Raw genomic sequence first — 144,179 nt, 5'->3', positions numbered from 1 at the left:
TTTAACTATTTTTGCAATAAAAGTACTTTGTGTGCATAATAATTTTAAATATAATAAGCATCTACATCCTATTAATGGAGCAAAAATTTGATCTAAAACCTTTTTTTGAGCAAGGAATTTAAGGGGATATACTCCTACTGATTTTAATCATTCCTTAAATTTTATTTCAGTCTAATAAATAATTGAAAAAATAATAATAATGAATTATAGTTTTGAAATTCAGTTCTGGCAAAGAAAAAAAAAAGCTATTTGTCAATTAACTGTGATAAACGTGAACTATTCTGCAGCTGCATTTTTTTTTTTTTCCCCTTCAGTGGCAAGGACTTTCTTTTAAAACATATACACTTTTTGTTACTGCATATACTTTAAGTTTGATGAGTACTTAAGTTTTTATTATGGTAGCATCAGAGAAAGATAACCTGAAAAAAAATCATCAGTTTAAATTAATAGTAAAATGTTTATCAAAAGAGACAAAAATAAAATTTAATAAGATCCTCTCCCCAAATTCTTTGGATTCTTAAAAATAAACAATATTTAGATAAAATTTAACATGACTATATACTCAAAAGGGAGTCAATCATGGAATAACATCTTGGTCATGTCTTGCTGAAATAGTTTTCTGTAGTTAGGCAAGTAAGATAAAATAGAAAATCTACATGTTTTCACCACCATGATTGATATGCATTTATCAGAAACAAAATTAATCAATAATCCAAGAATAGCTATTAACCATTTCTTCTTTAAAAAAAAAACCTTAATAACTCATATGATTTCAACTTTTGTCCATCCAGGACTACTGGTGTAGCTGCCAAGATTTTTCAGCATTTTTTTTTTTTAATTCAGAGAATTTAATTTACTATCTCATTCTTTCAGATATATTTAAATAATACAAATATGTTTTTAAAAATTTGATTTCTGAACATTTTAATTTAAATCAAAGTTTCAATATTTTTGTTTGAAATTATGAATTATAAATATTAATAATTTTATATTTTTATAAAAATCTGATAAGATATATTATGTTGTCATACCAAAATGTTAGTGTTTTTATAGAAAAATTATAAGAGATTTCTTATATCATATTCATTTTATTTATTTTAAGCAATAAATATTTTGATATTTTTACTTGACATTTTTCGAAGCTAAATGAAAGAAAAAGTGTACTGAAATGTAAAACTGGATGAGAATAATAAATTAGAAGAATTATAAACAATTTTGAAATTTTTATTACAGATATCAGAACTACAAAATGCATCTGATTACTCTTTACAAAATATAAGATGAATACTGCACTAAGTTATAAACATTTTTCAAATATATCAAAATCACAGAACAAATTTTGAAATTATAAAGTAAATTATTATGAGTATAATTTAATGTAGAATTTACAAAAGTTTTACAATGTATAGGTAGAAAAGATAAAAATCAAAGTAAGAAAAAAAAAAAGATTAATTCTCTAAAATATCTTAAAATCACGCAACATAAATATAATTGCCATTGTATACAAATTATAAAAATTAAAAAGCATACCAAATTCTGAATCTTCTGGGCTAATTAATAATACAAAAACTCAAACAATATAATTGAAGAGATTTTGAGGAAAAAAATTGCAGAATAGTAATAGAACTCTAGATTGACAAGATAGAAAATTCAAAATAAAGTTTACAACCAAATATACATAAAATATAACATATATTGTGCCATTATTGAAAATCAATGCCATTTTTCATGAAGTAATCAGTAATACAAAAATTCAAACAACAATATAATGAAAATTTTAAATTATATACGTTTAAAAAAATTGCAAAATATAGAGGGTTAAAGCAATACATGAGTGACTTGATAGAGAATCTAAAATAATGTAAAATTTATAAATGAATTTTAAATCAGATATGCAAGATTATTATATTCCTTATGAAACCTTATCACCATATTCCTAGTGTTATAATTGAAAAAAATATATATTGCTTTTGGATATGCACTAATCAGAAATATATAAAAATTAAATAATAATGAAAGTGATATATGTAATTGTGAAAGTATGTTATTAATAAAGCATATATTGATAAATAGTACAAAACAATAAAGAATTTTATATGGCTGAAGCAACATAAACAGTTTTAATATAAAGCTTTATATATATATATATAGTCGGATAATATATATGATTCAGTAGGAGAAAATGATAATAAATAAAATAGTATAAACTTTTATTTTTAATAATTGCAGTTTCAAAAATTTGATAAAATTAATCACTCAAATGATTAAAATTTTAATTTAAATCACTGCATAGAATACTTCAATTAAAATTATTTATATGCCTATCTATACATATATATGCATAATTCTAGATAATGACACATTTAAAGTGTTAAACAAAAATCTAATTCAAAGCAAAAATATTACAGAATTAATAAAACAAATAGCCTAAAAGTATTTGCATACAATAATAAACTTTAAATAATATTATATCTGATCCAGGGTGCGTAGTGTGAAATGGATGCAAAAATTAAGCACCTTAGCGAAATATTATCGATTAGAGCTGCCTGGTGGATATTTCTCCCGAAAAATTTTTCTAAGTCCGTTAACATTACATGATCGTTCTCTCGCTATCCGCTTCTGTATTCTTCTACCAGGTCATCAATGCCAATGCTATCCACCTCTATCTCAATGCCAATGCTATCCACCTCTATCCCCATAATCTTAGCCAGAATCGAAATCTTATGGATTGAAACTCCATATGCCTTCAAAGTTGTGTTCGACAATGCTATTGATCAAAACTTTTTCCATGTAGATATAAAGGTTCCCTTCAAACAAACACTCAATACAGACTGATAAAGTCAATCCAGCGTGTGATATCACTGTGTATTCTCGTCACTTGCTCTGCAAAATATTGCTTGTTAAGCAATTACATTAAGCATTTTACATTTTGTTTTACTCGTTATCAAGGTTTTTGTTAAAAGAGGTTTGAGTGTAGTTTCAAAGCTGAAACTATAAAAATAAATAAGGTCTTTGTTTTTCCTATTTGTGACTTGCAGAAAATTTGTAAAAATAAACAAAAGATAAAGATAGCAGAATTGGATAAATTACTAAATCTGATTATTTATTTTTCCTCAATTTCAAACCATATTTTAAACTTCATATTATTCTGATGGCATTGCAGTTTTGAATTTTTACCTACAAATTGTTGAATTCATCTACTGGCTTAAACATCTGAAATATTGTTACTCCTGATTTCAACTTGGCAATTTTTAGAATTCCAGATAGTGTTACAAAAATCATCCTATAATCCAACTAACTGGATAACGGGAAATGATGCTTTATTCCATGAATATTCTAGAAAACATAAAGCATAGGTTATAAAAAATATTACAAAAATGCATTCAAAGAACAGCACTTGTAGAATTTAGCACAAGCAGATAGTAAATAACTAATTAAATAACAGTAATAACACACTAAACAACTTATCAGCATGCTGTACGGGGGAGGGGGAAAAAAAACTCTTGAGAGATTAACTAGAGATTGAGCTCTATGGGTTTATGAAGTTTTCCAACAGAGCATGATATCACATTAAATCCTCCAGATCTTGGTCCTTAAGAAGGATAGGACCATAATCCTTTCATTTCTACTTTACTTTTCATTTTTGTTGCCAAGGTCAGAGATTTATTGGTTTGCCATCCATTAAGAATCTCTCTAAAACTCTTTTATCACAAGGCTAATATAACATGGAAAGGGTATTATAAATCCCTAACAGTAGATTTTTAATTTGATTATGCTCTTTCAAAATACTTAATTATTCTAAATAGATAGTGAGTATGGATAAGTAGGATACCGAATATGTATTCAAGCAAAGGCAATAAAATCGTGCATCTTCTTGAACTTGCAGATAATAAACTCCTCAAATGAAATGTGAGCAATGTATTGTGTTTACTTTGTAAAGATATTTATCACAAATTACACTACATTATAAACCAAGTGAATTTATAATTTGGTAAAACAGTTTCTATTTCAATTGAAGGGAAAAGATAAAAGCCCATATGCATTTAGATAAGGTGATTTGTTCACTTTAAAGTAGTTGTAAAAATTTGAAGCAATATTTGAATTATGAAATGATGATTATAGAATGCTTCTTATTCCTACTCCTTCACCAAGAGAATTCTGAAGAGTTCATTAATGAAGCAGTTTACACTTTTGAATCCTCGTTAATTGTAATGGAATGATTTTTTAAAATTTATTGTTGAATTTATTGGTTTATGAGAGTATCTTCTTTATCAACTGTAACAGTTGGTTATTTATTTAAAATGAAAGGGACAAAAAATATTTTCATCTGTTCCTATGTGTAATTTGTACATGGTTAATCCTTTTTAAAACCATGGGAAAAATAATAGTTACCAAATTCATCAGTTCATTAATACCACCAGTAAGACTTCTGATTAACACTGTATCTCTTAATAAGTTGAGAACCCCCTCCCCAAAAAAAAGAAATAGAGATAAATATTGTGGCCACATTAATGTAGTCTTAAAAATAAAATAGTTATTACTGTTAAACTGTAATGTGCCAATATCTAACATTATTACTGATTGAATATAAATGAGGTAGGCCTCTGTATTTAATCTCCTTTCCTTTGCATTGTGTCAAATATTGATATATCAGGAATGAATTAACCAAATACTGAGCAACTTTACTTTTGAAGCATGATTGTTAGATCAGAATATGGCCAAATTTATAAAATTGATTTAAACACATATTTCCCCCTTATTTTTCATTAGAAATAAGATGTCTTTCTTGGAAACAAATGTGATTAGATTGACATGTGTACAATACTCTCATATTAAATTAAAGAGAAAATTAAATTAAAATTAAAGAGAAAAAATGTTAAAATATTTTCATAAACAGTTTTGCAAAAAAGAAATTCTGTTCGTACCAACACAAAATGAAATAATCAAAGGTATATTCAAATCGTATTTAAAAAAAAAGTTCCATATTTTAATCTTATTATTATAAATGAATCTATTTCTTATTCATAATAACTGATTAATATTTAAAAAATTAAATTCCATTAATATAAATAAAATTGTTTTCAGATTCATACTAAATGTCTATGTTTATATGATAGCCAAGAATCATCAAAATTTCAAAAATGCTCTATTTTTAGTTTTGATGACATTTAGTTAATTTATAGACTCAATATGCTGCATATCTAAATATTGATTTTGATTAGGGATCTTTTCTCTTTATCTTACATTTAAAATTTTAAAAAACACATGTTGCATAATTGTGTATATAATTAATTCTGTCAATACCAAAATTACATGCAAAACGTTTTTTAAGCAAGCTGTTAAAAATTATTTTCCTTCTTTCCTCCTTCTGAAAAAAAAAAAAGAAAAGTAATATTTTTTATCTTCATCTAGAGGTTTTCATTGAAGAATTCAGTCAAGAATAATAACAAAGAAGGTGGTTTTTATATGCTGTGTAGAAACACAAGCTCTTACTAGAGACATTCTCACAATTATAGCCTGAGGAAAGAGAACATAAACATTTAAAGACGAAATAGTAAGCTTTGAATTGGAGAGTTCTCTTGGCTGCATATCTCAAATGAGTGACAATGCAAAATGACCTGAATCATCAAAACACCAACTGTTCAGTTCTCTTGTAATATTATGCATCTTTTTTCCTAAAAGGGTGATTTATTAAATATAGGGTTCTTATGTACTTCAAGCTGATTATGTACTTCAAGTACTTTATCTATTTTATATTATAACAAATTTTAGGTAAAGGCTGAGTTTTTCTGTTGAATTTTTAATTAAAATAGCATAAGAAATAATGAAGTATTATTATTTCTTGGCAGAATTCTCTGTACAGAAAATTTGTACTCAAATGAATGATCAAATTAAACACTCAGTTTTGGAACAGTACAGTTGTGAATAACATATTTGAAGAAAGTGACCAATTTTTTAATGTTAATTTATAGGCAAAGTACCAGTTGAACCATACATGTTAAAAAGATCCTATCCTTATTTCATTCATAATGTTGCATCAACCCTATCATTGGCAATTTCAGTTTATTTCCTCTTCTTATGGCAATGCCATAAGAAGGAAGGCCCAATTTTCATTGGTTCAATAAATTGGTTGAGCTCCTCTTGATAGAGCTGCATTGTTAAGAAAGTAATTTTTATCATGTAATGACTTGTAACTCTTTTTAAAATTTAATATTTTACATGTTGAAAGCCCTACTTTTAGAGATCTGTTTTGATCTCTTGTATAGAAATAATTTATTCAACTCCTCTTTCTTTGGAAAACAAAACATTCTTAATAATAACAAAGTTTTTCTTTCAAAATAACTCAGTTAAATAATTGAAAATAAATATGCCTCTTAAAGGCTACATAATGAATTATTCAGAATAACCCATGTAATATTTAAAGATATGGTCCGGATGATATCAATGGTATCATGATTTTATTCTTGAAATTATCAAATTTCCAGGTGAACACTTGAGCCATGAAAATCTGATGGAATTCAATTTGTATGCACAGAAAACTTTCATCATGAAAAAAAGTAAAAGATTTAAGCCTTTCAGCATTTCTATTGGGACTTAAACATATTCAGAAAAAAATATGACTTTTCCCGGCTTGCATGATCCTATGTGTTTGTGTTATGGAAGTTCAGTAATAATTTAGACATCAAAGTCTGATGTTACAAATATGTTTTTCTTACAAAAGCATGCAGGTAGAATTTACAAATTATTCTATCTTTTATTAAGGCAAACAAAAGTTGATTTACAACAGGTAAAATATTTGTTTAAATTTATGCTAAATTAATTATTATAAGGGAAAAAAATATGGGTAAAATGCATATATTTATGAAAACATTTATAAAAATTACAGAATTTTTGAAAGAATACATTCTGAGAGATTTCAAAAATTAAGAACCTTTGCAAGCCTTTACCCATTCAAACCTGATGGGACTCCTAATTACAAAAATTATTTATGTTACATTATAGGAGCTACAAAGGAAATAGGCCTGAAAAAGTTAATTTAACATTTCATTTATATAATATTATCATCAATAAAATATTATAATGGAAATAAACAAGATGTAGAATTTCATTTTTAAGGATAAATAACACTTTGTTTTATAACGATTTCTGTGATTTTTTAATGAAAATCTTGTGCAATAAAATTTGACAATACTTTTTGTATTCATTGTTTTTCTTCTTTTTTTGGATATGGTTTTACCAGTAAGAGTTACTTTCACATATTGTATTAATTTTGTTTGCTCCTAATGAAATTTACCTTTACAACATAAGTAAAAAATTGCATTCCTCCCTCCTTTTCTTGGTAGGTTCCTTTTTTTTTTTTTTTTTTTTTTTTTACATTTTGAGATTTGATTTTAATTAAAGCAACAACTGTGAGAAATTGTTATACAAGGTAAGAATGCTATGTACCTCCTTTTCTTGTAAAAAGGATCTTGTATGCAATTGTTACTGAAATGATGTCTTTGCGAAAAAAATTGATTAGGGTTGACATTAGAAACACGTAAACAATATTCAAAGTTCAGATTGTGTATCTGGTAGTGTTCATAATAAACTAAACTTTGTATTGTGTATCTAAGTATAATATATGTGCACTTGCTAAAAATATACGCAACCATTTTTTCAAAACCAGCTTTGGGAAGAAAAGGATCGGTTTACTTTCTAAAAATAAAGAGCAGGAAATCAAGTTAAATTATCTGTCGCCTTTTGAAATACTGAATTTCTCTAATACTTTCTGATATTTTTACTAATGTTTTTTAATAAATAATCAGATAGAATTCAATTATTTTCAGTGGCATTGTTTTAGTGAGAATTTCATGTGCATCCATTTAATCATTTTAACTGGAAAAATAATAAGAAAGTCCTTTAATAGATAAATATATCAATAACTTATAAATCCATTTAATTGGGTGTAGTTTTATCATAGTTACTTTTCTTATTTAAATAAATGGCAGTTGTCCTTTTTTCATTATGCATTTTGGTAAAAATGATATTTTTTAATCAGAACAAAGATTTGCTAGAAAGAATGAAAGAAAAACTCAATTATTTTCAGTATAATTGTTTTAGTAAGAAGTTTATGTGCATTCATTTACAGTGATTTTAGCTGAAAAAACAATCAATTTTTAAAAATTCTTTCTTGTATAATTATATTAATAACTGATAGTAAATCCATTTAATTGCATGTAGTTTTATTTTAGTTACTTTTCTTATGAAATAAATAATTCTGTTTCCATTATATATTCGTGTAAAAGTTATATTTTTAAATCAAAACAAAGATTTTCTATTTTTAAATCCATTTTATTATGAAATAAGTAACTCATGAATTTAGAAAGAAAAAAAAATGTCTTGTTTACTTTATTATAACTTCTAAATGCCATTTACTGATTAAGTGTTAATTCAATTTACTACCAAGAAGTTTATAGAGTAGTCAAAGAGAAAAGTTGCTTATTTGTTGTTGGAAAATCGAAGTATAAAAAAAGATTTTTGTGAATATATTGTCAAGAAAAATCCCTCCCCCTTTTATGTCTTCTTTATTATTATTTCTTTTACAATATATCATTCCCACCTATATATTCTTGTAAAAATGTGTCTGTAACAGTGAATTCCACTCTTCAAAGTTTATTCTGTTATTTTAGACTTGCTTGTGTTTTAAATTATATTTGATTATACTCTTTCAATAAATTCTATGAAAAAAAGTTCTTGTAGCAGCTCTACTTTATATTTGACACTTTATATCTTACTGTTAAAATAACTTGTTTTTGTGTGCCTGTACTACCCTTAAAGTTTCTTCTATGGTTTTAGAATCACCTGTATAAGTAGCTAATATTTGTACAAAGAAAAAAAAAAGAAAATTTTCTGAAATCTTATCTAGATAGTACACAGTATTCTATCAGAAATTTGAAAGAAAAAATAAAAGTTCTTCAAAGAAATTCAAAATCAAAAAATTCACCATATTAAAAATAGAATAAAAAAGTAGGTAATGGAAGAAATTACTTTAAAAGATTAGAATGCATGCATGAATGCCATGTCAAGGAATAAGTTCATCAACACACACTCATACAAAAAAATGCATTTCAGCATTGTCACTGCAAGTTTAATAGGATAAAATGACGCCAATGTTTAATTTTATCAATAACTTTTTCAATGTTTCTGATAATTTTTTAATGTCATGTCATGTAGTCATGTTGTAGTTCAATGTCATGTAGAAGAGCATCTATTATATCTTTAATAGATGCTTTGTTCTTACAGGAGATAAAAGTATTCAAATTATATTTTCATTGTGCTTTCTTTCCTTATATTCAAATTATATTTCTTTCCTTATTTCAAAGGTTGGTAGTTGCATTTTTCTTATTCCCAATTTGCTAATTATAGAGTATTAAAAAAATGTTTCCTGCTAATGTCAACATTTTAATATTTAATAAAAGCAGGATCTAATTATATGTATAAACATATGACAAAAATTTGTTTCCTGCTAAAAAATTTATTATTTTTAGGGCTTTAATATAGTTCAGAAGATGGCATGGGTGAATTGGTGAAAGTCAGAAGCAGCATTAAATGAAAATATATAGATGAGTTTTTGCAGCACCCTCTTAAAATGCAAAAGATATCAATAGCATAACTTTTTGATATTAGCATGCCAACTACTGTGTTGTTACTATCCAAATATAATATTTAAAATATTTATCTAATTCCATACAATTAAAATAATTACTCATTGCTATTGCATAACTTTAAGGTACACAACACATCAATTAAAATATCAACACTTTTTAAAAAAAAACTTAGAGAAACAGATAAATCAAAGCTAAACTTCATTTTCATGAATAATTATTACTGCCTATCTATGTAGTCATTTTTCAGTATCTAAACTGAAGAACATAGTTATTTATTAAAAAGAAAATTGTTGTTCCATATACTTAAAAAAAAAGATTGAAAATTTATTTTATTCCTAAACTAGATAGCTGCTATCTTCAGAATGAAACTGCTGCATGAAGACAACAAAAATTATTTTTTATCTTTGATTCAAATGCTTCAACAATGCATATTAGCATGAAATCCAAATTATATTGTTAAAATGTTGGTAGAAAAAAAATGAAATTAAATTTTTGGAATATGTTGCATTATTCATGAAAATTGCATTAATTCATGGATTATCTATTTGGTAGTTTCAGGGATACAATTTTTGACTTATCTACAAATTGAGCTACTAAGATTTATATACTGATATATCTTAATAGAGGAATGTATATCCATGAATTCAGATAGCACCTGTGATGCAAATCTTTTGTATTCTGATTGAATGATCTTCCATACAATGACAGTTACATTACTTGTGTTTCTTGGTACAGATTCACATACTCATTTTTAAAACTTTACCCTCTATTATAATTCTAACATTACATTTAACTTTTATAATTTATTAATTAAGAATTACTTCTAATTATTTTGTTTTTATAACCTATTAAATGCTCATGAATTCTTTGGGTTTTTTTTCTTTAATGAGACTGATGTTTTACCTTAATGAAAAGTAAATACATGTTTGGTTCAGTACATCTAGTATATTTCTACAAAATTTCCAACCAAACCAAAGTTTGTTCATGCTAATATTCTAAATAATTTTGCTGGGAAAATACATGTTATATTTTGTCTTTAAAAATGAATGTTGAAAATATGAATCAATATAATTATCTTAGCATGTTATTCGCGTGTTATAACATCTTAGCATGTTATTCGCTAATTCTTCCTCCAGAGAACTAAGATAACATAATTTTAAAAAAAAGGTATTATTCTCTGTTTTTCAAATGTACCTGCTAATATTTAACAAAATTTTATAATACAGTAATAATCTATAATTTTTATTTTTAAAAAAACCAATGGTAATTTTCATGCATATAAAATTGCAGAACTATAAGATAAAAGTTCAAACAGAATTTATGCTTATTATTAGAAATAATGATTCATAAAAGATAAATAAATGTCTCACTCAATGCACAAATGCAATTTGAAAAAAAATATGTGAACATAAGATTTTAATTTTAAAGACCTTTTCCAGTATCTGAAATAATTCATGTTTACAGACGATGATATCAAATAAACATTAAAATTATTTAAAATTCATGTACTTTAGTTTTTTTTAACAAATTTATATATTTTCTTATAAGTCAGTCGACATATCATATGTAATTGTAAATATAAAAATAAATACAATTAAAGTAAATACCAGATTTGCTAACAATGCTGAATTTGAACAAGTAATTTTATATTTTAGTTTAATTTTAAACCAAAAATAAACATATTCTGCTTTGCAGGAAAAAAATAATTAAGCATGTATTTGCAATCTCTTAAATAATTTTAATGATTAAAATAAACAAACCTAACTAAATAACTTGTATTCACTTTTATTACTCTTTGGAACTATAATAGTATATACTTTCAAATTATGACATGCTATATATTATTAAAACGACACTACATGGCAATTATTATATGAATTTAGGAGACATTTTTTTTATTATCATGCTTTATTCTAAAAAAATGAAATAAAAGCAGTCATTAATGGCTCTCTTATTTTGTTTTTATTCATATTTAACAGCAATATTACAAGGGAACACATTAAAAAGGCATATGAATTCCTGAAGCATAAATTTAAAACATATTTTATGAATAAGAATATTAAACATTAATGAAATTGTTCAGTCCGTAATATATATAATCTTTAGCTTAAAACAAACTTTTAACTTGGGGTAGGGTTGTTGTTGTTTTTTAACTTGAAAACACACAAAAGAATACAATTAATATCCATATACATAAAAATTAGTAATCTGCATCTGTTACAGTAAATTACTAGGCAGTTTAAAAATTACAGAAGTGATGGATATATAAATTTTTAAACAGGAATGCTAAATTGAAAATTTAAAAGAAAAATAGCTTATAAAGTCAAATTATAACATTAAAAGACATATTTTTAAACACTGCATGACAATGATATAGTAAAGAATTTTCAATACATTAAAATATATTTCAACATTTTAATGTATTGAACAATGGAAACAATGTATTAAATAATGGAAAAGCTCAGACTTATCAAGAATATTTCCACAGGAGAAAGATCTTATATCTTAGTTGAAAATTTCTCAGTTTGTCCAAAAAAAAAAGTTAAAATGGCTATTACTTAATAGTTCTGCACTCATTTTCCCTTCGTGGCAGTTAGATATTTGTGAAAAAGCACATGCATTTTGCTTAAATTAAAAGGAATCTTTAATCTCGGGGAAAGCATAATTTTTTCCTGGTTTGATCTTTGCAGTTTATTATTATTTTCTTGTATCTTTGCCTAAAAATTTTATAATTTAATCTTTGCTCATAAAATTTCTCAGCTTATACATGATATTGACTGTTATTCACTTATCTCCAACGACTACCAGATGTTGCCTTTGAGGGTTTATTTTCATCTGCCTTAGCTTTAGAAGCAACTGTAGATTTAGAAGCAACAGAAGGCTCTTTTTTTTCGGTTTGTTTCCTAGTGGCATCTGTTCTTTGTGTAGCAATAGTTAAGCTATTTTTTGCATCACATTTCTTGGCTCCATATCTTTCTTTGGTATCTTTAGCATGATAATTTTTGGGTTGTATGAGTGGCAATCCTTGGCTGGCAGCTGATGAATTCTCTCCAGGAACAAATTTCCTAGTTTTTGAAAGATTACAGATATGGGGTAACAGTTTGCCACTTGTTGGGTCAGTGGCCCTAACAGAAGTTGTCCAATCAGCTTCTATACTTTTTTTAGTAGGGGATGAAACTAAAGTTTTTTTCGGATAAATATTATCAGTATCTTCTGGCATTTTTAACATATCAATATCCACACCTGTAATTTCACTTATTAATTTAAAAAATGCAAAACGTTTGGGTTCAAGTACACGGAATCTAATTGGTTCCTGATGACTACTAAGTGACTTTTCTGAGATAGTAGTCCCTTTAACTCCAGAAAGAGGATCATATACTTTTTTTTCTGTTTTGGTCTTAACAGATGCTCCAGTTTTTAATCCTCGGCTATCAGCTTTAGAGGAAATAAAAGATTCTATGTTCTTACCAGCAGCTTCTAATCTTTTTCTAGTAACGGATGAAATAAATCTCTTTTCTGGAGAATTTTTGGAATTTTTGGAATTTCTGCCTGCTAAATATGCTTCAGCCCACCCCTTAAATTTAGGATATACGAATGCCGGAGGGTTTAATGGTGTCACAAAACTAGGGGTTTGTTTAGCATTCCTTTTAACTCCAGATGGAGTGAAAGTTTTAGAAGAAATAAAAGGTTCTGTTTTCATTCCAACAGCTTTCATTCTTTTTCTAGTAGCAGGTGAAATGAATCTCTCTCTTCGATAATATTTACTGTCACTACCTAACCCTGCTGCAACCTGTTCATTCACATTAACTGCAGGAAATTTAATTGGTTCCTGATGACTAATAAGAGGTTTTATTGAGATAGCAAACTCTTCAACTTCAGAAGGAGGAGGAATAGATATGTTTTTTTCTGTTTTGGTCTTAACATGTGCTTCAGTTTTTAATTCTTGGCTGCCAGCATTAGAGGAAGTAAAATGTTCTGTTATCATCCTAGGAGCTTCTATTGTTTTTCTAATAACGGATGAATTGATTCTCTCTCTTGGACAAATTTTTCTTCCTAGCCTTGCTGCAACCCACTCCTTCTTGTCTAATACAATAAATTTAGATTTTTCCTGATGACCTACAGATGACTTTTTTGAGATAGTACTCTCTTTAACTCTGTTTAACTCTCTTTCATTTTCTGTTCCAGCTTCTAATTCACAGGTTTTAACATATACATTTCTTTCTGCATCCTGATGGTTAGCAGGGGTCACTGACAGATTAGTTATTTTAGCTTTGGGAGAGGCAACAGGTATTCTAGTTTTAAATTTTTTGACAGCTTTAAAGGAAGCAAAATATTCTTTTATCTTCCCAATAGCTTCCATTCTTTTTTTAGTAGTGGATAAAATGACTTTCTTTCTTGAATAATATTTAGAATATCCCCAATCTGGTCCTAACTTTGCTGCAAGTTTCTCACAAACATGTTTTACCGCTGGTTTAGATGGTTCCTTTTTACGACTACGTAGTGTTTCTGTAATAGTAATACTTTTAATTGCGCATGCATCCTGATGACTAGCAGATGGTATCACTTTGATAGTAGTTATTTTAACTGTAGAAGCAAAAATTACTGTTTTTTCTGTTTTGATCCAATGAGTTCCTTGAACTGATGCTTTTTTTTCTGCATCCTGTTTAATAGTAGATCTTGTTTCTGAGGAAGTAGTCACCTTAAATCCAAAACGGCCAACAGATAATCCCTTTTCTTTTTGGATTTTAACAGTTTGTCTAGTTTTTAATCCTTGACTTTCAATTGACATATTTTTTCCTACATCAACTTTCTCAGTTTGTTGCGATTTGACACACATTATTCCCTGAGTCTTGGCACATGATGTTGGTAAAAATTTAATTTCATTATTTTTAAATCCAGAAACATCTTTAGCTTCAGAGGAAATAGAAGACACCTTGTCTATTCTCTTTTTAGCAGTTCCTGACTTTTGTCCTACAGTTGATGAATTATCTCTTGAATCACGTTTTACAATTTTTTTCGTAACTCCAAACTTTTCAGTAATATGCTCATTCTCATTTATTATATTCAAAATGAATGGTTGTTGGTGGCCAGAAGTTGATACTTTTGAGAAAGAAGTAACAGTTTGCTTAGATTTAGAAAGAGCTCCTCCTTTTTCTTTACTTCCAATGTAAGTAAAAGATGATTGTTTTCCTGTTTTCATCTTAACAGTTTCTCCAGTTTTCAATTCTGGTTTTCCAACTGATGAACTTTTTTCTGCATCAGCTTGCTCCGTCCGTAAAAGACAACGTTTATTATGCAGCTGTTTTACATTTGCCTTACTTTGAGTCCTGGCACAAGCTGTTGGTAAAATATTAATCTCTTTTGTTTCAGATTTGGAAGCATCTTTAGATACAAAGGAAACAGATGACACTTTTTTGTCTATTTTCACGGTAGCAGGTTTTGATCTTCGTCTAATAGCTGATGATTTTTTTTTTGAATCACATTTCTTAGTTCCCTGATTGGCTCCAAACTTTTTAACAATCTCTTTTTTCCAGTCTATTGCACTTACCTTAAATCGCTCCTGAAGACTGGGAAGAATAAGTGGCATTTGTGAGAAAAAAAGCTCATTTATACGCAGCATTTTAGCATAATCAGAGGAAACAACAGGCATATTAGTTTCCATTTCAGTATTTGTAGTTTCAAACCTTTGTTGACAATTTAATGAATTATTTTTTGTATCAGGTTTTTGCGAGAAAGTGTTCAAATTTGGGTCAGATTTAAAAACAATTTCAGCAGAAGATAAACTTTCATTAGTTTGTAAAGCAGATTCTTCATTTAATTCTTGAGAAGCTGATAATTCCGTATACACTTTTTCCATTTGTATAAGAGTAACAGGGGTGCTAGGAGGTTTAGGAAATTCTTCTTTGAATTTTCTCGTTTTACCTGGCTCTTTTAGAATAATAGAAGCATTTTGTTGAGGTTTAGAAGTATCTTTGGTACGACAGGAAATAGAAGATTTTTTTTTCCGTGGTTTGATCTTCCCAATTTTAACACGTTTCAATCCTTGGATATCAGTAGACGAATTATTCTTTGCAACAAATTTCCTTGTTTTTGAAGGATGACTGATTATAGGTAACTGCTTCATTTTTGTTTGTCTCTGAAGGTTAACAGGTGATCTTTGAGAGATATTAGCCACATTTTGCTTAGATTTAGAAGCACCTTGAACCCCAGTGGCACTAATAGTTTTTGCATTTTTCCATCCTTGTCTAACAGATAAATTACTTTTTGCATTATATTTTTTAGTTTTTAAAGGATTGCTACGGTTAGGCAATTGTTTTGCATTTCTTTGAATCTGACGATTCAAAGAAATGTAATTCACATTTTTGTTAGATTTAGAAACAAATTTAGCTCTAACAGAAGACCGAGGCAATTTCTGACCAGTTCTTTTGTCAGGTTTATCATTTGATTCTTCAGAACCTATTATTTTTTTAAACTCTGAATCTAAATTACTAATAATAGATACCACAAATTCTTTTTGATTACGGCCTTCTTTAACAGCATGTGAATAATTAGACTTTAAAAGAGCAGGTGTAGATTTTTTTTTAAATCTCTCAAAGTTATTAATTTGTGTTTCTAACTCATCATTAATAATGTTTTCCTCGTAATTGAATCTACCAACACAAAATGAGCTCTTAAAAGCTTTGAAGAATTCAAAAAAAGATATATGTACTTCATGTTTTTGTCCTGGTTTTTCAAAGCTTTTGAAAGAGGCTTGAACAACATCAAATGGAAAATCAGGCCATATCAATAGCAGTAAACTGTGATATCCTTTAACAGTCCTTTTAATATCATTATAGAGTAATGCTTTATAAATATCCCACATTCTTTTTAAAACACATAGACGGTTATACAGAGTTGCATTGATAAATGAATACTTACGAAATAAAACATGCGTTCCTTTTTTAACATTGTTAAAATATTCCTTAAGAAATTCTCTTGGTGTGATCTTATTTTCCTCATTATTTGCATTGAAGGATATCATTTGAGCTATAGCATCATCTAGATAAACATAAATTTTATATTTTTCTAAATAAGCCCTGCCTTCAAGCGCTTCAAAACCTACTTCATCATCTACACTATCAAAATCTGAGGATTCAGAAATTGTGGAATCTTTAAAAGTTGTATAACTATCTACATTATTTTTGCATTTTTCAAAATAATACTTATTTTTACATGCTGATGCAGCTAATTCTTGATCTGAGCTATAAAAGTCTGTGGTTTCAATCTCCAACATTTTCTTATATTTAAGAAAATCAGATTTAGTGATTTTCGAAAATTCATTATAAATTTCATAACAATATTTTAAAGTATCCTCATCTATTTCATCCATTGGATGTAGTTTGTGCAAGCTAAAAGTATCACTGTTATCATCACTTACACCATCATCTTCTGATAAGGTAGAAATATCACCATCATATTCTACGCTCTCATTATCTGCTTCAGACAAGCTAGAAATATCACTGTCATCATCTGTCTTAAGTAAAGCAGAAATATCCATACTATCATCCTTCATTTTAAACAAAGTAGAAGTTTCTATATTATCTTTATCCATGTTATTATCTACAGTTTTAAACAAGATAGAAATTTCTCATAAAAATAAGATGTTCAAACACTGCACAGTAAAATAACTGCAACAGACATAAAAAGAAACCTCTGGAAAATTAAAAATTGGATGGATATTTTTTCATATTTAAATTTACAAAATAATCCTTATTTTAAATTTCAAGCTCACTAATCCCAAATATTGCCAACAACTTTATGTACAATATTCTTGTTAATTGCTCTTATCTGCTTTTACCACTAAAGTAATAGTGATATCTTTTCAAGTTTATTTACTAATTATCACACTAGATGCTCTATGATATGTTGTCATAAGAATCTTAGATAAGAAAATATATAGCAAAACATATTTAATAAGTTAGAATATATTCTGATTGAAAAAGAAATCATATTATTTTTAAACTTCCACAATCCCATAAAATATATATGAAATCTGGAAAAAATTTTTATTCTTGAAAATTTTTTAAGGAGGTTGTGACCTCCCATCTCTTGTTCTGCATAAAAACAAATAAAATTTACTCTATATGTGGAAAGATAAACAAAATAGGAAGAAAGCTTTTTATAAAATGCATTACATTGTGTTTATTTCAAATCCTACATATATATGTGCTGATATCATTCTATTCAAAATTTATTTAATTTAAATATCATACAATAGGGATTTTAAAATTTTATTAATTTTAAAATCATATGCAGTCATAGTGGCTAACACAGTGAATAAAACTTCCACTAGCAGCCTTGCCTATATGGTTGCACTACTATTACATACAGGGAAGAGATACCTCTCCCCCTAGTTTTAACACTGAAGAAATAAATTCTACTAGGTATGTTAAAATTTACTACTATTATAAATTGCAAGCATAGCTTTAAAAACTATACAATTGATAGACATAAAATATTTAAACAGAAATGAAAGCGAAAACTACACGGAAAATTAACTAACCTAGCTAAATAGCATAAAAAGAGGTATCTTTATTGGAGTTAGTTTAATTTCATATGAAATGTACTTTCTCAATTTAATTTTGAAACCATAGCATTGGTTAATTTATATAGATAGTATGTATAGCTGTTTTCATTATGCAACGATCATGTAAATTGATTCCATTAACAATGACATTGATAGAGTAGGAAACTATTTCAATAGAAATTTTAAGATTGTTTTCATGCTTATATAGTTATTTCAAAAATATTTTAACACTTCTCAGCATTAATTCATCTCAGGCTTGCCATGAAGATTTCTTTGGAATGCAACAGCAGATTTTGATCTATGTCTACTTGATAAATTATTTTCAGCATCAAGTTTTTCAGTTTGTAAAAGAGTGAGACTATTAGACAATTGTTTTCTACTTAGTCGCCCCTGAAGACTAGCAGATGATGTTCGTGAGAAAGTACTGACATTTTGTTCAGATTTAGAAGCATCTTTAGAGCCAGAAGAAGAACGTGATAATTTTCCTCCAGTTCCTTCTACAGGTTCATCACTTGAAAATGAATTTGATTCTTTCAAACCTAATATTCTCTTAAATTCTGTACTCTGGACCAAATTGCTATTAACTGACCACAATGATGCTTGATCACTTCCACTTTCTTCTAGAGAATGCATAAAATCGGCTTCTGAAATACTTGATGTGGTTTTTTCTCCTTGCTTGGCAATTCTAACAAATTCACTAATTTTTACTTCTAACTGACGATTAATAATGCTTGCTTCATAATCAAATGCACCAACACAAAATGAGCTTTTTAAAACTCTAATAAATTCAGTGAAAGATGCACCCACTTCTTTTTGCTCCTGTGTTTCAAAGCTTTTGAAAGAAGCCTGCACAACATCAAATGGGAAAATTAGGCCACACCAACTGAAGCAAACAGTGATATTCTTTAGCATTTAGTCTATCATCCCTGTATAATAATGGTTTATAAATTTGCATTACTGCTTTCATAACACAAAGACGGTTATACAGTGTTGCACTTATAAAGGAATATTCACGAAATAAAATGCAAGTTCCTTGATGAACACTGCAAAAATATTCCTTCAGAAATTTGGTTGGTTTGATTTTATTTGCTTGATTCTCTATATGCAAAGACATCATTTGTGCTACAGCATCGTCTAGATAAATCAGTAAATTGTGTTTTTCTAAATAATTTGTATTTTCAACACATTCTAAGGCAACTCTTGTATCCTCCATGTTATAAATTTTACACAGCATTCAAATTTCTCAAAATAGAGAAAAATACAATATGCAGAAGAAAAAAATTTGCAAGATTCAAAATAATGCTGTGTAATAGAATATTTTTCCTATTCCTATGCACTACCCAATTAAACACTTTTATGATAACTTATTCTATAAGAAACTTGGAAAGAGGAAAAGTGAAAACTAAAATTTTTTTAAAAAGATTAGACTTTAAAACAAATTGAAAATTAAAAATAGCGAGGTAATTTTTCACAATTATGTTATTGAAACGAGTAAATTATTAAAAAATTCGAGCAATTGAGTTAGTTACTAAATGAAATTTGTACTTGCTTTTCAGCCGTTTTATATCTGCTTAACTTAAAAATTCTAACTCACCGTTCGTATCGAAAGAGTTGGCTGATTTGTATGCTTTGAAACGCAGGTTCAGCTACTTTTTCTTTAAATCTTTCGCGGTTTTGTTTTTTCTGTTTAACTAGATTACACCTTTCGTTTCTAAAATGTGTATTATTATTTCATCTAATTGCCCGTTTAACATTTGGAATAAATATGAATTCCATGCAAATTTTGTATACAATTAAGACATTTATGACTAATTTAATTTTTGCTTGCAAGCTAAAAATACGATAATTCGAATCGCGTATAGCATATGTGCACAAAGGTGGCTAGGCTTATCCAAAAATTGCAGTCAAAGGAAGGAATGAGGGTTTTTTTTCGGCGTGTGCTCCTGAACGGATTCTTAGCTTGTGCCGGGTTAACAAAAATCAAAACTCGAATATCACAAAAATGCAGTCAAAATATCGCGTAAGAAAGCTATCAACAATACATTTGTCCAAACCTTTGATTGATTGATTGAACGAGGGCGATTGTCATCCCAGCGTTCAACAGTATCTCCAATTAATAAATGTCAAAAGATTTCAAGTGTTGAAGGAAAATTATGCAGAGACAGTTTATCTGCAAATGCTTTGCTCGTGAGTTGTTAAAAAAATTATAGGTTGAAAGAAAGTTGAGGCCCAATTTCGACCAAAGGCAACGTCTGATGCTTGAGTATTTTCGGCAGTGCAGTAAGATATGATCCAGATTATTCAAAGAGTGGCATGTTTCGCAATCTGGTTGATTCGACAGGTTAAAACGATGTAGAAGTCCAGGTGTAATGAGTGTTTTGGTAGAAATTCTAGCGCAAATGATATCTTCTCTTCTATTAGTTGTCCATTTAGCAATATTTTTTATGTCTGGAATTTCTCAAAGAATTTAATAATATTTGCTCTGTCTATAACTGCCTGATGTTTTTCTTTTTGAGATTTGTTTGATGCGTGATGTGATATCTTCCGATGTGATCCATTCAATGCATGGGCTGATTTCTGTTACTGATTTTGCGATCAAGTCCACTTTTTCATTCCATAATATTGTCGAATGCCATGGGATCCATAGAAAAGTAATATGTTGATTACTCTGAGATTTTTTCACAATTTTGCCCACAATTTTATGAATGATGGATGGGGATTTATATGAAATTTTTTCAATTGCTGTAAGAACTGAAAGACTAAAGACTACATTTAAGAAGAAGTAAAGGTTTCTCAGGAACGGAAAGATAGTCCAGAGCCTGGTAAATTGCAGAGCTTTAGCTGTAAAAATTGAGTTGATGTTGTGGGTACGAAACGCAAATTGAGACAGATCCGAAATGTCGGCGATTGAAGTTAAGTTTTGCGATTTCGATGCATCAGTTACGATTATGAAACATTGTTTGAAGTCCTTTTGTAGCGTTTCTTGAAAACTGCCATTAATAGCTGAGTGTGGGAGAGATTTGTTTTGAAAAGGATATTTTGAAATAATAATATTGCATTTTTCTCTTGGAAGTTGTTGAAAATGTTGATCAGAAATAATGCGATTCCAATTAATGTTTAGATCAGAAAATTTTTTGTCCTGTTCAATAAGAGCAAGATTGAAATGTTCTAAATCTAATTTGTAGATGGCGGAGAAGGAACTGATAGAAATCTGCTTAATGAGAAATTGTAAGGATAAACGTTTGATTTTTTTCACTGAGAATTTCCTGATTGGAGATGTGAAGGAGAGCTTTATTTGGTGTCCACTGTGGAACGCCAAGTGCAATGCGAAGTGCTTTGGTTTGAATAATATTACATGCTTTCATGTGAGTTTCTGGAAATGTGTTGATAATTTGACTGGCGTAAAAAAATAAGCTGCAAATGCTATTGTCTGTGATTGTGATTAAATCTTTTGTTCTTGAGCCATAATGTTTCTATGCAAAAACCTTTAATGCATTGATTTTTTTAAAGCTTTATTTTAGATTTTATTGAAGATCGATCCGTTTTGATTTCTTTTTGAAAAAGGAATTCCGAGGAATATAATTGAGTTTTCCATTGGATGTTCGTTCCTGCTAGTGAGATATTTGGGTGGGTAAAATTAATTTTATTTGAAAGATCGGCTATGTAACTTTTCTCTGCATTAACTGAAAGTTTCCAATACGTACACCATTGATGTACGTTTTCCATTGTTTTTTGTAATTTCTTAGTAATAAGTTCTATAGACTGGTGTGAGCAAAAAATAAATATGTCGTCCGCAAAAATCAAACAGTCAACTTCATTTTCAAGAGTTTCAAAAAAATCCGATATAAAAATTGCCCATAAGATTGGCGAGAGGACACTACCTTGTGCCAGTCCTTTGTTTGTAATTCTAAGGTCAGAGAGTGTTTCTCTCCATCGCACTTGGAACGTACGGTGACTAAGGAATTGATACAACCAAGCGCCTGTCATCCCGCTGATGCCCAATTCCAAGCATTTATATATCAACTCGTCAATATAAACCGAATCATAAGCTTTTGCGATGTCGAGACTAATACCAATGAAATGTTTTTTTTTTCCCCTCTTTGCTTTTGAAATGCAGTAATATAATGAGCATGTGGCTGCCTTATTGTCCTTGTATGGTAAAAAACCAAATTGTTTAGGATGAAGTTTTATGTTCTTTGTAAGATAATCAGTAATTCTCTTACATAAGATACGTTCAAAGAGTTTGGAAAAAACAGAAGTTAGAGCTATTGGCCTATATGATGTTATCTGAAGCTTGTCTTTACTTGGTTTTGGAATGGGAATAATAATTGCATGTTTCCATGTTTTGGGAACATATGTTGTGTTAAAAATCTGTTGAAATAATTGAAGGATGTAATAATTTGCATGTTTGTTAAGTTTTTTGAAAAAAGATGCGGGAATATTGTCTGGACCTGGGGTTGTTGTTTTTGATTTTTTAATTTCGAATTGTAATTCTTCGATTTGTAGTGCTCCGTTTAATTCGCTTTCCTGATTGTCCGTAAATTGGATTGGTAATGGTTCGTGAGAACTCTCCCAACGGTTTCTTATCAGAATCCGGTCTTACATAAAACGTCCAAACCTTATTGGCAGATATCACCGGACGGAAACAAATACGAAGCGTTTATATCAGAAGCTCGGAATTAGTGCATCCTAACGCTGATTGGATGATTCATATGACTTCACTAGAATCTTGGCAACCATAGACGGTTGGTAAGCTATCCGTACTGGCTTAGAAAGAAGGTAGTAATTGGCCATTTCTCTCCTTGCCGTGTATGTATCTAATGTAAAAGGGATTACACGTGCAACAAATGTGATGCTCAATTCCATATTAAAAAAAAAAAAAAATTAAATGCCCCCTTTCAAAAGCAATCTGCTATCACTGAAAAACGATCTAAAAACGTTTCGTGTATTTAGTGCGAGAAGAAATTTTCTTTAAAAAACACGGTTGCCCAAACACCTAGTTATAACATTCATAATGACAGTCACTTGCCAGTTCAGTACCAAAAACCAAATTGCATTGAAAGATATTTCGCAATTAAGATTACATTTGTGGTACCCACCTCTGTAAAAACTGTGTTAAAAAAAAAAAAAATTCCTTTCAAAAGAAGAGCGAAAGGAAATTTTGACCACTCATATTTTTAAACTTGTATGCCTCTTGAAGGGAATAAATTTAATTGCTAATTTTTTTAAATGTATAAAAATGAATTATTTATTATGTAAATAAAGTATTTGCAAAGTATTCTCTTTATTTTTTAAATTTGATATTTTGTAACATTGTCTTCACAATTTGGTTTTTAAATAAAGGGAACACTTTTGTATCCTTTGACTTATTTAATTTCTATTTTTAAAAGTAAATGTTAAATATTTTTCTTATGCTTATTCAGTGACAAATAACTACCCTAAACTTGTTAATCGCAAATTTATGAAATTAACAAAATCAAAATTGTATAGTTATGAATTAATCTTTTTTAATTTCTTATATACAAAGAAAAATATTGCAATCATTATAAAAAAGCAACTTTTTTGAGATTTTGGTGAATATCCATGCTTTACACTTTCCGGTATCTAGAAAACACATATTTGGAATTATGTCTGTTTGTAAACATAATGGAGTCCATTCATGTGACGTAAAAGTCACATGTCATGAACTTATGCGCATGGCATTTACGTTTACATCCGCAACGCTTTCGTCGATGAGTCTGTCATTAACGTTTTCCGCCAAGTATGAAGCGGATTTTTTGTTTACCTTTGAAGTTATACTTTTGAGTCACTTTCTTTCATCTTATTATATGTTAAAAGATGAAATACTGGTGTTCTGTTGGATGCTGTAATGCGAAACAAAAGAGTGATTGTCTTGATAAAATGTTTTTTAGTTTCCTTTCCACAATCTTGATTTGAAATTGAATTACGGTTTCACGCCTTCTTCGAAGTTGGTGATATTCTCCGATAATTTTGAAGAATTCATTCAGTGTGTGTCCCTTTACTAAATATAGGGAATTGAAACTCAAAGCTCTTCCCATAATTTTTTTTAAAAACCCTTCGAAGAAAAAGAAATTGGAAGGCGATTTTCCATCAAAAACAAGTGGGGACAATCAAGCAAAATCGTGAGTGCATTTCTAATTTACTTTATTGACATTTGATGAAATTTCTGATAATTTTGTATATGCTTAAAAGGTGTTAAAATGTTTGCATGGATATTGTATTTTACCTGCAAAATCATATCTAAATTTAATTAATGTAAGAAAACGAACTCCTGTTGCAAAAAAATCACTCCTAATTTAAAATTAACAACTGATATAATGCTAATCTTGGGTGGAAGTGAATAAATTTCTTAAAGGTTTATTTAATAAGTGAATCCTTTACTAATTACTGAAAATCCAATTTTCTTATTGACTGTTTCAGCATTTATAATTGATGATAATTTGATAAATTGAATGTTATATTATATATATATATATATATATATATATATATATATATATATATATATATATATATATATATATATATATATATATATATATATATATATATATATATATATATATATATATATATACTTTTATGCTTTTACAGAGTTTTATTATTCAAAATCGACTTGTTAATGAAATAGAAGGGGAAAAAAAAAGAGCGAAACATTTATCTAGCAATGAATTTGGGAATAAAAATTACCTAATAAATGCTGATATGGAAATTGAGTTTTAATGAAAAGACTATTTATTAAAACAGAAATCACTGTGGTGCACCATGGTATAACATGATATTATGATAACCGTCAATTTCAGTTTAAATATAATAAACTATTGACATTTCATTTTTAACAATAGAAAAGATGTTTGATATAAATTCACTTTGAATCCATCACAAATCTGCAAAAGTAATTAGAAATAATGCTTTCTGCAGCCATCCATTTTGCTCTTTTGTTATTAGACATGATTACCCAGCAATAACTGAATAACATGAATTACTAAAAGATTAAGAAAACTTAAAGGTTCATAATAAAAAAATAAAACCTCATAATGCATTTTATTATAATGCCAAAAATTAACAATCAAATGCAAAAATTATTTGACGTTAATTAATGGTTTTTGAAAGTTACATAACATGCAAGTAATAAAAAATTCAGAAGTGACATTATATAAATATGTATAATGGGAGAGCCCCTGCAAAATATTTGTACATTTAAATTCTTGAAATAGCTCTTTCTACTGTAACCATTAGATTAAATATCTTGCAGTTATCGATTCTTTCAGTATTATTAAACTGAATGCAGTCCTTTAAAAATTTAGAATATTTCTATCCTATTTTGTATATCCTATTTCTTTCAATTTATATCCTATTTATTTATCCTAATTTGGAAGCCTAATACATCCGCCAGATTGCTTTTAACAAAAACTTCCTTGTCAGATATGCTATCACAGTATAATGTTGAAATGAAGCTGATGGCTCTTGAAGGCATTACGACTATCATATCTTTCAAAGTATTTGTTTTCTTATAAAAATTTAAAGTCATTTGCTGTTCTACTGGATTACTAAGTTTCTATATAGGAAATTCAGTGCAATCAATAATGACTCTGGAGTCTTTATTTTCAGAACCAAACTGTTTCATCACGGTTTAAATAAATAATGACTTTGGAGGAAATATAGGCAATAATTTCAACTTTTCATAAAAAACTGTTACAAAATTAAAATTCCTTGAAACAGCAGAATCTGAAATTTCAAACAAAATAGATAAAAATTCATTCGACATTCCAGTCCTTAATTTTGAAAAGAACATAACATATAAATCAGTTAGATGCTTCGACAAATTTAATTTTTGAAGATCTGCTTCAGAATTCAAGAAAAAGAACATATACAGAGAAAAACCTTTCTTTAGCGAAATCTGTCAATGCCCTCATTTTCATATCAATAACAATATTTTCTGGAATGAATCTCGTTCTTTCTTACAGAATCCTGAAGTTCTTGTAGCTCATTTTACAAATTGCTGATCCTGTCGATTATTTCAGAAAAAGTAATAGTCCGGGAAGAAGCAGACTACATTCCATTGAAATCAGAATTCATATAATTTTGCTTAGTAACCAATTCTCTTGTACTTATATACTTATCTAAATGACATGTGTTTTCAAAACTTAAATATATATATATATTTCTTATATATAGAATTCAATTTATGAAATTAAGAGCACTGTAAATAAAATACATCAATTATATATATATTATAACAGTCGATAAGAAAATTGGATTTTCAGTAGTTAGTAAAGGATTCACTTATTAAATAAATATTTAAGAAATTTATTGACTTCCACCTAAGTTTAGCATTATAGCAGTTGTTATTTTTGCAACAGGAGTTTGTTTACTTACAATAATTAAATATAGATGAGATTTTGTAGAAAAATGTAACGTAATATTCATGTAATCATTTAAAAAAATTCTAAGCGTATTCAAAATTATCAGAAATTTTATCAAATGTGAATAAAGTAAATTAGAAATGCAATCACGATTTTGTTCGATTGTTTTTGACGGCATATCGCATACTCTTTCTTTTTCTTCGAAGAGTCTTTCTAAAAAGTTACTGGAACAGCTATATTTAATAAATGGACACACACTGAATGAATTCTTCAAAATGATCGTGGCATATCACTGACTTCGAAGGCTTGAAAAAATCTATACCAAAGCTATCAACCCAATTTATGATTGTTGAAAGGAAAATAAGAAAGCATTTTATCATGACAATTACTCTTGCGTTTCGTATTAAAGCATCCATCAGCACACTAGTATTTTCTCTTTTAACACATAATAAGAGGAAAGAAAAATTACTCAAGATTATAACTTCAAAGGTAAGCAAAAAATCCGCTTCATACTTGACGGAGAACGTTAATGGCAGACTGATCTACGAAAGCGGTGCGGATGAAACTTAAATGCCATGCGCAGAAGTTCATGGCATGTGACTTTTACATCATATGAATTGACCCCATTGATAAATACTGTGATACAAAAATTTTAGTTTTTTTTCGTTAAGACATTTATTATTTTTATTTTTTTATATTTTAGTACAAGTTGAACTTGATTGTCAACAGAGTAGGATGGGCAACGGTTGTTAATCCCTTGTCATAAGTTATTATATTATCTAACTTTGAATAAAATGTCACCATAAACCCAATAAAAGCTAATGCTTAATATCCAAAAATAGAAAATACAAACGAGATGAAAGTAATTCATTTAATAGCTATGAAATTTTTCAAGGAGAAAAAAAAACCAGCTATAAACTACTCAGCTCTTATAGAAATAATAATAATAACAATAAAAAGAAATAATTATATCGAGGCAACGGAAAGAGAATGTCCTCGATTCCTTTGCACTACCAGAGTGAACGGCAATCATTCGTTCCTCGGACCAAAAGCTTTTGTGAGGTTAAGGGAGTTAGAGCAGAAAAGACATGTTGCTTTATTTTATCGGGAAAGCCAATGAATATTATTTATGTACCATAATAATCACGTGATGGAATAAAGCAATAACAGCTGATCAGCGAGTTTGGAGTCGATTTCGCCATTCAAACGTCCCATTTGTTACTCCTGAGCGATGGGTAGTCAGTCCCAAGCTGCACTCCCGCATCTGCAAGTTAGAATGTTTGACAGACAGGATTGCATTGTTACTTGTGTTCTATCGCAACACTTTACCCAATGCGTTAGAGCCAAATACTTTTTTTTTTAATCATGAGTCAACAATTTAGCTTAAAACATTTGTTCAGCATTCTTTTATCTTAAGAATGATTATTTAATTTATATTCCTTGTTTGAAAATTTAATCATGAAATGAAGTACACAATACCGTTTCATGTTTTATAAACTGTAGAATATTTCAACGCATTGGCGAAAAATGAGAATATTCATACTAATCTTGGAAGTGGAAAGTTTCTGGCTTCATATTTTTCTACTGAGTTTTTGTTGTCAGTAGAAACATTCCTGTTAGTTTAACATTCAAAAGTAAAATTCATTAAATTTTAAATTAGCAAAAATTTTAGCAGCAGTTAAAAAAAAAAAAAAAAAAAAAAAAAAAAACGATTTTTAAAATCCCGTAAGCAAGCCGAATGAGTTTTAATTGTATTTTACTTTCCTCGAATGGCAACATTAAAGTTTGTTCTTCTTTCAAATGAAAATAAATAGAGCTTATAAAAGTTCAATGGAATTTTCAAAGTATTTTTCAATGAAATCTTGACAGAATGACACTGCCACTTCATGTGGCATGTTCTACTGGAAAACGAAATGCTGTCAAGAAAATAATTGAATCTGTCCCTTTACATAACTTAGAAACTAAAGATGAAACGGGAAAAACTCCTTTGATGTTGAGTGTTATGCACAATCAAATAGAATGTGCTACTCTTTTGCTAAAAGCTGGTGTTCATGTAGACAATTCCGACTGTTCTGGACAAACGGGGCTTCATATAGCTACGAATAAAGTATGATGTTTTGGAATAATATAAGCAGTTTTTATAAAAAACGTTATTTATCTTGTAATATAAAAGAATTTCGTCAAATTGAATGAGGAAGTTACTTTATTTGCTTGAATTAAGTGAAGTATTCACATCATAAGTGAAGGTTAATTTCAAGGGAATTAAAATATTTGTTCTGTTTGCTTAATTTTAATTTTCAAGGAATAATTTATTTTATTAGTCCTTTGGTAATTGCATAATTTTGGTTACCTCTTTGGATGCTGTTGTGTTTGATTATTCTGAGCAGTCTTTAAAAAAAATTTTTTTTGCAGTATTTTTCTATAATCTCTACATTGCTATTATGAAAGGAAACAAATTTTCAACCAAAGAAGTTGTAACAATTATTTGTTATATGCATGTATTTATATAATTATTTGTATTATTATGAACAGTTATTTGTGTTATATTTATATTACAAAAAATTTGGAAATGACGTTGATTTTAATCTTTTTCGGGAAGCATTTTCCATATCATAAAGTTTCTTAAAATTAATTAAATGCATCATTTGTATAAATATAATGTATTCTGATTAATTTTTGTTGATTATTTTGTGCTTTTATGACCTTTTCCAAACATGTCTTACAACTTTAAATATATACTATTAATTAATTTATTGCTTTTAAGTTTTTGCGGATGCATATAATTTGTAAATTTAAACATATACAGAATACAACTTTCTAAAGTGTGAGTTAATTTCATCTTATCAATATTATAAGTGTGTAGTAAGATACACAGAAGATTTGAAAATTGATTAACTTTGCTCCTTGATAAGACATTTTAAACTGTATTCTACTTTCATAAATCTATAGGTAAAATTATACTTTAGTGTGCCCATTCTTATACCAATGATGCCAAGTCGCCAAAAAAGATGTCGAACCAAATTAACAATTCTGTGAACAGTTACAGTTGCCACTTGCAGCATTAAATTTATGTTCTTTACTGATAAGTATTGTTTTATCCGAGAAGAATTTTTTTTAACCCTTAGAGTTACTATCGTTGTTTATCTTTACAATTTCGGAATATAGTACTTTTGCAAACTGACTGCACCAGTCTGTTGTGTAGAAAAAATATTGAAAGCATGTGATGCCTTCAGCATTTTAAGAAGGCACTGGGAAGAAATGTTTAACTTAAAAAAACATCCTATGGCTTCGCTAGCAGTGGATGTAGGAACTAATAGCTTCACTAGGACATTTAACATAAGGACTATGTGGATGACAGCGATATTGACATGACAGAAACAGTACATAATCAACAGAAAAGAAAGAACAATGGAAGGAGCAATCAAACCATTCTCTATACAAAATTTCAAACAAGCATCCTTTCCCAACTTCAACTCGTAAAAAAATATATTCCACTTAACTTTCATCCATTCTGCAGGTTCAAAATACTTCCCACTATCCTATACACCAGACAATCATTCTTGAACAATTTGTGACATAACGAATTATCAAGGGAACTGTCAGAGCAGAAAAAGAATTACGAAAAGTGCAAGGAATTCCATTGCCAAAGATTTTTAAAGTAATAATTCAGACGATTTAGAAAAATGCATGTTGGTAGTTGAGAATTGCAAAAGAATAAATATTTTCTGTGTGTATTCACATTAAAAATAACAAAGTGTCTTATTAGCAATAAAAAAAACTTTTAATTATAATATAGAACTAAATTAAAATCTTAAATTGAAAATAATAAAAGAAGATATCGATTAAACATTTCACATAAAATAGTTGTAATTCGTGTATAATTCAACCACCGTAAAAAGCAGTGAACAAAGCAGCATTAAGGTTACTAGAAGTTCCTTTTGTTGGGTTACCAAAATTGGTGCCAAACTCAGGGGCACATTCAAGTACAATTAAATCAATCTATGTATAATCTTTAAATTGTCACATTATATGTTAATGCACAATTGTCTCTATTTTTAGAAATAATTGAAATTTATTTGTTATAGTTATAAGTTATTTGATTTTTTTTATTAACTGCTAAATCCTCAAATAAGTTTTGAAATTTTATTTTAACTTACTAAATAAAAACTATAAATTTGATTTTAAATAGATTGATGCATTAAATATAATAATAGTAATTAAATATGATAAAAACTCAACATGATACAGCTTAATGAAGAGGAGTTTGTAATTCATTGTTTTATTCCATCAAGTTTTTACAAGAAGTTTGTAATTAATACAATTTATCTGTCCAAACATTTCACGTGATTTAGAAAGCTTTGTTTTTAAATGCATTGATAAAACTGTTATTATAAAGATTTCCTATTTTCATGTATATTGTTAAAAAACAAACTGAATTATGAAATTTTTAAAAGATTAAAATTCTCAGCATCATTTTAATTTTTGAAGATTTCTTAACATGTAGATGAACTGCCATAATGAGTTACATATATTCTCATTTGACTCAAGTGCCGGTGGGTGTGTTGAAATGTTCTAAAAAATAATCAAGACTCTCTTTAATATATTGCTGACAAGGCCGGCCATAGAAATTGCGTGTGGGGTCATTTCAGTAGTTTGAGAAGAAAAAGTGAAAGAAAAAATAAAATGGATTATAAGTATAGAGGAACTTTGGTAAAATGACTTAATTCTTGATATTGAAGAAGAATTTGTTCAAGAACCAGATGCTTAAACAAGGGGGAAAAAATGATTATAAATCTCAAGATGAAACTCCTCTAAATCCAAACAGAAGATTCAAGCAAAGCTTCTATTTTTATATTCTAGGTATCATAATCAATTCTTTGCAGCAATGCTTTGGGCAACTAAATTCTATAAATGAAAAAATTGGATTTTTTTTTCTGCCAATGAACAATAAAGTAAAACAGCATTAAATTTTAAACGTGTAAAAAGACCTTCACTTTGCTTAAAATAATGATGATCATAATGATGTACATGGTTTTTAACTTCACCAAGAAATACTAATTATACTAGCTCTACTATCTGACAAAGTGACCTATCAGTTGAATTTATTTCAGTATGACCATGTTTGATGAAAATTTACCAAATCTTTTGGTGGTACTGAAAGGATTTTTCTGTCTTTTTTGCTAGAGGGACCTTTTAAGCTGAAACCATCGAAAGTTATTTATGGTCTACCATTGTTCCAGAAGCAACTAGTTGATTCAGCAATCATTTCATATGAATGAAATCATTTGCTGAATACTGAAACTGAGGAGATAATGAAAGATTTTGCAGAAAGAAAGGCAAAAAAAAAAAAAAAAAAAGAATTTGGGATACTATTTTAAAATGAAGTTTTGTATATTTAAAATAAAATGTTGAATATATTATTTCAGTTTCAAAAAAGTCATTGTATAATCTTAAACATATGTGGAGTTTAAAAATTCTTTACATAATAATATTCAATCATATTTGCAGATGAGAGATTATTTCTAAGTAAAAGATTTATTTGCAATTAAAAGTGATGGTCTGAGTAAAAGGTTATTTGTCATTTAGAATATTTGCATTATAGAATTTTATAAAATATATTATTTGTCTGTGTGGCACAATTTTGTTTGTTTCCTTGTCTGATTGATAAAATTTCTTTGGGCTGTCACTAAATAGGTAACTTATATTGTAAAACAGTGATTCTTATCTTTTGTTTGATCATATAGCTTTTGATTAGTCTTTTTAAATTTGAATACCCTAATTAAGAAATTTTTATTAATTACATTAAGGACTATGGGTAGTTTAAGACTGAAATGACTTTAATAAGCTTAATATTTGTAAAATTTATTTTTGATTTAAATTCTAATTCCATTTTTTTGTAATAGTTTAATTCATTATCCTAGCAAATGAAGACAACATTAAAATTTTGCATTAGTTTTTGATGAAATCAGACAATAACTTTTTATGATAATTAACTGTTTTAATGGGTGAATATTTAAATGTAGTCTTTGAGCTTGTTTCAAGGAGCTGAGTTTTATAAAATTAGATTCTAATGAAAACAAATAAAATCACGTTTAGAGATGGTCAAGTAATATATGATACTTGTTCTGCATATGTGAGAATGGTCTTTCTTTTTTCTGTTCATGAAAAATATGAACTATTTTATTGCTTAAAAATATTTGCTCAAACTTATATAACTTTTATTCTTCTCTAGAATTTAGGAAAAGAAAGTTTTATAACTTTTTAATTTATTTTATGCTTTGTATTTTCTGCCATTATCTGTATTTCTTTCATGTATCCCTAATTGATTCATTAAGTACCCCAAGTAATAAATATACTACGAGTTGAGATTCTCTACTCTAAATTAATTTTGCTTTTAAAATAAGTTTATTTGAAACAGCTAAACAGTTTTGTTTATTAAAAGTTTCTGAAATAAATCAATTATGCAAAAAGATCAAACTTGATTGGGGAATATCTTTCTCGTATCATCTATTGCAGGTTTATATTAATATTGCTTTCTGTTTTATATAAAAGTTTGAAGTATTTAGGATTTTTAAAAAAAAATCTAAGATAGTGATGAATGATTTTAAGATTTAAATTTATTATAGTCCTATAGTATATTTATATTAACGGTTTATTTTATTTAAATATGGTAATGTAACATTTTGCTTAAAAGTATTTGCCACATAATGATCCATAGGCTTGCAGCATTCCTTGTAGTTGTTTAATTTTTTTTTGACTTTTTTTCTATTATGTTTTGACATTTTCATTGATTCTGTTGATCTCATGTAGTTAAAAATAATCCATTAATAGCATGCTGTAACTCAGTTTGATTTAAAAAACTATTTTCATTCTATAAAATCTCATTTCACATAAAAAAAACGTGCTCAGAGCTGCTTTTCATCGTAGTTCAAAATTGCTTGATAAGTAGTTAGTATCCATCTCCATATGGCATATAAATAGGAAAAATGCAACATTATTAAGGGCTTAGTTTATCCTTATGATAAGGAAATTCGGAATTTAGTACTTTTCCACTCTCTTCTTTTCTGTCCTCCTTTTCTTTAACGTTTTCTATGCAATTTGCTCATTTTATTAACTAATTTTCTTTAATATTAATAGAATTTATTTTCTTATTTTGTATTATTAAAATATTTTCTTTATTTTGATATCCCTATTTATTGATATAAATCAGTTTTACAGATAAAAATCATTGTTCTTCAGATAAAACATATTTTGGAGTGCATATTTAAATCAATATTCCAACATTAACTGGGCACTAAGATTAAATAAGTATTAAAACAGATTCATTAAATGTTGGAAAATATTTATATCTGACATTGAATATAAATATTTTGATTTAAAAGAAAAGCAATTTTTTAATGTTTTACAGCACAATTTTTTTCCAAGTTGATAAAATACTATTCTAATTCTGTTTTTTTTTTTTTTTTTCCCTGTTAGGTTAGGAAAATCTTGCATTACCTCTATGTAATATTTTAATATCAGTAATACCTTATTATATTTTCAATTTTTTTTGTAGGAGTAATATTTCAATCATTGTAATATAAGCAAAATTAAAAATTTATTTTGAATACATAGGAAGAGGGTTTCTGAAGCATATATATGTCTGAAGTATATGTTCCATTGTATAGAAATTGTATTGTTTACTGCTAAATTAAGTTTCAAAATTATGTGATTTTCTGTTTCATATGTGTTACATAAATCTGAAATATATGTATACTTGATAATTCTATTTTTAAATTTTTTTAAAATTTTAAATATACTGGACCTATCTTAAAATAATTTTATTTTGGTATAATGTTGATGAATAATATTCCACTCGTGCAATTTTTTTAGAAAATTCTGAAATTTCATTTAAAATTGAAAAATTATTAAATGTGGTCATTTTATTTTTTATTTTAAAAAAATAGGGTTTCCATCGATGTGTAAAGTTACTGCTATCATATAATGCATCTAGTCAACAAAAAGACTTCTTTGGGGTGACACCTTTACATTTAGCAGCAATTCATGCAAATCCAAAGTGTCTGCTTGCCATATTAAAGGAAATTAAGCCAGGTGCAATAGATATTCAAGACAGCTGTAAAGTAGGTAACTCATAGTTATTTTTAATTGAAATAATTACTATAATTGTGACATAATAAATCCATAGTTCTTTCATTTGTTTCATTTATATAAACCTTTTTGTGCTTTTCAGTTTAAAATTTGTTAATATGCATTAATGATATTGAGTTGCTTTTCAATTTTCATATTAATGAATTAATCTTGTTACAGAAAACCCCACTGCATTGGTGTACAGCTTATGCAAGCTTTGAAAATACTAAAATTTTGCTAATGAAAGTAAGAATAATCTGGTTGTTATACTATGTATAATTACAAAACTTTTTTTTTTTAATATTTGATGTTTATTTTTTTTACCCTACACTGGATTTTAAAGAATTGCTTTTGCTTTTATATTAATATACAATTTTGTGTTTGGCAGTTTATTTATTTTTTGCCTCAATGAACAGAAATTGTCGGTTTAATTTTGACTCTTGCATTAGTTTGAAATCAGTCAATAGATCATTATCATCACATTATTTAATCACATATTGAATGAAATTGGTATGTTGATATTACCCATTAGAAAGGCAAATGTTTTTAGGATTTATTCAGGATTGTATCCCTTTGGCAACTATTGGTTATCTTATTAGCAGTAGAAATTTTGCTAATTTAATGTAATTTAAAGTTTTACAAGTTGATTAAGATAATTATTATTGTATTTTATATGAGTAATTTTGAATTAAATAATTTCAGATTTATATTTCTGCAACAAACTAAGCTAAATATTCAAACCAATGACTAAGTACTATGAACTAAGTTAAGTTTAGATAAAAAAATGAATTTTCAAATGCACCAGTGCATTTCTAGAGAGAAACTCAATTGCAGTTAGTGTTTAAATAATCAATCCTACTTAACATTCCTAAAGTTAAACTGGACAAATAGGTAACCTTCAGACATATCAGTTAATATTTCAATTATTGTATATTGCTAAATTAAATTCATTGTTTACAGAACAGAAAATAAATACAAGTATCTGATGCCACTTCTCAACTATTGCATTGTAACTTTTTGTTACTTTATGAGAACCATTTAAAAGGAATTTTAACATCAATAAAAGTCAGGATAAGAACTAAGTAAAATTTTATTTTAAAAAAGTTATAATTCATAGATCTCGATTTTATTTTAAGAATAGTATTTAAGATATTAAGATAAGTATTTAAAAGAGTAATTTTATATTACAAGAAATATTTAAAACATAAAGTCAGGAAAATTTTATGAATTGAACAATTTGGAAAGCACTCATATTGCAGAAAACTGATTTAAATGTTTTTGATTTAATGTAATATCCTATTTAAGTTGAAAGTTTGATTTGATATTCTATTCAGAATAGGATTAACATTTCATAAAATGAAAAAACATTTCATAAAATGAAAAAAAAAAAAGTTTTACATTCAATTTAATAATATTCAGAAAGAGGACTTTTTTCATTTTAGAATGTATAAAATTTTTTCACAAGCTATAAATTATTCAGAAATAATTGTAACAACAGCAACATTTCACATAAACTAATTAATAAAAATTTTGGTTAAAAAAACTTTTCCATAATAACTTGTGAATATTAAATTAAGATACCTTCTAAAAGTCCCAAATACTGTTATGTTATTTCTTTGCTATCTTTTTACTTGTGCTTCATGGAGAATAAGAAACAGTGTATCCGTAAACATAGCCTGTGATGCTTGTAAAGATTTGTTAAAATAACATCATATATCATCATATAAATACATAAACTAATATTGTTGACAAAATGTTTCCTTTTATATTTTTAGATAGTTTAAAATTCCTGCTTGTTCTGCAATTCTTGTGGAAAATACTATCCAAAAAATGTGAGAATTCTGCTCTATTTTTAAATTATGGAAACTTCAGTTAAACTTTAAAAAAGGAGGGGGAGGTGTTCTAAGATGTACATTTTTTAGCATTCAAAGCTTACTTGTGACAAATTTTAAATCTAGCTCAAATGATCACTTTGGTAGAATACCAATAGACAGTCATTAACTTTTATTATTATTGTCAAATACTAAAAAATAAACTGTCTTCATAATGCTAGTTTCATTTTCCCCCTTGTTTTTCAGTTTTTGTTACTATTGCAAAATCCTGATAATGACCTTTCTAACAATAAATTAAATCTTTTGATTATTTCTTTATTCTGATTTAGATGTCTTTAGAAGTTATAATTTTGACGCAGAATTATGATTTTCCTAAAACTTTTGGACATGCACTCTGAACTGCGAAGTATTTGATTTCTGAACAATACTTACTACTGAAATTTGATATAAGTATAATGTTATTGTTGGAAGAATGTATCTATTCAAATGAATTTCATAAAAATTATGACATGAATCCTTTTATATTGTAAAAACTTCTTGTTTGAAAAGGTATTATCATTCAGCAAATACCCTTTTTCTCCTTTCTCATATATAAAATATACAAAGAGAAAGTATTGCAATGATCAAAAATTCAAACTAGAAATATGAGGAATTTCAGGCTCAATTTTTTTCCAGACCTCTCTGAGTTTGAAAAGTACATTGTAAAAATAAAATAATGTCTAGCTATCATTCTGTCTGTCTGTGAACTAGATAACTCAAGAATGCATGAAACTAGAGCGATAAAATTTCATATATAGTCTAAGCACTAAATTTGTAGTTTTCCTTCAAAATTTGCACGAAATTCATCGGAAAGAAGTCTGTTTTCCGTCTCTCCATAAAAATAGGAATGTGATAATTCAAAGATGCGAAAATCTATATGGCTTGCATTTGATATATAGATTTATTTTGAGAATTGTAGATGTGTATTAAATTTTGAACCAAATCTGTCAAATGTTCTATGTATTCGAAATTGAAACGTGTAACATAGGTAAATAAAATTTAATATGTGGTCTTGTGGCCAAAATTGTAGATTTGTCAAATTTCGGATCCATTCAGTGGAAAGAAAGATGTCCAAAATGTCTGAGTTTTCATCATCATAATATGAAAACGAGCATCCATACTGTGTCTCTTCACGCAGAAATCGATGGTAGGGGCACTCAAGCTTGTAGACTGCTTTGACCTTTGACAGTTTATTGCCTGTTTCCCTACACTATCCTAACCCCACTATATGTTAAGGGAATGCAGAGAACGCTACATGGTGATTAGAAAAAAAAAGTGCTAGATTATTTTAAGTTCATGAAAATGTCGGAATGAAAACTGCTGGTTTAGAAATATGGGTTTTGAAAAGCGCATTATTAAGAAACAATAGCAAGAATATTGAAAAAATTTTAAATTTTGCTTCCATTTTTCTTTTTTTGGGAAGAAAATATTTTCTTTTCAGCCATCTATTTATTTTTTAAAATAACTTCTATTTTTATGTGTTACTTGGTTTGCTAAATCCATATTTCCTTTTCACACATTTTTATAATTCAACAGCTCTAAAATAGACATTTTAACTCTGAATTAATTTACCTGCAAATGTTTGCTGTTATTAAAATAGAAAAAAAATCATATAATGCATTGTCTGGAAATTAATACATTGTTCTGTAACATTACGTTATTTACTCACAATGTCACATCAAATCCAAAATTTTTATTGTCTGATATTCTTATTATTTTAAACTGAATATTATGACTTAAAATTATTTACATTTCAGTTATTTATACTATAAATATGTGATAATTCTTCAAGATTTACTCAAGCGGAGAAAATCTTGGTGGATATGCAATTAAATAAAGTGCTATTTTATTAATTTAAAACGTTTTATATCAGCTGAACTATTAGAAATTAAATATTAGTTAATTTCTTATTTTGTTTCCATATTTAAAGCCCATATTTAATTTTATGGCTGGTCTTTTTTAAAAAAAATTTGTATGCTTACTTTTTAAATCATCTAACTTTTTAAATAAAGGAACTCTCATGCTATTAACTTTATTTGTATCACTGTTACAGGATGCTAACATTTGTATACCTGATGAAGAAGGCAAAACACCATTGCACTGGGCTGCCACAAATTCGAGTGACAATGCTTTGGAATGTATAAAAATTTTATTGGTAAATATGACTGTTCTTGTATCTTTTTTTCTGTTTCATGGATGTATTTATTATATAATTTTTTCTTTATTAAAATGCTGAAAATTTTTTTTTGAAATCTTATTGGAAAATAAAGCTATGAAAAATTATGAGATATATTTGAATTTTTCATATAACATATATATCATATGAATTTTACACAAGTTTATGCATTATTTTAGATTTAATAATGATCATTTGTTTAAAATTTTAATGATAAAATTGTACTTGATTGTTGCTGCATAATATGTTTCTACTCTTTGCATTTATTCTTGCTTACTAACAATAATAATTTTTTTAGGTACATTATATTTTCAATGAATTTTAGCTTATGTTAATATAATTAATAATACTAAAATTGCAACTATACCATGATTAGTAAATTTGAAGATGTTTATCAATAACATTATTGTTTATTTTATAAATTTTTCCCTTCTCAGCAAAGTAGTCTCTTCACTTTTTTTTTTATCATTAAAATTTTTTTGTGAAGTAAAGAATGCTGCTTTATAGTTTCGATTCTATTTTATAAGTTCATCTCTTATTTTTAGTCTATTCATATGTATGAACGAAATACAGATGTTTTGCTATTAAGTAATAATGATCCTATTTAGTCCTTTGTTTTCAATAATTGACTTTCCATTGCCTCAAACAGCACTTTTTCAGAACTTTTGTTTTAGTATTTTGATATGAATTCATAAGTTTTATTTAAAGAGATGGATCATTTTTTCATCGCAATGGAAGAATCTAAGAGAAAATAATTAATATTTTATTTTTTAAATATAAAAGATTTAGCAAGTTATTTTTTGCATTTGATTTTGCTCATTTGCTCATTAAATTAATCATTCAATCTGTTTAGACTGTGAGAAGATTAATCATAATTGTTGCTCCCAGATCTTCACACTAAATATAATTCAGTGGCTATTCCTTCCTGTTATATAAAATTTTTTTCATATGCCCTATACATTTAAGAATTTCAGGTTTATCAAAATATATAACTATTTGGAGTATACAGGGCATCTGAAATACCTTGACATCAGCTTTTAGTCTGTAAATATTGATATCAAATTAGAAATTAATTTTGTGTTAAATTACGAATTTGGATAAAGAAATGCATAATTTTCTGAAATCAACTAAAAATGTAATGTCTGTAAATATTGATATCAAATTAGAAATTGTGTGTTAAATTATGAATTTTTGTAAAGAAATGCATAATTTTCTGAAATCAACTAAAAATTGCAGTGTTACATTTCGAGAAATACAAAATATCTTCACAAGAAGAAAAAAAAATCTAGTAAGGAAAGTAGTTCCCATTGGATTGTATATCGCACCAAAACATTTCAAGGAATGTATTTAGCCAAAGGTATTAAAGATTAATCATAAATTGCAATGAATTATTTTTTGCGTAAATGTAAATGACACATGACAAAGATGCATGCAAATATAAATATTTGTATTTAATCTTCGGTTTGATTTGTGAAATTGTCAGAAATATGCTTTTTGTAAAAGATCTAAACTTTTTACATGATTAATTGCAAATTTATTGTGGAAAATGGATATGAAATGTGTGCTTATGAAAATATGTGCCTGCATATAGGAATGGTGCTATTTGTACAAAGTTTAATTGTTAACAGCGTTATTATTTCTGCAAAAATCAATTTATTCATTGTTTGTAATTGGCGTGTAAAGTAAACCAAAGAGCCAACTTTATTAAAATTGCTCCTCTCTATATTTTCTTTTTTTGAAATCTCCTAATAATGTTCTAAGAACTCTTAAATATTTAAACTACAACTTATTCTTTCAAACTGAAAGCCATTTGTAAAAAAGAAAAGAGAAAGTTCAGCATATATCATGTTAAATATTGTGTGCACAACAGTCCTGATCGAATATATTAATCAGATGTCCTTTACTACTAAGAAGATATTTCATTTTTTAATATTTTTAAGAAAATATTTTAAGAATTAATATGAAAAACACTGAGAAAGAAACAATGTATACACTTAATCCTTTGTAAAAGCAAAAAGGTAAGAAAAGTATAACAGGTCATAATTGCTATAAAATAAACCTTTTTTTAAACAGGAAATTAGTTAACTAAAATCGAAATTATAAAAATTGAGGCCAACTAATTAACACTAATAAATCAATCTTTTTTCTTTTTAAAGTACAAAGGAATATATGTTGTAGTATTAAAGATATGTGTTTTTAAAAAAATGAGCAAAATTAAAAATAGATGAAGAACCTATATAGGATTTGTACAGTGACTTGCTGAAAGCTACTTCAAATTGTTCAAATCAATTCTATTACATGTTACTTCAAATTGTTTAGAGGAAGGTCAACAATTTTTACAGCCATTAAACATTCAATATTAACATTTCAAAGAAGCTTCTTTCTTTCTTCAATAATTGGGTTCTTTCAGCAATTCTAAGTCTTACAAAGAATCTTCTTTGCATTATCGTAAAGAAATTCTTTGATCCTCGGATTTCTGAATATTTCTATCATATAAAAAGATGACATGAATGAAAATATTTTATTATAAAGGGTTATTTGTTAATCTTTCTGTAAATTAGATTAATAAAAAGATACTGCACTTTGTGCATTTTAAGCTTAATATGATTACTTTCATAAAGTGGGAAAATATCTTTGATTAGAAATTTTGCCATTCTATACATAGACTATTTCTTTATTTTCGCAGCATCGGAATGATAAAATTAAATTCTTTAAGCATTCTCTATATACGAAGATGTCAGCTTTTGTTTTTTGGCAGTTGTGCATTTTAAATAAATTTATAAGGAATTGTCCAAATTAAAAGCACAAAGAATTGCTTTTTCACTAAGACTTTTTGAAGGAAAGATTTGCATGCCTTTATCATTTTAGATTTTTGAGATTCACTTTACTCTTTTGACACAGCTCCACAGTGGTCATGTCTTTTAAATCTATTTTTAGATTTAATTGCTGACATTACTTCTTTAATTTAAAATTATAGCTATAGAGTCTACACATGAGTGTAATTGCCATTCAAGACATATCATTAAGAAAAAAAATTTCTGGAATGAACTAGAGGTGCATTATTTTGTAAGAATAAGTTTGAAGATAAATCAGTAAAACAGAATTTTTAGAAAAGGTGTCTTAACTCACATCAGAATTTATTATTACTTGTGAATTTCTTTGAAGTTAATTATTGTTTAAATGTGGAAATTTTCTGTTTGTTTTTTAATACTGCACCATTAATCCAACAATATCAGCTTAAAATTTCCATACATCAAAAAACAGATTAATTTGTGGTTTTTATCAGTGGTAACTTGTCAAATATTTCATTTGACTTTTTTTTTTTTTTTTTGCAGTATTTTTACTCCAAAAAGGAAATAAGGGTATCAAACTACTTTTTTTGCCATGCTGTAATTATGCTCGTAACCTTACTAAATATAGAGAGTAATTTACTCATTTTGTATATAGGGACTGCATAAAAATTAGAATTTTTTATTTATAAATTTTTCTTGTAATTTTTGATTCTATAATTTCTGCACCTTTATTTTTAAAGCACCTTTGTAATTTAAGATTTCTTTTTATTCATGGCCCAGTATTAATTTCTTAACTCTGAGAGATAGACATGTACTTCCTATCAAAAAGTACTGTAAATGATGTAAAGAGTTGCATTTTATGTTACTTCAATGAATAAATGCGATGATGATAAAAGTAAGAAGTTTAGATTTTATACATTTCCCTAGTCCTATTAATCATATATAATTAATCATTCTTGACTCTTTAACATTGTAGGGGGGCATTCTTTTCAAATCAAAACTGATCCAAATATAAAGCTTTGAATGCCACTATTTTTGATATTTTTGGCCGACTCGAGGAAGATATTAAAAGCTTTGTATCACAATCAGATTTTATTGCAGAAAAAGGCAAGATTTTCAAATCTGCCAAAAAGTATTTTTCAAAATATGACTAATAAGGTGGAGAACTCTATAAAGATTTACATTTCATGATTTCTCTGCTGTATATATTTATTTAATAAAATAGCATTAATTTTAAGGCACTTTGACTGTTGGAAGTGCTCTGTGTGATGAAAGGTATTCTGGTACGTTCGGATTTACATATTTTACCGCATTTCCCCATAAAAGTTGGACAAACTGTCATTGAACTTCGACTGTATAAAAAATATACTTAAATTTATGTTTTTCTGTGAAGATTCGGCCACGAAGGCATTTAAGATCGGTCCAGAAATTCATGAAGAAAAGGGTTTTGACTCACCCATTTCTCAGAATGTATTGAAGCTTTCAATAAGTACATGCATTTTTAAATGTAAAAAAAAAAGCATGTGTATTTGAGAAAATATAAAGATTTTTTTTTTCCTTCAAAAAAATTTCGAATGTTCCGTCAATTTGTTTGCCTTATAAAACACAGTTTACAAGCAAATTATAAAAAACTTATTTAATATGTGACAAAGTATTACCAAAGCATTATATTAAAATTTAAACGGAAATCTTTAAATATTTGAGTAAATATGAATATTTTTAGTAAATAAATTTTTCCTGTGCCAAAGCGAAATATAGCATATTTTCCCTTAGATAATATCAAGGCCAAATATCTAGGGCAATTTCTATAAAAATTCCAATTACCATTAAAATTCATAAAGATATCTGCATTACAGCTAATTGAATTTCTGTTATTCAGAGACAGATGAGGGGTTTTCCATTAATTTAAATTCTTTAATTCAGTATATTTTGAATAAACAAATGGTTATACTGAAATTTATAAAAGATCAGAAACATACTAATTACTCCTTCATATTTATGCATTAAGAACATATTATAAATTGCAGTAAATTAGGCATCATCGATAACAAAATATCTTATTATGTTATTCATTATTATTTGTACGAAAATTAAAACTTCAAATATTATGTAACTTAATATATAAAACAGTTAAAAGCAGGAATTCATCATTCTTTCAAAAGGAAATTGGAAAGCTCTGTCACTGATGCGAGACATTGTGGTCTGGCTTGAATATGATGATCCATTTAATCTGTTAGGTATTTTATTTAACTGCGATCCAGACTCAGTGTAGACCAGTCAGATTCTTCAAAACCTCTTTGGAACTTCGAATTCACATGCCTCAAGTTCATCACATGTAAATCACAATGCCTCATGTCAGTGGTAGGGCTTTTCTTCTTTTTTGTGAAAGAATGGCATCTAATTCCCGCAAAAAGCATTTTAAGAATTCTTGTGTGTAGTCTTCATTGAGTAGAAGCTACTATTGCATTCAGGGCCGGTCATCTGGGAGGTGCGGCGGGTGCTATGCACCCAGGCCCCACGACTGAGGGGGGCCCCACCGTGATTAAGAATTAAAATATTGTTCTGAACAATAATAGCGTTTATACGTACTGAAAGTGGGTGGCTGGGTGCCGTTATTAGGCAATGATCGCAGTGATACCTATAAAAAAAGGAGGGGGTGGGAGTTGATTTATCAATAAAGAAAACCCTTCAGATGTTAAGACAGAGTGGCGCGACTTCTGGGCGCTAGCGGCGACCAGAATGAGGCTGGGTTCAAATGGACTTATCGGCTATTGCTTTTTTCTGCATCTAATGTAATATTTCTTATGCGTGCAAGCATGTATGTTTTTTATATTAAGTTGCTCAAACAAAAAGTAAAACGAAGATAAATTAAACGATCAACTCCTAGCAATGCACATTGCATTCCTGTTTCACCGGCCATGAACGGAATGAAAAGAATCAAGGAAGAAGTTTAAATGTAGCAGTCGGCGGATTTAGATATATCCGAAGTTCATAGTGTATATTATAGTCTTGTGCAAGTGTGCAAAATATTGTTAATATAAGGTAAGTAGATTTGCAATCACTTACCTCACATATTAGGTAATAGCTTATAATATAGCATATAATAATTTGATAATTCATTCTATAAACTGTTTAATACTGTTAGATATAACCATGTCCACGCCAAGAAAATATCCCTCTGGGTGTCAAAAAAAAAAAAAAAAAAAAAAAAAAAAGAATTATCAGAAAAGAAAAAAGAAAATCTAAACTTCAAGAAGTCACAAGTAGATCTGTTTTCTTGGCTACGAAATAATTCTGGCAAAGAAATTGCTTCAACTTCAGAAATTACAATTCAAACTTCAACTGGGGAAGAAAATTCCGCGCTAAGTACATAGTCTAGCAATGAAAATGTTGAAACGGTGAAATTTGTTGAAGAATCGTGTGTTTATACAAATGTTACCGAATCGGAAAATAATGACGAAAATGACAATAACAAATATGATCAAGAAAGTATAAATGATCCTAGTTTATGGCCAAGTATTATAACTGATAAAATTAGAATGTTTTGTATTAAAATCGGACCTGTGCAACACAAAGGAGTGTTTGCTAAAAATGCAGAAGGTAGATCATTTTCCACTGCATACTACTTTGAAATAATGTCAAATGGTGAAATTCAACTTTGCAGCTGGTTAATTTATTCAAAGACGCAAGACTCCTAATTTTAATTTTGCTGTATTCTGTTTTCCAAAAGAAGAGGAAATGACCAAACTACACGATTTATAGGTGGCTATAATAACTGGAGAAAGCTGTCAAATGTAATCCAAAATCATGAACGCTCTAGTTGTCATATTAATTCGTTTATTGCTTGGAAAGAATTATTAAAAATACTAAATTTATGTTCGACTATTGATAAAACGAATCAATTTAATATAAGTGAAGAAACGGCATGACTCAAATTACTATTTCAAAAAATTGTAGATGTGATTCTATTTTTAGTGTGTAATAATTTTCCACTTCGAGGAACCCACGAAATAATAGGTAAGCCTAATAATGGAATTTTTTTAAAGTTTAATCGAATTATTAAGTAAATACGATCCTGTGCTAATGGATCATATAAACAAAACACATTCTAAAAATAGAATTGTGCATCATTTAGCTCATAGGTCACAAGAACAAATTATTTCTGCGTTAAGAAATGAAGTCCTTTAAACACGATATAAAAGCAGCCACGTACTATAGTATCCAAATGGATTGTACTCCTAATATTTCCCATTAGGAACAAACTTCAATCATTATTAGATATTTAAATTTTGAAGAGAAAAGGTTTAACTATAAATGAGTCATTTATAGGGTTTATTGAAGTAACTGATCTGATTGGTGAAGGACTTGCAAAAACTCTATTAGAAAGATTAAGCGAACTTTATTTAGATATTATGAATTGTAGAGAGCAAGCATACGACAACGGTAGTTACATTAAAGGGAAATATAAAGGTGTACAGTCTAGAATACTTTCTGGAAACCCGCATACAATTTATGTGCCTTGCCTATCACATTTCTTTAATTTATTAATTTGTGATGCCACTTCCAGTAGTATATATTGTAAAAAGACTTTGGGATATTGCAACGCTTATATTGCTTATTTTCCGCATCTACAAAAAGATGGAAAATTCTACAAAAGTATTGAAACATTTCTCTTAAACCATCATGTGACACTCGTTGGAAAGCCAAAATAGATTTGGTTAAATCTGTGTATACACAGTTTGAACAAACTTGTAATGCTCTAGAAGAATTTATTGATGTAAATAACGATAATACAGCAGTATCCTAAGTTAAAAATTTATTAGATGCAATACAAGAAATGCCATTTATTTTATGTTTAAATAGTATGGTTTGCAATATTGCCCAAAATTAAAAGTATCAATAAATTATTTCAAACAAAAATAATTGTTCTTGACTCGGCTTTCAATTTAGTCAATAAAATTAAAACTGAAATCTAAAATTTAAGAACAAAATTTAACACATTTTTAGACGATGCAAAAGTACTAGCACCTAATTTGAACATTTCAGAACATTTTCCTGTAAAACAGATTCGAAAAAAGAAAAGATTGTATTCCGAATTAGCAGAAGGCGAAGTTATAAAAAACCCAGTAGAGGAATTGAGGTGTTATTTTTTTAACACTGTAATTGATAGTATTATTGTACAGATAGAAGATAGATTTAAAAGTATACCAAATATTATTTCTGATTTCAAATTTGTTACTGATATAAATATTTTAGAAAAACATGAATTAGTGAAATGTTCCAAAAACTTTGTGAAGTTTTATAACTGAGATGTAGATGAAAACCTAATCCAGGAAATTTGTTTCCTACGGGATTTGATTTTGAATGAAAGAGATGTAAATAACGCACAAGACATACTGCAATACACACTAAATAATAATTATAACGAGGTATTTCTAAATGGATGAACTGTGTTAAAACTTTTCTTTACATTGCCAGTTACTATAGCAAATACTTAGCGCTCTTTCAGTAAATTAAAATTAATAAAGAATTATCTTCGGTCAAGCATACGTGTTCAGAACGCTTAAATGCACTTGCTATATTAAGCATCGAAAAAGAAATTGTAAAAAATTGTAATTTTTCTGAAGTAATTGATGTATTAGCAAAACCAAAATCACACATTAAATAGACATGCATTAATAATATGTGTTCGTGTTTTTTTTTTTTTTTTTTACCTTCACAAAAAAAAAAAAAAAAAAAAAAAAAAAAAATAGTGTCCCAAATGGCTTCTTGCACCCGGGCCCCTTCATAGAGCAGGCCGGCTTTGCTCTTAAACCATCATATGACATTCGTTGGGAAACCAAAATAGATTCTGTTAAAGCAGCGTATACGCAGTTTGAACAAGCTTGTAATGCCTTAGAAGAATTTATTGATGTAAGTAACAGTAATACAGCAGTATCTGAAGCTAGAAGTTTATTGTATGCAATACAAGAAATGCCATTTATTTCATGTTTAATAGAATGGTTTGCAATATTATCCAAAAGTAACACTATCAATAAACTATTTTAATCAAAAATAATTGTTTTTGACTCCGCTTTCAATTTAGACAATAAAATTAAAACTGAAATCTAAAATGTAAGAACAAAATTTAACACATTTTTAGACGAAGCAAAAGTGCTAGAACGTAATTTGAACATTTCAGAACATTTTCCTGTTAAACGAATTCGAATGAATGAAAGAGATGTAAATAATGCACAAGACATATTGCAATGCATACTAAATAATATAATGTTAAAACTTTTCTTTACGTTGCCAGTTACTTTAGCGAATGTTGAGTGCTTTTTCTGCAAATTAAAATTAATAAAGAATTATCTTCGGTCAAGCATACGTGTTCAGAATGCTTAAATGCACTTGCTGTATTAAGCACCGAAAAAGAAATTGCAAAAAATTGTACTTTTTCTGAAGTAATTAATTGCGAAAACAAAATCACGCATTAAATAAACATGCATTAATGATATATGTTGATGTTTTTTTTTTTTACTTCACAAAAAATTATTGCCCCAAATGGCTTCTTGCACCCGGGCCCCTTCATAGAGAAGGCCGGCTCTGATTGCATCAAAATATGTGACTCCCTCATATTATAGAAATTAACAAATCTGCTGAATAAGCAAACCCTAAAGATGTCCAGTGGCGTTTAATTATATTGTAAATTAAGTTATAAAGTGTTAAAAATTCAGTTCATGTGCAAATTATAGTGACAACATAATAAAATTATTTTAATTTACAATGCCTTTTTACTGTATTTTATTATTTAATTATTAACTATTTTTTTATTATTAACTTAATTTATGGAATGGGAGGAGGTAATTAATATATTTCTAACTTTTTATTGAATTTAGTGCAACTATTCATAAATTCAAGTTATGAGAATATCAATTTTTGGAAAATCTTTCGTTATATTTGGATTCTCATAAGAGCAACTGAAATTCAGCTCTCTGAAATGCCAAGATCTTTCTGAATTTTGATGATATTTATCTGGAATTTTTATATAATTTGCTCAGTATATATGACTTGAAAATTATGAAAGGAAAAATATGCTGTATTTCGTGCCTGCCCAGTTTATATACTCAAAACATTTAGATTTCCTCAAATATTTACAAAATTCCCTTCAATTTTTATTGCAATTTTTTGATTATATTTTGTCAAATATTCTGTAAGTCATATGATTTGTTGGAAAGCTGTATTTTATAAGGCAAAGAAGCTGAGGAGAAATTTTCGGAATTAAAAAAACAAAAAATCTCTCTTTTACAGAAATGCGTGTAAATATTGCCCATAGCAATTGAAACCATTATTGTAAATTTCAATTCATATTTGTTTTCTTGGAAGAGGACAAGATAAAATTCTTTGTTTAAAATAGTTCCTCCAACCTCTTTGGTGAAATTCAGAAAATTCCATTAATCAGAATATAAGTGGGATGACTAAAGCGAAACTGAAGAAGTCATGCTGTCATACATTAGGTGTGTTCTTGTTAAAATAATTCAATCCAAAGTGAGACGACATAAACATTTAATATTTACATTTAAAACATTTTAATATATCGATCGTAGATTAACAGAGGTAACGCTAATGCGTATTTCAAATTTTTCGAACGCACGTAAATCAACAAAGCAGAGTTGAGTTTTCACACAACTAAGTTCAATAACAAATTGTTTTAAGTTGCGCTTGAGTTATTTTTGCTTCTTCGTTACACCACATAAGAATTAATTTCGGTTTACGATTATAGTAGATGACCTGGATATGTTTTGGATAAATATTTAAGGAATTTTGCCAAGGTCAGTATATTTCAGACACTTCTTACATTGATGCAATTTTGAAACTTGTTCACATTGTTGGAATTTTAATTTTTATGTTGTTTGAGCCAGAGTTCATGCTTTATTTATTTATTTTAGGAAAAAGAGAATAGTCTTATAAATTGGCAGGATTATGGTGGTAGATCTGCTCTTCATTTAGCAGTTGCTACTGGAAGTACAGATGTTGTTCGTTTTTTGGTTTGTAAAAATATTCTTATCTATGGTAATAAAGGGCAGTATGTGTTGACATTTTTAGAGATCAATCCAAGATGGAGATAAATATTCATTGCTTTATTTTTCCTTTTATTTTTAAAGATTGCATGCTTTTTTTAGAATTTTTTTTTTTGGAGCTTGGGTTATATATAGCAATAAGCAACAGTAATACAAATACAAATGCAATTAATTATTGGTGAAATCACAAAGTATTCATGAAAGTAAAAGAAGGCTTGAGACAGCATTATGACTACTTGTTTTTACCTCCAATTTCTATTGCATAATATAATTTGGGATTTAGATAATTGTTTGGAAGCAAGTTTAATTATTTAAGCAATTATACATATATATAGTGCGCACGCGCTCACTATATATATGTATAATTTCGAAATTTGCGTGTGTGTAAAAACATATTTTTGGTCAGTTTCGTGGTCGAATAGAGAAGACAGTTTTGTAATTTTAAAACTTCGCTTTATTCCTTCCCTGGAGGGATAATTTATGTACAAGAAGCGAGGACGAATTTACGACCGTTCACAAGAGCAGAAGAGCGTGAAATATTTATCCCCAGTGATTATATACTGTGAGATTCTGATAGGGATTTTTTTTAACACGTGACGATTTAAGAAAGGGAATTATTGGCATCTTTTAAAAGAATTTGCGTAGTTTGACAGATTTTTATCCTTCAATCGGAGTGTGGGAATTTTCTGATTTCAGCACTTTTACAGAGCTTGTGTAGCATTAATTATATAAAGAAAGTGGAATGGGATCAGGAAATAAGAGAACGTTTTAGAATTAAGTTAATATGGGTTAAATTAAGATAAAAATTAAGGAAATTAATTAGGGTGTAATTAAATTAAGAGATATCATTACATACACATATCTCTTAATCTAATTTAAATTCTGATTAATTTCCTAATTTTTATCTTAATTGGGCCCATATCAACTTCATACTAAATGTTCTCTTATTTCCTGATCCAGTTCCTATTTTTTTATTTAATTAATGCTATACGCGCTCTATAAAAATGCTTACTTCTGCCTTTCCTCGCGCTCTGAGTGAAGGATTAAAAATTCCTAATGCTTAGCATATTCTCTTAAAGATATCTAAATTTCCCTATCCTAAAATTTTTCCCTGTTAAAGAAATTTCTATAAAAATCTCATTGTGAAAATCATTAAAAGGAGAATTTTGCTCTTGTGTCGCGATGTAGACTGAAGTATCTCATCGCTTCTTCCATATACATAATACGCCTCCCAGGATAGAATAAATTGAAGTTAAAAATTCAGAAGTGTCTTCTATTCGGCTATGCAACTGTTTAAAAAAATATGTTTATATGCACTAGTCGCCTGAGGTGACTAACTGGATCGTCAAGAATATTGGTTATATATGTTTCAGATAAATCTTTTAGATATTACTTCATGTCCATGATTTCACCAAATTGTTTGTATTTAAGACTTGCTATTTTAATTGTTATATTCTGTGTATTGTGTCATAAACCTTTCTAAAGAGGACAATCCCTTATAATGTACTAATGTTGCTATAAACGTAAATATCTGCTTCGTCTCTCTACCAAATTTCGCAGTATTTTAACTTTTAACTTTGTCTTGTAAACTATGCAGTTGTTAAACAGAATCCTTCTTTTTTTAGCTTTCAACAATGCAAGAAAATCATGCGAATAAATAGTTGATGAAACAATAAAAGTTTTTGAATTTCTAAGCAACAATGTAATTTGTTGTTGGAAATGATAAAAAAAGTGTATTTTTTAGAAAATTGCTGAAATTCAGTAAATATTCTCATGGCTACTTAATTGGTATTATTAAAAAGAAAATTTTTTATACTGTGAAATGGCGTAAAATTCATTTTTGTGCAGTGATATTTTTGGAAGTTATCGCGGAAAAATGCAGAAATTCAGTTTAATTTTTAATAAAATTTCAAAAAAAAAAAAAAATCATTTCGAGGTGGTTATTCCCATCCTTCAAGGTATACATGTGCCAAATTTGGTAGCTGTAGGTCTGAGCCGGAACGCGCACAAACACATTTTTATTATTGGTATAGATGTATATTGAGAGAGATGCATTGTATAACCAATAATTTAAAATCTTTTTTATATTTGTATATGGAGAACAATATTTCAGCTTTTTAATATTTTTTGCATTAATTTTACTACAAATTTAAGTTTTTCTATGTTTTATAGTTAATTAAAAAGATATTTTGATATTATAAATTCAATCAATAAATTGTGCATACTTTCGCCATTTCTATTACAACTACCAGCTGTATTTGTCATGAAGCTTATGTTTAAAGCAGCTACTTCAGCCACTGCAGTTCGAGCTATATATCATGAATGAAAAGTCATGATCACAATTTTGACTTATTGTTTGACGTAATTTTTTGAAAACAAATTTTTCCATTCAAGTTTTTGATGCTGCTGAACTCTGAATACTTTCTGGTTGGGAAAGCATTCAAAATAAAATATTACTAATGTTTTTCTCTAATATATAAATATGTCATGGTCAAATTTGTTGCTATAAGTAAGAAAATAAAGTTGAAATTATTTTTAAATATGCATTTTTTTGACTCACTCTACAATCACATTGTGTTAAATGCTATTTTTAAAATGTCAGTTTTAACTTAGTTTTAATATTTAGTTTGCATCTGAATTCTTACGGTAGTGATGATTTTGAGGTATGTTTTAAAGAAATATTTTGCTGAATTTTAAAAAATCATTTGCCATGAATTATATTGCATATCTGCATGTTAATTTTTCCCCTTATGTTTAAAACTTTCTTTCATTCATATTTGTTTTATATTTAAAATCAGGTTTCTAGAGATGATTGCAATATTGATATTCTTGATAATAGTTTTTGCACTCCATTGCACTGGGCTGCTGGAAAAGGTAATTTTTAGATTTGCTACATGTATTTTCCATACATTATTTATGAAATTACAGATTGCTTCCCTACATGATGAATATTTCAAATATTTAATGAAGCATTTTTTTTCTGAATTGCGTTGTAATTTTTTAACTACAAAGTACTATATGTTCATGTAAGCTTGTTTAAAGTTTGAACTATGAATTTCTGATTATAAGTCAAATTTCATATCTTAATATAAAGCTGCTACACCACCAGGAAAAACAGGGAATTTAAAAATCGTCTGAAAAAACCGGGAAAATGCAGGAAAATTTGGAAATTTTCATAAAAGCAGGAAAAAAAACCGGGAATTTTAAGTTTCTTAGTTATTTTTTCGCAACCAAAAAATGCCGATCTCTAAAGACTGCATGAATAAAAGATTGTAGTCATAGCTTCCAAAAACGAAACAATATCATTCGCGATTCTTTAATGCCGAAACTCACACCTTTTCTCTCTCCCTTTTTTTTTTGTGTATAGATCATACTAGTTTCGATTTGCAAGACATTGCTCTTTTGCCATGAGATTCCCGAATTGCAGCTAATAAGCATGCGCAAGACATCTGTAACTGCGTGAACGAAGAGAATATATTTCTCTGGCGGGATTAGCAGCATTCAATCTACGAAAGCATTGCGGTAGTGTTTTGTCTACCATACTTGAGTTTATTGAATGGTTTATTATATGAGAAACTGTAAGCTTATTCATAGTAGATTAGAGAATATTTTTATATCAAAGAGCTGTTCAAACTTCGTATGTAATACGAATTGGACGGATAAAAAAAAATTAATCCTGATTTTGCTGAATGGGTTGCATAAAATCAATTTACTGCGTACTTCTCGCTTTGTAAGAACATAATAAGTCTAAATAATATGGGAAAACAGGCACTTACTAATCAGGCCAAAAGAGAAAATCATACAAGATTGTGTGCTAGTTCAAAAGAGTCATCATTGATGCTGCACTTAGTATCTAAAAGGAATGACACATCGGATTCGAAAACGTTAGATATCATGTCCGAAAATAAACTTATTTCGAACTTTTTAGTTCAAGGACGATAATTTAAAGCTGAATTTTTATGGGCATTAAAACTTATTGTATCACATTCGTCCTTTAATTCATTCAATGATATATCATAAATATTTTCACATATATTCACTGAAAGTGAAATAGCTGTAAAATTTACGTTAGGATTTACAAAAATATTATACCTTATTTGTTACGGATCAGTTCATTAGCTCCATGAAACTGATGGCTGAAAATGCTGTAGAAGTTGCAAAAATTAATACCCAAATGTTTGAATTAGCAAAAATGAGTAAATAAGAAAATAATCTTGCTTTGTAAAGTTTTTTATTAAGTAATCGTTATACGATATGGATCATGATAACAAAAATGTTTTGTGCTTCATTTCACCCGAGTCCTTAATTTTATGTGACTTTCAATTAAAGAGCATGAAAGGTAATATATCCCCCCCCCCTCGCTTAATATATAAATTTTGTCTTCCTAAATTCTAGATAATAAATAAGGATAAATTGTTTTTTTCTTCTTTCTGTATGTAAATAGAAACCTTCTTTTAATATACTATTATTTTGAATAATGTTAAATTGTTGTTTCCTTTCCTTGCTTTTTTAACTCCTTCCTCCACATTCCATTATGACTAGCACTTGAGTGTTATTCGCGCATTTTCTCTTATCTTGAATACATGTACAGGGAAAAAAAAACAGAGAATTTCTTTTTCCAGATTTTAGTTGCAACACTGTAATAATCAGTTTTCTTAAAGGGAAGCAGAATACACAAATTTTCACAATAAAGAAAATTGCTGTAACATACAAAAGAATGCATCTTTTTCCTTTTAATGTTAGTTATTTTAAAATAAATTTAAGTTTTTTAGGATAGATTTCTTCAAATGTTGTTTTGTTATGAAGCATTTAACTAGTGTGATTTTCAGAAAATTTATTTATTATTGTTTTAAGACCTACTTTTTGATATTGGAATGTATTTGCTATTATGATATTTGTTTAACAGGTTTTTATGATAAAGTTGATATTCTTTTGAGTGGAAGAGCATGCTGCACAAGTGCAGATGATAATGGTGCAACTGCACTACATTATGCAGCATACAGTAATCATGCAGTAAGTGAAATTCATTTACCTAATTAGAATGATTTTAAAGCATTATTTTACAGTTTATTAATATTACTTTTTTTTAAAAATCATTGAAAAAATTCAGAAAATTCTTATAGAATAATTTTATGTGAAACTGCTAAATAATTTCTTTACTGTAACATATTTAATAATTTTTAATCATGATATGCATTTTTATTTCTTTCCCATAAGGAATACTATAGCAACAATTTTTTTTCCTTCAAAGATTAAATTCCTTAAAAGAATTCTCTGATATACTACTTTGAATAGGAATTTTTAATGCTTTTTTAATGTATAAATGCATATAGAAATCACAGAAGTTATAAGGAAGCAATAAATTTATATGAGAGCCGATAAAAAATGGATATTATAATACTGTTGGTTGAAATTTTGTTTCCATCTTGATTTGATAGAGAATGCCATGAATTTTTCATTGTGAAGTTTTGTTCTTAATGTGTTTTTATTTTAAGGTTAAAGATGCAACTGTCGTAATTATGCATAAAATGATTAAAATAAATTATGGTAAAAATATTAAGCGATGCGTAGTTTTTTTCAATTTCAACAAGAATTTTATTTCTTATCATTCACTGTAATGTCTCTTCAATTAATTTTTTTTCAGAAAACAGTGGAAGTTTTTGTATCGAGAAATTATGTATGTGTTGATGCTGAAGATAATAATGGACGAAATGCACTTATATGGAGTGCAGCTCAAAATGCGGATGATGTTGTCAATATTATGGCTCTCAATGGAGTAAATTTGCTGTTTGCCGACAAGAATGGGATTACTGGTATTTAATTCTATGCTCATTTGAAAAAAATCACATGAATTTCTACAAATGAATTTTGATTATGAAAGATTAGAAATTTGCAATAAATGAAATTTGTTATAATGCTTATTTAGTATTATTTTTTCTTATATGTTTATTTAGTCGTTATTGAAAGGATTAATGTCTTAGCAAAGATATTATATTAAATAAGCAAATTGGTGAGACATTTGGTGTTATGAGATTAACTAATGATGTTTGACAAGAAGTAAAAATGCACAAATTAGCATAACGTGCAAAAATGCACGTTTCACAAATTAGCAATTTTAAAACTGATTCAGATGAAATCTGTTTTATATTTTAATTAATGTTGTTTTTAATTAACCTAGAGAGATGTAATAATTTTTGTTATTTTTTCATTAAATCACTGTAAGACTTTATCTATTTTCTTTATATGTGCATTTGTCATTACTAAGTTTTGATTTTTATTTGCATATTCGTTGATTATAATATAAAAGCATTATTTCCCATAGCACTACATGCAGCAGCCCTTCAAGGCCATGAAGCAACAACTGAAATATTGTTAAACTTACAAGTTCCTGCTGACCTTAAAGATAAATTTGGAATGACTCCTTTGCTGCGAGCATGTGAATTTGGCCGTTCGAAAACAGCTATGCTATTAATTAACCATGGAGCTAATATTTATGAAAGAGACACAAAAAAAAGATCGACTCTACATTGGTACTTTCCGTTTGTAAATTTTTTGATTTAGTGTTTTATAGTGTATAGAAAATAAAAAATTTCGAAATAAAGATGTTTAAGAAGAAAAATCATGAAATCTGCATAATTTCTTTATTTAAAACTCGAATTTAAGCACTTTATTGGCGTCATTTATTGTGAAACTGTACCTATTTGAAATATTTATTTCTTTACATAATAAAAACATTTGCATGCTGGTTTGTTTCAATTTGTCTTAGAAGCTGCTAGTCTAAATTTAATGAAAACTTACATGACTGAGTTTCAGAATATTTCATAAGCAAACATGAAGATGCACTTATTCTTTGCTTGTAGATGCTTAATTTCATAACTGTTTAATTTCATAATTTTGAAATCTTATTTCTTTTTTAAGGTGTGCATTAGGTGGTCATGCATATTTATGCCAGATACTACTACTTAAGGGTGTTGAGTGCAATTGTGTAGATGTCTTTGGGTAAAACTTTTCATTTGTTTTTTGAGTTTTATTATCATTTTAAAATAATGTAATACATTATCATAAATGATTGTATAGGTTTTTTTTTAGTATGTTTTCGTTAATCTCTACCATGGAGAAAAGTTATGTTATTCAAATTGAAAATGAATATTATTGTTAGATGTAATTTAGTTAATTTTTCTCTAAGTACTAAAAACCTGTTCTAGAAATAAAGAATAATATCTAAATGTCCTTTCTTATACTATTTTTTTTTCTCTCTCTCTACCCTTCTGTTCCTTTAATTCATGTTTTGAAAAATATATTTCGGAAGCAGTTGACTTTATTTTGAACTATAAGTGCTGTTAAAAAGCAACAATGAGCCACTTTAATATTTTAGAAAGGAATTGTACCTGCATAAAGATATAATCTAATCTTTAAATCAGAAATATCTAAAATAGCATTGAATATTTATTGGAACCATACATGAATTTAAAACTTTACTGTATATTTTATTAAATATTAAATTATCTTAAAAAATGCTGTTGTGCGAATATATGCGAATTTTACTTAGGATAATTGTTTCTTGAATTCACATTTTAAACGAATCTGTAACAATCTTGTTGCAAACACCGCCATTTAAATAGCTCATATGGTTAGGCTCTTCCTGTACATATTTTTAGATTACATTGAATGGTATTTATATTACTATAAGGGTTAAGTTTTTCTTTAAAGAAACAAATATAAAAATTTGAAATTATTGTGGATTATATTGACCAATATAATTTGCATTACCTCATTCATGCCAGACATGCTTAATTTTTTCCATTATCTCTTTCAAATGCTTTAGAAAAATGCATTTCATAGACATGATGAAGTCAGCGTTCATAGGAATTAAATTTTTGTTATAAAAATGCAGAAATGATATGACTTTCTTTCTTTTTAAATTGGGAAATCGAATTTTAGTGTTATATGTTTCAGTATCTGTATAATCAAGTATTGTATGTGCAGTCGAAATATGTCTCGATATTACAGTTGCGATGTTTTAAATTTATGTATTGTGGTACCTTTTTTTTTATAGTTCAAATAGTCATCATGGTTAAAATTCTAACTTATAAATGATTATTGTACTGATAATGTTCCTTTAAGTAATAAGAAACCAAATATCCAGAGTTGAACTTTACATGGTTTGTTTTTCATTTAAGAAATCATTTATGTAAGGTTGTGATGAAGAAACTACAACCTACTTAGAGAATGTCCGGCTTACCGCCTATTGCAAAATTATAGTATAATAATTTTAAAAAATAGCATGCTCAGTACAACCCAGTGTGAGTTTAGATGTATGGAATTTTTAAAAATGTCATCGCATTAATGTTAAAGAAATTTGAAATTGATTTTTTGGTCCTTATTGAGTTCTGTAATAGATTATATATTTGCTTGCCAACTTTTTTAGGCCTAGTCTTAAAAACGTTTGCACATCTCTAGTCTAAGGAAGTGAATAAGATTTTATTTTTATGGTGATTCAAACTTAGTATCGATTTCTCATTTATTCAGTAATTATTGAGACAATAGATAGATGCGAAATATGTGATTCTTGTTCCTGCAATTTTGATATGTACTGAAGTCTATTCTACAATGATATTGAAGCTTTATTTATATGAAAACAGATATGAAATGCATAAGACTTGGGAAAAATCATTATCGGTCCTTTAAAATGGATAGATTTGTGAGAATTTAAAAAGTCAGTAGTTCACGAAAAGTAATAACAATATTTGATATCTTTCAAAAATTTTATTTGTCTTTTTTACCTATGAATATGGTTTAGAACATTTTATGTATTGTAAGAATTCTTATTATAAAGATCATAGGTTTGATTTATCTCCTGTTCATGAATTTGTACTATTCATTTTATCTTTTAACAAATTTTGCTAAAATTATATGAATTATCAATCAAATGGAGATAAACTGTAGTTTTGTTGACGATGAACTTTAGAATGCCAAATTCGGATTTAGTAGTAGTCGATTTAGTAAGGATTACTCCTCCCACTATTCTACTAATCAGTTCTTTTAATTAATGGCAAGATAGGAAAGTTACAGCATTGTTTCTAAGATTGAAATGTAAATAAAAAGAAAGCCTTTTGAAATTAGTTCTCTGTGTGAAAATAATAGATATTTCCGATAATAATTTCCTGTTAAAAATAGACTTATTCACATAATTTTAATCTTATTCAATAATAAAATAGCTTCGAAATAATTTTTTTTCTCACTGTGTATAAGTATTAGACCGAGCTGCAAAAATAAGAAATAATATTTTTCAAAATGGCAAGCATTTAAATTATACTTAAAAGCAAAGCTGCGAATATGCTGCATGTGGTTTTTCTCCGTCCTGTTGTGACTGAATGCTACATATTTCTTTTACAACAGCTAACAGAATGATTATAAATACCAAATTAAACGTGATGATCAGCATTCAGATCTTAAATCTTTATTTGCAGATGATGAAAAGATGAACCTCTTTTTAATTATGCATTTTGATTTTTAAACTCGCTTTCGGAGAGTTCACAGAAGTTAAGTAAAAGAAATAACTGCCCAATCAGAAGGAAAAAAAAAGGGGGGGGAGGCTTAGGTTTTCACCCGTCACATTTCAGTTTGATGTCATTAATGCTCCAGTTCGTTAAAAGTTATAGATACTCTCCTTTATGTGTGTTTCGTGCATAAATATATTTGTTGACTTCAGTACATCACTTGGAAGATTCGAACCAAAGCGGGGAGGGGGAGAAGACAAGAAAAAGAAAAAAAAGAAACGATGTGGAGTTTTTGACGATAGGATTGAAGTTCAAGCATAGTTTCAATTATTTAAATCATTTGTAGGAATGAGTAACTGAATGTAATCAGAAATCTTATAATCCTGCTTTATTAATTTATTTTAATGTTAAGCAATTTGCTTTTAATATCCTATACTTCAGATCATGAGAATTGATATTCGGAGTCCTTTGTAAAAGTATTAGAAACCTTTTTAGAGGTGCAGATAAGATAAGAAAAAGGTGTGTTATTTCTTTTGATTGACTTTTCATTGATCAATACATCCCTTGAAGAGAAAATGTTTCATTTTTTAGAAATCTGCTTATAAAATATTGAGCGATAGAAAATAGCTTATAAAAGTAGGGGAATATTTAATGAGATTTCGACAGTTTCACTGACATGTATTTTGTTCAGTGATGAAGAAAATTAAGAATTTTCCTGTAATGGACAAATGCTAAAAGTCATATTCTTCTCAAAACCTGTTGGAATCTCATGTTTAATTCTCATGTGAATTTATCTGGAAAATTGACTGTACTGAGGAATGATAAGATATTTTAATTTGGAAAAGAAAAATGTCCATGTAAATCCATGAATATCTTACTTTTAACTATTTAACTCTAAGCTTTGTTTAATATTTTTGTAAAGTATTAAAGCACAAGCGATTTAAAAGAAAAAATACATGTAAGTGGAAAAGAACATGACATAAAAAAAAAATAGAAAATGTGAGTTATATATGTGAAAATCTTCATATATATCATGATCCAAACTAATTTAAAGGAGCAGCAACTGTTTTTCTTAAAATGATATACAATTTTCTATCCATTTAAAAGAAAAACTAGTTTGAATTTTATAATTTAAAAATATATCTAAATGCATAAAATATTTTAGAGAGTCAAATGTCATTGTCGATCGATTTATATTATGTCAAATGATAAGGGCCAAGCTGGGATTATATTAAATAGTATCTTCTGTATTTTAAATTTCTTGAATTCAATTTAAAATCTTATTTCTTTAACTATCTTCATTAATAAGAGAGTATTTTCTTAATGTATTATAAAAATATTTTGTAAATTGTTAAACTAGAACCTTTATTAATAATATATCTGCTATAAAACATATTAAATTCCTCCTTAGAATGACACCTCTACATTATGCTTGTATGCGAAATGGCCATTTGAATTGTGTGTCTATACTTTTGGAAGCTAGAGCTAATCCTAACATTGTTGATATAGAGGTACATTTTTGATATTCTTTTTGATGTTAGATGACGATATTTAATGCCTGAAGGCAACTATGTTATGAATTTAAATTTAATATTATTTTTATTGATTTTGAATAGAGAAGAGAATTTGATAAATTGAATAAAAATATTTTCTTTTCTCCTCAAAATATCTAGATATATGAAGTGTGAAAGAAATAAGACAAAATTGAAAGCATTTTACTTAAAATTACGAACTTTTAATTACTTTTATAAAAATTACTCAGATTTTGCATGCTTATTAAAGGAGAATAGGACCCTTGCGGTGATTTTTTTTTCAGCCATAATAACTCAAAATTATTTTCTCCAGTTAATATATCTTCAGTCTAAATTGGAAAGAAGGAAAAAATGTTTGTAAAGTGTAAATGCTATTTTTTGAATAAAATACTACTACAGTTTCTCTGAAATTTCAAAAACACTGAATAATAGCAATATTGAACATTTTCTGCAATATAATGCATTGTATAATTTTACGGAATATATAATTCTTTGAAGTACTTATGAGAATTAGTAAGAAAATATATTTTATCTTGAAATATTCCAAAATAAATTGCAAAATAAACTCTCAATCGAGTGTTTATTTAGATTTTCATATCTTAAATTAGTTTTTAATTATTTAGTATGTTTTTTGAATTCTTTGCCGATGTACATAAAGGGAACTTTCATTCAACCTTTTTCTCATATTATTTAAGTAAATCAAAATAAATAATTTAATCTGTAAAGTGATTAATTTATTATATTTATCCTTTTTTATTTCTAAAAATAACTAAAATTAGCTTGACAGAATGGATTGAAATAGTGAAGATCATCTCTGATTTTCCCCATTCGATATTCCTTCTACTGAGAACTTAGTTCATTGGAAGAAAAGTCTAATGAGAGTAAATTTGTAATCAAGCAAAGTTCTTAGCTTTCTTTTAACCTTATTTGTTCGTGTGCCTTCTAATTCTGTGATATTACTACCATTTTTAAAAAGAAAGAGAATATGGTTCCCATTATTTTTTATCATTTGTCAGTCTTTCAGTTTTATTACACACTTTTTCAGTTTATTGGTGACTGATAATTAGAAACAGGACAATAATAATATCAATAATGTCTTGGGATTTTTTTCTCTTATGAAAAGTTTAAATGAATGAATATGTATTGGAATTTGAATTTTGTGATTAGTCCATTCATTACTTTTTATGGCAGTTTCTAGCTAAGGAAACTAGTTGCTGGGTACTTTTGTAAGACGTTTACAGCCACTTTCAAAAAGTTGTGCCACATTTAAATTATTATTGAGTATTTGACAGGAAAGGGTTTTCAGAAAGTTGTTTCTTTTATTGATATTTTCCATTTTTGCAAGGAAAAACAATATTGTCTGCTGTTTGTCTCATTGTAGAAAATGAGTGAACAAGGAAAATAAAATATTAATGCCTGGATGAGATCATAGTGCTGGATTGCATTTGATCATTTTGTGTTTGTAAAATCCTATTCTTTATGATTTTAAATGAAAAAACTTCTGATGAAACTTCTGAAAAAGCTTCTTCAATGCATTTTCATAACTCAAAAAGTAAAACAGTGTTATAAAAATTTCTATTTATTTTAAATTTTATAGCAACATAGGCATGTAAGAATATGTGATGTAATTTTAAATTAATTGGATTGGTATAAAATATTTAGAAATGAAAGATATTATATTATTAGCTTTTATGCTAATTCTTTGTTCAGGATTAACCGTACTTTTTTATTTCTTATTTATTAAACTGTATCAACAATAAATATGCTTAAAGAAAGCAGAGAAGAGGAGAAAAATCGGACACTAATTTTATAATTAGAGGAAGTATATTTTTTCTTATCTAAAAGATTAATGTAGAATTAGGAATATATTTTTGTACCTTTAAAATACCGAAATGTTATAAATATAATGATCTAAAAGTTAATTTAAAAATCTCTGATATGTTTTGAAGTCGATACAAGTTAACTAGAAAATACCTAATTAAAAATTTCTATTTTTAGGGAAAAACACCTATTCATTGGGCAGTGTTAAGTGATAATAAAGGTGTTGTCAAATTGTTGTGTGAATATGATGCCGATGTTAATGCAATGACCCTGAATCAGAATTGCTGGTATCAGTCTTGTATATTTTACATATAAAATTTTCTGATCATGAAACTGAAATCAATTTAAAGATTTGACTAAGTTTTCTGATGTATGTGAATTTTAATGTCTTTAAATTTTATAATTACACATTATGTTTTATATTTATTTTAGATATTAAATTTGGATAAATTTTGTGTTTGAATTTTATTATTAAAACTGGAGATTGATTTTTTCATACTGTTTTTGATTAATTTATTTTATAGTCATCTGCATGCTTAATTTATATTTTTTTTTAGATTATCAAATAGAGAAGACGTTGTTTACACCTTTTTGGACAATTTTTCATAAAATTTTTGTGTTTTAAATGTTGTGTTTAACTGCCGTTATTCTTTACAATAATCCTATTTCTTAATTTTTAAAATAATAATGTTATTTCTAAAATTAATATTGTAGTCTTTTCCGCTCATCTTAATAGCATTCCATATTTCATTAATAACTTTAGGTTTATGATTACAGGGTGGTCAGCCGATCTGAAAAAAGGGAAAACCATTAATGGCCAGGGAATTCCAGGAGATAGGGAAAAAGGGCAATTTATTCTAAAACTGGGATTAAAAAAAAGATTTTGCTAATTATAATTGTAGTTGATAATCAGCTGATCTTATTTCTTAAGTAGAATGGAACATCATTGGCAACCAGTGAGTGTCAGTCATTTACTGAAATCAGAAATGTAGGCCATCGGCATTTCTGTGCACACGCCTGACGACGGGATATGTACATTTATATTTTCGAGGGACCGGAATTCTCTTGTTTAGGGTCGTTAGCGCCATAAAGTGCCTTCAATTCTGAAATACACGCTTGTAGTGTATGATGGATTCTGCTTCTGCTGACTGATTTTGAAACCATTTTGTTCGTTATTTGTCTTATATCCTATGTTATACACTTTATTTTGTTTAAAAAAATTAACTTTAAGCGATTTCTTATATAATTTATATTACCATGATAATCCAATATTACTATAATTTGTTTCATTGTTTTTAGATCGAATCGCTATTGAGGCTCAGATTAGCATTCATGGTCTTAGTCAAAATAATTAAGAAACAATAAAGGTTGTTATATTAACATTCGGATTTTCAGTGGAGAAGAATGGGAAAAAATTAATTACCATAATCAATTTATTGTTTAGATAATAATTTCCTCGAAACTTTTTTCCTGAACGTCAAGTTGTGAAAGAAATTTTTACGACATAATTAAGGAAAATAGTTTTGTGAATTCACAATAATGCTATGATTTCCAGCTTTAATAGTCCTTTTGTAGTTTAATTTTTTTTTGGGGGGGGGGATTTTTCATGTACAAAGTATACAACGAAAATGCATTGTGATCGTCAAAATTTTTTCCAAATTTTGACGAATTATTATTTCTGAGTCCAGAAAACACCTTCATAACCTCTCTAAGTCTGAGAAACATATTTTTGGGAATTATATCAGTCTACCTGTGAACAGTTATCTCAAACACGCTTTACGATCGATGGATGAAATTTTGCTTATGGTCTTTCCACCAAATTTGTAGATTTCTATTAAATTTGGCTTATGTGAGTAAGGGATTGATCAAACTTGTTTCTTCTTCATATGTCAAATCTGTTGTACTATGAGTTGCGAAAGTATGAATTTCATGTTGATAATATCTAAAGTTATTTTAATTACATGCAAAGTATTTCCCAACATTATTGTCCAGGACTAATGTTTTGTAAATAAATATGTTAGATACTAGAATTAATTTATTTTTACTGAATTAGAAAGTATCGGCACATATCTTCTAGCATATTGTATTTGTTGATTAATTTGTTTGAAAAAATTGAGTAAATGGTTACAAAAATAATGCTTATCAGAAATCTAGTGATTGAAAATGATTTTTTTTAAACATTAATTTTTTTATCTTTTATTGATTTTCGTAAGAAAGAGTGAGATACTATTTTTTGCACACTATTAAGAATAGTTGTTCAATACATAGGCAAAAAAAAAAAAAAAAAAAAAAATCATTCTGAAGATTTTAGAGACTTCCAAAAAAGTCAGAGCAATTTTTTTTTGTTTTTGTTTATAAAACCAGAAAATAACAGGAAAAGTCAGGGGAAATCAAACACTAGAAATGGCCACCCTGGAGTTCCATCCTTGTTTTCAGTTGTATAAATGTGAAAAAAAAAATTCTTCTGTGCTGCTATTGGTGATTTAGTAGGTATGTGAATTAAAAATCTTGAGTTGACACTTGCATCTTATTTCATTCCCCCATGAAATTAATAATGAAGTTCGAAATATGATTTCTTGTTTCATCTTGGAATTCTATATCTTGATGAATGTATAGGTGACGAGATTATATTTCTTCCTTAAATGTTGACAATAAAATATTTTTATAATATGAGTAATTGATTTTTAGAATTTTTTCATCTCTGCTTATTTTTAATTTTTTTAATGTGTCCAAAACTGCAACAAATATGAACGCTTCACTAAATATGTTAGATTTTTTGAACCAAGTTTACAAAATTTTCTTTTTTATTTCAATAAATAAATAAATTTTATATCGTAATCGCATAAATTACCTACACTGTATCGAAAGTTACAGCATTTTTTTTCCGTTTTTAAACAGGTAAACACTTCTACAGAATTCTGCATCAGGGTATATATTTGGTTATATGTTTAAGCAAAAATCGACAAAAAAACTTTTTTTTTCACTTCATGTAATTTTTATTATTTTATTTACAGTTGCTATTCCTTTTTATCCCCGTTATCTTATATGCATTGATTTGTAAGCTGGAAAATATTTCAACTTTCGAGAAAAATTTAACTCATTTTAATTTTTTCATTCGATTTTTATACAAAATGCATGTTTAAACTCAATAATGATTTTCTGTTTAAGATCATGTTTGGTATTACATTAAAAATATTAAATATAATATGACCAACCTCTATATTACTTATTCATTGTAAATAAGGATTTTCTTCTCATCTATGTGTTTTCCGAAAAAATAAACCTATGTCATATAATCATATGATATAGGTAATAAGTCTGTTATGCCCCATTTGAATTATATAAGTTGTAGGCAGCAGTATTGGATAATTCATAAACTAAATGTATGTAATAAATTATTTCTGTTTTTGTTTCATGATCTTGTAGTTTCTTACTGACTAACTAGCAGCATTTATTTTATTAAAGTTATCTAATAACCTGTTCATATACTTATTGGAAAGATTTTATAAAGTATGATTACTTTTCTTCTTTGATATAGTCAGGAAAATTAAATAAACTCTGAAGATATATATTCAACTTATTCATAAGTAAATGTCTACTTTTTTTATAATTAGTGAATTATATATCCTTTTTAATATCAATTTTTTTATGCCGACAGTAAATTTTTCTCTTTAGAATTTAGAATAATTTGTGCCTGTTTTATTTAGGAGATCTCCATTAAATCTAGCTGTTATAAATGAGAATATGGAAATGGTTAAATTACTGAGACATTATGGTGCCCTCAGTATAAAAGAAATTGAAGAAATTGCCGCCTTTAAAATTCAGGTAAGTGCTTGACATCATGAATGTTGTTTTTTTTTCTCTTAATAATGAAAATAATTTTATGAATGTTTTGAAACAAATTAAAGGGAGGAAAGCATTGGTTTTTTGTTAAAAAAAATATTTGCTTACATTTTTTTTTTTTTATCTTACAGTTTTATCTTAATTTTCAGATGAGCTTACAAATTACAATACGTAACGTATGTTTAAAAAAATGTAAAAAAGAATATAAGTGTTATTACAAGAGATATTATTGCAAATTAGATTGTGCAATGTCTTTGTGATTCGATTAATAAATGTAGGAAGGCAGCCGGAACATGACGGTGTAAATCTTTCATTCTTGACCAATAGAATATTCTAAAGTTCACAATAGCAATAAATAACTTTATCTAAGTTCTGTTTTTGATTATTTGCATTTATATTTATTTAAAAAAAAACAGTATCCAATTCAATGAAGGTAATTCTATTGTGTCACAGGAACTTACAGTCATCCGAGCGAAGTTTCATCTTGATTTTTCTCTTACCTCAGTTTGGCATTCACATTCAGGCAACATCTTCAAATATCCATGCCATGTCGTTAAATTTTTATTTTTCTGTGTCTGTATTTTTTCTGCTTCATGACTTCCTATGATCTTCGTATGCACCTACAGAAAGATTGTTCTAGTCGCATTTACCATATTTGTCATTACTATTTCTAGGAAACCATATTGCCATCTGCTTGGGCAATCCATGTTCTTGAGGGAAAATAATAAGACAATAATAATAAGAAGAAGACAATTACATTGCTAACCTGCTTGAACGAGATTACTTATCGTTATAGATGTATAGATAATTGTATATAATACAGAACCTCCCACTCTCAACTATCAAATAATGCTATCTAATTTAACCTAATTTCAGCTTCATTTATATTTTTTGTGTTCACAGTTTCTGCTTTAGTGTACGTTCAAGTTGTGATTAGTATTTTGCAGAGCCGGCCTTCTCTATGAAGGGGCACGAGTGCAAGAAACCATTGGAATCCTAAATGTTTTGCAAAGTAAATAATAATAATAAATAAATATAAATACTGTTACAAATCTGTAATTTTGCTACCCGGCACGAATAGTGTCATCGTGGGAAAAACCGTTAAAACCGTTGTAAGATCTGTCCTGTGCGTGCTGAGTTTGGCGACTAAATGGATAATACTGGAAAGTTCGAGAACTTTCACGATCCATCCACTAAGAACCGAGATACGCCCTGATAGGTCTGGGAGATTCTATCCCCGCCTCCCGGAACTATAAAAAAAGCAAGAACTCAAGACCAGGGGATTTTAGAAGATTAGACATCAAGCAAGCTGCTGATCTAGCGATTAAATGCGTTATGCTGACTGCTGCGTTATTACGACTGATTGGCGGTATTTGTAGAAAAATGTTTTTGTAACATTTGGTGTCAGAAGTGGGATAGGTGGATTTTCTTGTGTATGCCTTGTACCAGAGGAATGGATGAAGAATTCGCAGAGCTACTTGCCATGATGGCAGAGATGAAGAAAGGACAAGAGGAAATGAAAGCCGGATATGAAGAAATGAAGAGTGAATTAAAGAAAGAAATTTCGTCGTGGAAGGAAATCTTAGAAGTTTAATATAATAAAACCGAAGACGTCCAAGATATCACAGAAGAAATTGAAGGAAGCAGCGAGAGCCAAGTGGAAGAAGAAAAGATTGAAGATTGAATGGAGACAGGTGTCACCGAAAAGGAGCTTAGCCATCCGGAGGATGAACCGAAGTTCAATAAGGAGATGCTCGAACAGGGAGACTGTCAAATAATGGCATAGCTGAAACAGGCTTCTCCGAATGAGTCCAATGAAGTGGAATCGAAGGAGCAAACACTTGGGGATGGAGAAGATGAACTCTGTTTGGACGGGTCTGTTAGTGGCGACCCGTGCTCGATGCCTATGGATATAGGAGTTAATGCAACCCTGTTTGGATTGGATTCGTCCCAGAGGTTAGAGGGACAATTTCTTTGCTTGAAGTCTCTTGATGTCTCCTTGCGTAGTGATACAGATGAAGTCTACGTGGCTGGAATCGCTATCCTTGTTGTCACGGCCTCGATTTCCTCCAAGAATTCGGCTTTGCTGTGGATTCTCCAAGGAGTGTCATGCAAGTAGGGGCCGAGGAATCTCCTGTACATCCGGTAAAGTTACGTCGTCGCAGAGGAATCTTTCCTGTAAAAGCAGATGTCCTCTTCAAAAGATCCTGCGTGGAGAGCTGCGTACAATTCTCGAGTGTCGACAATGAGCCGGGAATAGTTGGAAATACTCCTGTGAAAGCTTTGTCGACGAGGGCGAATACCTGGCTTTCAAGTGGACTTCGGAAGGCACTGTTGGACAATCCTGATATTCGGTTGGCTCGATGGAGGAAGTTCAAAGTGACCAACCGACCATCCTGGCTAGAGTTAGTTTCGGAGAGTCCTGTTGCAATACCATGTTTGGCTCCATGGGACATCCTGCATTTTAAGGAGCGGAATCAAGTCTGGGTGTACAATCCGAAACGAGGAAGAGGTCCGAGTTAAAAGCATTGAGAAGGTATGGATGGATCTTTAGTCGCCGCCAAATTAGTAAATGATGTCATCTTCGAAAGTGCGGAAGTCGCCTAAAGCATCAACATCATCACATCATTCGGAAGCCTACGCCAGCTGTTGTATTGAAGTGGGATTGCCGGGACGTCAGTCTTTGAAGAGGGGAGCAATGTTACAAATCTGTAATTTTGTTACCCGCCACGAATAGTATCATCGTGGGAAAAACCGTTAAAACCTTTGTAAGATCTGTCCTGTGCGTGCTGAGCTTGGCGACCATTTGGCGACAAATTTGACGAGTTTGGCGACTAAATGGATAATACTGGAAAGTTCGAGAACTTTCACGATCCATCCACTAAGAATCGATATACACCCAGATACGCCCTGATTGGTCTGGAAGATTCTAGCCCCGCCTCCCGGAACTATAAAAAAAGCAAGCACTCAAGACCAGTGGATTTTGGAAGACTAGACAGCAAGCAAGCTGCTGATCTAGCGATTAAATATGTTGCGTTATTACGACTGATTGGCGGTATTTGTAGAAATTTTTTTTGTAATAATACGAATACATATTACCATTGCATGTTTATTTAATGCGTGATTTTGTTTTTGTTATTAAATACTTCAGGAAAATTACATTTTTTAAAAAATTTACTTTTCGATTCTTAATATAGCAAGTGTTTTAAGCATTATGGACACATGCTTGAGTGATGACAATACTTTATTAATTTTAATTTGCTGAAAAAGTGCTCAGCATTTATTATATATAATAAATGGCAATGCCAAGAAAAGCTGTAACGCAGTTAATACATTCAGAAATAAATCCTTATAATTATTAATTAGTATACGTTTGTTGCAATATGTGTTGAGCGTTATTTATATCCCTTTCATTCAAAATCAAATCCTGTTAGGAAAACAATTATTTGGATTATGTTTTCATCTGCATCAGTATTCTAAAATGTTACAAATTTTTTGGAACATTTTTCTAATTCATGTTTTTCTAAAGTTTTTATATCAGTGATTAATTTCAAATACTTTTAAATCTATCTTCTATTTGTTCATTAACAGTTTCAGTTACAGATTTAAAAATAATATCTAAATTCCTCAACCGAGTTTTCTATAATTTCATCTTCTGCTGTTTCGAAATATAATTTTTCTCTTTTTTTCGAATTCGTTTTTCAGAAAACTGTTCTGAATGATTCAAATTTCATGCTATCGCTTTTGCTTCATCTAAAAATGAGTTAAATTTTGTTCTTAAATTTTGGATTTCAGTTTTAATTTTATTGATTAAATTAAAAGCCCAGTCGAGAACAATTGTTTTTACTTGAAATAATTTACTGATAGTGCTAATTTTTGGTTATATTGTAAACCATACTATTAAACATAAAATAAATGTCATTTCTTGTATTGAATCCAATAGACTTTTAGCTTCGGATACCGCTATATTATTGTTATTTGCATCTATAAATTCTTCTAGGGCATTACAAGTTCCTTCAAACTGTATATATATACTGCTTTAACCATATCTATTTTGGCTTCCTAAAGAGTGTCGCATAATGGTTTAAGAGTAATATTTAAATGCTTTTGTAAATTTCCCATCTTTTTGTAGATGGAGAAAATAAGCAATATAAGAGTTACAATATCCTAAAAAAAATCTTACAATATATACTGCTGGAAGCGGCATCACAAATTAATAAATTAAAAGAGTGTCATAGGCAAGGCACATAAATTGCATAAGGGTTTAGAGCACTTAATCTAGATGATATACCTTTATATTTCCTTTTCATGTTACTACCGTTGTCGTACGTCTGTCCACTACATTCCATAATATCTAAATTAAGCTCACTAAATATTTCCAACAGAAGTCCTTCTCTAGTCCCATCAATAAACCCTATAAATGACTCATTTATACTTATTTTCTCTTCAAAATTTACATACCCAATGAAGACTGAAGTTTATTTTTTAAAGGAAATATCAGAAATAGAATCTATTTGATTATTGTAATACGTGGATACTTTTGTACCATCTTTAATTTTGTTTAAAACTTCATTTCCTAAAGCAGGAAAAATTTGTTCTTGTGACTTATGTGTTAAATCATGCACAATTCTATTTTGGAATTTTTTATTCTGTTTATATGATCTGTAAGTACAGAGTCCTATTTACTTAATAATTGGATTAAACTTAAAAAAATTTCATTATTAGGTCTTCCTATTATTTCATGGTTTTCTTGATGTTGAAGATGCATACTAAAAATAAAATCACATCTACAATTCTTTGAAATAGTAATTTAAGTCGTTTCCTCATTTATATTAACTTGATTTGCTTTATCTATAGTCGAAAATAAATGCAATCGGTTCAGTAATTCTTTCCAATCAATAAATTAATTGACTAATAGAACGCTCATGATCTTGAATTACAGTTGATAACTTTCACCAAGTTGTTATAGATATCTATAAATTGTGTAGATTTGTTCATTTCCTCTGGAAAATAATGTTCAGCAAAAACAGAATACCGAATCTTGCATTTTTGAATAAATCAACCAGTTGCGAAGTTACATTTCACTATTTGGCATTTTTTTTTTAAAAAAAGTAGTAGTGGAAAATGATCTACCTTCAGCATTCTTAGCAAAAACTCCTTTGTTTTCTCCTCCTGTTGTACAGGTCTGTTTTTAATACACATTTTAAACTTATCAGTTATAATGCTTGGTAATAACCTGAATCACTTATGTGCACTTGATCACATTTTTTTGTTGTTGTTATTATTGCCGTTTTTATCGTTATTTTCTGATTCAATCATATTTGTATACATATATGGTTCTTCAAAGATTTTCACATTTTCTATGCTTTCCTTGCAAGATTGTGTGGAACTTTCTTCGCCTGATAAGGCTTCAATTGTAACTTCTGAAGTCGAAGGAATTTTATTGCCGGAATTATTTCGTTGACAAGCAAACAGATATACTTATGACTTTTTGAAATTTAGCATTTCCGCTTTTTTTTTTTTCTCAGCTAATATTCTTTTTTGAAACCGAGTCTCGACACTCAGAAGGATACTTTCTTCGCATGCACATGATTAGATCTAACAATATTAACCATTTTACAGTAAGGATTATCAAAGTAACATATGCAATTTAATCTAGTAGGTGAGGCAAATGACCATACTTTTTTTTATAATGTTGCACACTTGCACTAAACTGTAATATATCTGTAAATTTCGTATATTTCAAAGCCCGTCGATTTTTCCCAGTTAAATTTCTTCCTCTCTTCTTTCATCCCGCTATTACCATCCAGAACATTATTTTAGTTCGTTATTATGTTATGGTCCCCTGAATCGCGGAGCCCCGGTGCATGGCGTCCGCCGCACCCCCCAGATAGCCGGCCTTGGTATTTGGTCTCCTGTAAGTTCAAAGATTTTGTTGCCTTCAATACCTGAAAATAATTCTATTTTTTCTTTTATGTTTTAATACATTATTTTAAAACAGTTTCTTTTATCCCAATTAGGTTTGGTATTTTTGCAAAAGTGGTAAATCTCGCACACGCAAGGAAAAACATTTCTGTAAATATGGAAATGCAGAAAAGAGGTATTTTTGATTGCTAAATTTATTTTCATATTGCAGTAGTAATATTTATATAGTGTCTATTGCTGCAGAATACCTGGTAGATTTATTATATTGTTTGATATTTTTAATTTCTACTATTTTATTTTCTTAATATATATAAATAGTTTTATGTACAATATATCTTAATATTTCCAACCAATGAAATTTAATTTTATTTCACTTGATAAATAGGCTGAAAAAATTCTATGTCTTATACAGTCTACACTATACTCAGTCATATTTAATTGTATTGTATTGCTAGCTATGCTAAACAGAAAAAATTGCATATTCAAGGAAATTAGGTTATTTTTAAGGTATTTTCAATAAATCTGGACATTCTGAATTTGAATAATTTTTTTAAAAAAAATATTAAAAGAAATTACACTCTTTTTTCAAAATCAGTTATTCAGCAATTATAAATATTTGTTGGGAAAGAACTAAAATTATATTAGGCATGTTCCTTTGACTTATAGAACTATTTTTAAAAGATAGAAAAGACATGGGTGTGTAGCGTCATGAAAATTGCTTAAATTTGTGAATAATTTTTAAGTGCCTTAAAAGTACTTAATTTTGAAAAATACTTAATTTTCCCAAGAAGTAGAAATAAAACTTTTTTTGCTTCCCCATACGTTGTATACCATAAATTGGGTACATAGTTGTAAAGGTTTATTTAACGGATGTATCATGGAAGACAAACCTACACAAAGGAAGAATTCGGAAAAGTAATCCAGGGGGACCAACACATGTTAAGATAACGCTTAATGGCCTTTTCTTCCCGCCCCCTCTTAAAGCGTGTGCGTTTATGGAAATACTAGAATGGTTTTCTCGAAGGGGCAATATGAAATACTTGGTATTGGGACTCTTCCGTTCCGGACATTTCCGTACGGGTCATAAACCTCCAATAAATCATTCATAACTCCTTGAAAAAAGGGGTTAGGGAGTGATTCGTCTAGATTTGCTAAAAACATATTAGCTTTTGGCAAGAATAATGTTGGTGAAAAAATGTATAGATATTTTAACTAAACTTTGGTACTTAAACATAAGGAAAAAGGCATGTCTATCTACCAGATTAATAGATAATCAAAATTTGGAGTTTAAGAATAATTTGTTCAGGAAATCAGTTGAAAATTTCAGCAACCATTAATCTCGACGAAACAATTGGCATCCAAAGGCGGCAAGCTTAAAATATAGGTTTGGAAATCATATCAACTCTCTGAATCATTCATTCACAATCAAAGTATACCAAATATAGTTCAGAAATGAAAATCAATAATCTGTAAGAAGAAATCTAAAATAGTGAAATTATTTTCTAAAAAACTACACCTGAACTTAACTATTACAGACATTCTACTTGTTTTAAGATAATTGGGACATTTAGATATTAATTTATATATTATTAATTAGTTGAAATGTATGACAGAATTTAACAGCTGATAATTTTTTTATTTTTTGAAATGAAATATATCCAAAGCTTTAGGATTTCTAATAATCGAATAAATAATTCATATGTATATAAAATAAATCACTTAACAAACCTAATATAGTAATAAAAATACACCAAATCACATAATTAAAAATCTATTATTCATGTTTATATATGAAAACTTTATCTTTTCATTTATAAATTAAATGGAAGATGATATCTAAGTTATGATCTATAATATCTACACATATATTCTTTAAGAGTATAAAGACACGTAACTTAAAGATTGATGAAACAATAAAATTAATGAAGTTTTTTCTTAATTGTATGAAAATTTAGTTAGATATAACATTATTTTTGTGCGTTAGTGTTTCTGGGATGCACTGAATTGCACATATCTTCTTCCCAAATATATTTGTGCTAAATTTAGTAACTCGATGTACAATGGTCTGTCTTGTAAAATGTACCATCAAAATCGATGAAGTTTCTATGAAAAATTTTGAAAACAAAATTAAACTCTTTTTTTCAAATATGTGTGTTTCTAAAATGTCTGTGGTTGCTAGAAACAAACTTTTAAAGGTCTTAGCTGTATACCTTAGTTAAAATAATATACTTAACAAATTAAAATGTTTTCTCAAGTATATATTATGCAAATTGAAATGTAATTACTCATGAGCAATGTTTATAAACAATCAACATTAAATATAAGATTATTCTATATTAAAAGAAATGTATTAAATGCTAAATAATTTTTATGTAAAAGTTTTCCATGTACTGTAAACTGGGTTTATTTTGATTTACTTCCTTTTTTTGTATCGTCATACAAAAATGGAAGAGGAAAAGTTTTTCTTTATGCAAATGATATTTCGTATTGATCATTTATTAATTTCATAATAAATGAAAGCTGAAGGGTATTTCAATATTTTAAGTATTTTGAATACCATATTTTCAGCGATTTTTTTTGTTGCTCAAAATAGAAATAAAATTTGACCTGCATGAGCAATTTAGGCGTGCATGGGATAAAAATATTTTTTATCAGCGTGTTACAATCACGTTGACAGAAACTGAAAATGAAAGATTAAATTAACGCTTACTACAAACTAAACCTAGGAAACCTCACTGTATTTTTCAACACGTGTCTCTATGAAATGAAATAAATATGAAATGTGATACCTTCTTTAAAAAAATAAAAGTGAGAAAAAGTTTTCTGTGATTTTTTTAAAATTCTACAGGAATCCGCTCTAATCAGAGCACACCAGCTAATTTCTAACACATTACTTATTGGCATATATATTTGATTAAAAATGGTGTAAATGAAATAATTATATTTTATTCAGTTTATATCAGTAAAGGTTCTGATGAATGAAAAATTTTAAATTTTTATACAGTTCCTCTGTTTAGTGAATCATGTTTAATAAAATATTCTTGAGGCACTGATATTTTAAATAAAAAAAGTTCTATTCTTTTGCAATTAATTTAATTAATTGAGTTATGAAAATCTGAAAGTCTCTGTTCTATAAAAACGCGCGATTTTTTATCAAGAAAATACACCTTTCAGAGTTTGTACTCTCTCCAAGACTGATTGCCTAAAATAATTTAATAGTTGATTTTTCTAAAATAATAATAATCAAAGAATTATAACTTGGTAAAGCTTGATTTAAAAAGATTGAAACTTAGACTATCAAGATAATCTTTCTGAATATGATTTATAGGAACGAAAGACTATTCAAAATTTAGACATCATAATTGTTTTCAGATGTACATTTACTGATTGAAATAAAGTAAATGCATTTACTGATTGTAATAAAATAAAATATTATTTATCGCAATTAAATCTTTTGAAGATGAAACTAAATTTATGTAGAATTAAAAAATTTTTATTGAATAATTCTTGGAAATATTGCATAAATTATTAAAAAACTATTCTGTGATACGCATAAGATTACAATGCTGAAGGATTCGATTTTCTGTTGTCATATTCTTAAAAAATATGTTGGATTCAGCAAAAAAGTTTTCGTATTTATTGAAGTTTTATCTTTTCCATTTCAAATTAAAATTTAAATCCTACGAGAGCTGACAGAAAATTAGAGATATATAGCACAATGTACGTACAAAGAATATCGTAGGCTTCTGTAATAGAATGAGTTATATGAGTATCAAAATTTGAAGCTTAAAAATATTTTGCTGAAGAAGCTATTAAGAGATACGGTACATAAACTACTACGGTACATAAACATTTAATTGAAAATTTTAGCGAGCATTTATAATAGCGAACCGGCTGGTTGCCAAAGGCGACTAGTTTAACAATATATTAAAAGGAAATTATTCATTTCTTGTTAATAACACGATTACAAATGTCTATAACGAAAATATACTGAAGATTTAATCAAGATTTCGATTGAAAGCAAATTACGTAAAAAAAAGAAAAAAAACAAACAAACTAAAAAATGAATGTTCATTCATGTAATACTGAGAATAGGAAATATTTTTTAAAAATCCTCTTTAAATATCAAAGCAACAGTTTCTCCTGCAATTCAATATCATAAACCTGACTTAGTTTCTTTCAATAAATAAACTAATTCTCTAAATTCAGTTGCTCTTTTTGAAATTTTACGTTGATTTCGATTAAAGTTCTGCGACCTGTAGGCTCATTTTGTAGCCAACTAGACTTTTTCTATAGCAAAATGTCTGCAAAATGCACATAGTTATCACAAAAAAGAATTGCTTTAAGAGCATCCGAATCAATGGGCACATCGAAACGTGCCCGTAAAGTCATTTCTAATAAATATAATTAAATTCACAACAGATTTGAATCTACAACACGGGAGCTTTTATGTCAACAGACCAAAAAGATTACTTAAATAATTCTAATCAAGAGAGGGAAAAAAAGTCGAATTATTAAATAGGCTAAGTTGGCAAGTGTCAAGGGGCCCCTGACCTCTTAAGTTTTTAGCAGTATTTAAAAAATTATTTAATTTTATAATTTCATTTAATTACAGAGGCTTTACAATCAAACTTATTCACATCAAAATAAAATATTGTATAAACTAATTTTCCAACTTTATTGTAGTGAGATTCCTAATTACTATTTACAATTTATATATTATGCTATTTTATAAGTAAACAATTAGATGCTTTTTAAATTAAAAAAATATTTTCTCCTTTTATAATATTATTTAGAGTGTAGTAAAGAAAGTAGTCTTTTTACTGTTTTGCTTAAAGTTACTTTCAAATTTTAGCTGTGCATTTTTTTTAGACATAAAATATTGAAATCGATATTTTTAGAAAGTGACTTGCGATTGCATTTTGTCGAAATTTACTACTTAAAACTGTTGAATTAAAATCGATAAAAAAATATTGGGTTTTAAAAATTTGGAAGGAAAGGTGGTCTAGCGATTTGCATTATTCAGGGCCCCTGTGGAAGTATGGAATGATTCCTTCTCTTAAAATTTTCAGAGCTTCAAGTAACGACGCCACGGTATTTTTTACAAGGACAAGAGTAGATTTATTTTACATAGAAAGAACAAAACAAAAAAAGATTAATAGAAGATGTTGATGTAGCTCTTTCGAACTGTGAAAGAAATATTATAGTTCTTACCGGCTAGATTACATAGTGGGTAGTGAAACAGCAGTTCCCACACCCCTAGGAGACTTAATTCGGTTCTGAATTCTTCTGAATAGGAAATAATCACATTGTTTGAAATATGGAAAGTGAGTGATTAGATTCAATGTAAATTCATCAGGTCTATTCTTTTGTAAGCCTTATGGAAAAACAGTATATTTTATGAGTAAAAACTTATATTAAAAGTGAAGATGTATATTGTTGAAGAGCGCATTATCAGATTTTCATTCATCACGAGTTTTAACGACTTAATTTATATGTAAGAACGATCTTTTAAAAAAAAATTAAATTCCTGGAGAATATATACTACATATATTAATGTATAAATCATTTTTTTTATTTTGTTTTATTTTTCAACAGTGCCTTTCTGTTATCGTTTAATAGTGCATCTAGAAGAAAATTAAATTTGATTTCAGCTAACAATTCTTGCAGATTTTCGCGGCAGCAAATGATAAGTTAGCGAAATATTCACATATTTCTGTATCAGTAGTCTCTCTCTTTTTATGCATCTGTTCTTTCAATATTTCATGTACAAAATGAAAAGTTATATAACGAACAAATAATTATCCTTGTCAGAGTACAAATTTTAAAAAATGCAACAACGTTGAAATTAAATCTACAATTATAACCAGAAATGTTTGAATTTTGTAATAGCGCTTCTACTCTGGAAATTGATATAACACGCCATCTCATGGAAATTTAACATCCGTATTTGTAAATTTTTTTTTTACTACTTATGGCATTTCAAGAATTACTTTTGCAACTATTCCCTAATTACAAATTTTTCGAATACCACTAACCTCATTTAATTGTACTTCAAACTTAAAGAAACAATTTTTTTTAAATAATATTATTACTTACTTATATTAAATAATATATGTTTCTGTGTTCGAAATAATTGAATTAACAAACGAATCAAGAAGAAATAAAGCGAAAACTAGTTAAAAAAAACCCTTTCGTTTAATACAAATTGTTATATTTATGCAGGTACTATCTAAATGCAATTACTACCTAAAAGAAAGACGAAATGATTATTGTTTCGAAGTGGATATAGTATTTGTACGAGAAGATGGCGAAGAATTTATTTTATTTATGTCTTCTGAGTATATGTTTAAGATTTTATGTGTTGTTAAACCTGAATATGCAGATTGATCCCATCAACGGAAAATAAGAATACCGTAGGATTGATTTGCTGCGCCAAAGAAAAATATCGAACATAGGAAAAGCTGCTCTAAAACACTTGCAGTGAAGCGTCTTTATTATATTACACATTCTAACATTGTTTTCGTTAATATATTGTTTTGAAGCAATCCCTTGAATGACTTATTAAAGGGATTTTGCTATACTATATTTCAATTCAATGTTTTATTACGTTAGACGATTGCGTAAAATTCATTATGATAGAATTTTAACTTGAAACTATAAGATTTCAATGATTGGAATTTCTTTTGCGATGTTTTTTTTTTTTTTTTTTTTTTTTTTTTTATATGTCTCCATCCATTTGAAAATTATTATTTGTTGGATGAATCGCGCCAAATTTTAGTTTTTCTTAAGGAAAAAAAATTGTTAGATCTTAAACTATCTTACTTAAAACTTTTAAATAAATAACAGTTTTTCAAAACATTTATTCCTTAGGGCTCAGATTCTGTCATTCTTTCAATGATTTTTGGCTTTTATTTTTCACTATTAGATTTTTTCCTTGATGAAATTTCTCTGCCCGCATAAAGATTTGTTCTGACTGACGTGCGACATAAACTATCGAGTTTAAGAACATGAAATTCGGCAAGAAGTTGCTTCTTGTGTATTAATGACTAGCTAAGAACTGATTTTTCAAAATTTTAATTAAAAGCGTAATTAAAAAATAACAATAGAATTTTAATGTTTCCGCCGTAACATCGAAGTATATTATCACACAAATATTTTTACACCGTTTTAAAGGTTATAAAAAGTGGCTTTTCATTGACAATTTTGTTTGAATGACACTATTTTTGTTTTTGTTTTCTTTCGTAATTTTTTAAAATTTAGTTTTGGAAATAATTTGCAACAATGAATTTTATTGTAGGGAAATTTAAAATAATATTGTTTCATCGAATCGTTGAATCACGTTAAACGTATTAAAGCTGTAACGCTGTTAACGTCGGTATAAAAAAAAAGATTTCATTTAAATTTAAAAAGCTTTAAAGCAGTTTATTGCACAAGATTCTTACTTGATGAGCGTTATTAAATTTTGAGGCGATACAATATATTATCTGGTGTTGGCTTCAACACTTTTTTAAATGCATCAACTGGAATTTATATTTTTATTTTGTTCTAAATGCAGAGCTGGCGTCTTAATTTTATAAATTTGAAAAAAAAAAAAAAAAAAAATTACAAAATATTATCGAATCGCTTACTTCTGAAATTTAGTAATCTGTTAATTTCTAAATACTGCTATTCTTTTCTATTAAAAAAGTGTTCTGAAAAAACTCAGAACTTGGCATTATTCTATCGTCTATTTCGTGACTGTTTTGCCAATTTTATGATAGTAGCCATTTTGGATTGCTTTAGCTTTCCGCTTTATAAAGCTATAAATAAAGTGTTCTAAATAATTAAAAATGGCGAGTTAGTGGCAGGAAGAAATTTACACTTTCAATCCCAGCCGTGTCGAATTTTATTCGTTGATGCATGCATAAAAGTCAAATATAAAATTTTTGATCGTGCTATGATGTTTCTACATCAATGTCAATATTTTCAGAAATGATGTATACATCTAAATTAACTGGTAATTTGTTAATTTTAAGAAATGTTTACAAATATCGCAGATTTTTATTGTTAATCTTATAAAAGTTGACTTAATTTTTTGGTAATAGTTTTTTTTTTCATTTTTATGATCATTCATTGTTTTTATTAAAACCAAATATATATATAATTTGTTTTACAATAGAAGCTATTGTGCTTCTACAGTGTTGCAGAATGAAATATTAAAATTGCTGTGTTGTTGCAGAATTAGATATTAAAATTTAAAAATACACATTTAATTTAAAGAAATCTTTTCAATAAAAAATGCATTATTATAAAACATAAAAATCCTATATTTAGAAAATAAAATATTATAAAACAGAAAACATGCTATGCTTAAAAAATACATCTTTTTACATATATGTGCTTGCGGAAGACTGTAGATAGTGCATTTATTTAGATACCACATATGCAGATTGCTGGACTTTTCCACAGCGATCGCCGTATTTGGATTTTTTTTTTTACGCTGATAATATATGAAGCATGCTGATTTGAGTATTGACACTATTCATTATGCAGTTTGTAAATTATCATTTGGTCTTTCTTTCATTTCACTTTTTACATTTTCATTCGTCACCAGCATTTAAAAACGCCATATCTGGCCACGCTTCCTATGACAAAAAATGTTTATTTTGGTTTACTTAGCCTCTGTTAAAAAATTTTCAAAATATTTTGTAAGCACTCTGTATAAGAAAAAGTTAAAACATTTTTTTTTTAAATTTTTACCTCTGATATTAATACATTATGTTACTAAAAATTAAACTTCATTTTTTAAAATGCAGACAGAAAGGTAGTTATGAATTTTAAATCATAGAAGAAAGATGTATGGAATTTAAAATTGATTTCTTCATCCAATTTTTGATATGAGAATATTTCCAATCATGATCAGTTCTTCATCTTTGATTGTTATTAGTTATTTATGGACAATTAGCAAAAACTAAAGCCTTTTAATTTTATTATTTGAAGTGTTAACAGTTATTACTTATTATTATTAAAGTATCAATATTTATACAAACTTAAGTTCTTTCTGAAAAGTTTACTTATTTTATATCCCCAGGAAGACATAATTATAATTTTCCTTTATTCAAATGTTGATGAATTTTGGGAAAAGTAATAAAAAATCATTTTGTTATAATTTATTACCATTTATTTTAATTTAAGCATGCTTCCTTTTGTAAAATCCTGTTATAGTATTTTAATTTAGTTTATTTTTGACCGATTCTCATCTAGCAATTTAGATTTATGCTCAAATACTGCTCTTTTGAAAAGATGTCAGCATGTTATTGAAGCATTTAGTGCACCATCCTTTACAAATGAAAAATATTTGGAAATATCACCATCCAAAATCCCACTACCCATTCGGAAATCTCATGAGACCGAAGTCATGTGGCGAAATTACCAAGAGACTTGCTTCGAAGATGCTAATTATTCCAGATTAAAATATGATAAAAGTATAAATGGAAATACTTTAACTGCTGAAACAAGAGCTGCTTGCATTATTCAGGAAGCTTGGAAGAAGTAAGTGTTCTAATATTTATAGTAAAATTTGGATATTTTTTGAGCTGCATTGCTAGTTTTATCATTTTGTCTCTTCTCTGAAATGTATTACAAATTGCAAAGTATCGTTTATGAAACATTCTGTGTACATTAAAGCAGGGCAAGTATTTCTAAAATATTTTCAATAAATTAAGCTATTTTTTTACTCACTGTTAATCAAAAAACAAACAAACAAAAAAACATTGCCAAAGGCAATAAAAATTTGTTTTCATATGTTTTTTTAGTAAAGATAAAAATAAACTAGCGAAGGATTTTTCAAAATATGTTATGTAGTTACTGATTTCAATTTGTTTTAGAAGTAAATCGATTAATAAGGCAAAATAGTTTTCAAACGATAAAAAAATCTTTGTATATTTTGTGTTTAAAAGGTTTGATGTAAAGTACCTGTAAATGACAAGAAAATTCTGAAAAATATAAAAATAATTAGCAAATTAATGAATTTTGTTTAAAAATGATGTGCAAATTTCTGTTTAAAATTTCTGAAAAGCATTCTACTATGTTTTTGTGAAATTCTGATTTAGTAGCAAGTACTCATTTTAAAGTCTTTCTTTTTTGTAAGCGATGAGAAAAATTGAATTTATGTTACTATCATATCTGCGAGTTGAAGATAAAATCTGTTTTTCGCAACCAGGATTGTCATATATCGGTATTTGACAACGGCTCACAGAATTCATCCTTAATAACATCCTCCTTTATAAATCAGCATCTCTTAGCACAATTTCATTTTTTTAAAACTCTTTCCTAGGTAATATAATCATGAAAATGCAAATAGAATAAGATGTCGAAAATCCAGTGATAAAATATAAGAATCCCTTTCTGGACGAAATTTAAGTAATTAAGAGAACTGACTGCCAAATACAAATATTAAAATTTGGCGAAAAAAATTAATCAGCTTTCTGATGACATCTTTGAATTTCTGCGTAGATTTTTAAAAATCATAATAAAGGATTAAAAAAAATTGATATTTCAAAACGAATTACGTCTGCGGAATTTTGCATTTGATTTATTTCGAAATGTGACCAATCAAAAAATTGGGTACATCAAAAATTGACTATTTTCTTGCTGCTATCGTTGTTCTATTTATTTGTTTAAAGTTCTACAGGTATAGATTATAGAACTGTTTTTCAATTTTTGTTGCCTTACCAGTATGTCGAATTTAGATTAATAATGTCTAAATGAACATGGTCTAAGCTTATATAAACTTTATAATTTTTTTATTTTTATTTTTTTTATTTCGACTAGTACGGAATAGAAAGTTTATCAACAAAATTAACGCTTTTTCCTAGACCTTTTGAATTTCTACTTTCAACTTATTACATATTTCATTACTGTCTTGAGATGACTATTGATAATACCAGTTATGTCATTATAGAAGGCTCTCTTTTCACAGAAGTGAAAATAACTGTTTATGTCATTATTTGTTCCATGTGAATTATTCCCATCCTAAAATGAAAATTATTTTCATTCAGACATTGACATTATTTAGGAATGCTAGTTTTCGTGTGTTTCCAGATCTGACTGAAAAAAATATTTATAACATTCTGTAACCTCAATTTTTGTCTTTTAATTTTGAATCTCACTAACTGCCGGCTTAGCTCCATATATTAATATTTGTTGAGAAAATCACAAAAAACAAATAAGATTTGTCTTCCGATAATTTGCAAACCGCGTTTAAATTTCTGTTCCTTTGTTTTCTTTGTTGCACTTTTGATATGTCTTTTTAAAAATCCACTTTTGAATGATAATTATGTATCATCAAAGTTTCGAAACTGAACTTAAAGTGCGAAATTTTTACTGACTGTTTGTTACATGTTTATTGCATCGACATAAATGGAAAGATGTTCGGTGTCAACATAAGTTTTCATTGTCTTCATTTTGTATACTTTGATTTTATTTTACTGGATATGTTAAACTGCATGCATGCTATATTTAAAATTATGTGATATTTTAAATCTATGCATGTTAATAATTTTAATTTTAACAATTAATTAAAATGTTGGACGATGATTGGTATTCGTTAATTTTATAGTGAAGTATTTTAAAATTATGTACAGTTTGTGTGTCATTGTTAGTCAGGCACTTTAAGATTGTACCAATCAAGAAAACATATTGTATTCTTCATTTTAGATTTTCTTTATTCTAAGCGAGTGAAATACAACTATAAAAGGATAATGAAGGGCTTTTTATTTCAGGTATCTTCTAAAATCTAGATTTAAGAAGATGCGCAAAAATATTCGAAGATCTTTCAAAGCACCAGAGGACAGATATGTTGCAGAAAGATCATGGCAAATAAAATTATATTCCTTTTATAAACAGTTTTAAGTGAAAAAAATATTCGTTTTCCAAGTATTATGTCAGTGTTATTTACGACAGCTAAATGCACTAATATAAGTCCTCATTATTATGCTAATGCTAGTCAATAAACAACTTAGCTCAAATAATCGATCAAATGATGTTTAATAATTTATGACTGTGGCTTTAATATTGTTTTTCATATTTTTAATGTGAAAATTTATACATGAATAAATGATGCCAAATATTATATGAGTGATCTCATTTTTGCAGAATTCTCTCTTGATTAAATTTATTAGTTTATGTATATTGAATGGATATCAAGATAATGAAATATTACAAAGTTAAAAAAAATTCTCATTTTACATATATCTAATTCATGATTATTTAAAATGCTCTATTTATACTCATCGTTATTTAGTAGCTGAAGCAGGGAATTTTAAAATGTGAATGTTTTTTTTAAATATTTATTTTGTCATAAAATATTCTACACTTAGGTGCTATACTATTTTACAAATAATTTTTTTTATTTATTTTGCATTTCCGATCTAGTCTTAAAAAAGATTATACATGCGCAGGTTGCTGTTTCTAATAATTTTTTTTAAATGATCATAATTTCAGGTTTTTTGAACACATTTATACTTTGATAATTATTTAATTAGTTTCAGCTAGTGAAATTCTTGTCTGAATATTATAATTTTTATATACCTATGTTTATTATGTGTAGTATTTCAATTAGACATTACGAGATTGTTAATTCAATATTTAAAATTGTTAGTGTAAGTTTGACATGTAGCTTGAAATACAATAGCTTCACTTTGATGATGCACATAAAAATATTTTTCTAAGTTTCATGTACTTTGATTTAGTGTTGGCTAAAAATTGTTTTCGAAAGCATTGAAAAAGTTTTAATGTTAGGATTGTATTATATTTGTATTAAATGTATCTTGTGTGTGGTATTTTTTGTTGTTAAAGTTATTATTATTATTATTATTTTTAATATAAATGTTGTATTTCCACTTTGAGCAGAATTTCTGTAGTCGCTACGGAAAGTAGCTGAAAAATGTGGATATACGTATATAAAATAAAATATAACCGAAAACTATAAAAAAATGTCCTTTTCTCGAATCCTCGCTCACAGCAATGTTATAATGAAAGAATTGTTAGCATGTTTATAAAATAAAAATAATAATAATTATAAAAAAACCCGAAATCTTTTTCCAGCATGAATGCATTAATATTGGAGCATTGACTCATAACGAAAATCCATATGGGTTTGTTTTGATATTGAATATATGAAGATTTGAAACAGGCAAAAGTATTTTCTATTTAATGAAAAATTATTTGAAATTTCTAACAAATAGTGTTAATTTCATCAACAAAAATTGTGTTGTGTGATTTAAAAAAATATTTAACTTACATTTTATATTTAGTCAATAATAAGTGTCTGTTAAATAATTTTGAATAACGTTTGAAATATTGGTTTTAATTCATTAAAATTCTTTGGAAATACCTATTCTTCAATAATTTGTCAATACTACATTGTATGCAATATATTGATAAGAAGTGCTACTGATGTCTAGGTAACTACTGTTGGAAGATATATACTTCATGTAGATTTCCCTGTAACCATTGCAGTGGACATGCACAGTGTTTTAAATTAATAAGAACTTGTTGAGATTGATCTGGCATAAGTGATTGTTAATAAAATAGTTAATTTATTTGATTTAAAAATTTCACCTTTTATTTATGTATTTGAAACTTTAAGGTACGTTTCCTGTTTTGGAAATTAAAATGCACCGGTCATTTTTGAGATATAAAGCAACACTAATGGTATAATTCGTTTAAATTTCTATAAGCAATTATTTCATTATTTTGATAAAAATCTTTACTTAATTAAACTGTTACCTTCATCTTCTAGAAATCATGTAATCCTGAAATTTAAAGCAGAATGAAAACCTCAATCTTGATTAATCATCGTTTTCAAACAACTAATTGCTGAATTTTCATTAGTAATGTGATTCAATAACATATAGAGTGTTTGATATTAAATTAGTCATAACTTATAAAATAATTTTTGTCTTCATTTTTAAAAATTTCGTGAAGCTTTGATTCGATAACATACAGGGAGTGTGCGATATTAAATTAGTCATAGATTGTAAAGAAAATTTTTGTGCTGATTTTTAAAAATTTTACGAAGTCATATAATGTTTAATATTTCCTTTTTATTCAATTTTAATTTCCTTTAAAATGCACAGGAAATGTGCTTTCTTGTATATATCTTGTAAATAAGAACCACCGAATAATGTTTGTCACACACACACACACACACACACATTATTGCATATAATTGGATGTATTAATTATTTATGAAACTACTAAAAGAAATTCGAACAAATAAGCACTGGTTGAATTTCAGAGGAAATTTAAAAGGAGAAAAAAAATTCTTGATGATGGTGGAGAAAAAGAGTCTATAAATAATCCGAAATAAACAAGCTTTGAAACAATGTAAGGAATAATAAATTATAATGTCGATGTGAATAATTATTTTATATAACCTTGTTGCTATATTGTATCCTTAGATTCTTGAGTAAATCGTAATTGCATTAAGATACTAATGTCTATAATTCTTTTTACAAATTACTAGTTTATTCTTAATTATATTAAGTAATCTCAGTGTAAGACTTGCTTGAAGTTTTAAGATTTCACTTATTTCAAAATATTTAACTTGGTTGAAAATTACTCAATGAACAATATATTATTTCTATATGTTCGTTAAAAATTTATCAAAACCTCTTAAAATTGAGTTAATTTGTACTCATCATCCTGTTACATTAGAAATAGAATAAACTAATATTAATACTTTTTAATTTATAATGAATTAAATTCAGATGAAAGCATAACGGTGAGATCATAAAAAGTCAACCAAAAGCTTTCTTAGTTTACTATTTCAGAAGGGTTTCCTTAAAAAAAAATTGTACTACTTATTTTCACATTTTAAATTTTGTACATGAGCAGAATTTCATTAAGAGCCTTCTATAGAATAGGTGGTAAATTTCCGTTACAGTTCTATATTCTAAAGCTATCTATTTTATTTTTATTTTGAAAATTTTATAGTAATTCGGCTGTCCCATTGAGGTCATTGTCATTTTTTAAAAATAAACCTCTAAAAAAATATGAAAGCTTTGACACTGAAGTTAAAAGAGTCGAAATTTTTAAACCACTTTGATACTCAGCAGATACTCCGAACAGAAAATTCTTTTGAAAAATCATTATTGATTGCCAAATTTTTTTTACTGATTTACAAAATTTTATTTTTTATGGTTGGGAATATTGTTTAAGGCCTTAGTACTATATGGAAGGAAACATATCTCTCTTGGTAATTAATTTTTCCTTTTCCTTATGAGACATTTCATATAATTCTGTTTGAAATTAGCTTATGAAACTTTTTATAGAAAAATGCTAGTGATATTATTGACTCGCTGAAATTTCGGTTTTCTACTTAATACTACAGTCTACATAGTTCTGAAATTTTTTGATAAGGTTCTAATGATTTAAAGGAATGGATTAGTTAGGATATTTTTTATATTATGTCTCCTATGGAATATTGTGCAGATTTCTAGAATTTTAAATTTCAGTATCATGATTTAAATGTGTACATAAGACTAATTTTTAATTCCGATTTTTTTTTCTCTATTTCGGAAATTTTTCGTCGTGTTTAAAATCTTCTTTCATTAGAAGATTTTTCTATACTGATGGTTAAAATATTTTTTGTTTTTTCTTTAATTTGCATTTGTGTGTATAATTAATTTCTATAGTGGATAAATATTAGTTATTAATCATTCTCACTTAACAGATTAATGATTTTTCTAATGATATTTTTTATTTGCATTTGTTCAGTTAGTTTAATTTTCTTTTTAACCTATTATGTTTAATTATCTTGGTTTTCTTAAAGCTGCAACTAAATTTTACAATCTCTATGACGTTTCTTTTTCTGTGCATTTGTAAATACAAGAATTAGTCTGCAAACAATCTTCTGTGATAGCTAATACCTTAGCTGATTTTCAGAAACTTGTGAATGCATACACTTTGTGATTCTCAAAAGATGTAATTAAAGATACCTCGTTTACACAGAAACAATTTTTTGAGGTTTGAGTCGGTTAGAGATAATATTAAGTAAATCTTCTGATACTGTGATTGATACAAACCATCACTCCAAATACAGCGCGATGAGAATTTTGTCTACAAGTAAAAGAATGTTGGTGAGGTTTAGCTGTATCTCTTAAAAGTGTTGTACAGTAAAATATTTGTAAAAATGTTTTTTATTTATTTGTTTGTGGTCTTAAATTTTCCTTCAAAGGTTTTAGATCTTTAAGCGAAATGAAAGGAAATATTGAAGCAGAAAAAGTAAGTCCTTTATCTGATTTTTTCACTATCTTAAGACTGCCACTCGCATAAGGAAAAAATTTTCAAACATAATGCAGTTTTTTTTTTTTTTTTTTTCTGTATAGATTTTCTTCTGCTCTGTGTAATTACATTTGCGGAATTACGGAAAGACTGAACTGTTTTAGAGCGCAGGCCTTTTCTTCCATGTTTTTAAACCGAAGAATGTCCTGTTCAAAAGCGTAGTACAGGGGTTTTTACAAATGGAGTTCTAATTATTTTTTCAAACAAACTCTTTCAAATGTCTCATGGTTGTTGAAAAATGGAAATTTCGACTTTCAAAAAGTATTTTGTCTTGCTTTTTAAGGTCTACATGATTCAGGAATGTCGTCCACAATCGAAACAGTAGCGATTTTCTTTTGTCGCAATTTTGCCTTGCTCTAAAAAGGCGTCTCTCATTTTTTTAAAATGATTATTAGAAAAAACTGATAGTGATAAAATGATAATTCCCATCATTTAGCTGATAACTTAAAATAATAATTCGCAAAGCTTTTCTCTCCATCTTTGGCCCTTCCATCAACTATCTCCCAAGTTCGAGATTTAAGCTCTTTCGTATAGATTTTTTTAAAAACCCGATACCTGAACCTTTATTAGAATACCTGGAAATAGATAGAGGATTCTGTTGTCTTAAAAATGTATTTGAAAGCTTTTGTTTATCCAGTGTGTATCCGTATTATAATTTGCCGTATTTAAAATTTGTGCCAATTTTCTTTTTGGATGGCAATATTCAATTTGGAATGGAAATTCAAAATTAAATTGGATCGAAAATATATAATTTTTTTTTTTTATTTCGATGAAATGGTGCTAAATAATGAATAGTTGAAATGTATGCCTCCTAATGTTAAATAAAGCTTGTTTTTCCCCCCAACATATTTCTAGATATAACAGACCTGATAAAATAATTTCTTTCTATTAAATTGCTCTATTATAAAAATAAAAACTGCATTTTTTTTCAAATTTAAAAAATATTTTAGAATTTTAATTAGATTTTTATCTCAAAAATTGCTGAATTGAAATACATAAAGATTATGCTACTACTACTACTACTAATAATAACGTTAATTGAAACACTACTGTACAAAATGCCATTTTTTTTATGCGATTATAGTTGATGCGAATTTCTAAAACTCGCCAGATATTGCCATTTTCATTCTTTTTGAGATGTTATCGGAATTTGACATATACATTAGCTGGGAGGAAAATATCGCTAAAATGAAACAGGAACTAAAGTTGATCTTTGAATATTAATTAGACTAACAATTATTCTAATTATTGGTTCTTTTTCAAAATAGTTTTAATACTAAAAAAACAAACAGAGAAGGAGTGTATAATCGATTTAATGCACAAATTCGATTCGCTAGCATTTGAACGAAATTGTTTTTATGCACAACTTTATCAAAATGAGTAGGAGCCAATTACAATTGCAGAAAGCTCTGAGGAATCATTGTTTTATAAAATAATAATAAAAAGGAATTTTTGAAAGGGTGATTTAACTAAACACGAATGGATACAGATATTTAAAAGTGTGGTTAAATAAAAATATTTGCTGATTTAAGTAAAATAAATCTATGAATGAATTAAATTAGATAAATTAATTCTATATTTAACTATGAAATAGAAATTTAAAGTTCAAAATCAAAAGTCAGTTTTCTTATTTGTGATTCTTCCGACAGTTAAATGTGAATCCTGCATCAGAAGTTTTTGTGAATGGTATTTATTTTTATTTAGTAAAAATTTTATCATCAAAGTTATATTACATTTATAAAGAAATTTTTCATAGTAACCATTTAGTTATCACTTTTGTCTGCTCTAAAAATAATTCTAATAAATATGTGATATGAAATTAAAAAAAAAAATTCAAAATTTTCAAGATATTTGATAATTTTTTAAAACTAAACAACCTATCAGGAGCAATATAATGAAATATCTATATAGTTTTTGTAATTCTGGTTTTATTAAACGAAAATAATGAAGCAAATTTTAAATGGGTGTATACAAGATTTATTTATGGATTAATGATTGAAAATGAAAATCTATTAATTTTAGATATTTTTTGTTTTGCTTAATTTTCTTTTCCATAAATCAACATGAAAATGTGAGTATATAATTTCGGAGTAAACGAGAGTTTCAAAAAATGTTTAGGACTATTTCTTTCAATGCAGATTTTTTTAAGGGGACAGTGAACTTTGAAACAATAATAATAATAATAAAATGGGCGAAAACATGCAATTTTATTTTTATCATTGCATCACCAAAATATATTTTTATATTAAACTAAAAGAGTGTTATAAAATGTCTTGTTCAATAAATTAAATATGTAAAGAGTTTAGAGGGAAAAAAATTCATAATAAGGACTTTACTTAAAATGATATTGTAATTAGATTCAAATATCTTTGAAATGTTCCAAGTGTTTTAATTTTGAAGATATTAAACGAAATTGATAATAAAGATTTCGGTCAAACATTAAAAAAAAATAAGTTAGGAATTTTATGTTTCGAGTTTTTTTAGATAGTTAAAAAGTCAATTTTAGTTCAGAAAAATTTAAAATTCTTATGGAAATTCAGTAAGTGTGCATACAATTATTTCTAAAAAATTAGCCTTTAATTGGAATTACAAAATCATACACAATTTTGTTCCAAATGAATTTACATTGGGTAATAACAAAAAATAGAAAAAATTAAAAATTAATTCGTCTGGAATATTTTGAAAATTTTTAAAATTATATATCATAACTTAAAATATTTCATTTGAAAATGTTTTTTTAAAGAAACTTGATGTATTTATATTTAATACATATGCATAAAGAATTTCATAACTTTAAGTGAATTATTCACAGAAGTGCCTAATAATGTCCACCGTCCTCTTAAGAGCAGTTAAAAAATCTGACGTTAAATGATCGATCGATTCAACTGATGCAACGCTAAAAGTAAGGAAAAAGGCTTAAAAAATTACTTATTTTCTACATTTATGTATATTGAGACAGCCCATTAGATATTTTTTTCTTGTATATCTTCTGTTCTTTTGCTTCAAATTCAATTAAATTTCATACTCCTAGATTTCTGTATGTGAGAATTAATTTTGAGGATGTGAAACTGAAGGTTGTCACTAAAAATAATTGAAGATATGAAAATAAATAGGCAAATGTAATAAAATAAATAGTATTTATGTAAATACTATTTAAATATGTTTAATGAAGATACATTATTAAAATGATGATGCGCTTTGCTTGATTTTAACATTTGTAGATTAAGAGCAAAAAGAAGTGTTCAGATTTTTTTTTTTTTTTTTTTTTACAGACTGCAATTGGAATGTCTTATTTTTGATTGGCATTGAAATGGTGAAGTTTACTCGAATTGCAGTTACAGCTAAGTTTATATTCTCCTCGATACAAATGCAATTAGTTAAAAAAAATTATATTCTAATATTCTGTTTTTGGTTATTTGAACTTTGAAGAAACAACAACAATGGATTGAAATAGAGAAGTTCAAAAATTTTGGATAGCATTCACTTAGTGTAACGGCCATTATTGGTCTTGTTTCTCTACACCTGGATTTGTGAAATAAATTGCATTTAATCATCCACGAACAATAACTGTTTCTAGAAATTCATAACATATTATTAAAGAGCATTGAAAATCTTAAGTTCTAAATGGCATCTGAAATTCAAATTTTAATTAAATAAGGTGGGCAACTTTATGAAAACACTTTACCTTTTGTGGAGTTTGATTGTAAGGTTTAAAAAGAAATCAGTTTTTATAAGTCCCTTATCGAGTAAAAGTAGTGAAATATTTCGCTTACTTTCATCTATGTACACACAAAGTTTCATGTTATAAAAGTAATAGATAACTTATTTTTAAGTTTAGAGGGATTAACCACAGATTTAGATGAAAATATTTATTCTAGAAATTCAAAATTATGCTGTACAAAAAAAACTGTCATATGTAAATATTTGTTTAGTAGTACATCACTCAATTATCATGAAAGAAATTTGCTAATCTCGTTTAATGTTGTTCACTTTGATGTGTTGAGAGTTCCAATCTCTATATATGACGCTTAAGTACGTAGCACAGAAATCATTTTTATAACATATTGTTGAACGGTAACAGTCGAATGTAAACAGATCATTATAAGAACGTTTTAGACTGCTTCATTGAAGAATTCAATGCTTTCAAGAATTCATGCTAGTTAATGGAGCTGAAAAACATTATTAGAAATGCTCCGAAAAGGATTCGCCGAAATCTATTCAATTCAGAGGAAAGCAGATGTAAAAGAAATATTAATAATAAAAAAAGGCGCCAAACAAAGTTTAATCTAGCGATAAAATAGTCTGCACCATTGTCAGATGATTAATCAATATGACTTACTTATGGGAATTTAGGACCATGTCTTCCAAAACTATTATTTCACAAAATTGATTTTTGCATTATCTTAAAATTAAAAACTTTTCAATGGTATCAATTTCATTTTTGTACAATGTTTTCTTTATTTTTAATAAATTTTTTAAATGTAAGACTTAATTTGCAACAGCTAATGTTTAATGTTATGGAATTAAAACTCATCCATCAAAACATTCAGTCGCGTGCTCTTGTGAATGTTAAAATTAAGATTAAAAAAGGGCTTTCTTTCGACATAAATTCCGAAGTAGAATTTTTACCTCTGATTTTATTTTAAGATATATGCACTTTTTAATTTGCACGCGTTGTAATTTGTTTTGACTTTTAAATTCATGTTTTCTCATCTTACCAAATAACAAGGTGAGCTTTAAAAAAAAATATTCATTTCACATAAATATTTAACAGCCTAAATAGTCAATAATCTAGGCAAACAAACTTGTCACCAAAGGCGTTTTGTTTCTATTTAATAAGGAAGAGAAGAGAAATTGAACATTTAAGATATATCTGAGAAGTACTTCAATGTCGAGAAGGAAAATAAAATTCTTTACTCGCATTTATATGCTTTCTAAAAGAGCGACATATTTCAGTAGAAAGGAATGCTTGGATATGCTGATGATTTATGTTATACTATAATCGTAATGCCGGCCTAGTTGTAGAAGAATACAAACGACGTTTTCTGAATTCCTGGTATCCTCCTAGGAAGTATGTTTACTATTACAACGGCTTACTATTACAAAATTAAAGCTCCTTAATTTCTTGTAGAGAAGTGGAGAGGATGAAGCATTATAATGTGATACAGAAATTGACATTTCTGCTTAATTTTCAAGTTGCCCTCATACTAGTATATGAATAGTCATATTACAGACTCTCCGACCCGCCCGAAGGCACACGGATAAAGAAAACTGAATGACCGGACCGCCGCAACAGCAACACTGGCGGTAACTGTGGTTGAGTCCTAAGGACCATCACCGGCCACAGTACAACCCTTCCCGAAGGAAGTACGTCCCGTCATCGATGGGAGAAGCCAGATCCCCCACCTTTTTGTGTACCTTCCAGGGTGGCTAGATCCAACCACCATACCGGAAGCATCTCATCCTCTTTTCGAGGTGCCTCCACCGGGGGTTTTAATGAATGAATAATCAGTCCAGAACTCTGTATTCCAAAATCAACAGTATACAGAATATTTCTACGTAATAACTGGCTTCCCGACATCATTCGTGTAGGCAATAAACTGACGCAACAGTTATATGGACAACTATGAGATCGACATTGATAATTTTACAGTTGTACTCTATTTCAGGTAAAATCAAACCTTTCTTATTTTGAGAAATGCAATTTGAATAGATGACGCTTTAATCGAGATAGAAATATTAATTTTCAAAACTATCATTTTTGGAACTATAATTTCGTGCGTGAGGTTTATCACCAGCGACAATTTTCTATAAGTCTGTGGTGTGGCATATTTGGAAACTCTTTGGTTCGTTCCATTTTGTTTAACAGTATGCTGAATGGTGATCGATTACCGAGTTAGTTTTGATTAGCAATATTTTTGAACTAAGGGATGAATTGACTTTGGCAGTACAAGCTCTATAGATATTTGCCAATGAATTCAGGTTTGCCTTTAAGTCACAAGTGATGAACTCATGGTATATGGGCAAGTATTGTTAAAATAATGTAACTTTATATAGCTATCGAAGAGGCAATCCCTTATCGAATCCCCTACCATTGCATCCCCCTATCGAAGATGCAATGAGCAACAAATTTTTAAACACTTTAATTAATTAATTATCTGACATTTTGAAAAAATTTAATAAATGCGTTATTGTGAACTGATTCTTCCCCTTTAATAATCGATATGCATATTATCTCTGAAAATTACAACGAAAGTCTCCCTCTAACACTAGTCTAGGCATTTTTTGAGTCAGTAAGTTTGCCTTTTAATGTCTAAGCAAATTTTACTGACAGAAGTATGACACTTTGAGTTCTTATAGATGAATTGAGAAAGACATTTTACTCATTGAGACTTTTACGTTATTGGATCCGCAACAAAATTTAATTTTTCTTTTATTAGTCTCTTCTACAGAAGGCGAAGTACTTTCATACATTTGATTATCTTACTTGATGAAACTTTGCAGTTGCAAATATATGTCTAATTATAATAGTTAAAGAAATAAATACCGGTTCCACTTTTTTTTGGGACGCCCTGTATAAAGATTCAGATTTAAAATGATTTTCTTATCAACTAACAACAATGTCTTTTTGGTACAACTAATGTGAAGATAAACACAATGGAATGATATTTTCTAGTATTATTAAAGCTTACTGAAAAATAAATGTCATTTTTGTTTTGTTTTCATTGAAAAGATTAAAAACTTTTATCTTGATACTCGTATGACTGTTGAAAAATGCTTTATCGGTTGAAATCAAAGTAACCTATTCTGATTCATACATTATACCTCAAAAATATTTAATTCTTTTTAATGTTAGAAAGAGTTCAGGTTTTGGTATATTAATAGGAATTACCAAGATAAAAAATTATTAACTTTATTTTATTACATCAATCTAAAAGCTGCTATGATATTTTTAAATGGGAATACAGTTATTGATATTCGTTAAAAAATTCTGTTCCTTGAAGCTAGAATTTCTCATAAAAAGTTGAGGTCTCTTAAAGAATAAATCACGACCTAAATAGGATCATACAGAATAATATTGAAATCGTGGAAAGTTTGAAAACTCTTTCTTTCAGATTCATCTACATTTGTAGCTAGAAATTATCGATCGAGCGATGATTTCAAACTTTTTGACCTTTTGAATTTTAATTCACATTTGGGATACTTACGATTTTCTAGAATTCTTTAAATTTGAATTATTTCAAACATAAATGATTCAATTCTATTCGTAAGAAATTGAAATTATGTTTTTTTTTTTTAATTTATCATTTCCTTTATTACGTATGTGAAATAAAACTCAGAAATGGGCTGGTTCAAAAAATTCAAAAAGTGACTGCATTATCTTTACTATCAATATTTCTTGAACAAAAACACTGCTTCAGGAAATTTCAATTTTTAAAGTGAAAAAAAAAATGAAAATAAAGATTTTTTAAAAAATTAAAATAGATTGATAGTACTAATAACTACTCTTCTTTAAAAAAAAAAAAAAAAAACTTTAACAAAATTATCAAAATTTTAGTTTGAAATAATATTGAACATATTATCTTCAGGTACCTTATTAATGGTGATCTAAAATATTGATATAATTATATTCAGAATTAAGGAAAAAATGCTCTCCAAATTGTGTAAGTGCAATAAAAATGCCTCGATTGTAATGAAGGATAAAATTTACAGCGTTCCCTATTATTTAGTGCTATAATTGGTTTAAAAATTATGTAATTTCGCAAGATATTCATGATGCGATCTATTCCTTTCCTTATTAAAATCGAGTTAAATGGAATGCTGGTTATTGTTGTGAATGATATAAAATTGGATTGAATGTCATGACCGAAATTCTTGTATTAAAAAAAGTAAATCATGATAGGATTGCAAGAAGGAAAAATCTGTTCAAGTTACTTAAATATTGCTTTGACATGAATAAAATTAGTCATAAAGTGAATTCGGTTGTTAAAACAGCGGAGGTGGCTTGTAAAACTTTCTGGCTTATTCTCTAATAAGGGTGTTATCGCTTCCGCCCCCCCCCCCAAATAATTGTTAAAATTAGACCTGGGTAAGGCAGAGAAGATTTTGCATGATATTGGTGTACAATAGTTATGAAGTATTAACTTTTGGCGTAACTTTAGAATTTTTATTGAATTTGGCATGTGTTCCTTGGCGAGGGTTTGGCGATTAATCCCTGGCATACGGTTATTACTATCCGAAAATCGAATTTGTGTTGTAGACGGGTTTTTCCCAACCGACTAAAAACAAAATTTGACACTGAACTACAATTTTAGTCACAAAATCACATACCAAATTTGATATACTTAAGTCATTTCATTTTTGAGTTATTGCGTTTAAATGTTTCTGTAAGTGCACATCAAAGACGATGAAATCTTTGTTGGATTTGGCTCAAAATGTGATAGATATCTACACTATAGATGCTAAATCTGTGTGCCGAATTTTATCTATCTAGATCTTTTCGTTTTGTAGTTATCATTGTAACTTATATTCGAACAGCCTGTTAGATAAATTTCATCTGAATGGATTTTACTCAAAATTTGACAGAATTATACAAATTTGGTGTAAAGACTGTATACCGAATTTCATCTGTCTAGCTCAAAGCGTTTTGAGTTATCTTTGTCGCAGACAAATAAACACTCAGATATAACGCCAAAAATGTATTTTTCGAATAAATGATGGGAAAAAATGCTTTAAGAATTCATATTCTGTTTTCAGTATAGTTTACAGAAAAAAAGTTTTTTTTTTTTATATCTTTATTTTGTTGTTGTTGTTCGGCAATACAAGGCTTTAGTTGAGAAAATATTTCCTTGGTAAAGTTTTATTGTACTAAAAAAAATTAAGAACTATGAAAAGGAAGTTTCATAAATTACTTTTGAGAATTAATTTATTTGTAATATAAATGCAAAAATTTATTTCAAAAAATTACAAAAATCTATCTGGAATATGAAAAGTGTTTATACTTTATGATAATGACAAATATGCCTTCACATTAGCTAAGAAATGATATAGATATTTCTGAAACAACTATTATTTTTTGTTAAAACCTAATCCTACACCGCATTTTTCTCTTTTGTTAGGGTGCAATTTGGAAACTTGCACTTCATATTTTTCTCTGTATACAAAGGTATATATCCTTCATTGTCAACATTTTATCAGCTTTAGTTAATTCTTCTATTTCCTTTTTTGAGCAATTTTGAAAAGCCTCGGAGATACAATTGCAATAAATATTATAAAAAAATATGCTAGATAAAGGGGGAAAAAACTTTTTTTGGTACCCCTGAGTTCGCTGTAAAAATTCTGATCTTTCTCTGACAACAAATTTTGAGTATCATAAGTAATTCAAATCTATTCAATCAATCCCGATTATTTCTTATGATCTAAAACCAAAACTGCTTTTAGTTCTCCAGGCTTAAAGAAAATTTATGCCAAATGTTGCCAATTATAATATTTTAGAAGAGAAAATTGAATGTGTTGTATAAAGGCAACATCCAAGATTTAAGGGTTAAATCATTATCGTGTATCAGAATAAGATTTCCCTTCCTCTGAGAAATGGGACCACATTGGCCTGGTGGTAAGGTCTCGGCTTCAGAATCGGAGGGCTTCAATTTCGAGACCGGATTCCACCGAAGAACCGCTGTGTAAGTGGGACTGGAGCAAGATAAATCCTTCGGGCCAAACTTCCTACCGCTGGTGTAGTGTGGAAGTTTGGAGAGGCGGTGCCAGCTCAGGTGCCGTCCTCGTCATCTGACGCTGTTCAAAATTACGAGGTCTGTCCCAAAATAGCCCTAGTGTTGCTTTTAAACGGGACATTAATAATATAACTAAATAAATCCTCTGAGAAATGAATGATGTCTTCTAATAAAATAAATCCTTTAGTAAAATAAAAAGAATGCTTATAGAATTCATTATATTTCTTTTCAAATAACTGAAACTGAACTATGATAAAATAAAATCTATGTTAATTTTAATCTTAAAGCTCCCAGTTCTATAAGAATAAGATTTACTCAACTCTGTCCATTAAGAACATCATTCAGTAAAGAAAATGAAGAAAACAAACATTTCAAAATCTCACAATTAACTAAAAATAGTTTTTCAAAGATTCGGATTTTTTTTTTTAGCTGCGAGTGAAATGCATAAAAGTTTATTTTTCATTCTGCTTTCTGAGAATTTTCAAGCTTTTCTAAAAACAACTCTTTGAGAAAAGCGTCCTAATATGCAATAACCTCCATTTGAAGAGTCTTAACAGATGCTACGAAAATAATGTTATTTACGTCACTTTGAGGTTCGGCAAAAATATAATTTTTTTTTTCTCTTCGAAAATCCAGGAAGCGGTCTCAAAGTCTTATAAACAATCACACCGCTTATTGCAGTTCTGATTGATTTATCTTGTGCAATAATAAGTAGAATAAATCAATTTGGAATAACGAAACGAGCTGTTTGAAATAAGCAAGTCTGTAAAAGAAAAACACAGAGCACATAGCAGCAATTGAATGGTGTGTGAATTTTTGACCTTATCGCATATGGAATAAAGAGAAAGTATTCAATTAAAAATTTTATCTCAAGATTTTGATGTATTTTTACGTTTCGAACTTTCCTCCTGTCAAAAAAAAAAAAATGAGTTTTTGGTATTATATATTTCTGTCTATCTATCTATGAGCATCATTAACTTAAAAAAAACCGATAATTGCAATTTGGTACTTGGCATTTTTAACAGACTTACAGATTTCTGTCAAATTTTGGATGAAATCTGTGCATGGGAAATTTGTCAATTTGTAATGTGAACACGATATCTCAGAAATACAAATAGTATACATGAAATTAAGCATATAAATTTATCATTAAAATTGTAGGTATGCATCAAATTTTGTATCGTGTTCTCCAAAGGATTGATTATCTGATCAAAGAGCTAATATATATATATTTGTGAGTATGTAAAAGCGATAAAAAAACAACTTCACAACGATGTAGGTAAATGAAATTTATTTTCTGATCCGGACTCCAACATTGTTGATCTGTGTCAAGTTTTTTAAGTCAATCGGCAGAAAAAAAATCAACTAAAATCCACCAGTTTTCTTCACTGTATTACGAAACATGAATTTTTCCACATTGTGTTTATATACGATGAAATCAAAAGGAGAATATCTTTGTTGACTTGGAATTGTATTTGTCAGCTTGTAAACACAATTAGGTAAAAAAAAAAAAAAAAAAAAAAATGGAGCACGCTACATAAATAAAATTTATTATTGGATTTTTATTCTTAAATAGTTGGAACTATATCAAATTTTAGATGAAATCCATAACAAAAAAGCCTGCGTGGCCTTCCATGTGAACAAGATAACTCCATAACGAAGCGAGCTAAGTGAGTGGATTTTGGCATACGGTTTTATCATTAGAATTGTAGATGTGTTTCAGATTTCGAACAAGATTCGTAAATGGCTTGATTGTTTGTTAGCTTATCAAGCTCATAAATGTATCAAGCAAGATGAATGAATTTTAGTAGGGTCGCGGTGGCCTGATGGTAAGGTCTCGGTTTCGGAATCGGAGGGCTTCAGGTTCGAGACCCGATTTCATCGAAGAACCGCCGTGTAAGCGGGTCTGGTGCACAAAAAATCCGCCGGGGCCAAACGTTCTCCCGCTGATATGGTGTGGAAGCTTTGAGAGGGGGGTGCCAGCTTAGGTGTCGTCCTCGTCATCTGACCGCAGTTCAAAATTACGAGGTCCGTTCCAAAATAGCCCTAGTGTTGCTTTAAAACGAGACGTTAATATAACTAAACTAAACGAATGAACTTTAGTATATGATCTATATACTTGAACTGCAGCCTTGTATCAAAATTTGAATCCCATCAGTCATCAAAAAATTGCCGTTTCAAAAAAATAAAGGTTACTGCTGCGAAATCTCAGCACACTCGCAGGTGTTTTTTTTAAGTACCACTTAATGATTGTTAACAAAAAATTAATATTGCAAAAACAATACTGGTTTCCAAAGATAATTTTGTTTGTATTATTAACATAGCAATTTCGTCAAAAGTGAATGAAGTTTTGGAATGAATTCATGTTGAACTGATGAAATTAAGTTTTTAAGCCAGTTGGAAAAAGTTTATATATAATATTAAATATTCTAAACAAAGGATTTAAAATTCCAATAGGTCGATAATTTTTACAATAACTTGTATTGCTATTTCACGAATGGTAATTATTTTGATTTGACTCTAAGCATTATGAAATGCATTTGTTTTCAAGGAAAGATTGAATAAAATTAGAAGAAGATAAATGAACAATTCTGTACACTTTTAAAGATAAATGAATGTGCATTATTAACTCCACAATTAAAGGGGATTTCAGCCCCTAAATCACCAAAATTACATTTTATCAACTAATAACATATATTATAACCTAATTGCCAAAGGGACCGTTATTAATTCCATCATTTCTTATAGATTTATACGCAATGTTGAAATAATTAGCAAAGCATGAGTAATATCGTTATCCTTTTCGTAAAACACATTGTTACAGAATATTTTATTTGGCAATTGATAATTTTTTTTGGCATATTACCAAATTGTCATATTTTTTGGCATATTTACCCATTAAATTATTTTTGGCAATCTGATAATTTATAATGTAGTTCTTTTTAGCTCTTAGTAGATCTGTAGCTCTTAACAATACATAAGATCTAAATTCTTTAATACTTGGACAACATTTTTCAATGCTATTTTTCGAGATTTATTTCTTTTTTAAAAACATTTTTGCTTTATTTGAATAACAAAAAGACATTTTTTATAGATATAGTTAACAGTTTTGGTAGTTATAGTTTTGTTAAAATCATGTTATAAAAGTTAAAAACGGTAATATTTATATTATTCAACTAATGCAAAAATATTCCAATCAATCTCCAGGATCAAATACCGCATGTTTAATAAACCATATCTTTTAAAGTTATATTTATAAATATTGACATTATGTTTATTAGTACAGACAGGCATTTAGTAAATAGAAACCGGATGATGATTGTCCTAAGAAATCAAAGGTTTATTTCTATGATTACCTGATATCACTGATATGAATATTCGATAACATCAAATTATTTATTATTACAGTTGAAAATAGGGTTAAATTGATTCAAATGATAAGGATACATAAAAGTAAGTAAATCTTTCACAGTTGGATTCAAGCAATTGTCGTTATTGAAATTTTTATTTATAGATAAATTAAAATCACCACAGATATAAATCTTTTCTTTAAAGCTAAAGCTCTCAACAAATAAAAACTTTATATACTTACCTAGAATAGAACCAGATGGAAAATATATAAAGCACAAAAGCCTTTTTTTCTGATATTTCAAATTGATTAAAACCGATAGACATTCCAGATTCGATACAGGAAAATCAATTTAATGAACAGAAAAAGATTTTTTAATAGCATTATGTTCATCATCACCTTGTTGAATTGCGATCTTTTTGAAAAATGAAGCATCTGCCATCAAATTAATTGGAAGAATCAATGCCATGACAAAGTCATGCTTCAGTCAAAAATATGATATCGTAATTTTATGAAACCATGGAACTGAAAAAAAATCATTAATTTTAGTTCTTATCCCAAGAGCATCTTGATAAAATATAGTGACTCATCTGTTTGAATCCTTACGTGTTTTAGGCTCTTAAGGTGATTATTATTCATTCCAAGAATAATTAAATGAGAAATTTGATCATTTCTGTGCTTACCACCTTATTACCCAAGAAACAAGATAACCAACCTTCAGGAAACACCAATGCAATTCAATAGCTGTTTAAAATTAATTTCATAAAGTCCACTATGAAAAGATACACAGGCTAGAAACTTTATTTTAAATCTTTGGTATGAACGTGAATCTAAATTCAAATAATGCAATATAAATTATATGAACAAATAATAGGATATTCGATATGCTCAAATAATAAAAATAAAATAATATTTAAAGTTAGCATCCGTTTTTAGTGCGGTGAAAAGTGAAAAATATTTTTAATTAACAATTTGGAAGTCAAAATCAAATCGGAAAAGCAAGAGATATTGACAGAGATATTCTAGGTAAATTAGAATTTCAATCATATTTATATTTTTACAGTTTAAAAAAGCTTTTAAGTTTTAATAAAAGATTGAACTTTTCTTTACGATATTCACTGTGTTTTAATAATATTGCTTTCAGAGCCTTGCTCTTTTACTATTTGATTTTATTCCTTCACATTTTAGGAAAAAAATTTATTTGTATTACCTATTTATATTGAAAGTAAACAGTGTAGGATGTAAAATAACAAAAGTTGTTATTTCAACTTTATATTACCCAAATAAAAGCAAAAACATAGCTTCAACATTTTTTTTACTTTCATTTATTTTCGATTTTTAGACTCTGTTCATTCAATAACTCATAAGCTGTTGTTATAGGTATTGGGTAATTTCACAATAGATTTAAAAATTTTATTGCAAATTCACAATAAGATAATGTGTAGAGCCAGAATTTATTTAAAATTAATAACAAATAATTAGATACTAAAAATACAGCTTTGTCATCAGGATTATACAACTGATGCAGATCATACTGAAAAAATTTCCGAAATCGATCATATTAGGAAGTGAGTAAAAATCGATTACGAAATTCCATCTTTAAACTCATGAAACTAATCAGATTAAAAAATAAAAGTATATAAAAATACTTTCTATTAAACATGATTATCATACATTTTAAACTACAATTCAGGACATTAATTGGTAAAAGGAGGAGGAAAGGCATTGAAAAAATCCAAAGATAAGTAAATAAATAAAATTATGAAAATCAAAAATATTAAAATAACTAATATTTTAAATATTTTAAAAACAAGAAAACGATAGACAGCCATAGATGATACGGTTTGCGATTATTTTCATAATTTTTCTTTCAGATTAATTCATTCACATTGATAATATAACTAGAATCTATATAAAATAATCAGAATAAATGTATACCAGAATCTATGTAAAAAAACTAGAATGTATGTAAAATAAATGACGGGAAACAGAATTATTCAGAAACTATTTTTAAATTTAAATCTAGTTATCGATTTTTTCAAATATGAATTTTTTACGGACCTACCGCAATTAGTCACTTTCTCGCTCTCTCTCTCTCTCTCTCTCTCTGTGTATCTATCTATCTATAAATACATACATACATATACAGAGAGGGAGAGAGAGACAGAAGAAACATTTCATTTTAAAATTTAGATAACATTAATTTTTTCATTAATTTTTAAAAAATTAAATCTAGTTTAAAATGAAATATTTTTAAATATAAACTATTTATTTGAAAAAAAAAGGGCTGGAATCCGGGATATTTCATTAATCATAAAAGGGACTAAAGTCAAAATTCGAGAGTGCTCTAACTAATCGATGACATCCGATCACTTGATATGTATATCAGAAATTAAAAAGAATGATTCACTTTTTAATTTTAGTATTAAATTATTCAACTAACATTCAAAAATTAAATCTTTTTTAATATAAAATAATTACCTGTAAATTTCAGGAGAAATCAGAATCAATTTCAGTTCGAGACAAATAGCCGAAATTCGGAACTATCACAGCTAATTTGGAGCATATTATTTCAGTATATCCAACAATTGAACAATTATCAAGTCTATTTTAAGTAAACACAAAATCTTCTTTTTTCACTAGTTGTAACTCAAATAAATAGTTGTCAAACTATATTTATTTTTTCTGAATATTTAAAATCGACCCAAAACGGCATATTCCGAAATGGCCAGGAAAAGAACATCTTCCTCTCGTTGATTTTAAAATTAGAAGTTTTTGAAAGGTTTATTCTCAATCTGGCCAATCGTAGTTCTAATCTTTAGGAGGGAGTAAACATAGAAGGGAAAAGCCAATCCTACAATCCCAAACCCTTTCCACGTGAGCTTATTAACACAAGGAGCCTCTTTGGTTTAGCATTCTAATTGGCGAAAGGTCCAAGGGCCATGTCGTTCCCTCCATATGTTTTCATCGCTGTCGTACTGGCTGTGCTGTTCATATACTGCACATTTCTAGCGTAAGTTGAAATATAAATCCATTCATTGTTAAATGTTGATAAAGATTTTGAGAATATTTACAATTTCTTCGAGTGTCTTAGGACTCTGTAATGTATGATGTTTCTATTTGGCTGCTTTATATATGTATTTCCTTTTAACTTGATAATATTCATAGACTGTATATACGATCCGAAAACTGTGATAACCTTGAAGCAATAGGTTTAGTGAAAATTTGCTTAAAACACTCGTCAGAGTAAATCATTAGATCTAGAACTATCAAATTTAAGAGACAATTACTTCTGGAGTAGACATCTTTACTAAGGAAGGATTTTTCATAATTTTAGTTAAAAGTTACTCAAAATGTTTACGTTTTTTCTCAATAATTTGGATGGGCATTATTGCAAAAACCATTTTTATACCACTTTAAAACTTACAACAACAACAACAAAAATGCTTTTCAGTGATATTAGCTTTATTTTTGTACAATTTTATCTTTAATGTTAAGAAATTTTAAAAGTAATTTGAAATATATTTTACCGTGATTTATATTGTTTGAGTCACTGGACTTATACTCAAGTATTTTCTGATGACATTAAATAAATATTTTTTTTTTGTGTACACATTATCGCTACCTCTATAAATAAGAACACATTTTAAAAATGAATAAAATGTATAATTCAAACCTAAAACATCCTATATTTGCATTGATTATCATGCTACGATGTTTTTGACTAGAATTTCGAATTTTCTTAAATTTTATTTTGTTATAAATATTTAAGCTGTTAACTGTTTTGCTTTCTCCTTTATCTAATTAGATGACGCTTTCTGCTTTAAGGAGTGTATCGTATTGATTCAACTAAATATCCGTAGAACAAATGGAATGCATGGGCATTCCAAGTAAATTTTATGTAGCTTTATATTGACTATGGATTATTTAGTTTTAATTTATAAATTCATAAATGCAATAATTTGATATACATGGATAAAAAGGCATGATGATTAAGGGGTTAAAAATTATTTTAAGCCGTTTTACCTGTATTTTATTGTATTCTTTTACATAATAATGAATGAGTTTGTTACTATCAAGTAATAGAATATATTTTGAAAATTCACTACTCGTTGATGACTAAAAACATTTGACTGCAAGTCATTTGAGCTGAAATCTTGCTATTAATAAATAATTTGAGGTTAAACGGGATGTTGTAAAAATTATATATTGGTAATGGAGTGCATGATTCACTGCTGTAAAAGGAAGAAGAAAGCAAATTTTTGGCAACAAATTAAGTAAATTTTTGACTTTTTTTCATATTAGAGGTCTTATGTTAATACCAGAAGTGCAAAAATTCAGAACTTTTCATGATTGGTTGCGTAAAATTCAATTTTTTTCATTCTATTGTAAAATTTAGAAAATTGGGATATCTGCTTGTTAAGCGATGGCATCAAAGGATGAAAAATGAATATCGAGTAACTATTATTTTAAAAAAAAATCTAAAACTGCATTGAATATGAATTGCATTTTCTTGATTACTTTACGTTCCTTTAGCATAAGATAGATAAAGTCTACGCAGTAATCACAGTACAAAAAATGGCTTACTTTTATTAAATATTTATGTAAATGATTCTTTCATTTTTTCGCATTTCGAATACGACGATGAAGCATATTTTTGTATGAAAATAACAAAAATAAGTAGAAAAGTGTCAAAATCGAGTTACGAGAAATAAGAAAAATGAAAATAACTCTCAGAAATTTTTGAAATGTGCATGGGGATAGAAGGAAAAAAAAATTGATGCAAGGAAATTACAGAGTAATTTGAGATTTTCAAATTTAATTTGTTTTACATTTTTATTATGCTCTTGAGAATTTTTAATGATGTGAAGATATGGTTTTATGTTTTGAAAGAATTGGAGCAATTTTAGTTATGTAGTTTAGAATTTTCAATTAAGCATTATATAAAGTTTCAATTATATAGATTTTTTTATCATAGCAAATTTAAAATAAACCAAAATTTTATTCTACAGTTTCGATAAAATCTGCTTTATTTTGCTATGGTTGAATGCAAACAGTTAAGAAATTTAGATTTTGGAAAACATTTTTTCTTCTTGATAGATTAAAAATATAAAAACTTTAAAAATCAACAGTTTTTTTAAAAATTTTTTTTATTTATTTTTCAATATTTGGTGACCAAATTTTTTTTGAAGAATCCTCTTAAGGAACTAAGTGAAATCAGGCATCAGATTTTGGATATGTAAATTAGTTTCGGAGAAAAATTTTATGATTTTTTGGAAAATATCCATTTTTTTTTGGTTTACACTATTTTCAAAAATTTTTCTACTCAATATTTTCAAAAATCAATGCCAATTCTATTTAGTTAATATTTTTGAGTCTATAGAAAAATTTCAAGTAATTTGAATGGAATGTGTTTGACTTTTAGCATTTCGTAGTAGACATGATTTCGGAAAAAGCAAGCTGAAAAAAATGGGTTTAAAGATTCTAACACGAAAACATTGCAATTAAACCAGTTTATAATAAATCAATTCTTTTTCTCAACAATAATCAAACATTTTTATGTGTGAAAGTAATAATTTTATGGCATTGTATTGTTTCCATAATTAACTGCTGTAGTTTAACTTAGGTATAATTAGAAAAAGATTGAAAGATTAAATTTTTTATTGATTTTGGTGTTTTTATAATCAATGTATTTAAGAAATCGTTCTTAACCCCCCCCCCTCCCTCAAATGTTTATTAATTCCTAATAATAATTGTGAACCATTTAGCTAAAGTATAAATAGAAAAGCATTTGAAACAAGGTAAGTTTATAGAAAAACGAATCGAAGAAAAATGTGTTTATAAACATCTATACTAACTTTTTAATAAATATTTTTATATGAGATAAAACTATATTGTAGGATAAATTTTGTTTTGTTAGTATTAAAATGTTCTAGCAAAGCTACAAAAAATCATTAAATTTGGTTTTATTAACGAATTTAATAGGCAAATTAAAAAAAAGTTTTTTGAAACTGCTTTATTTGGTAAATTTGATTTACACGTTCTGTAACTCTTATCATTCATAATAAAATAATATACTTTTCTGTTAAATTGTGGCATTTCCAAATCTCTCTGAATGAAAATAAGCAATTAAGTGCATTGCAATTTCGAAAAAGCTGATTCTCTTTTCCAAAATGGTCCTAACTTAATGGGCAGAAATTAATAAAAAATGACTAAAGATATTATCAAAGTTACAAACAAACAATGAATAAACAATAAGGTTTTGAGAAAAGTTCTTTATTTTAAAACAAAAAATTTGGTAACTTACTCTTGAAAACAAAATGAAACAGAGGAAAAGGGCGTGGTCATTGTAACACGTTTATCAAAATGACTTCATACATTTCTTCGTATTTGTCCGAGCATTTTGAAATTTTCAGAGAATTCGGACACAGGTTCAGAGATAATTTTAAACCCACAATTCAAAAATCGGCATTTTTACAGATTTCATGGTAATAAGTCACCCAAACGTAGAAGAACTGCATTTTCTTATAAGTTTAGCTATTTAAATAATCAATAAAAGGAGCTGTGCTAAAATTTAGTGAGCATAAATTTAGATCTTTAACAGAGTCAAAAATTAACTATTAGTAGTATATTCTATAGAAAGAGATTTTTGAACTTGTTTAGTCTTGATGAAAATGATTTAAATTAAGATAATGCAAAATGAATTGGAATGAAATTAGCTAGATAATTTTTTTCACCTTTTTTCTGTTCTATGTAAAAAAATTTCACACATTAAATTAATAAATAAAGATATATCAGGTTATTTATTAATCTATGTTTGGAAAAATAGTAAAAAAATCCACTGATAAAATCGAGAAAAGAATTATATTTCTCACTGAAATTCATAAAGCTTTTTAAAAAATTTATTATTTTATTAAGTTTTCCTCTTTTAAATATTACATTTCTAAGAAAATATTAATTTTTTTCCATTAAATCAAAATATAACAAATTGTTTATTTTCTCATGCTTAAGAAATTTGATTTGTAAAACTTTTTTATAGAAAACTTAATGGCAATAAACTCATATTTTATTTATATAGTAACATGATAATTAAATCATGATTTCTATAATTGTTTGATAAGATACTGGTTTTAAATCTTATTATAGTGATGTGATAAAGAAATCATAAATTAGCGCCTCTACATAAAACAGAAATAATTCATCAAAGATACTTGAATAAAGCCCATATAAAAATGAGAGAAAATCTTGGAAATTATGAATCAGTTAATTAATATTGTAATATAGGTAGATTTAATATTAAAGTGATCTTACGTAAACCATTTGAGATATAAAAATAACAATTTTAGAAATAGAAATGATCATTTGAGACAAAAAAAAAATGATCATTTCAGACAAAAAAAAAATGATCATTTCAGACAAAAAAAAAATGATCATTTCAGACAAAAAAAAAAAAAAAAAAAAAAAAAAAAAATTGAACATTTTGAACGATTTTGTTTTAATGCTTCAGGCATAAACCGTTATTCATTAATAAAAGAAATTAAAAACTGCAAAAACTGTAGCAGCTTAAAAATTCCTAATGCTTAAAATAATTTCAAATTAGTTAATTAATTAATTAATATTACTAATTCATTATCCGATAGTACTCAGATTATATTGTTATTTAAACCCCATCAAGTCCAAAATAAAATGCAATTTAGTCCAAGTTAAAAGCAAAAATGCATATAAAAGCAGATTATTCTGGTGATACCAAAATTGCATTATATGCCCGGAAAAGTTTAATATAAATTTAATATGACTTAATATGGAAATTTATTATAAAATTCACGATCTCTAAATATTGTATTTGACAGATTTGTTCTTAACTATCACTTTGTTTCTTAATTTATATGATAATATTAATACTTTTAGTGTTAATATGGGTACGTTTTACAATTTCACTTCCCCAACTTTTCTGTCTCTTTTCATAAATTTAGGTTTAATTAATGGCTATTTCCAATAACTCAAACATGCAGAGGTTCATGTTTGTTGTATCGTGAGGTTTATCAGAAATGTGAGGCAAAGGGTTTGAATTAATACCGATTATTTATTTGGAATTTTGCGAAAATTTAATTTTGGATTTAGATGTATGGATACTTCCCTTATCTTGATGAAGATCTGCTGTTTGATATTTTTTAATTAATAATTCTTTCTTATATATCGGAAATAAATAATTATTTTGATAATGTGAAGAAACTAGAAGAATTATATATGATTTTCTACTATATTTAAAACCCACAAGATTATAGAAGTAAAGCTTGTTAAAAATTTCTTTAGATGATTTGAACCAAATTTTCAAATTTCACTTGTTTCTTTTAAGTTGATAAATGTATTTGTTTTTTTATCTCAATCATTAAGATAAATCCAAAATTCATGAAATGTTGCAGCATTTTTCCATATTTCAGCAGAGAAATGCTTCTTCTTGAGAATTTTGCATTAGGCTGCAAATATTTGATGACATGTTTGGAAGAAAGACAATCAGAACTATATGTATATATATTCAAGATACAAATCGATATTTGTTATTTTATTGACGGTTGAAGCTGAAATATTTAATAATTTTTCAACAGCGGTTTGAATTAAATGACTTATTTTTTAAGCTTAAGAAGGTACCTTAGAAGTATTTAACTACTTTTTTCAGATATGTTTTAAGTTTTACTTTTCAGTAGAGGGCAAATTTTTGCATTTAAAATTATTTTTATTTATGAAGTATAGAGAAAGTATTGTAATCGTCAAAAAATTGGAATTCGAGATTTTCACGAATATTTCCATTTTAGACCCCCCCCCGAGTTCGAAAAACACATTTATATCTGGCTGTTTATCACAAGCAGATATAAAGCTTTGAGGTAGACTAATGAAATTTCATGCAGGCTCTTTAAATCAAAGTTGCATATTTTTATCAAATTTAAATAAAATAAAGGAGATAAACTCTCCTTTAATAAAATAAAGGAGAGGAACATTCTACTAGGTTTACATTCTTTACAGTATTGATCACTGCATTTGCATTCCTCCTTCTCTTTTGTATGTAATCAAATGGTCAAGACCAACTTCTCTTATCATAAAGTGAAAACCCTCTGAACGTCTGAGATCGCTCGAGCCGTCAATAAAGGATAACGAAACCAAAACATCTGTTTAATAGTTAAAATCAAAGAATAAAATAAGTGATTTGTTGATTATTTAATGACATTTAAATAATAGTATTTAAAATTATTTTCGAATTTAAATATAAAAAAATTCTGTTTCAGTTACAGCAAATCAATGCCAGACTTGCACACGTGTTATTTTAAGAGATGTTTAAATTGCTATACTGCATCATTTTAATATTAAACTCAAGATATGAAATGGAAGCAATTAAGATGGATATCTTAGGCGTTTCGGTTTCAAGGAATAGTTTTGTTAAAGTTCCATCTATAGGAAATTGTAATTAAAGTTATCATTGCACTTAAAATATTGAATAAAATCTCGAATTCATGAAGTGTAATAGAATTTCTAGTTTTACAAACTATATTAGTAGTCAAAAATTAGTTAAAATGACGAAGACAAAAATCTAAGCATCCATTGTATCGTTAGTTCAGGCAAATCAGTATATTAGTTTTAGAGTACGACTTATGAAACAATTCCTGACTCCATTATTTTGTAGAAAGTATATAATTTTCAACAGGACAGCAGCGTAATGTCTTTTTATGATGTTTCTATAGATAATAAAAGATTTTATAAGCTTTCTCGTCTACGATATCGATACATTTAGGCATGTTGCTGGGTAAGATTTGTTAAAAAAATTAATGAAAATGCGAACAGCAGAAAAGCTCTCGCATGATAATGATTGTTTGGATCTTCTGTTCAGAGATAAAAGCAGAAGATGAATATGAGACATTTGTAGGTGTTTATTAGACAGCTACTTACAAACTAAATTTAGCGTTTTACTTTATTATATTAGGTTGCCCAAATTCAAAGTAGACAAGTTGGAAGAAAAGAATACCTTTATTGGAAATTATAAGAAATTGCCACGGGCATTGTAACACAGGTACCATTGTTTAGGTAGCAGATCTATGCCTTTGATGTAGAAAGACGGTGGTTGAATCTATAGGAAGTCCTGCATAGCTTCCATCACATCGCCGTTCTAATGGAAACGTGTCCCTTGTAAAGCTCTCTTAACTTGTCTAAAGATGTGGAAGTCACAGGTTGACAAATTCGGACTGTACGGCGGGTGTTCCAACTCTTTCCAACGGAATTTTTTTAAGGTCGTTTGGATTTCACGGGAAACGTGTGGGCTAGCATTGTTATGGAGAAGGATTACTTGTTGTGTGAGAAGTTCTGGCCGTTTGCTTTTGATTGCTTTCCGTAGTTTTGTCAGAATACTACAGTATCGTGTTGAATTGATAGAGTTCCCTTGGGACAGGAAATCACGGTGGCCAACGGCAATCAATGAATCAAAAACCGTACTACCACGCGCTGTTCCGATATGGACGCATCCATGTACAGCACGACTTTACAGTCGACCAATTTCCTCTAATACGAACAATTTTCACTGTTGAATGCAATGCACACCTCCTACCGCCCTTTATATCCTTGTTCGGTAGCGTTGTTATAGCTGCAATCATTCTGACGCAATCGCAAGTGTCCATTTTTCATTTGGGTAACCCTTATATATTATTTGGACCCCATTTGAATATCCCCATTCTCTACAATTATTTAAGTCATATGAACTAAAATCAACATCTCTAACCCAAGAAGACATAGAAGAGTATATGACAAAAACTAAAATTGCACAATAAGATCAAAGTAAAAATATAATGAAGTTCTAAAAGCTGGACAACTTCCAAGAAATAAAAGAAGGACCGAAGAGGCGAAATCATAATTGGAATATTTAAAAATATCATATAAGTTATATGGATTGCACCTCCATAAGGAGGATACAATGCCTGCAAAGTGCAAGAATGGTGTTGTAATTATGATGGCCATATCACTGATTTCGAGCGTACCTCCTACGGTAAGGATTGCTACATGGGTAATGGCCATTTCATAAGTGGCCACAGCATCCGTATTCTTAATCGAGGAACTATATGGAATACAGTAACATGGGACTATTTTGCAGATAATTTAGAGCCCATCAAAGAGATGATACTAGCCGCCTATAAAAATTTCTTCGATTTTTCTTATTTATTTAGTCGAAGGTATTCTTTATGGTATCCATTCTTTATTTAACAGAATAAAGACAATTACTGAAGCAATATCAGTGATTTGGATTAATCTGAGTATTATTTTGTGCGTACTTGTTAGAAAATTGTGTCCTTTGCTTTATTTTTCTTACTTTGGACGTATATCCCTCCAAGGCACACCTCGTATCTGGGAATGAGAAGCTGTCGGATAATCGGGTATTGGGTTTAATATCCCAAGAGAAAACAGAAATGACAGTGTGGTTTTGATGCTCTCATCTATGATGACGGGTGTATTCCCAGTGGTGCATAGGAATGGTAATTTTGTAGCTGACCACAGTATCCGTGTCCTTTTCGAAGAGATCTGATCAATTAGATGCACCTTCGTGCTAAGGCTGGTTGTTTTCACATTAATTATATATTTTCAGCAGTATGAATTTCTGTTTTCGTGACTGTTATAAATAGGGGTTTTTATTTACATCTGCATCTAATCTATATCACAGGCGTAATGCTACTTCGGTATTGTTACTCAAAAAATGAATCCATTAAGCTATAATGATTTTAATTTTTTTAATTAAAACGTTTTTTATATTACGAGTGAAATTAATAGTCTCGTAGTGTTTTTTTTTTTCCTTATCCATTTGCTCATCCCCCCCCCTGAGGGCACCTCGAAATGAGGATAAGAAGCTTCCGGCCTAGTAGTTGGCTCTTATTACCCTGGAAGGTACACGAAAAGGTGGGGGTCTGGTTCTTCCCGTCGACATACTTCCTTAGGGAAGGGTTGTACCGTGGCCAGTGACGGCCCTTAGGACTCAACCACAGTTCCTGCCAGTGTTGCTGTAGTAGCGGTCCGGTCATTTCGTTTCTTATCCGTGTGTCTTCGAGGCTGGTCGGAGAGTCAGTGATATAGTAGAGATTCTTTACTGTCACTTTCAAGTAAGGAATTTTTCTTGGGGGTACACTAGATTTATTATATCAACGTCTTTTTCTGAATCTACACGATTTCCATTGAGAACAATTTTGGATAAGGATCAAATGAAGCGGACGTTACTTGAAGTGGTATTTTATTTATCACACTTTCGTCCCATACCAAAGTTAAGAAGCTTGAATCACGACATCAATGTATATCAGATCATATGTTATACACGGCGAATCTTCTAGTTAATTTAAATTCACCCGAATTGGAAGCTTAAACTTTTAAAGCATGCATTTGGAATATTCTTCCTCAATTTGTTAGCAATTCTAAAACTATAAGCTGGAAAGAGAAATATGAAGAAATTTATTTAAGATGAAATGAAAATTCACAATTTTATGTATTTCTTTAACCTAGGATATATCGAATGAATTTATAGTTACTGGAATGAAAATTGAGTTATGAAAGCAAAAAGATTAAATTTTGTTCTTGTGTATTTGCGGTTACGTAGTTATTAAATTTTGCAATTTTATGATGTTTCTTACTATACTTTGCTATTTTCTTTGTAAGATCTGTGTTTAAACTTTTTACTGCGTACACAAATTAAAAAAAAAAAAAATGTTAAACATGCTTGCTGCCATTTCTACATTCATCATTGAAAGACATAGGCGATCTTTAATTTCGAAAGTTTTTAAATATGCAATTTCAAATAAATTATATTTTTACATTACAGTGCGAAAGAACCAAAGACAGATACATTTTACTATTTTATTTTGGTTAGCAAAACTTATCCTGCGAACACAAGGGAAATATTTGATGGATATTTTGGAACCAAAGAGGACTGTATATAATTTATTTTATTCTCTTTGCATTCATGTGGACTTGATATGGTAAAAGTAACATACAATATCAGCATATGAATTAAATATCTTCTGATCAGATAGACTTCTTTGAATTCAACGGTTAAAAAGAAATTACCGTAAGATGTTTCTTGATTTAGCCCATATTAAGGATCACTTTTTGATTTAGTAAAAGAAAGATTGACGCTGCTGAGATTCAGATGATGTAAAACAAGATATATAAACGTATTTTTTAAAAAAATACATGAAAAGCAAACATATTTTTCTTTGAAATTATGACATTCATTTTTATTTCCTTGAGATTTTTCCATTTTACTCCTCTCATATTTCTACTTTCTATGTTTTCTTTACTACAATCTAAATATGTTTCGTCACTTTGAGAATACTTCTAGGAAAATAAAACGATGAACCTTCGATATTAGTTGTACAATTATTTAAATATTTCTATGTTATTTTTTTAATCATTTTTTATTAATCTGGTGTTTTTTCAAACAACTTCTGGGAAATAAAATTTTATTTTTAGTTTATATTTAGAAAACCAAAATCGGACAAAAAAAGTATATGATATTAGAACTCTCTAGAAGAAGGAATAATAAAATATTTTACGGAAAAATGTTCTTTAATAATATGTTTATTGCCATCTTTTTCTTTACAGATGCCATAGCCAATGTTGCAAATTCTTCAAAGGTTGTTTTCAGTCTTGTTTTGGGGATGATCGGCAAAACAACGAATCTGAATCTATTCCTTTGAATAATCTATCTACTGGTTCTACATCTCAGATTCCATCAATAGTGATCAACCGTCCAAACACAAAAGACAGAGAATCTCCTCCAATGTATTGTATTCCTAGAAGAACGCTCCCATCCAGTAGTCGATTGCAACCACTTGCCCGTAAAGTACCTTCAAGAATTTCCGAAAAAACAAACGACCACGAATCTTCTAAAATGAAGCTTAATGACTCAGAGGTTAAATGCGAGCCTTCAACTTTTAACACGAATTATAATGGTCGTTCGGAATCACGTTTTGACCGGAGTATTAGCAAATTTGCTGATGAAGTAGAAAACAGGAAGGATGGTATAATTCACCAAAATAAAAGGAGTCCTGAAAGAAATATTGTGACTACAGTCATGCAGAAAGATGAATCTAATCCTAACTTTCATCACGAATCACAGATTGAAATGGACGGAACTTCAAAAACTAGACGATCTTTAAATTTTGGAAATAATACATCGTCAGAATATAGACAGGATCCATATTACCAAACTATTTTTGGCAAATCAATTGCAAGAGGAAAAATACGTGATGAAATCAACAGAATGCAAGCAACGTCACAAGAAAATTCACAAAATAGAATGCTTAAAGTTGATTCACCAGTTTTGAATATTAAAAGAAGGGTTATCAATGGAAGAAGAAATTCACATTTATCTAGATGCATAGCTCAAAATGACCCTGGTGAAAACTTATGGCCTGGCTACAAAACATCTAATAACAATAATCAGGAGCAACCGATACTAAGGAGAGCTGTTTCCGACTGCTGTCGAAGATCCGTTTTGAAAGGAATAACAAAAACGTGTTTGAAAAGTGAATTAAAGCCCTTGCCAGAGTTTGAAGAGATTAATTCCTCTGAAGACGCAGAAGTAAAAACAATGGAGCAAACTAGATTCGAGAAAGTGATGAATCCACCAATGCCGTGCGATGGAAACTTGAGTTGCAAAATTAAAGCATCATTTTCAAATATAAATAAAGAAAAATCGACCACCAGTAAAAGAGAAATTGGAGTAGGTTTTGCTGAAGAAAGTTTGCAGTTCAAATTTATCAAGAATGATATAAATCCAAGCAGGCCTGAAGGTAAAGAGGAAGCGACGGATCTTTCAAAACTATGTGGTGAAGACTTTTGTAAATCTAAAGCGCCAATTTGGAATTTGAATGAAAAAAGATCATTCACCAGTAAAGGGGAAACTGAAGCTGGGAGTGTTGAAGATAATTTGCGGTACAAATTTGTCAAGAATGATAAAAATACAGTCAAGTTTGAAGAGAATAATGAAATGATGAAAAATATGGCACTGAAGTTACCCAGAGTATCACTGAAAAGAGAGCAATTTCTTGACATCAAGGCGGAAAACAGATCTTTTGGAAGTACCATTGGATGTAAGTATATAAAAGATGATTGCTATTCAAAAAATAATTACTATGATAGAAATTTAAATATATCTCCAAATAATAAGATAGCGGAGGATAAGGCATTAAAACTGTTGCGTGTGTCGTTGACAGAAAAGCAATTTATAAATAACAACACTGGAAACACATCTTCTGGAAGTGCTATTGGATCTAAAAATAAAAAAGATGATTGCAACTTAAAGAATAATTGCAATTTTATAAAAAACGAAACAAATTTAATTCGTATCCCAGCTGAAGAGAAAAAAGATAATATTCCGCAAAGATTTCTTGAAGAATCTCAACTGAGTAAATGTTGTAACTTGCGTGCATCTTATAGAAAACGATGCTTAATTCCCAACAAATACATGGAAAATAAAGTATCTGCCAACAATTTGAGTGTGAGAGAACCTGCAGGTCAAATTGACGCAAAATCTATTTTGTACAGCAAAAAATCTTCCAGGGAGCTTCAAAATTTAACGATGAAAACAAAGTCCATGGGAAACGAACTATTCGACAAAGACCAGAAGATGGAAGCAGGTTGCATTAAGAGAGTAAATATAGATTTGGACGAACCATCGGTACGAAGCAAGAATTCTAATTTTTCACATAATGCTTGTTCATTAGTTGAAGATAAACCAAGAAATAATGCCCCTATCAACGTTTCTGAAAAAGTTACCAATACATTGGAAGAAAACGCCGAAGAAACATACATATGAGCAACGTGTTGAAAAAGCTGCAAAGAGTACATGGGCAATTCAAATTATATGCTAAAGAAGCAGCTTAAAGCAAATTATATAGTTAACACCATATTATTTGAGCTTTGCATTTTTAAGTAAAAAAAAAAAATGTTTTTGCAGAATTTTTAAAAAATTACCCAAAAGACTATCCTAGAATGAGGTGAGATTGTGTCAGGTAGGGTGAGAATTTGTCAACAAAGTATCTTGGTAACATGCCATAACAATTGTGCCGTGAAATTCATCCTTTCATTACCATGACGTTAATTGATAATAACTCAAAAAACGTCTCAGTATCATAAAGAGAGAAGGGTGCATGTGTAGCCAAAAGTTAATCTTATCAACCCATCTGGCACAGTCTCATTTTCTATGGTTCTACGGTATTTTTTAAAAAAAGATGCAAGCAAGAAGTGAGACAGAAGTAAAAGTTACTCATTAATTAATCAGTCCTGATTATGTATGTGTTTTAGAAAAGTTACTGTATTTTTAAAGATGGATAAAAAAGATCAGGATGTTTTAAAATATCAGACACTGAAAATTAAGGAATAAGGTGATAAAAAGAAGATTATGATTTTTTAAAGCCATATAAATGCAGCAGAAATGAATTGATAAATAGAAATATATTGATTATTTATTAAACTACAAACTGATTACTCATTGATAAAAATAACCAACAAATTACCTCTTTCAAAATTAAGAATTTATTGATTATGTGAAAAGTGACTCGATATATTCACTTTTATTTATCTATTACAGAAATAAAATCATTTAATAAATTGCTGAAGATAATGTTTTGAGACTGGCAGTTTTAAAAGTATTTGCAACAGCATTCCTTCTATATTAAATTTGCAGAAAAGTGTAATTAAAAGAAATTTGTTATGTATTAAGCTGTTACATTTTTACATTCTGTAAAATCGAAAGGCATTATTTAAGAGCACAAATACATTCTGCGAAATCATATTTAGTAATAAATGAACATCATCATACAGTCGAAGTGAAACTCATCAACTCATGTGCTTCCAAAAATAAGAAGATTCCTTAATTTTAAAATAATTCATTTGGTTTGAAAGCGATTTAAGTTACAAATGCCATCAGATGTATGAAGAATGTAGAATACAACATGAGTAGTTAAGCTATACTGTCAAATTTTCGCGTAGAAGTCCAAAATATCAACTTCAGCAATAATAAATAAAAAATCGAAAAAAAAGCCTGATTTTTTCCCATTTTTTAACAGACCGAATTTCTGTTTCTGAAATTCAAATGTTGAAATTATTTTAAGAATTGTGCTAATGATAAAATGTGAATTACTTCTGGAAATGCGAAAAAAACTTCCCAAGTCATCCTAGAAAAATTGAAATATGAAAACTATGCCAGAATATTAAAGCAATTTTGCAAATTAAACACGAATAACAATTTTACTTTTGAGGCATTACTATCTTGTTTGTTTTCTTTGAAATATAGAAAAAAATCTTGAGGTTTGTGCCTTTCTCCACCACCAACCTAATATCATTTTTTAATTTCTTAGTATCTAATCTAAGGAAAGTTAAGCTCCGTTGTTTCAAGAAATAAGCTTAAAGTTTATGGTAACTTGCTTTAGATAATGCGTGCTATTAATAATACCCATGTATTTCAAATAAAAGAAAAAATTTCATTATCAAGGAAGTGTTGTCATGAAATACAGGCTTTAAAATGTTTAGTGAATTTTAAATTTATTTTTTAAAAAAATAAATTTGTAAGTATCATGTGCTAGTATTTTTTTACAAAGGAGTCAAAATGACAAGAGTTAAACGTTATAAATAGTTAAAAGGATAGATTTTTAATGTTTTGTTTAATTAAATGTAAATATTTAAGTGTACTCTAATTTCTTGAAAGTTTTTACTTAAAAATTTATAAGATTTATAGAACTTTATACAAACACTTATCATTAGTTTATACTCACTTGGAAGCTTTCTCACTTGTCTTAAAGTTTTTTTTTAACTGAAAAAAATGACCTCCGAAAGTATAGCTTCTACTTTATTATAGTTCATTAAAGATTCAGAAGAAAGTGCATAGTTATAATCCTTTTAGCCGCAAGTCCACAGCTTGGCAGTCATCTTATTTCACAATATATAGCTTCATTACAATTATTCGTCTGATCCTAGAGCTTTGTTTCCGATTGACTGAATGAAACTATTTTCGAAAATATATATTCTACTTTATAATATACTTGTTGGATAGAACGTTGTAATATTTTACGCTAAGTAGTTTTGCCCATGGCAATATGTGTAAACTGACTTTTAAAAACATATACTATGTAATAATAATATGTTTCTTAAATACAGCATAGGGAAAATTTTCACGATTAAATGAAAGAATTGACTTTCAAAAATATACGAGAGTAACTTAATAAGCCTCTGCACTTTCTTTCTAATTGTTCGTAGGTGGGATGTATTGCTTTGTGTGCTCTCCAGTCGTTCAGTTAGCGCGGCTCAGTTTCATTATAAACACGGCTGCCCCACTCTTTGTATGCACCAAAGAAAAACAGAATTCTGTAATATGTTTTTTTAAGATCTAAAAGTGTACCAGAAACTGAAATCCACAGACTTTTAGCACACTATGAGGACTATGTTTTATCATGAAGAGGTAGGCTGAACAGTTCAAAAGCTGCCTAACAAGCACATAGGACAAAGAATCAGCAATACGTCAGCTATATTACATATTGTTCAAACTCTTCTCAATCTGCATTTCGATGTGTTTAAAAGCATACTGCATACAGTCCCGATCTCGTTCCGTCCAATTACCATTTGATTCAAGTCAGCGTTTTCTACATCTCTGAGATGATGGAAGTGATGCATATTTGTCTTGCTGCTGAGCCGAAAATCTTTTTTTAGAGGTAATCTCAAAGCTTATGCGAAGAATGGTTCAAATGAATCGAAAAGCAGTGTGACTACGTTAAAAAAAGGCAATTTTAATTTCTGTACTGGTGTTGGAATAAATTATAAGAAATGAATGCATATACTTATTAACTTATCTCGTATGTATTTTCTACTTCGTAATAAAATATTTGATAAGCATCATAATGTTATTTTATGTAGTATAGCTTTGTCTTGGACAAAACGTGCGCACTGACTGATTTTCGAAAATATATATGCTACTTTGATAATATCAATGGATTTTTTTATGTAGAGTTTAGTTCTTTTATACTTTAGCCTCGTCTAAGACGAAATGAGTCAAGTGACTTCCAAAAATGTATATTCTACTTTGTAATAATAATTAAGTATTATTATATACGCTTTTATTGATGTCTATTTTTACACTTCAACTCAGAGCTTTGAGTTAGTTTTTTTAATAATATAATCGCATAAAAATAACATTGTATTCAGAAGATTATAGTTTTAAATAAATACTAAGATGCATATTTGGACAATGCTTGATAGGATGCACTTTATATGACATTATTTACTATATATAGCCATATGAGCCGTTTATTTTGAAAATGGGGCAAGTCCATTTTTTGTTATTGCTAGATATTTAAAGGTTTGCATTTTAATAAATTTAAAAATATTGATAAGTATTAATAGATATATTTTTTTGTATTTTGTGGTACCAGATAATGTAAGTTTATAATCCAGTAGTGTTTACAGTGTTGATTACAAAAGTAAGAGTTTCATTATAACTAAATGATCTTGCCTCACTTTCAAAATTAATGTATTATTATAATCGTTCATTTAATTGGGAAATATTTCAGTTGCATCAGCCTTTTTTTAATAATAAAAACAAAATACTATTCAAATTTTTATAAATATTTATTCGTTTGATAAAAAGTGAAACGAAAAGAATATTCTAGTAGAAAATATAACATAACAAAAAACAATTAAGTTTTGTTAAGAATTTCAATGAAATTATACATTTTCAGTTTATACATAGGTATAATTAAATTAAATTTTATTCAGGATTTAACATTTTAATATATTCACGATGAACGGGAGGTATATATGGTAATTAATTCATCACATCCTTGTATTTTTCAGATGTAATAGATCTCCTTTTTTCATACATAAAAAGATAATTTTATATTTCCAAAATTACTTGATCTTCTTTGTTATGGTGACAAACCGATAATTTTAAATTCAGCATCTTGTTCTATCGAAGTTTTGTAAAACATTTTATATGATGCGTCCCTTGTAAATCTGATCCAGCATATATTTAACCAATTCTCGGTTTCTCCATTGGTATTTTTCTTTCTTTTTAAAACCGCTTTCTCCAGAGGTTTGGTTAGGAAAGAAAATTTCGCGATTCATTTCATGTACTAAAAATTTATTATGTTTTCGACAATTTCGTATTACTTCATAGTAATCCTGGGGAATATACAAGGAACTGGTTTTCCAGATTGCCATTTCTACCACTCCAAAATCACGATCGTTCGGTAAAAATGAATGTCCTGACAATAAAAATTTGTGATCAATGATATTTATTTCACTGTCACTGGACTGAACAATCGGTGTTGGAAGTAAACATATTATTATCGAAACACAAAATTAAGATATACTTTTTATTATTTATGAAATATTGCACAACCACCGATTATCAATATCAAAGATAGATAGATAAAAACACCATAGATTTCAGACACGATGTCAAACAGCCACATTTGCTTCATCATACAGCAACTCGAGCTAAATTTTGCCGTAATATATTCGGTCAAAAATAATCTAAGATGGACTTCCACCACTTTCAAAATAAACATATTTTAAATACTGTTAAGAGCTAAAACTTCCATCCCCCAAATACTAGAATCTGAATTTTTTTTTTACTATAAATTGTTTACGCATAAAAAGATCATAACAAGTTTTATCTATAACTACTGTTATCCCCATTTTTTTCAAAAATTGACGACCCACTTTCAAAATAAACGGCTCATATATATATTGCTTATTACATACAATATTACATACCATTAATGATTATGACAAAGCATATAAATGTCATGTTTATTACGGTTTAAATATGTGCCGTGTTTAATGTATGATATAGCATTTAAGTATAGTGTTTATTATATGATATATTATTTAAGTCTCGTGTTTATTATGGTATGTATAGCATATAAGTGTTGTGATTATTATGATATAGAATATAAGTATCTTGTTTATTATGTTATAGCAAATAAGTGCCGTGTTCATTTGTGTTTAAGATTTGGTACTTATTATGTATTATTGTACAACATTCATTCTTTACGTACATTAGGAATTCTAAAGAATTTTCGTATTTTAGTTTCTGGAATACTTTCACGCTTCTTAACTATATGTCCTTTATTATTAACAAAAATCTGAGTATTTCAGTGTTTTGCCGTTTATGTATAGTGGTGGAAATACACAGCATGGTGTACAATTCATCTATCGAATGCTTTTTGGATAAAGAACAGAGTAACTGAAACCAAATAATCTAATTACATTCATATGACAAGTTTTGTCAGCATGTAGGCATATTATTTATCCTGAAGTCTTAAACAAATTTTTGCGATGGGAATTGACGGTTTTTGTGCCAAAAAGATGCCACAAGCAAAAAAAGAAAGGCATCTGATTTGTAAAGAAAAAAGACCCGCTGGAAGTTTGTTATTTATTTACTTTTAATGATTTTTAGAAATCTTAAGAGACCACTTTAAGCACAGTCAAAAATGTTCAAGCTGAGGAGATTTGCAAATTTATTTTGCTAAGAAACAAGTTTTGCTAGATATTTTTAGTTAGATTAAATCCATTGTCATCTTACATTATAATTTAAATATGCAAAATAATAAATTTCTGAAATCCTTCTATCAAGCGCATACCATGATAATTTAAAAAGTTAAGAGAGATAAAAAAAAATCAATTATTCAAAAATAAATTTCTTTTAATCATATAAAGTAAAAAAATGTTTGTTTTAGGATTATAAATAGGAAGAAAGAGCTAATTACATTAAGCTGTTAAAAAATTTATAATTTTTGATGAAATTCAGTTATTGTTTTATTGTAAACCTCCTTTTTTGATAGTTAAATCAAAGTTCAGAAATCGTAAAACTAAAAAATTCCCGTATTATTGAAAAAATATGGATATCAAAGTCACAAATTTATATCTTAAATTTTTAGAGTTTATTCTGAATATCAGAGTTTAATAGTCAGATTACAATGAATGTTTATTTTTTATATATACTGTAGCTGAACTTTATTTTTTTTCCATTAAAAATTTTATTTTTCTGACATAAAGAAAACCCCCAATTATTTTGAAGTTTTAACTTCAAAATAATTGGGGTTTTTTCTTTATGTCAGATTATTATTATATATTATAAAGATTATATATATATCTTTATGTCAGATTATTATTATATATTTCTTTATGTCAGATTATGCCGCATTATTTTTTTGAGAAAGATAAATAGGTAGATAAAGCAAATAATAAAATTAAAAAATACTTCAATCTTATATAATCTATTCCCTATCTTACTTAGAGATAATTTTTTATGTACTGGATTCTTTTTATCAACGATAGTTTTATTAACTATTATTAGAACTTATATTATACAGAAAATAAGCAATATATAGAAATAGATTTTATTTAATGATTTATTTGTAATATTTTTACAGTAAAAACCTCAATAAATTTGTGATGATTTGCACTTGACAGCACAAATTTCAGTATTTTTATGATGTTTTGAATTTGGTAGCAAAAATTTCAGTAAACATGTGATGTTTTGTGCTTGGCAGAAAATCACATCTTCACTAATAACTTGACACCTCATTTTTGTTATTAAATCGTAAAAATGTTTTATGAATTTTTTTTAGTGGACAGAATATTTCTGCTGATTAAATTGTAAATTAAATTGTAACTGTCATATTTGAAATGTTTCTCATCAGAAGTATATATATCGGTTTTACAAATTTCTGTAATAAAAATGGATATTACTTAGTTTTTTTTTTTAAATAAGAATTCCAGGTAATTTTATAAAAAGATAAGCTTTGTGACAAAATGAGTTTACATACTTATGGGTGTGTGTGTATTGTTGAGTATTAGAATAATGCAAAAAAAAAAAAAAAAAAAATGTATTTAAAAAAAATACTTGAATATGTTTATTTTTAGTAAAATACTTATGGGTGTGTGTGTATTGTTGAGTATTAGAATAATGCAAAAAAAAAATGTATTTAAAAAAAATACTTGAATATGTTTATTTTTAGTAAAATCTTCTTTTTATTTTTCATCTTTTAGGAGAATTAATTCATTTGCCTGACTTATTTAGGTTGACTCTTGGAAAGGGAAATGCTGTTTGACGATTGTCTGATGGTTTCATGACTAATCAATATTGTATTGCTTGTTTTTACTATGAAATAAAATTTTCTAATTGTCCTTTTCTATGATTTACTGTACTCTTAATTTTTCAGTAAATTTTTAACTAAAATTATCTCAGAATAATTCCTAACTAAATAATTTAATAATTTATTTTTATCATTGTTAAATGAGCAAACGTTTTTCAAACTAAAAATCGACAGAAGTGTTGAGAAATAGTTTAAGAAATTAGTGTCATTAATTAAAATTCTTATTGGCTTCGTTTTTCCTTTAAATAATAAAAAAATGAGATGATACATTTTAGCTTAAATTTCCCAATACATAATCATTTTAATCTCAAAAATCATATTAATTTTTTTTTCACGAATTTCTCTTTTCGGAAAATATTCAGAATCAAAATATTCTTGGAAGATTATAGATAAAACTAATTGAAGTATCCCCCCAAAATTTTCCTCACATATAACTGATAAAATTAAGATGAAATTTGCTTTATACATAAAATTAATAAAAGTATAATAGATTTTGTACATAGAATGTCAAAATAAGCAACAGAAAAACTGATATCAAGTGAATGAGTAGTGACATCAAATTGAATGAATGAATGTTTTAAGAATAGTATGAATGATAGTAATACTTTTAATGTTTTTAGAATAGTAAAAAATTATACGAAATGTTACATTTATCTATTTGAGGCAAACATATTCATATACTTTAAATATACTGATTAAATGCTTTACTCATTTTTACGGTACTTACTTAAATACATAAATTTGAATAAATGCATAATGTAAAAGTTTTTTTTAAAAATTCACTTTTACCTGAGAAATTTTGAACTTTTTGGTGATCTCACCCATCGATTCACTGTAGCTCAAAATTTCAAAAATAAAGGAATTAAATTTAACTTCATCAGCATGAGGTAAGTATGACATATTTAAATGACAAAAAAAAATGAAACTATATTTTAAAGAGGATCTAACGATCTACCTGTTTTAAATTGTACCATTATGGGGGGGATGTATACTATTCAGTTTACAGTAGTTAACTAGACACTATAGATATCAGCATCTTATAATATTTTTTTAATGTAATGCCTTTGAAATTTGAATTTAAGGAAATTTTTGTCGTATTGATTTTATATGCAATACAAGATTTTAGTTTTAAGTTTTTTATTTTCGTCATTAATCAATAGATGGCACTACGAAACAGGATCTCGGTCAGTTGGCTTTCTTGGAAGAAAATAGTTCCCCATTATTTATATAGAATAAACGGAAACATTACATTTAAGACCAACATGGGTTGGTTCTGATCACCTAATTACGGTTCTTAATTACGAGTTACGTTCTCAATAGGAGCATCCTTGCGAAATTCAAATTTAATCATTATTTATAAAAAATATTTTACTTTTACAAAACATTTTTTTAATGTTTGCTGTATTGCTTAAACAAAGCTGTTGTAATGATTTGATTAAAACAATAAATTATATGAACCAGATACGTCTTTGAATGATAAGAATGAATGATTAGGGGGAATTAGAAAAAGCTGTGGAAATGTAAAATTTTTTAAAAGTCTACAACTTTAAATGATATAAGAGTAGGAAACGATAAAACTCAATAAAACTTTCCTTTTGAGGAGACTTTTAAATACAATATTTATGCAGCAAACTCAACATGATATTAAAAGCGTCATGAAGTAATCAGCCAGATTCAATTTTCTGAATTGAAAACTAGGATTATTTTCTGTGGGACATCTTAATCAGGAGCCTTTTGATGTTTAAAGCTGTATAACCAGATATGGCTTTTAAGGCATAAAAAGCCAATAACCTAATTCGATATATAATTCAAGTCACAAATCTACACCTTTAAAATACAATACATCAAGTTTGACTACAAAGGTCATTATTCAATGGACATCACCGAAATTATCTCTCTAAAGTATTCATTAAAATTAATATTAAAAAACTTCATAATTAAAAAAATCATACTTAAAATTAAAAATGTGATTAAAAAAAACTAAAATCTATGAAATAACACTAAAAATTATGTGATAGCTAAGAATTATTCAAAATACTTTAAAAAGTACGAAAATTGCAAGTTATTATATCAGCATCACCACACTGCTTATAGTGAAAAGGTAGAACACTTTTTTTGTGGTCGGAGGCAATTGAATGTCTGGTAATAAAATTAATTGTAACAAGAACTAAACTTTAATAAATATTCATGCTTAAATTTCGTATTTTTTATTTCAGTAATTGACTAGAGAAAACAGTAAATATTTCAAAGCAGCCTCGAAACGAAATAAGTGAGTCATATTTGTTTGAGATAAATGGTTAGAGCACTTTCTTATCTATGATTACTATTTTGTTGTAATTTCTTTTATTAATTATCTCTTCAAATAATTTGCAGTCACAGATGTAAAATTCATTTTTTAGGAATAATTACTGTTCATGTTTTTAGTGAATTAAAAACAACTTTTAGGCGAATTAAAAATTTTAAACGAATTTCACATTTTGCAGCATTAAGAAATTTATTCTCGATGGACCTCATAATATTTGAGGTTAAATGACAATTATGACACCAAAATTGGATTACTTTCTCAAATTTCCACACTGTGACTTAAAGTAAGGAAATATGGTCCCGACAAACTTAACTTGCATCATACCCTTCCACTCGTCAAAGCTTTAATGGAATTTGGTCTTGTTTTCACGAACTTCTTTTTCCGAAACCACACTCTTTCACTAGAAATGCTTGCCAAAAATAGAAAATGAAAACAGGAAATGGAAATCAATCACGCCTTATCATGAATCACGTGAAACTGTTCTGATTATCTCTAACACAGACTTAATGAAGAGGACTGGTTGAAGTGATCTTTGTTGAAAACCGAAGTGACCAAACCAAATTTGATATACAGTGGGTAAAAAAAGTTTCCGTACGTAGCTATGATTGTTAATAAAAGTTTAATTTTCGGCACAAAATACTTTGTCATGAAAATGAAAATTTTAAAATTGGTTTAACACAATTTTATTTATTATTTATGAATATTATAAATGAAAAACTATGAAGAAAATTAAATACTTAAATTGAAAGAATAAAAAAATGCCACTAATAAGGAACAAAAAAGTTTCCGTACTGTATTTACATAGTACATGAAATACCTTTTTCATGCTGACCAACTTGCATTTAATGATTGGTAGGCCTTCCTTTGGCCTTTATCATTTGTCTCAAATGTTGTGGCATAAACCCCCATCAGTTTTTTTGTTGTTTCTGGAGAAATGCTACTCCAAATGTCTTGAATGATCCTTTCGAGTTCAACCTTGTTCTTTGTGTCATATTTTTTTAGTTCACGACCAATTTCTTCCAGTAAATGTCCTATAAGGATTAAGTCGGGAGACTGGGGAGGGCTATGAAGCTGTTTTTAACATTATAGAGACATTACTCTTGACAAATCTTGGAGGTGTGCTTAGGATCGTTGTCCTGTTGAAAAGTAAAGTCCATTCCCAAGGACAGTTTATCTGCATTGGTTTAGAATTTTAGAACGTTTTGTTTTAGAATGTCCAGATGTATGTGCCTATCCATAGTTCCACTTATAAAACATAAATATCCGACACCAGGAGCACTTATACACCCCCATACCATATTCCAACCATCACCGTGCTTCACAGTTCCATATAAATTCTTAAGTAACAAATTCTGTTTTGATTCCCTCCAGATCATAACTCGACCATCTGACCCACGGATATTAAATTTTGATTCGTCACTAAAATGGACCGATTCCCAAAAAGATAGAGGCTTGCTTATATGCTTCTTTGTAAACTCGAGACTCTTTTTCTGTAGCAAAGACTTATAACAGGCTTCTTACGGGCCCTACATTCATTATAACCTTTTTTTAAATGACATTTCTCACAATTTAAGATGCGAATTTAATGTTGTAATTAACCATTAAATCAGTTGCAAGTTGAAGTGCACTAATCCGAGGGATTACCTTGCACCTTACAAATGATATTTCTTTTATGCAAGTGATTTAACTTCTGAGTTCTTCCCAATCGATCTCTATCCTCAAATGTTTACACATCACGGTATCTTTCAATAATATACTGCACTGTAGACTTTGGTTTGTAAGTCATTTCACTGATTTTTTTTTCATAAAACCAGTTTTTCACAACCGAATCATTAACTCTCGAATGGATTTCTGAATTTCTATTTTAAGATGATCAGCGAAACATTGGAACTAAACAATTGTTGTTATGTCGTATTCTTCACTCTGACAAACCATCAAACTTCGAATATTTACTGTGGATTAGTTGTAGAGCACGTCAGGAGGAATTTGCATATTGCGTACGGAAACTTTTTTTGCATGATACTTCGTCATTTATCTTAAAAATTGCAAACGGATTTGCTAAGTTTTGTAAAAAAGAGAAATTTATTATGAAACTCCCTTTTAAAGACTCATATGAACAATATATAAGTAGTTTATAAAGATAAAAAGCAAAGATTAGAAATTATGCTAATTTATTTTTATTTTAGTCTTCCGTAAGGAAACTTTTTTTACCCACTGTATATTAGATATATAGTTTACTTATGAAAGAATCTGGCCAAAAATTCAGGACTCTTCGATTTCAACAAAGCTACTGAAACAAATTTGGATGCAAGCGAAATATTTTAATAAATACGTATAAATGCAGATACAAAGTTATTCATCATGATGAATCTAAAGATTTGTATTTTCTCTAATGAAATATACATTCTAACTATACAAAAGAAAATGAAACATTCTGAATTTTATTATATATTGTGGAAAGTATCAAATATCCGTTATCAGTTATACAGATATCCATAAGGTTCACGTGCAGTTTAAAATAAAAGTATGTGTGATAGAAAGAATTTGTGAAATAAAGTTCAAGAAACTTATTGTATCTAGCTTTCTTTTGTGTTTAAAAATTTTATTTTTACTGCTGTACTAATAAGGTGTAGAATCTTCTTCATCATCATCACACACACTTGTGCAATTAAATATAATTTACTTGAAAATAACGGATTTGTTTGCATAATACAAGAATTAACGTCCTAAAATAATTATTTTTTATTACATTAATAATATATTTTAAGCATCCAGATACAGCAATACAAAGAACTATAATCATTTTGTTGGTGAAAAGTACAATGTAAAGTAATAATATTTTTTTATTACTTTACACAGTATTATGCACCAATTATTTTGTACTCTTCTTTCATAAATTCCATGCTTCTAGAAAACTTCGATTTCATATATTAAAGGCGATACTTTGCTGACAAGTGAGAATGATATATCTTGATAGTATAGAGAACTTCATCAACCATCAAATTGGTTTTCATCGACCAATCAAGGATTTCTCAATCTTAACGGTTGACTGCTTTTAAATTTTGCGGATAATATAAGATGGCGATGGCCACATGAACGAAACTTTAAACACTGCCCTTCACAAGATTTATTAAAATGTTTATATTTCCTTGTGCAATCATGATTAGAAATATCAAATGAAATATTAATTTGGATTAATATGAAACGCTACAATTCCAAAAGTTTTACCAATCTCTAGAGCTATACGAAAATATGACATGAAATTTAAAAAAAATGAAGAATAGCTCGCATATAAAATAAAATTCTCTTTTTGTCTATCTATAAATTTCTTAATTTTTAGGGTTCTTTTAAGTTATTAATTTTATTTAAATTACTAATTTAATATTAAAATGCACTGACTAACATTACATTATTTTCCTAAATGTGATAAAAGAAAGAAAGAAGAAGAAAAGAGAGAATACGAAAGAAGAAAGAAGAATAAGAAGAAAGAGAATAAGAAAAAAAAAAGATAGAGAGAATACGAAGAGATGATATTCCTGACAAATACTAATGATTAAAAAAAAGCTGATGGAAATGTCTATTTAAAGAATGTTTTGAAGAAGTTTTATCAGTGTTTCCTTCTGATATCCTAGTTGCCATTTTCGTCTTATTTATCTTTAAAGTGCTTCACTTCATACGAACCCGAATACAAGCAAATTTTATTTTTCAGCATCATAAATAAAATAAAAAAAAGATTGCTAGCACATAAAAAAAAAAGTTTGATAGAAGCTGATAATCAACAACAATTCTAAATAGAAAGAATGAAAATGATTAAATCCAAATTTTGGCATTCTTTTAAAAACTTCTTAATTTATCGTTTATATTTATTAGAATTCAAACCAAAACATTACTTATAAGGTGGGCGCCAATCAAAGTCGAACTTTCTGCAAATCGCAGAACCAATCTCACTGTCAGGAATCCTCATGGGTATTTTGTGGAGTCTAGCCACCAGCAGGAATTTAATCAAGAATTGCGTTGGGATTCTATTTGGCGCAAGAATAGTTTTCGATTTCCTCGTTCGCAGTTTTGTTAATACTGTAGAAAGATTTCTGGAAAATTTCCTATGGATTCTTTTTAAATCCTTATTTCTCAATAACCATCTCGTTTCTATGTCTTCTCTGAAAAAAGAACATATTTTTCTGAGCTCCCGATTTCGCATTTTGAGTTTTTATTTTATATCTATATATAGAACGCGGATAATGTATATGAGAACGTACAGAAATGAGAGATAACTTAGAGTTTACTTTAGCCTTTGCTTTTAAACCTTTTGCTGTTAACTCTGAATTTTCAATGCTTCAAAACAGTTTGTTCAAAAATGTTCATTTTTTTTAAAAATTGAACTTTTTTTTCTTATAGATAAGAAAAATTTCATCATTTATTTCTCTTTATACTTTCTCTGAGCCAAATGGAAGGAAAGACAAATATGAGAGAATCAGACCACCAGATATATTTCCAAAATATACAAAGAAGTCAAAAACATACACAAAATAAGGCCACAATTTTATGAAAGAAGAAACACTAGTTTCTTTCCTTTACTTTGAAATTGTAAAATGAAATACACACAGACCAAAGTTTTTTACTTCTTTATATTGACAACACAGGACAATTTATTGACAACACAGGATAAAATTATTCGTTTCAAAAAGTTTTTTACTTTTGAATGTATTTTGTTGTGATTCTTATCTTTGAAGTAAGAGTGTAAATATTTATGTTTTTTCTTTACTTTACATTTTCAAATAAATATTTTTTCTAAAAACTGACTTTTTTATGTGACAATATACATAAAAATTAAAATTTGACATAAAATCCAAAATATGCCTGCTTGTAAAATTTAAAACATGCATATGATACACTTAAAATTTAAAACAATATGGCATGAAATGTTATGATATAAAAAAAACTATTTTTGAGATCGACTCATGTTAAGAATATGCTACTAGTAGAACGAAACCTAATAGGATAAAAAATGTTCTAATTAAAAATTAAATCATTTGGGAAAATAAAAAATAAAATATCAAAACACCAATAAGAATTTAATAATATGAAAAACATTTTTAAATCTTGGCACAGTAATGTAATTTACTATCTAATAAAATAAAACTCATCAATAAATATTAAAATATTAATTAAAAAGTAGTTAAAATCATTTAAAATAATTATTGGGTTAGAGTAACACTGATGTTATCGAGTATTCTATTTGAAACTCATATTATCAATTTGAGACAAAATAACACAAAACAAGAATAAAAAATAGAAATACGTACAGTAGCATTTGGTAGCAGTTATTACTCATATATAGTTATTCAAAAACATTTTGTAACAAACAAAGGCAATTTATTCCTTCGACAAATAATCTGATACTCTCTGATAGTCTGATTTTTTCAACAAATTGTCTGATACTCCCATTTCATTTTGTTTTTGATTTTTACTTTCAACCTCCACAGTGTTTTCATACAATTGCCTACCTTATTTGTTGAAACTATACAATTGGAAATATATGTCTAAGTGTAATAGTTATGGAAATGGACGCTTTTTCACTTTTTGACAAACCCTAATAAAATTCGTGATATATGATTTATTCTATAAGTCGTGCGTGATACGGAATAAAGCACCATTCATACAACAATACGAGACCGTAAAATTTGTAAAAGTCAGAGTCCAACTTCTGTAAAATAATTTTCTTTACAGCGATAAAGTTAGCAAACAGCTGCGAAACAAATATCATGCAGATGCATAGCTGTGCTAATGAGAGAAATAGTTATCAAACATTTTTTTTCCTTTAAAACGAGAATTATAGTTTGTTTGAGGATATTTTTTAAATAGCATTTCCTTCATAGTGTAAAAGCAACAAAATTCCCAACAGCTGATATTTGATTTTGTGATTGCTTTCTCTCTAAAGTTTAAATGGTTTCAATTTTCAAAATCCGATGGCTTCTGTTTCTCTTCCATAATAAATATTCTTTTAGTAAAACGTGCAATCACTTCCCCGAATGGATAAAAAATAAGATTCATATCGGCCCAGCTGTTAAATTTCTACTAGTAATTGTCTTTCGTAGCGCAATAGCAAAAGTGATTTGTCTGATTTCATTTTGCTGTTACTGTATTTTTCTTGAGATTTCATATTTATGCCTCTTGTTAACAGTTTTATTCCAGTTTTGCATTACTGACTGTCGATTTTCAAACTTAGAATATGAAAGTCCATTTATTTGTAAGCATCATCATTTATCTGGAGATTTCATATTCATGAATTAAATGATAAAAAAAAGAATACATTTTTATTCCATTCGTTTGTTTCAACTTTCTGGTTGAATTTAAAATATGTAGTGGTACAAGTCATAGTTTTATTTTTTGTTAACGGTTTTATTCCAGTTTCCTGTTAATGACTGCTTATTTTGGGGCGTAGAAATATAACTTATTTTTGCTATTGCAGTTATACGTACCTCTATTAGAAACCAATTTTTGATCTACAGAGGAGTGAAAAAAATTGTATCACATCCTGCAATTAAAGTTTTTGGTACAGTTGAATCGGGTTAAGGCCCATATTGGAATATATGGTAATGAAAAGGCGGATCAATGTGCAAAGTTGGCGGAACAGAAAGAGAATGTTGATATAATTGCCCTCAAATCAAATAGTATTTTAAAATGGGCATTAAGAGAAGAAATAAAGTTACAATGGTTTAACAGATGGTACATGTACAAAAAAGGAAGAGTAACTTATGACTTTATTTCTAACCCAGAAATAAAAATAAGAAAATACCATCCACTGAAAATACAAATTATATCAGGACATGGGAGATTTCCCACATATTTCCGAAGATTTGGAAGAATGCAGGAAAATAAATGCATCTGTGGAGGAATCGGTACTGTTTACCATCATTTAAACGAATGTATAGAACTCTGAGAACTAAGAAAGAATCTAAAAGTTGGAAATAATGCTTGAAGCTCAGTACTAATGGTGGCAGAAAATCTTAAAATACTGAAAGACATGATGTTGAAAATTGACAATTTTTTACCAAAAATTTAAAGTTTAAAAGTGTTTGCTTTTCTTCTGTTGCGGGACACGCATTTAGAGGAATACAGAGAATGTTGCGAAAGTTTTCTCAAAGTGTTGATCTGCAGCTCGTAAAACAGGATGTTAAATCTCGGGAAAGAAGTGGAGATAGATCAGAGATTGACCACATGTGGCTTAGGGCCAACCACCTCGAAGAAGACGGCAGTTCGGAGAATTTGTCAGTAATATAAAATGGATTATGTTAAAAGCATCAGTCGGCCACAACAAATCCTGTCGATACTGCCTCGTTCAGTGGTGGCGGGGTGGTCGGCTGTACACAAGAAGAAGTGTTTTTGGTACGAAAAACCGTAACCACGATCTAATAACCGTCATGAACTGCCGCAAATAAAAAAAATAACAAAGAAACAAATTGCTGCATAGTTGGAACTACACCTCTCTAGCATATTTAAAAGAAATTACAATGTACAAAAAAGAAATGTATCATATTCTTTGATCAGTGTTTGTCACGGGGAAACAGCAGTAACATTACACACAACTATCATGATCTGCTGAAAATAATAGAATGTCTAGACAACTTAATTGCAAACAAAACGCATTTTTAAATTTAATTATTTCAGCGGCTTTTTTACAGAAATGCACAGCTGATGTAATCATTAACAATGTGTGTTAAAAAGTTTTTCTATAGGGAGTGACGGTGTTGCAATTCTTTTACACACACTACGTTTTATCTTGATTAGTCGTAATTAACAATGTTTACAATTTTCTTTAAATTGAAATTCTCGTGTATATTTACTTTAAAAAAAATTCTTAGGAAAATAAAACTAAGCGATAAAAAAAGGAGACGAACAAATTTATTTTTATTCCATTCGTTTGTTTCAACTTTCAGCTTAAATGTAAGATAAGCAGTGGTACAAGTCAGAGTTTTGTTTTTTCCTCATAAATTAAAGGATTTGCTAAATGACGGCCATTTATTCAAGTTAAATTGATGTTAAATTTTGTTGTTCGTTAAGCAGTTTTATAACTTTACAACTTTTAGCATTTGCATTAATGAAGGGAAATGCACAGATTGCATTAATGCGTACAAATCAGCATTTAAAAATCAAAACTTGGACCATTTTGTTTCAATTCCCTCAACCACAAAGGTCAAGTAAGTGACTTTCGTGGCTCGACTCACGAAATGTCACCCACAAAGCTATCTGCGATAGACATTGTTAGGTCATTACGAAGTTTCTGCGAGACTGAAAACGAAACAAAAACTCCATTTACTAGAAAGTTTCGTGCGCAGTTTAACTAGCACTGAAGCGAGTTAGAATTTTCACTTTATTCATTATGTTGGATAGAATGTTAAAGGTTGCTGGAATAATTTGGAATATTAAATAGTTGCTGATTTTAATTCGCATATTATTCGATTTTTCAGTAAATATAATTGGAGTATGTATTTCATCTTATAAACTGAATTTAAAATTTTAAAAGATACCAAAACTGTTACAATGACTGCAAATGCTGATAGTTAGAATAACTTTCATGTTAGTGACTTTTAAGATTAACTTTCCGGCTTTCTTTAAGTTTTACAAAATTACTTACCGATCTCAGAATTGAAATATTTCAATAGGGAGGGGGAAAGAGACCACGGTTGACCTTTGGCAGTATGTTTTTCTCACAAAATTTTAATCAATTTTAATTATTAGCTTCGAAATAGTTTTAAATTCACATCCAAATATTTTGACACTTTTCAGGGTTAGTTTCTTCGCAAAGAACATTTTAATCGCCTTTATGATACTACTTGCAACGTTTTGTTATATGATAACGTATATATTAATATGATAAAACTATTCCAAATTTTCAGCGCAATTAAATATGAGGACTTATTTATTGTTAATTTTATAAATTACGACAGTAGTTTTTTATAGTTGTATTAATGTTGTTTTAGTTATATTAATGTCCCGTTTTTAAAGCAACACTAATAGCAGGGCTATTTTGGGATGGATCTCGTAATTTTAACCGCGGTCAGATGACGAAGATGACACCCGAGCTGGCACCCCTTTCCAAAATTAAGACAATAATGCGAAATTATTGTATTTCCGAAGTAGTCGTTTAGAAAAAAGTTTCATTTGGAATTTCCAACAATTCAATTTGATATAAAACTGTATCTTCAGATCATTTAACAGAGTTTCTGCCTATTCATCCTTTCATCAAGAAATAATTTTTTCCTGAATATGTTATCACTGACTCATTTTTCAGGCAATTTTTTAATTTGATTGTAAACATTAAATTTAGTATCTTCAATAAGTATGGAAAATAAATAGAAGATAATTTTCTATACCCTCATTTTTTAAACTGGAGTACCTCGGAATGGGCACTCGGTCCCACAGTCGTGTTTGTGGTCCTGATATAAGCAAATGTAGTGTGGAAATACGAAAAAGGAGCTTCAGGCTGTAGTCAACTCAACTTTATCATTTAATCAAGATCCGAAATTATGAGGTTCATCTCCAAATACTCCTGTGTAACGACAAAAATGGGATTTAGTTTTTTATGAACTAAACCTAAAATTCAAGCAATTTCAATCGATCGCACTTATTAATATTTACATTCTTTGCTTATCATTTTGTGCTTTTCGACTTCCAAATAATTTTAATTTTTAATATTTATTTATTTCTATTGAATCTTGTAAATCTTCAGTAATAGTAGTAATAATAATATTTATTATTATTAGTACTACTATTACTACTACTATATTATTAAAAATATAAGAGTTAAAATTTATGAAAATATTGCTGCATTTTAACTTTTAGGATACTCGATATTTTAAAGACTTCATGTATGAGTAGAATGAGTGATCTTTATCATTTTGTGCTTTTCGACTTCCAAATAATTTTAATTTTTAATATTTATTTATTTCTATTGAATCTTGTAAATCTTCAGTAATAGTAGTAATAATAATGTTTATTATTATTAGTACTACTATTACTACTACTATATTATTAAAAATATAAGAATTAAAATTTATGAAAATATTGCTGCATTTTAACTTTTAGGATACTCGATATTTTAAAGACTTCATGTATGAGTAGAATGAGTGATCTTTCTTTTCATAAATTTAACTCCTTTTCATTTTTTTTTTGCTTTTAATTTAAGAAAAATCAGTCTATTTTGATATTTATTACAGATATGTCACTAAGCATGTGTGGCAATATGATTTGTTTACCTTATTTTTTTAAAAATACCTATTCTTAGTTGAAGCAGTGATATCTTAAAAATTTTTTTGGATTCTATGTCTATCTAAACTTTCCAAATGAAATCAGTAGTTATGTTGAGCAATCTTTCTTCGTGAAATACTAAAATTTCATATCTAGAGAACATTAATAAAAATAACATTACTTTTGAAAAACTTTAAGTCCATTATTAATACTAGGTAAGTTAAAGTTAAGCCTTAATACTTTATTTTAAGTTGATTAAGTTGATTTTGTCATAATATTTGTAAAAAGATTTTTCCTTAATATATTGACAACAGCTCTTTTTAAAATTTTCTTGATAGTCTTTGAGGAATATATCTTAAAGAATGCTTTAAATATAAACATTCTATTTTTAATTAAAGTTAGTTCATGAGGATTAATTTTATGCTTTTTAAAATAGGATGTCAGCTTTTCCTCGAGCCTCTAATTAATCAATAAATGTACTGGAAGAAATAGTTAAAAGTATGACCAATAGATGGAGGCACAAGTGAATGCATTTGAACAAATTAGATGAGCTGCCAGGATGTTGGAAAAGGTTCCCCTTTCTCCACCTACTTACTTCTGGTCGGTACTATTTAAGTACTTATCATTTAATAAATTTATTTTTTTACAAAAAAAACCCCCAAGAGTTTTATAATGGAAAAAATTAAGAGTGACAATTAATGCAAATAAAATATTTGTTCAATTAATCGCAACTTTCTGAATATTCGACTTTCCCCAATTTTTCCCAATTGTTTTTTAAGATCACAAAGGTTTTTAGTTTCAGTTCAATAAATTGACATTCTCTAAGTATTAAAAATGTTTTACGACCTTCACATCGTGATAATTCGCATGTTGTTTCTCTCTTCAAATAATTATGATATGAAACTTTACAACTTCATTTTAACCCTTTGCACTCGGAAAGACAACTCGATGCATAATCATTCACTTAGTACATGGACCTGTTTATTACACCAAAAAATAAACACATGCCACTGTTTTGAGTTTCCATGAAAAATGAATCTACATCTTTTTAACATTCTGTAGATATCTTTAACAATTAAAATTAAAAAAAAAAAATTCAAAATGATGTACCGTCTTGAATGGTGCCGAGAGGATATATTTGAGAGTAAAGGGTTAAAAATCAAATTGCCCGGTGCTCACTAAAACAGATATCGTGAAATTTATTTTTCTTTGCTTTTTTGGGAATTTTATCACGATTTCAGGAATGGAATTAATACTTCTATAAATTGATTACAAAAGATCTTTAAGCAAAAACAGTGGCCCTCAAAATGTTACATTTCTCTTCCTCCTTTTATCATAATTAGCATCATTCAGCAAAAGACTTATTTTAATGACTGCCACAACATTCTCCTAGAGTACCGCCTTGCTATCCGTCACTTCTGGGAAACTGGTTGTGTTTATATAATTCTTGACACGATGGAATCATAACACATGTAGTGATGAGAAGAAGGAGAAACCGAGACCCCGCCCCCATATATGATATATTTGTTCTTAGAATAAATAAATTTAATAAAAATATACTTTTATTGGTGCACTAGAAAGTGAATTTTTTCATTCTAGTTATTTTCTAATTTTCAGTCTTTTGCATTCATTATTATAAATATCACAGAAGACTGAAGTCATTTTTTTTCTTTCAAATTCTCTGTTAGGAGACGTCACTTGTATGAAATCAGTATTAAATTAAATTAATTAATTAACTGATGACTAAGCTCTGAAAATATTATACTAGATTATAGTTATCGAGAATATATAACAGCGGAAAAATTTCAAAACTTCAGTACATCAGAAAGTGAGAGAAAATTTCATTACAAAATTTTATCTTTACAACGATGAAATAAGAATGTTAAATAAAAGCATATACATATACATACAATGAAGCGCCATAGCAGCGTGCTATGTATTTTTTTTTCCAAGATAGAAGGACCAAGAGTTCGAGATCCGAATCCAAGATTCGCTATGCATGTGGTTCTTGTGCATATTAAATCTGTCACTTGGGTCAAATGTCCTGATTTTAGTATGGCGGGAAACTTTGGAGAGTTGGACGGTAGCTCAGGCGTTTTCCTCATCATCTGATTACTGTTCAAAGTGACGAACCGCCTCCCAAGATAGCTCTTTTGTTGACGGTAAATTCGAAACTTAATACTAACCAAACGAATCAAATAATTAAACTGTGTAATATATATTTTTTATTCCTCATATCTCGATTAAAAATGTGTTGAAACATTAATATGTTTTGATTCCAATTTTTAAAATTTCTATATACACCTAAATGAGTAGCATAGTTGTGTGCATGGTTATATTAAAAATATCTTTCATTTCAGTTTTTTTTTTTTTTGTTTTTGTTTTGTTATTTATGCAACGACGAGGGAGTAATACTCCGAATGTATGCTTTTGGCGAGGGAGAACTGAAAAAAAGAAAAATATTGGCATTTATTTTCCACTTTTAAGCCCAAATAAGACAACGGTGGAATAATTCTATGCCCGGCATTATCTATTTTTGCTACGACATTAAATAAGAAAAAATTCTGGAATTTAAAAAAATTACTTGAAATTTTATTAAATTGAAAGTTGAGTGCACGCATTGAGATGCATCGACTGGGACTTGTACAGTTATTCCAAAAATTTATCTAAATTGGTTTGGTAAGTACACTTGAGCCACCCCGTCCAGCCTGAAGGCATAAACAGAGAAATTGAATGATTGGAAAGCCACAACAAGTTGAAGTATACCATTACCCATCACCGGTAATGGTATAACCCCTCCAGTAGGAAGTACGTCCCGTAATCGACAGGAGGTGATTCGACTCCACACCGTTTCTATACCCACTAGGCAAGCGAGAACAAACTACCGAATCGGAAGCTTCTTATTTCCTTTTTTAAATTAGTCACTAAGAAAATAAATCCAGCATCTTCCTTTTTGATCATTTTTCCTTTTTATTTTCCAAAAATATTTTCTTTGAATTTAATTTTTAATCATTTTGCTTCAATATTCGTGTAAAATCCAGTCTGCAAACATTTTAATTAAATGTTTTCATTATTTCTCTGTAATAAATAAATAATTTATTCAGACAAAGAGAACGATTTATCGAGAGAAAAATGCACACATTTTATCTATATTATTAAACAAGTTTCCTGATCTTAACTGGAAATACATCCACTTAACAGATATTAAAACTTCCTGAATTATTCTAATTATAAAGAAAGAAATTTTAAAACCGGATGTTAAATGCAACAGTTTATGAATAATAGAAGTTAAAAAGGCAGTTTACTCTTTTGGCTTTTTTGAGTAACTTTTGCAGTAATTTTCGATCATAAATGGACGATATGCCATTAGTATTAGGGCATGAAAACTTTAAAAATAGAAGCTTTCCTGACAAAAGTTATTTGATTGAATCATTTCACAGACACTCGGCCTTTAACTACATCAAATTTCTTCAACCCTGAAAAAGTCAAAAGAGTAAACTGAAAGTTGTTTTCCTAATCCTTTCCTTAGAATTTGTTTGACGTCTCAAACAACTCTGTCGATGCTATCTTGAGGCAGACAGATAAAACTACGCATCAAGAGCAGAATTCCCAGAAACGAATTCTGGAAAGTAATTCCAGGAATTTCGATTATATCCTGAATAGCGAGGAAACTAGAAAAATAGGTTAGGTCAAAAAAGCACAAAGTGAATTTTTAGCTTGGATTTCAAATAATAACTCTGCGATGTTAGACAAAGGAACTTCACAACTTTAAAGTTTATTTTCTGATTATCAACAACATTGAGAAATTTTCTTTGTTTATTTCTCAAGGGTATTGGCAAAGAGATATTGAATTAACTTATCTGAGAATATTTAACACACACACACACACACACACACACACACACACACACACACACACACACACACACACACACACACACACACACACACACACACACACACACACACACACACACACACACACACACACACACACACACACACACACACACACGAATGAATATATAACGGAAACAATAAAGAAAAAGGATGAAAGAAAATTGGAGTAAGGAAGAAGGGAGGAGGGGAACTCGACATGCTTCAAATGAAGGAAAGAAAATTGTTAGGAGGGCGAAAATTGTCAGTCGATAGATGATTCCTCTCAAAAGGGATGGAATTGGTGGGTAGTCAAAGTATTCATTTCCCCATAACTCTCTTAATATTGCAGATAGAAAGATAATTAGGCGAACTTGTCATAAATAAAAACTCCCGAGTTAAAAGTTTTTCCGATACATGAATCCTTTAGAAGTTAAGCGCTGAAAAGGTATTTTCAACCATTAGTTTCGACAGCTTAAGTCTAAACATATAGTACGTGCTATAAAATTCTTGTCAGTTACATTCACTTCTATCTTGTTTCATCTTCATTGCTCTAACCATTGTCAAATTAGATTTCGAAATGGTGAAGTGTGTGTGTGTGTGAAATTTTCTGTCCTGATTAATGGAATCTACCTTTGCCTTCCGGCTTACAGGTAAGTATTTTTCTCTTATCAAATTTGTTCTTTAAAGATACATAATTCGTAATGATAATCCTTAGCAGAATATCTACAGTTATAGACATTAAAAAGTTGGGGAACAGATTTGGAAACTCTGATAATTTGGAATAAATTATCGCTAATTAATCAACCAATTTATTTTAACACCACTGACAATATGGAATAAAAAATAATTAAATACTTAATAAACAAACACAGTATGCGATTCAATTATCCTCAATTTAAAGCTTTCTATCGACCTATTCTGTATTTAACCTCCTTGCCCTGGTAAACGTAGAATTTGTGTTCCAATTATCCATATTTATTTAATCCATAGTCCAATCCAGTTACACCATATTTATTTTATCCACAGTCCAATCCAATCCTATTTTATATTGTTTTTACGTTATAATGTTGCCCATATAAATACCTATTCGTTTCACTGCAAAGGAATTCAAATGTATTTCAAGCGTTGCCTATGAAATTCGAATTAGTCATTAATTTTATATACGAAAAGTAAAAGGAAAAAAATATCTTGAATATCGAAATTAAAATCGGAACTGGAAAGAAAAAGTAAAAAATTGAAAAACTCTAATATAGAATTTTTAGAATTCTTCCAAATGAATTGAATAGACTAATATCATTAGACAGAAAAATAAACACCATGTTTTTTTTTTGCTAAATGAAACCTACCCCACAAAAGGCAGGCAAAACATACTTGAGATTATTAGAAGAACATTACGAAATTCTACAGAAGCATTTTTTTACTGTTCGAATCAATCAATGCTTCAAAAATCTTATAGGAATGTACATCGTGGTTTTTTTCCCCTTGGAAACGTTTACCACTATGTTTCTTTTTTCCCACTTGATCCAAGGATATACTTCTACCACCAAAAGAGTTAAGTTAAAAGTTTGATTCATATGAAAGATGCTTAAACATCTAAATATTTCTCCAAACACTTTTAGAAATATGACTCTCGCGCGAATAAACTACAAAAATAAAGCAAACATTTTTTTTTTATGTTTGCCTTTACCATTTTTGATTCTTAATTTCATTTTGAAATCATTTGAAATGAAACTATTCTTAAGCAGGGTTCACATGAGGCCAATTATTGCACGTAATTGACTTCAGGAAGATCACATGACCACAATGGAACAATGGCTAATAGTTGCCCCGATAAGACAACCATTTGCAGTCCCGTGATGCTCCTCAGGTAGGCGTTTCCTTCCATTACGCGCAATAGTTTGCTTTGTATGAACGCTGCTTTAATCAAGTAAGCATTTCAAAAATCAGTGAATCATTTTCATTTTTAAACCTTAACGTGAAATTTGTTGATTGGCGACAGAAGCTTACGTATATTGTGGTTTTCTTTCTGCTGTTTTTATTAGACTTGGGGATTGAATGCTCTTGATTGTTTTCCAGCTGTGTGAAAATTTACGAGGAAAAATACATTAGATTTTGCTACGTAGCAATATAATAACTCGTATGAATCTTGAGTTTTGACTTTTATGAATCTAAACAATGAATATTGACATTTTGCATTGTGAATGGAATTTAACATCATTTAGTGAGCGTGCCTTTTAATGCTTCGTCCATCTCAAGTAGTAGTTTCTTTATAAGATTGTGGAATTCTACGTGCAGGAGTTTCGATTTGAAATTAAGGTATGTTCATTAAAATTAAATCAATTGTATGACACAAAAAGATAACAATTTTCTCTAAATGAACTTGAAATACTTTTGTCGGTGTTTAGATATACAGTAAGCTTCATATTTGTAATTTACCTTAAATTTATAATATGATGAATCGAAAACTGACAATAAAATCTTTTGCAAATATTGATTAATATTGGAAAATATTGATTCCAGTGTATTTATATGTATATACATTGCTCATTGACTTGAACTAGAACTTTTGATCATTCGAAATGATTTGAGTCGTATTTTGAAGTTGATAATATTGGTAAATATATTTCTGTATAATTTTTTTTAGAAAGAAATTCTTAAAATTTTTGTTTGTTGTATTTGTTGTAAGAAAAACGTGCTCTGCGAGTGCGACAAAAATGCAAGTAGTATTTTCTTTCGAGGGAAAAAAAGTTCTTGATCCTTTCTGTATGATTTATGGGAATATGTGCTTTGTTAGACCTGTAAACGTACTAGGAGTATTTCATTTTAAAAAGATCTTTTATCTGTTAGACAGAAAAATTCGCTTTTTCATTGATGAATGTAATCTTGCAACAGATAAATTTAAGCGATTTTG

General features: G+C 28.2%; 1 protein-coding gene across 1 annotated transcript; it reads left to right on the top strand.

Moving 5' to 3' along the window:
• Positions 1-28,377: 28,377 nt before the first annotated feature.
• Positions 28,378-84,387, top strand: LOC129959476 (inversin-like). The gene is made up of 16 exons (XM_056072324.1): positions 28,378-28,707; positions 34,547-34,720; positions 34,908-34,973; positions 38,652-38,753; positions 49,495-49,593; positions 52,425-52,500; positions 54,533-54,639; positions 55,271-55,439; positions 55,949-56,156; positions 56,545-56,625; positions 60,538-60,637; positions 62,657-62,766; positions 66,187-66,304; positions 72,343-72,422; positions 81,494-81,781; positions 84,013-84,387. Exons 1-16 carry the CDS (start codon positions 28,471-28,473, stop codon positions 84,140-84,142), a joined length of 2,145 nt encoding a protein of 714 aa, XP_055928299.1. The 5' UTR covers positions 28,378-28,470; the 3' UTR covers positions 84,143-84,387.
• Positions 84,388-144,179: the final 59,792 nt, after the last annotated feature.

Source organism: Argiope bruennichi, chromosome X1 (assembly GCF_947563725.1).
Source record: "Argiope bruennichi chromosome X1, qqArgBrue1.1, whole genome shotgun sequence".
Taxonomy (NCBI): domain Eukaryota; kingdom Metazoa; phylum Arthropoda; class Arachnida; order Araneae; family Araneidae; genus Argiope; species Argiope bruennichi.
The sequence above is the reverse complement of the archived record's forward strand: the minus strand, read 5'-3'. Positions and strand labels throughout refer to the sequence as shown.

Bases quoted from the DNA above. Each gene is read 5' to 3' on its own strand.
- LOC129959476 (XM_056072324.1), top strand. From the start codon at position 28,471: ATGACACTGCCACTTCATGTGGCATGTTCTACTGGAAAACGAAATGCT. The intron at 28,708-34,546 runs GTATGATGTTTT...TTAAAAAAATAG, and splicing joins TTCATATAGCTACGAATAAA to GGTTTCCATCGATGTGTAAA. The intron at 56,626-60,537 runs GTAAAACTTTTC...ATTCCTCCTTAG, and splicing joins AATTGTGTAGATGTCTTTGG to AATGACACCTCTACATTATG.